Source organism: Mobula hypostoma, chromosome 3 (genome assembly GCF_963921235.1).
Source record: "Mobula hypostoma chromosome 3, sMobHyp1.1, whole genome shotgun sequence".
NCBI lineage: Eukaryota > Metazoa > Chordata > Chondrichthyes > Myliobatiformes > Myliobatidae > Mobula > Mobula hypostoma.
The window spans coordinates 59,944,842-60,089,020 of NC_086099.1; the positions used below are offsets into that span (position 1 = coordinate 59,944,842).

General features: G+C 41.8%; 1 protein-coding gene across 1 annotated transcript; it reads right to left on the reverse strand.

Annotated features, from left to right (window-relative positions):
• Positions 1–31,839: 31,839 nt before the first annotated feature.
• kita (KIT proto-oncogene, receptor tyrosine kinase a) lies at positions 31,840–116,828 on the reverse strand. The gene is made up of 21 exons (XM_063043125.1): positions 116,675–116,828; positions 76,275–76,514; positions 73,585–73,875; positions 69,823–69,959; positions 66,798–66,960; positions 63,767–63,953; positions 62,827–62,942; positions 58,343–58,457; positions 56,814–57,001; positions 56,032–56,138; positions 55,813–55,939; positions 55,404–55,508; positions 55,210–55,320; positions 54,005–54,158; positions 50,819–50,907; positions 49,427–49,554; positions 49,185–49,307; positions 47,478–47,589; positions 47,294–47,393; positions 42,426–42,531; positions 31,840–34,561 (listed from the first exon to the last, which is right to left on the reverse strand). Exons 1-21 carry the CDS (start codon positions 116,718–116,720, stop codon positions 34,403–34,405), a joined length of 2,904 nt encoding a protein of 967 aa, XP_062899195.1. The 5' UTR covers positions 116,721–116,828; the 3' UTR covers positions 31,840–34,402.
• Between the last annotated feature and the right edge of the window lie 27,351 nt (positions 116,829–144,179).

Below are 144,179 nucleotides of genomic sequence, written 5' to 3' on the forward strand. Positions count from 1 at the left end.
TGAATCTCCCCTACTCTCAATGGAAAAAGCCTATCCAAGTCAACTCTATCTAGCCCCCTCATAATTTTAAATACCTCTATCAAATTCTCCCTCAATCTTCTGCTCTCCAAAGAATAAAGACACAACTTATTCAACCTTTCTTTGTAACTTAGGTGTTGAAACCCAGGTAACATTTTAGTAAATCTTCTCTGTACTCTCTCTATTTTGTTAACATCTTTCCTATAATTCAGTGACCAGAACTGTACACAATACTCTAGATTTGACCTTACCAATGCCTTGTACAATTTTAACATTACATCCCAACTCCTATACTCAATGCCCTGATTTATAAAGGCCTGTTGGGGGGCTTTTTGCTGCTGTTCTGCATGATGCCGGGCACATAGGCCAACAAAGGAGGGGATGGTTGAGAATGTAGACAATGTTTTAGAGGTGAATGTTACTGTTACCGTGTGTCCAGCTACATGGGCAATTGCAGCAGTGGGGCCCTGGCAGCAAGGTTGCTTTGGTGGAGAAGTGTCACCCTGATTCCCTCCCTGCCCCCTCCCCAAAAACTCCCATTAAAAGGGGAGGGGTCAGGAAAAATATTATGGTAGTGCTCAGAATGGACAGACTGAAGACCTCATCTGCTGAGGAATAAGACAAGAATGACCATGTTAATGGGACTATATTATAAACCATGCAAGACTTTGTTGGATTTAGAGGAACATTCTCCAACTCCAGGTAACTTTTCTCCTTTCCCATTTCCGCTTCTTCAATTCCCCACTCTGGCTCCCTTTTTACCACTGCTCTTCTCCTCGCCTGCCTATCATCTCACCCTCGTGCCCCTCCTCTTTCCCTATCTCCCATGGTCCTCACTCTCCTAGCAGATTCCTTCTTCTTTACCCTTTACCTTTTCCACCAATCACCTCCCAGCTTCTTACTTCATTCCCCCTCCTCCACCTGTCTAGCTTCTTCCCTTCTCCCACCTTCTTATTTGGTTTCTTCCCACTTCCTTTCCAGTCCTGAAGAAAGGTCTCGGCTCAAAATATGGATTGTTTCCATAGATGCTGCCTGACCTACTGAGTTCCTCCGGCACTTTGAGTGCTTTGTTCAGGCTGTGATAGTTAGTGATTTTAACGTTCCATATATTTACTTGGATTCCCATACTGTAAAGGGGTTGGATGATATAGGGTTTCTCAAATGTGTCCAGGAAAGTTTTTTTAAGCAATACATACAGTCGACATCCGAACTAGAGAGAGTGTGATACTAGATCTATTAAGGAATGAGACAGGGCAGGTGACAGAAGTTTGTGTAGGGGGAGCACATTGCATCTATTGATCATAATGATATTAGTTTCAAGATAATTATGGAGAGAGATAGGTCTGGTCCTTGGGTTAGGATTCTAAATTGGAGAAAGGCCAATTTTGATGGTATCAGAAAAGATTTGGTAAATGTGGATTGGGACAGGTTGTTTTCTGCCTAAGGTGTTCTTGGTAAATGGGAGGCATTCAAAAATGAAATTTTGTGAGTACAGAGTTTGTATGTTCCTGCCGGAATTAAAGGCAAGGATACCATGTTTTGTTTTTGAGAGATATTGAGGTCCTGGTTATGGAAAAGAAGGAGATATATAGCAGGTATAGGCAGGAAGGAATAAATGAGGTATTTGTGGAGTATAAGAAATGTAAGAGAACACTTAAAAAGGAAATCGGGATGGCTAAAAGAAGACATGAGATTGCTCTAGCAGACGTTGAAGAAAAATCCTATGGGTTTCTACACGTATATTAAGATTATATAGGAGGAACTGTTATGCTGTCCAAATTAGGGTGGATAAATCCTCAGGGCCTGACAAGGTGTTCCCTCGGACCCTATGGGAGGCAAGTGCAGAAACTGAAGGGGTCTTAGAAGAGATATTTAAAAAGTCCCTGCAACAAGTGAGGAGCCTCCTACTTACCAAGTTCACCTTTGCTAGAAAACAGATAGCAAGACACCATTACAGCTCGGGGAATTCTGGAGTTCAGAGTTCAATTCTGGCGCAGTTTTGTAATGGATCTCTGCACGTCCTCCTCCTGGAATGCATGGGTTTTCTCCGGGTCTTCCAGATTCCTCCCACAGTCTAAAGATGTACCGGATAGGTTAATTGGTCATTGTAAATTGTCTCGTGATGAGGTTAGGGTTAGTTGGGTTTGTTGTGGATAGCTGGGGCGGCGTGACAACACAGGTAGATAGGGTCATAAAGAAAGTTTAAGCACATTGGCCTTCATAAAACAAATAATTCAGTACAGGAATTGAGATGTTATGTTGAGGTTGTATAAAATGTTGATGAGGCCTAGTTTGAAGTATTGTGTGCAGTTTTGGTCATCTACCTACCTACAGAAAGCTATCAATACGATTGAAAGAGTGCCAGCATTTGAGGACCTGATTTATAGGAATGGTTGAATAGTTTAGGATTTTATTCCCTAGAGTGTAGGGGAATGAGGGGAAATTTGATAGAGGTGTACAAAATTATGAGAGGCATAGGTAGAGTAAATGCAAGGAGGCTTTTTCCACTGAGGTTGTGTGAGACTTGAACTAGAGGTCATGGGTTAAGGGTGAAAGGTGAAATGTATAAGGGGAACATGGTGGGGAACTTCTTCACTCAGAGGGTGATGAGAGTGTGGAACAAGCTGCCAGAAGAAGTGGTGGATGCTGGTTCGATTTCAACATTTAAGAGAGATTTGGATAGGCACATGGATAGGTGGGGTATGGAGAACTATGGTCTGCGTGCAGGTCAATGGGACTAGGCAGATTAATAGCTCATCACACACTACTTGGGCTGAAGTGCCTTTTACTGTGCTGTAGTGTTCTACGACTCCATTACTCTACATGGACTGAGAACGGGTCCCTAGGGGATAACAGCTTTTCTCTTCTTCCTTTGTTTGTCACCCTAAATTATGTTCTTGTCTTTCTGCTGATCACAGTTAGAACCGTAGGAGACAAGGATCATAACGGAGAGTGGTAATGGAGACTGAAGTTAAGATTGCTGCCCTCAGTTGAACCCTATTGCGCTCACCAAAGAGAGTGTCTCATGCTCCCATTTATCCGCTCATGCTACACAATCTTTCCTGTCACAGCAGAAGGAGAAGGAGAAGAAAAGTGGATGCCAACAGCAAAAGTTCTGGATGAGTAGCTAAGGCCCTGAGATGCACTTCAACCATGTGCACCCAATTAGCCATACATTCCTTGGCTCGCATCAACAAACCTTTTCATCCTGTGGCTTTGAAAGTCCATGTGTCAAGTTATCATGGACATTAGATTACTGTTTGTCAAGGACTATTGAATGCCAATGGAAGTCATAATAGGTCTTCTTAAGAGTCAACATCACTATTGTTGACCATTATCACTTAGTAAAGGAAATCTTCTGATCAGGACACAACATCAGCCAGAAACAGAGTGAATAGTTGTACAAATAAATGCTGAAGACTGTCAAGAAGGTAATTCTGGAATTAGCTTATGATCTGCCAGTCTGTCACTCCAGCAATGTGATTGATATCTAGGTCCTGGTCTATGTCCTGAAAAATTTCAATGGTGTTGAGACAATCTATTTACAAACTTCATGTCATGAAGCCAATTCTATGAAAATGGCCCCAGCACAGATGATGAAGGATCAAGCTGCTTCCACAGATGCTGGTCCAACTCCAGAAAATAACAGTCCACTATATCTTGGGGTTTACTCTTTGAAACACCCTGAAGTGTAACTGGTCTCCATCAAGGGCTATAAATTAACTGCACTGAATGACAGGGCCTTCTTCATGTATTTAGTAATACAATACAGCATCAAACTATTCTAATTTGGAGACTACCTGTTGCGATGAGTAAAATTGTATATCTCATGGTAGGGGGCCCACATCACAACAGTTGAATGAACCAGCACTCAGAGTTAGAGGGGAACTGAGAAAATGAAAAAAAAACATCCAGTGAGTTATGGAGATTTGGAATACACTGCCTAAAAGAATGGAGGAGACAAAATACTTCATCAGGTTTAAAAGTTAAACAAGCTCTTCAACAGCCATAACCAAATAAGTGCCACAAAGCAGCCATAATTCAAATAGCTCCATTTATGTCTGGTATGGACACAATGTGCCAAATTTCTTCCTTCTGTACCTTAAATATGATAGGAAAAGAGCTGTAATTACCAAGTTTTGTGCAACTGACAAAAGCCAGCACTAGTAATAAATACAGAGGGATATATCTCCCCAGACTGACTGTCCCCCTCTTCCTTTCCTCATTACAGACCATGTCAATGGTCCCTCCAGAGCAAAGAATGAAGTAGGAGCAAAGAAATGAATCACCAGCTTTACATGATTTAAAAGTATAGCTCCACCTTCAAGATTAGAACTTCAAGCAAACTCATCTCCAAACTCTAGACCTGGGACTCAACACCTCCCTTTATAACTAGATCCTTGACTTCCAGACCAACAGATCACAATCAGTAAGGATTGGCAGCAACACTGATGCCTCACAAGGCTCTACTCTACCCCCTATACAGTCACGACTGTGTGGCCAGCTTCTGCTGTAGCCCTATCGACAAATTTGAAGATGACATTAACATAGTGGGCCATATCTCAAACAGTGACGAGCTGCAGTGCAGGAAGGAGATAGAAAGGCAAGCGACAAGGTATCATGGCAGCAACCTTTCCGTCTGAAAACAAAAGAGCTGGTCATTGACTTCAGGAAGGGGGCCGATGCACATGCTCCTCTTTACATCAACAGTGCTGAGATCAAGAGGATTGAGAGCTTTAAGTTCCCAGGAGCGAACAACACCAGTAGCCTGCCCTGGTCCAATCATGTAGACACAACAGCCAAGAAAGCTCACCAAGGCCTCTAATTCCTCAGGAGTCTGAGGAAATTTGGTATGTCCTCTTTGCCCTCACCAATTTTTATTGATGCACAATAGAAGCCTTCCTATCCAAAGGTATCAAAGCTTAATATGGCAATTGCTCTTTCTGTGGCCACAAGGAACTGCAAAGTTGTGGAGAGAGATAAGCACATCATAAAAACCTACCTCCCCCCATGAACTCTGTCGCTTTCATTGCCTCAGTAAAGAAGGTTTACAAAATTATGAGGGGTATAGACAGAGTAAATGTGAATAGGCTCTTTCCACTTAGATTAGGAGAGATAAATATGAGAGGACATGTCTTTAGGGTGAAAGAGGAAAGGTTTAGGGGGAACATTAAGGGGAACTCTGCACTCAGAGAGTGGTGGGGGTGTGGAAGGAGCTGCCATCTGACGTGGTATATGCAGGCTTACTCTTAAGTTTTAAGAATAAATTGGATAGGTACATGGATGGGAGAGGTCTGGAGGGTTATGGACTGGATGCAGGTCAATGGGACTAGCGGAATAATGTTTCGGCACAGACTAGAAGGGCCGAGTAGCCTGTTTTCTGTGCTGCAGTGTTCTATGGTTCTAAGAAGTCAGTATAATCAAAGACCCTCCCTCCCTGGATTTTCTGCTTCCACTGCATCCTCATTGGGAAGGAGATACAAATACTTGAAAGCACCTACACCAGACTCAAAGACAACTTCTGTTCCACTGTTCTAAGTTCACTGAAGAATTCACTAGTAAAATAAGATGGACTCTTAACTGCACAATCCACCTCATTATGGCCTTGCACCTTATTGTCTATCTCAAAGTTCAAAGTAAATTTATTACCAAAGTGCATATGTGTCGCTGTTTACTACCCAGTGGCGCATGTTCTTGCAGGCATTCACAATAAATACAAGAAACACAATAGAGTCAATGAACAACTACACACAAAGACAGACAAACAACCAAGATGAAAAAGACAACAAATAGTGCAAACAAAAAATGTACTTCCTTGCTGATGGCAACAGTGAGCATGGCCTGGATGCTCGGGGTCCCCGATGATGGATGCTGGTTTCCTTGCAAAGCTATCCTTGTGGATGTGCACAAAGGTGTAGAGGGCTTTACCTGTGATGCACTGGACTGTATCCACTACCTTTTGTAGGTTTTTCTGTTCAAGGGCATTTGTGTTTCCTTGTGAGGCCCTTGATGCAACCCATTGGTATACTCTCCACTATATATCTATAGAAGTTTGTCGACGTTTAGGATGACACGCCAAATCTTTGCAAACCGCTATAAAGGTGGAAGTGCTGCCATGCCTTCCTTGTAATTTAAAATTACTGACTCTGACCACTTCTGATCCCTTGATGTGGACTGGTTTATGGACCCCCAGTTTCCTCCTCCTGTAGTTAATAATCAGCTCTTTAGTTTTGCTGACATTGAGTGAGAAGTTTTTGTTGTGGCACCATTTAACCTGATTTTCAAACTCCAATCACCTTTGATTTGGCCAACAACAGTGGTGTCATCATCAAACTTAAGTATGGTATTGGAGCTGTACTTCGTCTCACAGTCATAAGTATAAAGCGAGTAGAGCAGGGGGCTAAGCATACCTCCTTGTGGTGCACCTGTGCTGATGGTGATTGTTAAGGAGATGTTGTTGCAAATCTGAACTGACTGGAGTCTGCAAATGAGGAAATCAAGGACTCCGTGGCACATGGTGGTATTGAGGCTTAGGTCTTGAGCTTATTGATTAGTTTTGATGGAATGATGCCCCCATGTCGGCTACCCACAAAGTGTTATGCGGCCAGCTACATCATGGTCGACGCTCAGCTGGAGGGCCGAAGAAGCGTTATAAGGATCAGATAAAGAAAGCATTAAGGAAGTGCAAGATCAGACCCGAGGACCTGGAGGAGGTTGCTGCTGAATATACCACTGGGCGACAGCTGTGTAGGGATGGGGTTTGTATTCTGGAGATGGAAAGAACAATCAGAAGACAGCAGAAGAGAGCCAGGAGAAATGCAGCCATGGTTGCCACCACTACCACATATACATGTCCCACCTGCAACAGAGCTTGTGGGTCCAGGATAGGGCTGTATAGTCATCAAATATCTCACCATTAAAGGAGTGGACATTGTCATCGGATTTCAATGGACAACCGAAGAAGAGTCAATGAAGAGCATCATTATGTATCATCTTCACTGTCCAGATGTTCCAGGGCTGAGTGAAGAGCCAGTAAGATAGAAGCCTTCTTGAGGAAAGTAGGCACCTCAGAGTGCCGAAGCAAGAGGTTAAAGCTATCAGTAAACACTCCAGCCAGTTGATTAGCATAGGTCTTCAGTACTCGGCCAGGTACACTGTCTGGCCAGATGCTTCCAGTGGGTTCATCCCCCTGAAGGATGCTATCATGCCAGCCTCAGAGACTGAAATCACACAGTTGCCAGGGGCTATGGGAGTTCGTGAAGGTGCCTCCTTGTTCTGTTGGTCCAAGTGAACATGAAAAGCATTGAGCTCATCCAGGGGGAAACTGTATTGTCACTTATGTCCATTGGTTTTACTTTAAAGAAAGTGATAGCATTCAAGCCTTCCACAGCTGCCAAGTATCCTTTTGTGATTCAAGTTTGGTCCACATTTGAGATGACCTTCCAGAGTTTCTACCTGGATTTCTTGCTTGCGAGACCTGAATGCTGTTAATCTAGCCCTCGGCTGATTGTAAATCCCTTGGTTAATGCGAGTCTCTCGGTTACCTACACTGTGCTTTTGCTGCAAGACTTTATTCTGGATTCTGTTATTGTTTTACCTTATCCTACCTCAAGGCACTGCTGTAATAAATTTAACTCTGAACAGTATGCAAGTCAAGTTTTTCACTGTATCTCTGTATCTGAGACAATAATAAACCAATTTACCAAATTTACCAGTTTACCAACATTCAAAAGAATAAAATAAAAACAAAAATATCACTGTTCTAATTTTAATTTTGAATCTTCATGATCATAACCTTAAATATACAACATCCATATTGCAGATAGCTTAACAAGGGCTAAGTCACATTGGAACTGTGGAGGCTTCAGTTCTGAAGCTCCTCATAAACTGAACTATTACCTCATCAAACTATTCTATGAAATTTGCTGACCACGATTTGCACTTCACAATCCCATGCTGATTTACCTTAATTAATTGAATTTCCCTGGGTGAATATTAATCAAAGGACCTGCAAGCTTCCACCACCTACCCCGCCCCCCACCCACCACCCTCATCCCTATGGTTAACCTGACTAGTCTGCTGCTGCTCAGCTCAACCTCATTGCCTTTTTAGAATAAGGAAATAGCATTTATTATTCACCAGTCCCCTGCCACCGCTCCCCTATCAAATGAGTATCAAAACATTATGATAAGATCACTGCAATTTCCTCCCAGACTTCTCTGAGTCAGAGGAGAGCATATGTACATACAATTCCTCCTTTGCCATTATTTCCCTCATGAAGAGTATGCAAATTACACATATAGTACTTTAACAGTGCTGTCAGTATCCATGTTCACGTTGCTATTTTTATCATTAATAGACCCTGTTCCTCCACTTATTCAGTAATTGTTCAAAGACAACTCACAATCAATGTACATAAGTGTGTTAGGATTTGCTCCCAAACATCCTATTAGTAGCTGAATGAGAACGTATCTTGATCTCAGAACTGTTATTCCTGCATGACGCACTATGGTCTTATCTAAAACATCTATTTTTGGGAAAATTAAATAAGACGACAAGATTATTTCACAAGATCCAGGTCAGAATTTCACCTGGTAACCATAAGTAGGAAAGAAATATAACCTTTGATCGAAAGCCCATAGTTTTGCTGATTAATGGCAATGGTGCATGCATTTTAGACCAAACTGGGATAAAGTCATAGAGTCATAGAACACTACAACACAGAAACACACCCTTTGGCACATACGGAATATTCTTTTCATTTCATACTACTGCAAGAACATCAATGAAATGTATCTAGTTGCAGATAAAACTAATATTAGTAATGTAAAAATTTGCATTTTCATCAAACTGCTTTTATTGTCATGAAGTAAAATCATGGGACATAATTTTCATGATAGACAGAAGCATCATAAAATGCAAATTGAACTCCCATAGAACATAGAACAGTCCTTTGGGCCACAATATTATGCTGTCCTGTTAACCTAATCCTCAATCAATTTCAATCTTCCCTCCTTTACAGCCCATAATCCCCAATTTTTCTTTCATCCTGTGCCTGGCTAAAAGTCTCTTAAATGTTCCTTATGTATCCATACCTACCACCACTCCTGGTAATGCATTCTCTGTGTAAAAAAGACCTACCTTTGACATCTTTTCTAAACTTTCCTCCACACACTTTAAAAGAATGTCCTCTGGTATTAGCCGTTACCACCCAGGGAAAAAGTCTCTGATTATTCACTCTATCTATGCTTCTTATCATCTTAAACATCTCTATCAAATCACTTCTCATCTTCCTTCACTCCAAAGAAAAAAAGCCCTAGCTCACACAACCTTAGCTCATAAGACATTTTCTCTAATCCAGGTAGCATCCTGGTAAATCCCCTCCACACCCTTGGTGATACTTTTGCATCTTTCCTATAATGAGATAACCAGAACTGGATGTCGTATTCCAAGTGTGGGGCCAACAAGTGTTTTATAAAACTGCAACATTACCTTGTGGCTTTTGAACTCAATGGCCTGACTAATGCTCGGTACCATTCTTAACCATCCTATCAACTTGCTTGGCAACTTTGAGGGATTGATGGACTTGGACCCAAGGATCCCTCTGTTCCTCCACACTGCTAAGAATCCGGCCATTAACCATAACTCTGCCTTCAAGTTTGATCTTCCAAAGAGTTTCACTTCACACATTTCCATATTGAACTCCATCTGCCACTTCGCAGCCCAGCTCTGCATCCTGTCTATGCACCATTCACAACACCACCGGCTTGCATGTCATCTGAAAACATCCTAACCTATCCTTTCATTTCCTCATCCAAGTAATTTACAGAAAAATCACAAAGAGCAGGGATCCCAGAACAGATGCTTACAGAACATCAGTAGTCACTGACCTCCAGGCAGAATAGGCTCAATCTACTACCATTCTTTGCCTTCTGTGGGCTAGCCACTACCGAATGCAGGCAGCCAAGATCCATGATCCCATGACTCATGACTTTCTGAATGAACCCTCTATGAGGAATTTTGTCAACCCTTACCAAAAACCATACACACCACATTAACTGCTCTACCTTCACCAATTTGTTTCACTTCCTCAAAAAGTCAATCCAGCTCATGAGGCATGCTAACTATCACTAATAAAACTATGCTTCCCCTAATGCTCATAATTCCTGCCCTTAAGAATCATTTCCATTAGTTTGCCACCCACTACTGGCATAAGGCTCACTGGTTCATAATTCCCAGGAATATCCCTAATACCCTTCTTGAAGAAAGGAACAATATTTGTCATTCTTCTGTTACTCTGTTACTACCCCTGTGACTAGTGAGAATGCAAAAATCATGGTCATTGCCCAACAATCTCTTCTCTCACTTCTGTAGCAATCTTGAGTATATACCATCTGGCCCCAGGAAAAACCTATCTTAATGTTCTTCAAAAGCTCCCACTCTGCCTCTGTCATAAACTCAACATGCTCTAGAACATTACTTAGTTCTGCATTGACCTCACATTCATCAAGGTCCCTCTCATCGGTGAACTCTGAAGCGAAGTATTCATTGAGGACTGCCCCTACCTCCTCTGACTTGACTCCATGCACATGTTTCCCTCTTTAGGACCAACCCTGACTCTTATCACCCTTCTGTTCTTCACAAATGTGTAGACTGCCTGAGGCTTTCCTTAATCCTGCTCACCAAGGTCTTCTCATGTCCCCTGCCAGCTCTCCTACTTAAGCTCCTTCCTGGCTACCATAACTTTCAAGAGTCCTGTCTGACCTTTGCTTCCTAAACCTTAAATATGCATCCTTCTTTCCCTTGACCAGAAGTTCCACCTCTTCTGTGGTTCCTTCACTCTACAATCTTTTCCCTGTCTCAGTGTGATGAACAATCCAGAACGCCAATGCAAGTGCTCCCAGAGCAAGTGCCACAACTCTGCTGTGTATTTCCCTGAGAAATCTGATCTTAATTAACGCTCCCAAGTTCCTGTCTAACCTTCAGATTGAGCCCTCCCCAACTAAGCACTTTTCCATACCGTCTGCACCTATCCTTGTCCATGCCTATCGAAAAGGTCATGGAGTTATGGTCACTATCTCTGAAATGCTCACCCACTGAGAGATCTGTCACCTGATCAGGTTCATTGTCTAGTACCAGATCCAGTATGCCATCTCTTCTAGTCAGCATGTCCACTATACTGAGTTAGGAATTCTTCCTGGACATACCAAACAAATTCTGTCCCATTTAAACCTTGTGCACCAAGGAGGTGCCAATCCATATTAGAGAAATCGAAGTCATCCATGACAGCAACACTGTTGTTTTTGCACTTCTCAAAAATCTGCCTACTGATCTGTTTCTTAACGCCTCTGTTGCTATTGAGGGGTCTATACAATTCTCCCAATGGCATGATGGCTTCCTCTCTGTTTCTGACTTCCACCCATTCAGCTGACATTTCCTCCATGACGTTCTCTCTTTCTGCAGCTGTGATACCATCTCTGATAAGCAACCCATGCCCCCGCCTCTTTTACCTCCTTCCCTGTCACTTTGGAAATATCTAATCCCCAGAACATCTGGCAGCCATTCCTGCCCTTCTGACAATCAAGCCTCTTTAGCAGCCACAACATTGTAATTCTACATACTGATGCATTCCCTAAATTCATCAGCTTTGTTCTTCATACTTCCTGCATTAAAGTAAACATATTTCAACCCGTCCAGCTGACGGCAGTTTTGTTCTGTCAAGTACCTATCCTTCCTCACAGTCTCTATGCAAATTGCCTTTACCTTTGTACCAACTTCTCCTCCACCTGACCTAGCAGAATCAGAATCAGGTTTAAAATCATTGGCCTATGTCATGAATTGTGTTGTCTTTGTGGCAGAAGCACAATGTAGTACATAGTGAGAGTGAGGTAGTGTTCATAGGTTCAATGTCCATTCAGAAATTGGATGTTGGAGGGGAAGAAGCTCTCATGAATAATTGAGTGTGTGCCTTCAGGCTTCTGTACCTCCTTCCTGATGGTAGCGATGAGAACAAGGCATGACCTGGGTGATGTGGGTCCTTAATAATGGTTGCCACCTTTTTGAGGCATCGCTCCTGAAAGATGTCCTGGATATTACAGAGGATTGTGCCCATGATGAAGATGATTATGTTTATAAATCTCTGCAGCTTATTTCAATCCTGTGCAGTAGCCCTCCTCCCACCCATACCACACAGTGATACAGCCAGTTGAAATGCTCTCCACGAAACATCTTTAGAAATTTGCAAGAGTCTTTGGTGACATACCAAATCTCCTCAAACTCCTAATGAAATACAGGCCTTCTTTGTAACTGCATCAATATGTTGGGTCCAGAATAGATTATCAGGAACTTGAAACTGCTCACTCTTTCCACTTCTGATCCCCTTATGAGGTCTGGTGTGTGTTCCTTGTCCTATGCTTTCTGAAGTCCACAATCAGTACTTTGGTGTTACTGACACTGAGTGCAAATTTGTTTGCTGTGACACCACTCAACCAGCTGATAAATACTGCTCCTGTATGCCCTCTCGTCACCATCTGAACTTCTGCCAACAATAGTTCAATCCTCAACAAATTTAAGATGACATTTGTGCTGTGCCTAGCCACACAATTATAGGTATAGAGAGAGCCAAGCAGCAGGCTAAGCACACATCTTTGAGGTGTGCCAGTGTTGATCGTCAGCGAGGCGGAGATGTTATTTCCAATCCGCACAGATTGTGATCTTCCCGTGGGGGAGTCGAAGATCCAGTTGCAGAAGGAGGTACAGAGACCCAGGTTCTGGAGCTTTTCGATCAGAGCTGGAGGAATGATTGTGTTAAAACGCTGAGCTGTAGTCGATAAGCATAATCCTGATGTAGGTGTGTGTATTGTCCAGGTTGTCACACTAGTCTCCAACCTAGTTTAAATTCTCACCAAAAGCTCCCCTCCAGCAAACCTACTGACATTGACATTGGTGCCTCTCAATTCAAGTGTAACCCATCCCTTTTATACACCTTCCCCAGAAGAGATCCTAATAATCCAAGAATCTGAAACCCTGTCCCCTGCACCAAATCTTCAGCCATATCATCCTATTTTTATCATCACTGGCACCTGGCTTGGGCAGCAGTCCAAAGGTTTTGAGCTTTGAGATCCTGCTTTTCAGCTTCCTTCCTAACTCCCTATACCCGTCCTTTAGGAACTTTTCCGATTATTATTAAAACATGTGTTATTTTTAAAAATTTTTATTTTATTTTTAATTCCACATCCCATTCCCATTCTGACATGTCTATCCACGGCCTCCTCTGCTGTAAAGATGAAGCCACACTCAGGTTGGAGGAACAACACCTTATATTCCGTCTGGGTAGCCTCCAACTTGATGGCATGAACATCGACTTCTCGAACTTCCGCTAATGCCCCACCTCCCCCTCGTACCCCATCTGTTATTTATTTTTATACACACATTCGTTCTCTCACTCTCCTTTTTCTCCCTCTGTCCCTCTGACTATACCCCTTGCCCATCCTCTGGGTTTTCCCCCCGCCTTGTCTTTCTCCTGGGCCTCCTGTCCCATGATCCTCTCATATCCCCTTTGCCAATTACCTGTCCAGCTCTTGGCTCCATCCCTCCCCCTCCCCCTCCCACTTTCAAATCTCTTACTAACTCTTCCTTTAGTTAGTCCTGACAAAGGGTCTCGGCCCGAAACGTCGACTGTGTCTCTTCCTAGAGATGCTGCCTGGCCTGCTGCGTTCACCAGCAACTTTGATGTGTGTTGCTTGAATTTCCAGCATCTGCAGAATTCCTGTTGTTTTTGTTTTTATTTTTTTTTAATCAGTTATTTAAAACAGGATTGACTTTTCTCCAATAAATATTAAATTGGTAAATTGGTTTACTGACACATGTACCGAGGTACAATGAAATACTTTGCTTTACATGCCATCCATGAAGTGAAATGAAGGCAGACAGTAAGATACAAGTCTGTAATCAAGTAATTGTGAGGTTAAGCATACAGTTTATTATACGAGGGTACTGTTCATTTGTCTTATAACAGAGGGATAGAAGCTGTTAAGATTTCATTGAGCCTGATGGTACATGCTTCCAGGTTTTTGTATTCAGCTCTTTGACTATTGGTGAGCAACTGAGTTTCTTTTGGAGTGGGTATACATTCAAAAAACCCCTGTTTGCTTTCTACATTATGAACAATCCAAAGCCAAATAAAAATAGTAGTGCTGATTACGATGAAGAAATCTTTTGTCGTACTGGAATACCTCTATGCTAAACAAAAATCTGACACTAACTTATTTATTATATATAAATTTTACAGTGGCCACAGTTTGATATATTTCCAAATTGTACTGCAGACTGGCAATCAATTGCAAATACTGCAGATATAATAAAATTTATAGAGATTGCACCCCTTCCATCAGTATTAATAATTATAAAGTGATTTAACATTTAATAAATTGACATCAGAATTGGTGTACAAATTAAATATAACAGGGACGTGACCTCATTTATTTTGAAATCCTTTAACTGATTGTTTATATTTTCATTTTGAACTATATTCCCTTCAATTCCACTTGCAGGATAAAATTAGTGCCTATAGTTATAATGCAACTGTGTAGAGTTCTGTTTCTAAACGTAACCAACCAGTCAATTTTAGTTCCCTCTTTTCCAAAGTCTTAACCACAGTAGGAAGTAGTAAACAGTCTCTGTTCCATGTTATGGTCAGCCCCTCTTGCTTTTCTTCATGGCCAGAACTGGGGGTGTAATGTTTGTAAAACCACAAACTAGAAACTGTCACAGTGAAAAGCAGTAAACTAATAAATCATAACTGAAAACGAAGCTCCGTGTTTCACAATATCCAGTTGATCATCGCAGTTCAGGTCCATTTATAATAGTAGACATTTTTGTTTATGTAATGAAAAAGATACAATCATTTTTTATCAACTGAGCTTTATGTTGTAAAACCATTTGATTTTATGTATCAAAGGCAGTCTTTCTTCAAAAGCTTTGCTCAGTCTTTGATGAAGCTTATCTCACTATCTTGTTTGAATTTTTGCAAATTTCTTGTACACCATTTCCTCTTCAATGGAGCCATGATTGTCACCTGCAATCCCTATTATAGGAGAAAATATTATGCCTTTACTTTTGAGTTGATCACATGTTTGTATGCGGTCTCTGGCGCACTTTAAAACATAAAACATATCACTTGGCAAGAAGCTGACTTAAAATATCTTATCGCAGAAACATCTAAGCTTTATGCCAGGACAATCATCTTGGAAATATGACTTAGCCACTTGAGCTTGACAAGGTCCCTTAAGGGAAGTTCATCCAGAAGATTAAGATGTATGGCATTCATGGTGAATTGGATGGTTGCATTCAATAATGGTTTCCCATAGAAGACAGAGCAGTGGTCAACCGGGCCTATGCTGGCTGGAGGTCTGTGACTAGTGGTGTTCCACAGGATCCATATTGGGACTTCTGCTGTTTGTGATAAAAATGCAGATGCATGAATTAGAAGTTCCTAGCTGATACAAAGGTTATGGTGTTGTGGATGGTATAGCAGATTGCCAAAGGAGACAATCAATTGCAGATATTGGCAGAGAAACGTCAGATGGATAAACAGCCGTCATACCCGCCGGGAAAGCACTAGATCCTTTGTCATGTCAGATGAAGTTTAATCAGGCCAAATATGAGGTGTTGCACTTTGAGAGATCAAATATAAAGGGACTGTACACTGTTAATGGCAAGACCCTTAAAACTGTGAACAGATCTTGGGTCCAAGTACAAGCATCGTGAATGTGGCTGCTCAGATGATAGGGTAGTAAAGGCATAGGGCATACTTGCCACCATTAGTCAAAGCACTGAGTTCAAGGGTGCAACTTTATAAAACTCTAGTTAGGCCCTACCTGGAGTAAGAGGTTGCACACCTGGTTCAGAGGGCATGGGCTGTAATAAGAGGCAGGACAAAACTTGGGATGTTTTCTCTGAAGTGGTGGAGGCTGAGGGGAGACCTGATCGAGGTTTAAAAGATTATGTGAGGCACAGACAGAGTAGACAGGGAGTATCTTTTTCCCAGGGTTGAAATATATAATATTAGATAGAAGGCATGCACTTGAAGCGAGACGGAAAAAGATCAAGGGAATGTGCCAAGCAAATTTTTACATACAGGGTGGTGGGTGCCTGGAATATGTTGTCAGGGGTATTTGTGAAGGCAAATATAGGATAAGTGTTAAAGTGGCTCTTAGTTAGGCACATGAATTTGCAGGAAATGGAAGGTTATGGACTTCAGTATGCAGGAGGGATTAGTTTGGTTACGTATTTAATTACTAGTTTAATTAGTTCAGCACAATGTTGTGGACCAAACAGCCCATTCCTCTGCTGTACTGTTCTATGTTCTTTGTTCTTACTGACACTCTGTGCTAGCTCACATCAGCTTACTTCTACCTCTCCTCCTAAGTGACCCATCTTCTCATAGACTTTAGAATTGTTACAGCACACTACAAAGCAGGGAGCATAGTTTCAGTTAAGGGATTATCTATTTAAAACAAAGAAGAGGAGGGCTTTTTCCCCTCTGGGAGCTGTATTTTATTCCAGACAGCCAGGGAGTATGAATTTTATATTCATATACTCAAGGCCAAAACAGATGGGTTTTTGATCTATAGGAGAGTTAGTGATTGCAGAGTAAAGTCAGGAAAGCAGAGCTGAAGCAAAATCAGATTGACCTTGATCTTAAATGTTAGAGCAATCAAACTATTATATGGCCTTCTTGTGCACAACTTCTTATATTTCTAACTTTTCTATAACCCTGCATATTGCTTTTCAAGTTTAGTTTAGTTCAGGTTTTCCATTGTATAATCTCACATGTTGCTGTTTATTTGTTTGATCTCGCTTGCATTTCTACATCCAAGAGCCACTTCACAGATGTGCTCATTTTACTCAGCCTATCTGTGCCCTGCCAATCCTGCCAATATGAGTGGCACGGTAGTGTAGTGGTCAGTACATCGCTTTACAGTACCGGCAACCAGGGTTCAATTCCCACTGCAGCCTGTAAGCAGTTTGTACATTCTCCCCATGATTTTGTGGGTTTCGTTCGGGTGCTCTGCTTTTCTCCACAGTCCAAAGACGTACCGGTTGGTAGGTTAATTGGTCATTGTAAATTGTGCAGTGATTAGGCTAAGGAAAAATCAGGGTAGCTGGGCAGCATGGCTTGAAGGGCTGGAAGGGCCTATTCTGCACTGTGTCTCAATAAAATAAAATAAATTCTACTCACTCTGACAGCAAACAATTTGACACCTTGTCATCCAACTTGTCCAGATTCAGTGATGGTGGACATTGTTCAGGCCTTCTGCCTCTAGCTCAATACTTTTACCTCCATCAGTTCCTACTGCTTCCAGGGAGAACACTACAACATTCTTCCTTGATTCTTGATTCTTGAGCGCTGGCAAGTTATAATGAATGCATCTCCAGTTTTGTTTATTACTCTGCATCCAATGGAAGAAGTCTGCGGAACAAGTGCTACATATGCCCTTACACTTCCTCCCTTACCACCATTCAGGGCCCCAAACAGTCCTTCCAGGTGAGGCAACACTTCACCTGTGAGTCGACTGGGGTGATATACTGCGTCCAGTGCTCCCGATGTGGCCTTTTATATATTGGCGAGACCCGACGCAGACTGGGAGACCGCTTTGCTGAACATCTACGCTCTGTCCGCCAGAGAAAGCAGGATCTCCCAGTGGCCACACATTTTAATTCCACATCCCATTCCCATTCTGACATGTCTATCCACGGCCTCCTCTACTGTAAAGATGAAGCCACACTCAGGTTGGAGGAACAACACCTTATATTCCGTCTGGGTAGCCTCCAACCTGATGGCATGAACATCGACTTCTCTAACTTCCGCTAAGGCCCCACCTCCCCGTCGTACCCCATCTGTTACTTATTTGTATGCACACATTCTTTCTCTCACTCCTTTTTCTCCCTCTGTCCCTCTGAATATACCTCTTGCCCATCCTCTGGGTCCCCCCCCCACCTTGTCTTTCTTCCCAGACCTCCCGTCCCATGATCCTCTCATATCCCCTTTTGCCTATCACCTGTCCAGCTCTTGGCTCCATCCCTCCCCTTCCTGTCTTCTCCTATCATTTTGAATCTCCCCCTCCCCCTCCAACTTTCAAATCCCTTACTCACTCTTCCTTCAGTTAGTCCTGACGAAGGGTCTCGGCCTGAAACGTCGACTGCACCTCTTCCTACAGATGCTGCTTGGCCTGCTGCGTTCACCAGCAACTTTGATGTGTGTTGCTTGAATTTCCAGCATCTGCAGAATTCCTGGTGTTAACATTCTTCCTTTTTCATTTGACATTTCTATCCTTCCCTATATGAGTTTAGAGAGAATATGAAGTATGGGGATTGCCAAAGGCAACTCCTGTTAGATCAGAACATGTTTCGGAATGCAATGACAACCAGATTTCAGGTATCATTCTGCCTTTTATCTAATATTCCGGAGATATGTGGCTGTGTGCTTCAATCCCATGTAATTTGCATCTGTTTTTGCACGACCAGTTAAAACAAAAACGTGCTTCATTGTGAATGTGCTTAAAAGTGAAGAAGAAATAGCAAGCCTTAGTAGAGTATGCCAAAAACTGTAAAAGTCAGGTTATACCTTGATTTTATTGAGTCCTGTTTCTCTGGGATGTTCAGAGCTGATCAAGACAAGTCATAAGATATAGAAGCAGAATGTGGCCATTCAGCCCGTCAAGTCTACTCCACCTTTTGCTTATGGCTGATATGTTTTCCCTCTCAATCCCATTCTCCTGCCTACTCCCTGTAACCTTTGATGCCCTTACAAATCAAGAACCTATTAACACCAGGTTTAATTACACCCAATGACCTGAACACCACTGCCATCTGCGGCAATGAATTCCACAAATACACCGCCATCTGGCTAAATAAATTCCTCTTCATCTCTGTTCAAAAGTGACATCATTGTATTTTGAGGATGTACCCTCCGGTCCTAGACTCTTCCACTATTGGAAACATCTTCTCCCATGCCTACCCTATCCTGGCCTGTCACTTTCTGGATGCTGAGAAGCCTACAGTTTACCTCAGATTTTCTTCTACTCCTAAAAATATGACTAAAACATTACTAATGACACTTTTCTGAAGTAAATTGTGGTTAACTATCACCACGAACAATGAAGAAGCAAACGGGGGTGAAGCTGACTCACAGGATGGACTGTGCTGCTGTATTGCAAAGCCGAAGTGCAACCTGTTCAAGACAGGGACGCAGGTGGAGTTGGTATCGCTGTCACGGGTGGAGTGAGCGATTTGGAGAAGAGTCGATGCCCATCCACCTAACCCGGTGTGAGCTTGGATTGCTCCAAGCGCCAAGCTGATTTGGTGAGATCGTGAATGGCTTCGGTCTGTGCAGCCCTGAACTGTGTGTCACTGCACTGAGGTCCAGGGTGCAGAGCGAGGTGCCACCCAGCGCTTGGACAACTTAAGCGCAGGTCCAGATAGACCGGAAATTCCGAGTGGTGGAAACAGAGCTGAAGTTCAGGCAGATTTTGCTCACTCTCCACAGTGTTTATTCCTCTCTCCCCGCATGGTATGTATATGTGTGTGTGCTTCCTCCTTCTCTGTGCTGTGGTTATGGTCTTCATTTTTTTCACTGGGATTTTCAGGTTTCTTGCTTTGTGGCTGCCTGTAAGCAAACAAATCTCAAGGTGTATAATTTATACATTCTTTGATTAAAAAAATATACTTTGAATCTTGAATTTTTGAATCCTTAAAAAATGGTGGATCCTGTTATGGGCTTAGCCGGTGCTATATAAATGTCCCAGGCTCACTTACATGGAACAGCTGATCACTCATTAACTAACTGCAGCATCAAAAATAGTCAACCTGTTGCCTATTCATTGTTTGGGATCTGAGCATTTCTGACATGGACAACATTTATTGTCCATCCTAACAGCCCTAGTGAAATGTATGTGAAAACAGTAAATAAATAAACACAACATTTTGTTTAACTGGTCTTCACAAAATATGCCCAGGTGACGTTACTTTGTACTCAGGACAATTACAATACGGACTGCATTTCCTGAATTCCTGCAGTCATTCTGGTGAAGATTCCAGCAGTATGGTTGAGATTTCCAAGTGATGATTAAGGACTGATAGTAAATTTTCATATCATGACTGTGCATGACTTGGAGATGAACCTGTAAGTGTCAGTGTTTCCATGTATCTGATACCCATGTTTTGGTTTGTTTAGGGAGGTTGCAGGGTTGGGAAGTTGTACCACAGTACACTAGGCAAATACAGGCAAGTCCTGCGTTACAGGGGGTGGGGTTGTTGATACAGCCTGTACTGTGATTTTCCATCATCGGTTCATAAGTAATATAGTCAAGTTGAGAAAAGTAAACGTTGTGTTTATTTATTTACTTGTTTCACGTAAATTGCATGAGAATGAATTAGGTTCCTTATTTCAAAGTTTGGGTAGTGATTGGAGAATTCTCTAAGGGCAGATCTCCATGAGCCGAGGATGATCAGTAACTGGAGTGCATATTGTAGGTACGACCCACTACAGCCCTTTATGCAACAGTGGTGCAGAGAATGAATATGAAGCTCGATTGATGGGATGCACATCCAGCAGGCTACAGTGTCTTGAATGGTGCCAATCTTCCTAAGGACCGTGGAGCTGCACTCATTCGGGCAAAGGGAGAGGATTCCTGATTTCAGCCTTGTAGATGGTGAAGAGAATCAGAGATATCAGAAGCTGGGTCACTCCCAGCTTATGTTCTTCTCTTGTAGCTACAGGATTCTTGCGGCAGGTCCAGTTATGTTATTTGTCAACAATGACCTTCATCTTATTGTAGGTAGGGAACTCGGCAATGGTAATGCCTTTGAATGTTAAGGGTAGGTAGTCAGATTCTCTCTTGTTGCAAACAGGGATCGTCTGGCATGAAATGTTACTCAAGGTGTGCCACCACATGCCTGGATGGTTGTCTAGATCTGGCTGCATGCAGGCATAGTGTCCTTCGCTGGCTGAGGAGCTGTGAATGGAATTGAGCATTGTCCTTCCATCGGGTTACATCCCCACTTCTCATCCTTATAATAGAATGGAGGCCAGTGGTGAAACAGATGAAGATTGGCAGAGGAAACTAAACTGAGAACAAATGTTTTAAATCTGTCAACTTTCCCAGAGTTGAAAAGAAGAGAGCTCATTAACTGCACACAGAATTGCTTTCATGCTAAACAGTGAGGATTGAATTTTTATTTATTTGTTTTTATTTATTTACTGAGATACAGTGTGGAATAGGGTTTTCCAGCTCTTCAAGCCACGCTGCCCAGCAGTACTCCGATGTAATCCCACCCTAATCGTTGGGCAACTTACAATGACCAATTAACCTCCCAATGGTATGCCTTTGGACTGTGGGAGGAAACCAGAGCACCCGGAGGAAACCCATGCAGTCACAGGGAGAATGAACAAACTCGTTACAGGCTGCAGCAGGAATTGAACGCGGGTCACCTATACTGTAAAGTGTTGTGCTTACACTACCCCGCCATGACACCCTCCCTTTGTTACCAATCTATATTCCATATTCAACTTATCTATTTCTTGTAAATAATTACCAAATGCAGTCAGTACAGTCACAACCATATTACTAACAAAGAAAGACCCTGATCTATATTTGGGTTATCTAGTGATTTTGGTGTGTGCACATTGTTGAGACTAAGCTCTGTGGCTGAATGAAGAAGCCCATTATAGCCTTTATTCTGCTTCTCTTCTTTTAACCCAGAAAATTGTGGAGCCCAGTGGTTAAATTATTCAGTCAACACCTCCACATCCTCAGGAGGCTAAGGAAATTGGCATGTCCCCTTTGACCCTTGCCAATTTTTATCAATGCATCACAGATGCATCTTGGTTTGACATGCCAATAGCTCTGTCTCTTACCGTAAGACACTGCAGACAGATGTGGAAATAGCTCAGCACAGCACGGAAAGCAGCCTCTCCTCACAGTCAACATAATCGAAGACCCTCCCATTCTAGACATTCACTCTTCTCCACCTCCTATCAGGCAGAGGGTACAAAAGTCTGAAAACATGCAACACTGAGCTTAAAGGCATCTTCTATCCCACTCTTATTGGATAGTCCACTAGTATGATCAGTGGACTATTGACCTCACCATGGCCTTGCATCTTATTCTGTGTATTCACTGCACTTTCCCTGCACCTATAAGACTTCATTCTGCATTCTTTAATTGTTTTCTCTTATACTAGCTTAATACAATGAGGTAAAGCAATGATCATTATGCATGGCATGCAAAACAAATTTTTTCATTGTACCTCAGTAATAATAAACCAATTTTCCAATTTGTTGGCTGTGGGAGATTGAAATCTGGGCTTTTGTGTTGCAAAGAACGGGCGAACACAAATGCAGGACACTGGCACAGAGATAGAGTTAGGATGCAGACGAGGACGTGAGCGTGGCTGGAGCTGAACGGCAAACAGGAGGGTGAACGGAAAAGCAGGAGGTAGGCAAAACTTAACTTGAAACAGGGTGTTGCTGGAGCTGAACGGCAAACAGGAGACAGGCGGCAGGCAATTCTTATCTTGACACGGAGCGTTGTTGGAGCTAACCGGCAAACGGAAAGGCAGGTGGCAGGCAACACTTATCTTGACACGGAACGTTGTTGGAGCTAACCGGCAAACAGGAAAGGCAAGCAACAGGCAATACTTATCTTGACACGGAGCGTTGCTAAGCTGAACAGCAAATGGAAAGGTATTACTTATCTTAATAGGGAGAGACAGAGTTACATAGGTAAACCTCGGTACTAAAGTAAAACTTAGAATACACAATCCTAAGCGGCCGGGAACGTGAATTACCACGCTGGCTAAAACAACAATCTGGCGATGAGTGGATGCAAAGCCAGGATATTTATGCTGCAGGTTTTGATGAGAATCAGGTGTGCCGTAATCAAAGGGAATTAAGAAAATATGGGGAATTAACGGTCGGGACCCCGTAACATTTTGGTTACTCCATGACCTTGGATATCATGGCTCAGATCCCTTGGCCATTTGGTTTTGTTAAGTTTAAGTTTAATGTTTAAGAATAACATCCTTACTGTTATTCCTGAAAGTTGTATAACATCATTTAGCTTTCATTTTATTAAGTAGTTTTTGGTGTGGAGTCGTCAGATTGGTAGTCAGATTTGTTGAAATATTTTGGTTTCCTAATTGTGGGCTACAGTTTTTATATCACAGTTAGAACCAAGACACGTAATCCCAAGGAAAGGGGGCATATTTCTCCATCAAGTGTTGCATACATCAGGAGCATCTGCCATTAACAAAAAAAAACTTGTGTCAATATTCTACTGGAAAAGACGAAGTAGCACCTCATGGACCATGTGTGGCTTGCAAGTTGCAACCCTGATTAATAATTATTCTCCTGATTGTAAGCTGCGTGTGCCATGCCTCACAACGCAGGAAGCTTCATTTAAATACACGAAGTGGTGCCTTCTGGCATGAATGAAACTCCAACTTAGTTTTGAAATAATAAAGCATGGTGATGCATTTGCAATAATAATGGGTACAACCGACTGGAAGAGTCATTGTAATAGAGAATGCACACCTGTCTTAAACAAGAGGACTCTGTTTATCAACTCATTGAGCCAACTGACTGAGCTCGCTGTGAGTAACTCATCCCTGAATGAGCTACATGCTATATGCTCTGGCTGGTCAGCAGGAGGAAGAAACCAAGCTGGAACAGGTACTAAGCTGGCTGGCTATAATCCAGAGGGACACTGCTCAAGGAAGGCACTGGGTCCTGGGGCAGCAGTGTTCAGAATATTCTTTGGGACCCACAAAGACAAAGTTTGATTTGAAAATTTTAACAATTAGCTTTATTTGTCACATGTACATTGAAAGATTGAAACATACAGCGAAATGCATCGTTTGGGTCAATTCCAATCCATGAGGATGGTTGAGCATTGCCACACTTCCGATTCCAACATAAGATCCCCACGACTTATTAACCCTAATCGAAATGGTATGCCTGCAATGTGAGAGTCACAAGGAGAACATACCGCATAAACTCCTTTTAGACAACGGCTGCAATTGGTCACTGGCGCTGTAAACCAATTATGCTAACCACTACACTACCATGCTGCTCATTTAGATTTGGATTTGGATTTAGGGCCATGGTTTCATTGACAAATAATTTAAAGTGCTGTCTGTAGTCAGAATTCAACAGCATACACAAGTTGTTTTCTGGTTAGATCACTGTAAGGTTTGATCATGACCTTTCGAAGCTTTTTCCACAATCTTCACTATTTATTTAATTAATAGCTACGCTGTTTAATATTCTACATTGATCGATATTATTTAGTATCAAGTCTTCTAAGGTGTCTTGGTCTCTTTCTTAACCATCAACAAGTGAAATGCGTTACTTTACGCCACTAAATCAATTCTTCAAACTTTGAGGTTTTTCAATGTTTCCTTTTGGTTATAACAAAAGCACAAAAGGGCAAGTTCCAACCTGCATTGCTGAATAATACAAAGCAAGGTTGAATTAAAAGAGTTGGGTGCAGTTCAGGTTGTGCTGGCACAGATATGAATTGAGGCTTGTTTTTTCTTCTTTAAGTTAGCTATTTAACTTGGAGTTTTTAACCAAGTGAGAAATGAATTCGGTGCACATTTGATATTAAACTATGGGTAATGCAGAGTAATTTTGCGAAGTGGGAAGAAGATTGATTTGTTAAATCTAGTCACTTTGATGGAGCAGGGTAGTAAAACTCAAATGAAAGATGAAATACTTGCTCTTGACAATGAAGTTAAGGTTGTTATTGAAAGTTCTGGAAAATGTGAGTTACCTTCTTAATGATGAACTCCATAGGATAGAAATTCATTTAGAGCAGTTTTCAATATAGACTGTGTTCCAAGTCCATCTCCAATTCCATGGATTTAATGCCCTAAACGTATATTCCTGACTAAATTAATCGATGAGAATATTTGTTGGATGCCCATGCAGCTATCTGCCCTCACTTCCTGGCGGGACTGCTTAGCGATAAGTCTTATGACATAGCAGCCAGATTGTTACCTAGTGTTCTGGGTGGGAAAGAGGGATTCTCAAGGAATGGTGCAGTCAGACAGTTTCATGTTTTTTCTTAGTTAACCAGGCATGATGGGAATGGTGACTAACCAGTGGAGAATTTGATTGCATGGAAGTCCTTCATTCTTATTGGATCAGCATGACTAAATCTAACATTTATTGCTATTTCTTAATGCCTTTTATGTTGGTGGGTCTTCTTAAATATTGCATTCCATGTTACACTACATTAACTTTAAATATCACATTAACTATAGACTTGGACTACAGATTTTTTTTAGTCTTATAGTTTTTTGAATGTTCTGTATTTTTTGCAAGATCTTGTTCTTTGTGTGAGGAGATGGGGGTCGATGTGTGTGCTCCATTTTTCTTCCTTTTTTTGTGAGTCAAGAGATTTAGGGTGTGAAACATAGAAAACCTACAGCACAACACAAGCCCTTTGGCCCACAAAACTGTGCTGAACATGTCCTTACCTTAGAAATTACCTAGGGTTACCCATAGCTGCTGAGCTATTTGCTGAGCTCCATATACCTGTCCAGGAGTCTCTTAAAAGACCCTATCGTATCCGCCTTCACCACCATCGCCGGCAGTCCATTCCACGCACTCACCACCCTCTGTGGAAAAAACTTACCCCTGACATCTCCTCTGTACCTACTTCCAAGCACCTTAAAACTGTGTCCTCTCGTGCTAGCCATTTCAGCACCGGAGAAAAGCCTCTGACTATCCACACAATCAATGCCTCTCAATATCTTATACATCTCTATCAGGTCACTTCTCATCCTTCATCTTCCAAGGAAAAGAAGCTGAGCTCACTCAAACTATTCCCATAAAGCATGCTCCCCAATCCAGGCACCATCCTTGTAAATCTCCTCTGCACCCTTTCTATGATTTCCACATCCTTCCTATAGTGAGGCGACCAGAACTGAGTACAGTACTACAAGTGGGGTCTGACCAAGGTCCTATATAGCTGCAACATTACCTCTCGGCTCTTAAACTCAGTCCCATGATTGATGAAGGCCAATGCACCGTGTGCTTTCTTAACCATAGCCTCAACCTGTGCAGCAACTTTGAGTGTCCTATGGACTTGGATCCCAAGATCCCTCTGATCCCCCACACTGCCAAGAGTCTTACCATTAATACTATATTCTGTCATCATATTTGACCTACCAAAATGAACCACCTCACACTTATCTGGGTTGAACTCCACCTGCCACTTCTCAGCTCGGTTTTGCATCCTATCAATGTCCCGCTGTAACGTCTGACAACCCTCTACACTATCCACAACACCTCCCACCTTTGTGTCATCAGCAAATTTACTAACCCATCCCTCCACTTCTTCATCCAGATCGTTTATAAAAATCACAAAGAGTAAGGGTCCCAGAACAGATCCCTGAGGCACACCACTGGTCACTGACCTCCATGCAGAATATGATCCATCTACAACCACTCTTTGCCTTCTGTGAGCAAGCCAGTTCTGGATCCACAAAGCAATGTTCCCTTGGATCCCATGCCTCCTTACTTTCTCAAAAACCCTTGCATGGGGTACCTTATGAAATGCCTTGCTGAAATCCATATACACTACTTCTACTGCTCTACCTTCATCAACGTATTTAGTCACATCCTCAAAAAATTCAATCAGATTCGTAAGGCACGACCTGCCTTTGACAAAGCTATGCTGGCTATTCCTAATCATATTATGCCTCTCCAAACGTTCATAAGTCTTGCCTCTCAGGATCTTCTCCATCAACTTACCAACCACTGTTCCATTGTTAATGAGCCTGTTACATTTTTATTTGTTTTTTTTTGTGCAAGGAGGGATTATCTTTTGGGGGTTGATATTTCTGCTGCCTTTCTTTTCTTTCTTAGTTAATAGCTACCTGGAGAAGAAGAATTTCAAATTGTATACTTTGATAATAAATTAACCTTTGAACCATGGGCCCAACTATGCTTGATGCTTTAATCTGGAATGATCTAACAGATTGACATCAATGGGAAAAAAATTCACTACCATCTATTTTTACCAAAGAATGAATGATTGAAGTCTCCTGCTATGATACCAAACAACCTGAGGTGAATTTGACTCTGATTTCTTCAGGTTTGCTGAACATCACAAATGCTCACACTGAGGTGTATATTAAATCCAAATGTATAGTCAGCACTGGAAAATGAAGTTCCGCTGACAAGAAATTATTCATATTTCCCATGACATTTTATATCCTTCTCTGAAGGACTTACACAATTCAGAATAAAAGAAAGTTCAGCTCTTCAAAAGATGCAGAAAGTGCCTTCAAACGAGTAGTTTGCTCGTGGCAAGTTCTAGGTCTTCTACAGAGTTATCGAATGAACTCAGCAAGCAGTGGCTAGTCACCAATGCCCTGGGATAAATAGGACAAATGGGAAAATGATTACTTTTGTATGCCTGCCAGCATCATGTTCAATAGCAGCCTCAGCAAAATCATGGACTAGAATACACGTCGTCTCTGTGGTAAGCAATGATGGAACAGGAATTTTCTTTTAAACAGTTCTGAATGGACACAGTTAATTACGGGGGCGAAGTGGCCCAAGCTCATGTGATTATCACAGAGATTGGCAGCTGCAAATAAGCCACTGGTCAATACACAGGACATCTGTTTGTTCCGCAGTGGCTGCGGATTATGGGGACCTTGCCAAGGATTCAGAGGGCCAGCTATGCAGATTTCAGCTTCTACACCTGAATGGAATAACACTGGATGCCGTGATAGCAATAGAGCTGTGGCGTACCAGTCCAACAAAAGCTGCTTGCTAAATGAACACAACATACTTAAGTCACAACAACACAATTCTTTATTTAAACATTTCTGTGAAAGCGTTGCACCATGTTAAATTGCGTGGAAATGTGCAGCAGAAGTCTAAATTTTAAAAATGCAATATAACAACATACGGTATAAACAAAGGTCAAGCTATCCACTAGAAGCAAATATTTCCATTTCCTAGAATCAGGCATACTTTTATTTCTGTTAACAGAGACTAGCATTAACAAGGCACAATGTGTGTTGATCAGCCATAGCTTATGATTGGCAGTAACCAAGCAACCAGAAACTCCATTTAACCAAGCACCATCTGGGTCAAGATTGTCCAACGAAAGGCAGCAATAGAGGAAGTTCTCATGGGGGTTACTCCAGCCTCTAAATCCTCTCGTCTAAAGCTGCTATTTGGGCTCCAGAACAGAGTCCCACTTTTCCTTCTCTGGTATCTGTCCCCCACTTTTCCTTACATGCCTATTCTGGTATCTGTCCCCCACTTTTCCTTCGCTACATCGACGACTGCATTGGCGCTGCTTCCTGCACGCATGCAGAACTCGTTGACTTTATTAACTTTGCCTCCAACTTTCACCCTGCCCTCAAGTTTACCTGGTCCATTTCCGACACCTCCCTCCCCTTTCTAGATCTTTCTGTCTCTGGAGACAGCTTATCCACTGATGTCTACTATAAGCCTACTGACTCTCACAACTATCTGGACTATTCCTCTTCTCACCCTGTCTCTTGCAAAAACGCCATCCCTTTCTCGCAATTCCTCCGTCTCCGCCGCATCTGCTCTCAGGATGAGGCTTTTCATTCTAGGACGAGGGAGATGTCTTCATTTTTTAAAGAAAGGGGCTTTCCTTCCTCCACTATCAACTCTGCTCTTAAACGCATCTCCCCCATTTCACGTACATCTGCTCTCACTCCATCCTCCCGCCACCCCACTAGGAATAGGGTTCCCCTGGTCCTCACCTACCACCCCACCAGCCTCCGGGTCCAACATATTATTCTCCGTAACTTCCGCCACCTCCAACGGGATCCCACCACTAAGCACATCTTTCCCTCCCCCCCCCCATTCCGCAGGGATCGCTCCCTACGTAACTCCCTTGTCCATTTGTCCCCCCCATCCCTCCCCACTGATCTCCCTCCTGGCACTTATCCGTGTAAGCAGAACAAGTGCTACACATGCCCTTACACTTCCTCCCTTACCACCATTCAGGGCCCCAAACAGTCCTTCCAGGTGAGGCAACACTTCACCTGTGAGTCGACTGGGGTGATATACTGCGTCCAGTGCTCCTGATGTGGCCTTTTATATATTGGTGAGACCCGACGCAGACTGGGAGACCGCTTTGCTGAACATCTACGCTCTGTCCGCCAGAGAAAGCAGGATCTCCCAGTGGCCACACATTTTAATTCCACATCCCATTCCCATTCTGACATTTCTATCCACGGCCTCCTCTACTGTAAAGATGAAGCCACACTCAGGTTGGAGGAACAACACCTTATATTCCGTCTGGGTAGCCTCCAACCTGATGGCATGAACATCAACTTCTCTAACTTCCGCTAATGCCCCACCTCCCCCCCGTACCCCATCCGTTATTTATTTTTATACACACATTCTTTCTCTCACTCTCCATTTTCTCCCTCTGTCCCTCTGAATATACCCCTTGCCCATCCTCTGGGTTCCCCCCCTCCCCCCGTCCTTCTCCCTGGGCCTCCTATCCCATGATTCTCTCATATCTCTTTTGCCAATCACCTGTCCAGCTCTTGGCTCCATCCCTCCCCCTCCTGTCTTCTCCTATCATTTTGGATCTCCCCCTCCCCCTCCAACTTTCAAATCCTTTACTCACTCTTCCTTCAGTTAGTCCTGACGAAGGGTCTCGGCCTGAAACGTCGACTGCACCTCTTCCTAGAGATGCTGCCTGGCCTGCTGTGTTCACCAGCAACTTTTATGTGTGTTGCTTGAATTTCCAGCATCTGCAGAATTCCTGTTGTTTACAGAGAAAGTGCTGGCTGGCATGGGACGGCCCAGTAACATAGTGGTTTGCACAACGCTTTATAGTACCAGTGAACCAGGTTCAATTCACACCGTTGTCTGTAAGGAATTTGCACACTGTCCCTATAACTGCGTGGGTTTCTTCTGAGTGTTCTGGTTTCCTCCCACAGTCCAAAGACATACCAGTTAGTAGATTAATTGGGTGTTATAAATTGTCCTGTAATCAGGCGAGGGCTAAATCAGGGGGTTGCTGGGTAGTGTGGCTCGAAAGGCTGGAAGTGCTTATTCCACACTGTATCTCAATAAATAAATAAATTTGTTGGCAGCACACTTGTAATGGGGCACTAATTCTGGAAGTGGAGGTTTCGATCTTCTCTCTGCAATTTTCCTTCATGCCTTTGTTTATTATGAACATAAACATGTGAACATCATTCCATTTCAATAGGCACCATAGATGCTCAGCAGGTCAATACCTATGTCAATCAGCAATAAATAATAAAACAGGAAAAAATGATACTTCTATGTGGGCAATGACCAGAAAACATCTGGATATTGAATATCATAACACTCAAGACAATATTCATTTTGGGCACTCTACTTTCAGCCAAAACTGCTAATTAGAAGTCTATTACACTGACTCTGCAAAAATTGCACAAAATAATCAGGACTTTTTACTGTTCTAGAGCACGGTATGATCACATAAGCAGCTACACAGGATCCCTTACTATTGTAGAGCATTATAAGATCACCCAAGCAGCCATGCAAGGGTGTTCAGTAACACGGTCATCGGATTACAGAACACACAAATTGTGAAAGCTCTTTAGGCATGTTCAATCAGCAGTTTGTCCTGCACTTTCTAGGAAATCAGTGGAGTGCAATAGAGTAGATAATGATGGAGTATGTTGTATGGACTGCAGCTTGCTATGAGTAACGGCACCTCGTCTTCCATCTGGGTATGTTGGACCCTCTTAGATTCAGTATCAAAATCTACAACTTGCTTTCCCTACATGAGTCTGCCATCTCTTTCATAACTCATCAGTCCGTGATATTTTTCTCAGATTTTCCCTCTAATGGCACAGATTGACCTGATGGACATGTCCTACAGTCCGTACTTTCCAACTTTTCACATTCCTCTATTTGTGTTTTCTCTTTCTAATTGCCCTCAACGTTCTCTTTCTAATTAGTCTCATTGACAAATATAGTGGATGAATCCAATATTTTCTATTGATCACGACCTCACCTTACCCTTTCAGAGCTATGCCGTTGCCTTATACACTCCTTTCTCACATTCTCTGCAATTTAAAGCTAATTTGTTCTCTCTCTCCTAGTTATAATGAAGCATCCTCGGTCTGAAAATTTGTTTCTGTTTCCTCAGATGCTGCCCGATCCACTGAGTGCTTCCAGTATTCTTAGTGTCAGCAGTATTTAGATTTTTGATTGTCAAATAATTCCCTGTTGCCTGTTTTGCATTAGTGTCTAAGCCAGATTTCAAAATGTGTAGTAAAATCATTCACCTCAGGCAAACTTTCCCATGATGTCAATCCCAATATCCTCATAGAATTCATATAAAGGACTATGCAATTTAGCACAACAACCAATTAGTACAGTCATCTGCCTATTACTTAAGATTCATTGTTACAGTGGGAGCTCATCTTTCTTATGCAAATTGATGAATAAGAAAAATTAGACTGTAAACTTAATAAGATATTTATATTTAAACTTTATACAGCAAAACTTTAAAGATTACCCAGGAACTCAGCATTTTCCAACGGGCTGCAATAAAGTAATCACTATCACATACACTAATATAGAAAAAAATAATCAGGATCCTTTAACAATGTAGAGAATTATCGGATGACATTTTAAAACATCCAGAGGAACACAGTCTCATTCGATTGTATCCATGTATGGTCTGAAAGATAATTAAACTTGATTTGATTTGAAATGAAAAACTTCACAACAGCAAGGTCCTGCAAAATAGTTTATTTTCAAGTGTAAGTAAAAAGAATAATAATCATTGCTTCACGAACAATTCCTGGACTTACAATATATTGAGGTTTCACTAACACAATACACCACTCCAAAGGGACAGATCTGGGGATACAAGTTCCAAAACAGAAGGATTATTACTGTGTTCTGGAAGCATAGGCTATATGAAAACTAAAACATTGTCACACCACCCAAGTAATGTGGCATTGTAAAGAAAAATAAAATAAAACTTGTACATATAACATTTCTATATTCCAGTCACGTAATGATGAAATAAGCACTGATCAACGTATGATAGAACTTAACCTGGTAACCACTGGCATAAAGCTGGCTATGATGAATTGAGGCCTGAGGACCATAAAAGGGTGGTTTCATAGTTTATATTTCTGAGAACTTTCAGGGACTAGTATGCTATTCTTTGTTTACACTGACAACTTGCATACTTGCAGCAAATGCAACTTACAATAAGTCTACAAACTGAGCAAAAAAATAGCTTTCCAAACATTGTCATGTGGTCTTATATCTTTTAAGTCAGTAACCACCATGTATACTTGAAAAAGGTCCAAAGAACAGTAAAGATAAACATTATACATGTTTTATCCAGAAGTGTTCTTATTTAGAATTAGAATCAAGCTTAGAATAAAGCTTCTGAATCAAGCTAACAATAAAGATAAAGAATTTGGAGTCAGCAAGAAAATGTTTGGACACCCAGATGAGCAGGAAAATGATTCCTCAGTAAAATCTAGTTCCCATTTCCCAACATATGCTGGTGCCCAGTGATGTCTACAAGCTGGCTGAGCAGCAAATGGCATTAAGCAATTTCACAAAGACACCAGGAAGCACTTTTAATTATAAACACAAGATTCTGCAGATGCTTGACAGTTGGCATTTATTCCTTTCTGTAGATGCTGCCTGACCCGCTGAGGAACTCAGCATTCAAAGCATTTTTAGTTTGCATTTTAAACAATAAACAGACTCCTTAATGAAACCAGAGCATCTATTTCCATAAAATTAGATTTTTCAGGTCAGTTTCCTAGGAAGTAGTTAAATCCTAGTATACAATTAATTTTTTTTCTTGCATCTTAAATTAGTACAAGGGAATAAGGATGCCAAATACTGACCATTTCTAATCCAAGAACTCTTACTGGTACTTTGGACATAGGTAGAAAATTCTACAGGATCCATTTAGTTCCACTTATTTAAATAGCATGAAATAAAAGTGATTACACCCTTTTCTATTATTTTGGATAACATCTCATTTTTTCAGGTTGTCAATTAACTGTTATCTGCTTCCAAAAATAGAAGTATGACACTCAAGTATGTCAGGTATCAGTGCAATGACCTTTCATGTGACTTATGTTAACAACTCTATAGTGCAACATACCTCAATGGGTAAATAAAATGCACTTTTTAGAACTTAGTATAATGTATTAAACAAACACAAACAATACAATGACATTAGAATTTTCAATATGTTTTTCATTACTTGCAAGTATTTTGATTAATTTCTGATGAGCTATTATAACCATTTAGTTTAGCTTATTGAAGTTTGGCTACAGCTTTATTGCTACAGAACTTATTAGAGAGAAAAAAATCAAGTCAATTAACTATTTAAAACTGATCCCAAACAAAAGCTTGGCTAACAAGAATTCAAACTAACTTCACTAACCAATGAAAACATAATGGAAGACAGTCAACATAACAATATTAGCTTCAGAAAAGTTTATAAAAGGTGCTTTAGAATGAAATTTCTGCTGTTCAAATACTCTTTGTAGAGCTGTGCAGACATGCTTATTTTGCACTTTTGATGGTGTGGGATATCATTGATGCTAATTTGTATTTATCTAGGCAAGACTGTAAAGTGGCAAGAGAACATCTAATGTACTTAGTTTTCAATTTGCTTAATCTGCTTGCCACATTACCAATGGATTTAAAAGATGAATGGTTGCATCTGCAGAAGAAAATGCTAATAAAGAATACCTCTGAAGATTATATTGATTAAAAGTCTCTTCTGAAGTTTGGCACGTTTTTTTTCCAGATGTGGTTACTTTGAGTGCTTAACGATGCTACTATTGCACCCAGAATCAGCTCCGCAGAAAGAAAGGCTGGAAGAGACAGGATTCTATTCCATCGCTGGTGCAGATCTCCCTTAAAGAGCAAGAGAGTCCTTTCACGATTCTTATAATTTCAGTCTGATTTTTTTTATTTGTTGGGTAAATTAGCTAGTTCAGGAGAATCTTGATCTGACATACTTGTTGCAGCAAAATAAACATAACCGCATATAGTTCAAATCATAGAACAATTTGCATTTTTTTTAAAACATCAGGCTGCAGAACATGACTGTAAAGCACTCTGCAATCAGTCTTGCAGTGAGCAATCCCTCTGATGCATGTAACTTTGCTTCGAGGACTACAGTATAGTAGTTTCCAAGTAGATTTTTGTGACCGAAATCAGAATATATATGAACGTTAATAAAATATACATTCAGTCATTTTTTTCTGTATATTAGTCTCAGCAGGGCTTGTGTAATTTGGTCTTTGCCTAATGTCAAATTCCCATTCGCTTGTTTTCCTCTTCAAAGAAGACGTCATCATTCACGAGCAGTGGCTGGTCCGATGCATTGCTGCTGCCAGCTGAATTAAGGCGTGAGGAATGGCTGGAGAACTTAAGCCCAGTGGTGAAATTTGACTCCAAGTTGGAATACTTCTGTAAAAATAAGGATGGAAATGGATCAATGGCCTAAAGAGTTTATTCATATAACTTCTACATGTGACTTTTTTTAACATGTTGAAACATCAGTAATCGTGATTGTCATGTTTTCTTCAAATCTTGTTGCTTTGACTGTAGGAATAATAGTAGAGATGGCAGGGAAAACCACCCTTCAAGTCTACATCAAAAGCATTGGAAGAGAACTACAGAGCTGATATTTTCATTGACCTGTTTTTTCCTATATCCATTACAGGTACTGAATTTAATTCCCCAATAAATTATATGTCCTTCTTGAACAGCATCACAAAGCAATAAAATGTTATATCTCCATGAATAAAAACAGCTGAATATAATGAAAGGTTTACATATAATGCTCAGCACAGATATCTCTTCTAGAAATTGGATTGGGGAAAAAAAAAACACATGTACCTTTTTATACAAATTTTTCACAAAAAAAAATTCTGATTCCAAACATGTGTGACAGCTTCTGCTGAACATGTTGTGTCACAATTCCATCCTGAGGCCAGTGTTATTTCATTTTTATACTAACTAACTACTCCTCCTTGTTAATGTACAATTAAACAAATTAATTTTAATAAAGCATTTGTCCCTTTCATACAGTAGGATGGTTTTAAAAGTCACTACTAGGACATAATTTATTTTATCTTCACTGATCCACAGTACTGATGTTAACGTGAACAAGAATTGTTCCCCTCTCAGTTTCCTCCTTCCCCCCTTCCTCCAGTAGCATCTCCACAGCAGCCTGTGATACACAGGAACTTCTATCATAGTGCATCCTGCGTGATCACAGCTCAGGTAGAGACCTAAAATCATTCCTGTCCTAAAGTCATTTCAGTCTTCACCCAGAGGATTTCTGAACATCAATGAACTCAGTTTAAACTACCAGGCCACCTGCACTTTGACAGTGGGTGAGGAGATTGCATGCTGTGCACTGGTTCAGAAGTGCGAATACTGTGAACGGAGTCTCCCCCTTTTACTGTTACGTTCTCCTGCACAATTGTCATTGCACTCCCAGCACTCAATTCAAACCTACGATGAGTGATGCAATGACAGGCTAAGTGAGATATCAGCCTTCCTATTTACAGAAGCAGGATACTCTACAGGTTCAGTTAAGACCGCTACAGTCTTGATACCTCTTTGAAGTGGCATTTCTCCACAGTTCCCAATGACCAATCCATCAGCACTTGAATTGAATTTTCTCACTGCTCTGTTTCAGAGGACATTGCACATGGTATAACAGTTGTAGTTGTTAGGTTACTAATATTTCTCTACCATCTTAATCTCAAAAACAGTCCCCAGTATCCATCTTCAGTGGTCATTTGAACAGAGCCTAGAAATATTTGTGCACCACCCTAGACCTATTTGGCTTTCAACTTGAACTCTTCTCTCTCGTTCCTGATTATCACTATCTGCTTGGCTCACTTCTGAGATTAGGAACATCAAATTATACTTTCTTAAGTGATTATGAACTCATCAAAGTCTAGGTATTTGCCCTACTAGGCTGCAGTCTCTGAAGGAAAATAAAACTCATAGTTCAGTCATTTGAGAAATAAAATAAGGGAATCAGTGACATAGATATTAATAATATTGTCAGTAGCTTCACCTTTTCACCTATGACTGGGAGTGCAAAGTTGAAATGTTCAAAATAACTTTATTATCAAAATACATATACGTCACCATTTACAGACGTTTGTATTACCCTGAGAGTTATTTTCTTGTGGGCTTTCACAGTAGAAAAAAGGAATACAATAGAATCAATGAAAAACTACAAATAAACAAAGTGACAAACAACTAATGTGTAATAGAAAAACAGTGCAAATATAAAAAATAATGATATTAATAAGTAAATAATACTGTAAACATGAGTTGTAGACAAAGTTCCCTCAAATATTTTTAGTTGCACCAACTAACCATTGCTCTAAGCAGGAAATTTTAACCCTGCCTGAAAACTGTGTGACATTTTAAATGTATTTTGTAATATGTTGTGGATATGAATATCTAGAATGAAGATTGAAAAAATCACATACTTTTGATTTTATTTATTATTTGAAGGGTATAATCAAATACGGTATAACAAAGAAAATCTTTCTTAAAGATTTTTGTAAACTTTTTCTCATCTGACGGTGTCAGTGTTCAACAAGCCGGCAGCTTATTAACAATGAGCTACCAACTTCCATTCTGTGGTCATTGTGGTCATTGTTACAATTTGTAACAATGACAATGTAAATATGTTGAAGCTCTAAAATGTTTCAAAGTAAAGATTATAGTGCATTTATTATTTTAAAAAAATTATGGATTATATTCATTAACACATAATTAATTACAGGGATTTTGCAATTATATTAACATAGATTTCAAAATTATACTAGCATAATTTTAAAAGTATATTAACATCTTTTGAAAATTCCAGTTGCGCAGCAACAAAGGCTATGCATGTGGGAGCATTTTAGTTATTGCATGTTCATGCAGCTTAGAGGGAAGGTTGGTTGTAGCCCATAGGTTGTGGAATCAGTTCAGTGTTGAGGTCAGTGGAGTTATCTACGCTGGGCCAGGAACTTGACGGTTGAATGGTAATAACTGTTCCTGAACCTGGTAATGTGGGACCCAAGACCAAGATATGTCCTCTTTTCTCCAGAGTTTTATCCTCTGTGTCTGTTAGGTGGATCCTTGTTGTACGCCAGCTCCTTGCCATCTCGCTATGCATTTTGGTCTCTTTTCCTCCAAGAGTTGACATGCAGACTCATGACTGAGTGAAAATAGGGCCTTTGGACAGTAGAGGTTGTCCATTTACTCAAGGAGACCAGGAGGTACATTCATTACATTTGGTAAGAATAGCTATACTTACTAAAAGTGGGCACATAACTGAGAATGTGATGAAATGGAGTGGAGTGCTTCTTATAGCTGAATGGGAGGGAAAAGCACTGAGAAGTCACATAAAGTCAAATGATGTGGAGGTGAAAGCTTAAATGCAGTTCTCAGCAAAATATACATACTCTTCCTAATTGGCCTGGTCATAAGTTTCTTCCTCTGTTGCATCCAAGACCTGTAGCCAGTACTCCAGCTGTTCCCCTCTCCTGATCTTTTGCAAACAACCTTGGCAAGAGCCCTAGGTTTCTTCCTTTGATTGTTAAGGTAAAGCACCTCCATCATCCTCCTGAGTATGCCCCATAGCAGTCCTAATGAAACGATGTTTCACAATCACCTATCGTTTAAAATACCTTCACTTGCCATCTTTATTTGAAATTCAACTGAGAATGTGTTATATCAGTATGCACTATGTGCAGTGCACACTCAAAACATAAAAACCAAACTTAAACACAAAATACTCTGCAGATGCTGGGGTCAAAGCAACATGCACAACACGCTGGAGGAGGTCAGGCAGAATCCATGGAAACGATCAGTCAACGTTTCAGGCCGGAACCCTTCATCAGGACTGTAGGGGGAAGGGGCAGAGGCCCTATAAAGAGGGTGGGGGGAGGGTGGGAAGGAGAAGGCTGGTAGGTTCCAGGAGAAAAACCAGTAAGGGGAAAGATAAAGGGGTGGGGGAGGGGAAGCAAGGAGGTGATAGGCAGGAAAGGTGAAGAAGGAATAGGGGCAAGCACAATGGGTAGAGGAAGGAGGCAGAACCATGAGGGAGGTGATAGGCAGCTGGGGGAGGGGGGCACAGTGAAACAGGGATGGGGGAAGGGAGGGGGAGGGAATTACCGGAAGTTGGAGAATTCAATGTTCATACCAAGGGGCTGGAGACTGCCTAGACGGTATATGAGGTGTTGCTCCTCCAACCTGAGTTTAGCCTCATCATGGCAGTGCAGGAGGCCATGTATGGACATATCCAAATGGGAGTGGGAAGCAGAGTTGAAGTGGGTGGCAACCGGGAGATCCTGTCTGTTGTGACGGACGGAGTGGAGGTGCTCAATGAAGCAGCCCCCCAATTTGCGTTGGGTTTCACCGATGTAGAGGAGGCCGCACCGGGAGCACTGGATGCAATAGATGACCCCAACGGACTCACAAGTTGCCTCACCTGGAAGGACTGTTTGGGGCCCTGAATGGTGGCAAGAGAGGAGGTGTAGGGACAGGTGTAGCACTTACGCTTACAGGGATAAGTGCCAGGTGGGAGATCCGTGGGGAGGGACATGTGGACCAGGGAATCGCGGAGGGAACGGTCCCTGTGGAAAGCGGAGGGGGTGGTGAGGGAAAGATGTGCTTAGTGGTGGGGTCCTGTTGGAAGTGGCAGAAGGTGCAGAGCATAATGTGCTGGATCTGGAGGCTGGTGGGGTGGTAGGTGAGGACAAGAGGAACTTTGTCCCTGTTGCGGTGATGGGAGGATGGGGTGAGGGCCGAAATGCGGGAAATGGAGGAGATAAAGGTGAGGGTATCATTGATGATGGCAGAAGGGAAACCACGATCCTCAAAGAAAGAGGACATTTGAGATGTCCTGAAATGGAAAGCCTCATCCTGGGAGCAGATGCGGCGGAGACGGAGGAACTGGGAAAAGGGAATGGTATTTTTGCATGTGGCGGGGTGGGAAGAGGTATAATCAAGGTAGTTATGAGAGTCAGTGGGCTTGTAGAAGGTGTCAGTGGACAGTCTGTCTCCAGAGATGGAGACCGTGAGATCGAGAAAGGGGAGAGAAGTGTCCCAGATGGACCAAGTGTATTTGAGGGCTGGGTGGAAGTTTGAAGTAAAGTCGATGAAATTGACGAGCTCAGCATGGGTGCAGGAAGCAGCACCAACGTAGTCGTCAATGTAGTGAAGGAAAAGTTGGGCAGCAGTACCAGTATAGGTTTAGAGCATAGACTGTTCCACATAACCAACGAAGAGGCAGGCACAGCTGGGGCCCATGCGAGTGCCCTTAGCTACACCCTTGGTCTGAAGAAAGTGGGAAGAGCCAAAAGAGAAGTTATTAAGTGTGAGTACCAGTTCCACCAACCGGAGGAAGGTAGTGGTGGTGGAGAACTGGTGAGGTCTATTGTCCAGAAAGTAGCGGAGGGCTTTGAGGCCATCTTGATGGGGAATGGAGATGTATAAGGATTGGACATCCATAGTGAAAATGAAGCGGTCAGGACCAGGGAACTGGAAGTTATTGAAGAGGTGGAGGGCATGGGATGTATCCCGGATGTAGGTGGGAAGAGACTGAACTATGGGTGACAAAATGGAGTCCAGGTAGGCAGATACAAGTTCGGTGGGACAGGAGCAGGCAGAAACTATGGGTCTGCCGGGACAGTCAGGCTTGTGGATCTTGGGGAGGAGGGAAAACCGAGCAATGCGGGGTGTGGGTATTATGAGTTTAGCAGGTGAGGATGGAAGGTCTCCAGAGTTGATAAGGGCAGTGATGGTACAGGAGACAATGGTTTGATGTTTTTTGGTGGGGTCCTGTTCCAGGGGTAAGTAAGAGGAGGTGTCAGAGAGCTGCCGTTCGGCCTCAGTGAGGTAGAGGTCCGTCCGCCAGACTACTACGGCACTACCTTTGTCCGCAGGTTTGATGGTGAGATTGGGATTAGTGCGGAGAGAGTGGAGGGCAGTGCTTTCAGAGGGAGTGAGGTTGGAACAGGAGAGAGGAGTGGTGAAGTTGAGACAGTTGATGTCTCGGCGACAGTTGGAGATGAAAAGATCAAGTGCAGGTAGAAGGCTCGGGCAGGGGGTCCAGGAGGAGGAGGAGTGTTGAAGACAGGAGAAGGGGTCATCTGTATGGGGGGGAATCCTTGCCAAAGAAGTAGGCTCGGAGATGTAGGTGATGGAAGAAGAGTTCAGCGTCATGGTGGGCACGGAACTCACTGAGGTGTGGACGGAGGGGGACAGAAGTGAGGCCCTTGCTGAGGACAGAACCTTCTGCCTCAGAGAGGAGAAGGTCAGAGGGGATGGTGAAGACACGGCAAGGGTTGGGGCTGGGGTCAGAGGAGGGTAAAGAGTGGGAGGTCTCAGGAGGGGGGTTTGGGGAGTTCAGGGAGAGTGGGGTTAGGGGTGGATGAGGGATCAGAGGAATGGAGGGGTGATGAGGGGTAGAGGGAAGGTTGGGAGTCGCGGGGAGGAAAGAGGGTAGTGGGGGAATAAGACGAGTGGTAGGACCCAGCAGCAGTAAGAGCGGTCCCGGTCCGGAGAGTGTCGGGACCTCAGTCCGAGCTGGATCCGGAGCTGGGGGTGGCGGAGCCTGTAGCCTGCAGGGCCCCAGAGCTGAGGTCGGAGTCGGAAACAAGTGAGTCTATGGCTCACCGGGGGCTGGTGCCCATGTCCGAGGGGTCGTGGTTCCAGTCAGGGTCAGAACCAGAGGCGTATGAGTCTTCGGCCTGCCGAAGGCCTGAGAAGTTGAGGTCCGAGGGTCCGGGGTCTGGGCTGGAGGCAGTCATCATTGTGGGCTCCAGGCGGGCGAGCTTGTGGTCCTTCTTCGATGTGCAGAAGGAGAAGAAAAGGCAGTTGGAGGCGTGAATCCGGCGGAGAATGAAGTGTAGGAGAGGTCCATGGCAGACGGTGGAGAGCGAGGCCCGGAGTGGTGGCAGAGAGAGGGACAGGGCCGGAAGGTATCTCCACATAGCAGTGAGCGTGGCGCGGAGAATCTGGCGGGAGCAGCAGTCAGTGAAACTGAGGTACCTGGGATCCTCGCTGGGCCCGAACTGGGAGACCTGGAACCGGAGTTGGAATCCCTGCGGTACAAGATGGCAGCGGAGACACATTCCCAGGAAGGAGACGTGGCTGTGGTAGCAGGTCTGAGTCAGGATCGGGTCGAAGAGTCGGAGAGAGGCGAAGATCACAGAGGGGGAGCAGTGAGAGAAGGTCTCACTGAACTCCCGTCAAAGGGAAGATTTAAACTTCCTCAGGGTACGCGTACCTCCAAGAGACTTTGCAGCGGAGTAGTGAATCGTAATCACAAAATAATCTGCAAATGCTAGGGTCAAAGCAACACTCACAACACGCGGGATGAACTCAGTAGGTCGGACAGCATCCATGGAAAAGAACAGTCGACATTTCGGGCCGGAACCCGTCGTCAGGACTGTAGGGGGAAGGGGCAGAGGCCCTATAAAGAAGGTGGAGGGAGGGTGGGAAGGAGAAGGCTGGTAGGTTCCAGGTGAAAAACCAGAAAAGCCAAACTTAACTGCTCCAATTTAGATATGATTGCTTAAGTGGATCTGGAAAATGAACATTCATTTGAGGTCAAGGCTACACATTCACACCCTTCAGAAGCTACCTTCTGCTTCAGATTGGGCCCTGTTTCAAGTGCCACGATTTCTTACAGGACCAATATTTACATGACTGAAAGCAAGACACATTTTAATACAGAGGATTCCAGCTCATTAGTTAACTGGGACAATCACTTATTTGAGACAACTCTTAAAGAACAAAAACTAATTGAGCAAATAGGCAGGATTCCCTTTGTTCATTGCGGCACTACGTCGCTTAATTGGGAAAGGAGATTGTTGCCGAACTGTTTCTAACTAGTCCAGTGCACTTTTGTGGATGTTAGACACTACACTGTGCTTAGAGTGAACAGTTTTTAAAAAATATATAAGTTGCATGAATCTGTGTTCAAAAAGAGGTGATTATTATTGTCAGAGGTTTTGAATTCACAGACCCATTTTTTACAAGGTAGCAATATGGAGTTGTTTGCTGATTATCAATGTTCACTAGTTTGTTTTTTAAATTCCCTTTTGCATCGGTGCTTTTGGTTCAGTAATTTAAAATTGTAACTTTAATTTACTGCTTATGGCATATATCCACACACAGGCTGTGAGCAGGTATAAGAATTCCAGCAGCTACCGCATTCAGGAAACAACCAACCACTCTGGGTCATATCTGCCCACACATGTTGTAGCCACAACCCTCTGTGGCTACTCACTCAGCTGCTTACATGTTTAGAGGTGTCTGAGAGTTGCTCTTCAATCATCTCCACTATTTGTTCAAACGTAGGTCTTCTTAAAGCATCAGAGTCCCAGCAAGATTTCATGACTTCATACCTATGAGATATTACTCAGTTAACAACATGGAAAAGAAAGCAACCATAAAAGACAGGAATTTTAACCAACATAACTGTTTAGGCAGAATAGTTTTTCACTCAAGTTTAGTCCCTTGCATTCTATAACAGATTTTGAAACAGATAATGAAAGGATGCATTGTTCAAAAAAAATGCAAAAGCTACAGGGGTCCACATTGGTAAGGAAAATGAGGGTTGGGATGGCCTTACACAATTGGCCCCACCTTGCAGAGCTGGAAAGAAAAAAAATTGAGTTTTGACGTTATTAACATGATTTCAGCAACCAGCAACCTTAACTGAGGGTTCAATTTCATGAATAGCTTGGCTAATTCACCTTAAAGATAGTCTGCACCTCTTCAGGAAGCGTGGTGGTGGTGCGAGTAACACGACAATTATTTACAGCTTGCTAAAAGGCATAAAGAAACAAGGGCAGAAAGCAACGGCTTTCTTTCTGGATACTTAGTTATAAGGAGCGGTGAGAAAGAAAGAAGTAATCTGCCCATAGAGAGTGGTAGCTGTCCAGGAACACAGCAAAGCAGCAGTAGTAGACGCTAACAGATATGAACATGAGAAGTTAATATCTTTGGTGCTGCAATGAAACTAACAAGCACAGAAGGTCAGTGAAGACTCCTTCAAACCCCACCCCTCACCAAAAGCACATCAACTCTCATGCACTATTCAGTGTTACACATGCTCGAGGGCATGCATTTAAAATGAGAGGAGAAAGAGTTTAAGGGAGCAGGTTTTTCCACCCAGAGGGTGGTGGCTGTATGCAACTGCCAGAGGAGGTAATAGAGGTCGGTATAATTACAGCATTTAAAACACTTAAGTTTCTGGATGTCAGCATTTAGGAGGAACACACACAAAATGCTGAAGGAGCTTCAGCAGCTCAGGCGGCATCTATGGAGGGAAATAAACAGTTGACCTGCTGAGTTCCCCCAAATTTTCACTTGTCTGTGGCTCAAGATTTCCAGGACCTGCAGATCTTCTTGTCCACTTCAGAGACTTAGTCCAACACATTGATGCAAACATGAAGTAGGCACGGTAGCAGCTCTACACATTAGGAGTTTGAGGAGACTAGGCATGTCACAAAAGACTCTGGCAAATTTCTATAGATGTACGGTGGAGAGCATCATAGTTTGGTATGAAGGCTCCAATGCACAGGATCGCAAGAGGCTGCAAGGCCTCTAGACTTAGCCAGCACCATCATGGGTACAACCCTCCCACCATCAGTGCCTGAAGAAAGTGGCATCCATCATTAAAGACCCGCACCATTCAGGACGTAGCTCTTCCTACGACTACCATCAGAGAGGATGTTCAGAAGCCTGAAGCCCTACCCTCAACATTACAGGAACAGCTGAATCGTCAGATTTCTAAATGGTCCATGAACCCATGGACACAACCTTGTTATTTCCTTTTTTTGTTGCACTATCTATCTATCTATTTATTTATTTATTTATTTATTTATTTATTTATTGTTACTTTATGTCCTTGCACTGTACTACTGCCAGAAACAACAAACTTCATGTCATATAAGACGTGGTAATAAACCTGATTCTGATTCTCGCCTTCAGGATAGAAAACATTTAGAAGGGTAAATACAGCCAGTAGGGACTAGCTTCGGGAGAAATCTTGATAGTCATGGATGAGTTGGGCTGAAGGACCCACTGCATTTCCATAATGTCTAACTCTATGGCCCAATGTGTCATAAAAGGGGGCATTGGGAACAGACCCAAATGCAAGACAGGCACCAAAGTACTAGAAACAGGACTTGACTAAAGTAGGCATGTGACAGGATACAGACGAGGAGCAGGGTCAAGAACACAGACTTGGGCTAGGACATGAACTAGACAGGGAACCCGGACAAGGAACTATGAACTAGGAGACTGGGCTAGGGAAAGTGGGACCAGGACTAGGAACCATGAACTAGGAGCCTGCGCTTGGACTCGGAGTCAGAGACTGGACAAAGACTCAGAAACTGGGTTTTGCCTCAGGCTCGGACCCTAGAACTAGGCAAGGACATGACATGGCTACAGGACAGGACGAGGCTTAAGGCTGGGGTCTGGGGTCTTGGGTCTTGGGTCTTGAGGCTGGGGTCTTGAGTCTTGAGTCTTGAGGCTGGGGTCTTGAGTCTTGAATCTTGAGGCTGGGGTCTTGAATCTTGAGGCTGGGGTCTTGAATCTTGAGGCTTGAGGCTGGGGTCTTGAGTCTTGAGGCTGGGGTCTTGAGTCTTGAATCTTGAGGCTTGAGGCTGGGGTCTTGAGTCTTGAGGCTTGAGGCCAGACGCTGGGGTCTTGAAATGCAGAGGCTGATAACTCGGAGGTTGGAGCTCAGAGACAGACTGGGAACTGAACATCAACATAGAGCCGGAACTTATCCTTCGAAAAGCCGGGACTCATCTTTATCTCCACACCAAGGTGGGATAGGTCCAACCGTCGGGTAATGGCAGAACGGCAGGATTTACCCAACAGAGGCAAAGACAACACAAGACAGGTTCCCCCACAGGGCAACAGCAGAACAGCCTGACTTACCCCATGGAGGCGAGGACAAGAAGAGACAAACACCAAAGAACGACAGACAGTTCCACCTCTGCATTGGGGTTGCTCCGAGCCGCAGTTACGGCTAGCAACCTCAGATGGCTACGGAAACAGCCGGATCCCTACCTAGCTCAGAGTGGCTGACGGCCACTCAGCTGGCCCGGGAAACAGCCAAATCCATACCGCAAAGGTAGCTCCAACTAGTGACAGCAAGGCTCCATGAAGTGATGGTTCTCCAACGTGGCCTAAAGATAGCAAGTGGCCGGTCTAGCCTTCCACCAGCAGGGTGCTCCCAGGGAATCTTGACAAGACAATCCAGCCGCCCGCACTCAACCCCAAGGCTACTTATGTTCCAAGCCCCAAGCTGGGAATCAGGCGCCTATGGCTAACCCAACCGAAACAAGGGACAGCTGGAAGACCCAGAGTCCTGAGTCCACGGACCGGACCGTGAACCGGAACGTGGACTTCACAGACCGGACCATGACACTATGATCACCTGCCGACCAACAATCCTGATAATCACTCAGATATAACATTCAAACTTCCCACCAGAAGCTCACATGATTAGAAAATGGAAAAAATGCTTGGTTTGTCCACCAAAAACTACCAAGACATTTTCATAAGAATGACTAGGAGTTCCAAGTACTAATACAATACACTATAAAGAGAAGGATTTCTTAAATTGGAAGCACCAACAGAATTTAAGGGAGAAAATGAACAAACCTATAAGCATCTAAAGGCAGAATTACAACAAATATATTGTGACCTAAAGAATGGATGTTGCTGGAGAGACTCCAACAACATGTACTCTCCAGATCATCTTTGACCCAAGCAGCCAAGAGTCCGTCCGACTGAGATCCAATAAATGAGAGAGTTCATCAACAACAGTGAAGCAGTTAGCACCCTAATGGATGTTGACTGAATGATCTCCTCAGAAAGGACTTGGTCTTTGCCATGAGTAGTCCAGCTCCATCTCACAGCACGCTTTCTATTACAATCTTGGCACCACCCTAATCTGGCAAAAGTTTATCCATCAACTGATAACCAGGCGAACACAAGAGAACAGCAGAAAACAGAAATAGGAATGGGCATCAGGCTCCCTGAACTTGCCCCACCATTTAATATGATCATGGTTGATTTATGGTAGCTTCAGTTTCTCCTCTGTCTGATTTTGCCATTCCCCTCTATTCTTCAATCTGCCAAATATTTATCCACATCTACTTAAAATACTTCTAATAATCCAATAGGCAGAGAATTCTAGAGATTCACAATTCTTTGTTAAGAGAGATTTTTATTTACCTCAGTTTAATTAAAACGATCGATCCCTCCTTATCTTTAAGTTATGTTCCTTATTCAGGACTGTCCCACAGTGAAAACACCCCAATCTCTACACTGTCAATCCCTCTTAGCTTTGGCATTATATGCTTGAATAAGGCCATCCCTCTTTCTTCTAAACTCCAAGGAATACAGGTCCAAGCTATTTAGTTTCACTTGGTTTTACAACTCCCATCCCTGAAATTAGCCTGACTAATCTCCTTTGGACTGTCTCCAGTGTTGCTGTAACTTTTAGTTTAGGTAAGTGGCCAAAACCATACAAAGTTTTCAAGATAAGACCTCAGAAACATCCTATATAATTGATTCAAAACCTCATATTTTTAAGTCATGAACCTTTTGCGATATATTTAAACTGCCCTTGATGAGTTCTGTCTGTGCTTGTCTCATTACAAGGTAGGTTCCTATGTGTCTGAGTGGTCCTTTTGAAGTACTAAACCATTGTGGTGAAGTCTATCTGACGTGACTTTAGGCTCACTTCTCCCTCATCTGGGAAAAGCAGAACATGTAAAGCAGCCATTATTGTGACTATCCTCAAGGAAAGAGACGTCCAACAGCAGTAATTAGAGAAGAGTCTTTGCTGTTTGGCACAAAGAAAGTTATCACAAACATCCTCCCCACTTGTGAAAAATCATGCGTAATCCCATTACTTCCCTTTCCCCAAACAAAAGCACAAATCCTTGACAATGAATAATTGCATATCACAGATGTCCTTAATTTGGCTTTTTTACAAGAGTGGATAATAGTTACTGTTGCATGTTCACAATGTCTAAACAATTAGCTGAATAACTCAATACACACATAAAAGAGGATATGAACAAAAACAGCCCGTTTGCATTGTAACAATTTTAGAAAAAAATCAGGAATCATACTTACAGCTCAGCAGATGCAAGTTCAGGATTTAGCATCCTGTACCCTTCCTTAATCATCTTGTAGAACTTGTTGTCCACAGGAATGCCAGGGTAAGGGCTGCTCCCTAAAATGAAATAGTATTAAATCTTGTACAGACATATATCTAATTGAGACAATCAACATCAGTTTAAAAAGGTAGAACTATTACCTAGTGAGAAAATTTCCCACAACAAAATACCATAAGACCAGACGTCACTCTCAAATGTGTAGACACAGTCAAAAATACTCTCTGGCGCCATCCATTTCACAGGAAGACGAGCCTAGGGTTAAAATAATCTGAGTATTGAATCATTGTTTTTCAAGATTATTTGTAGAATATGTAATTAAACAATGTTTCAAATCATCCATCTTTAGTACACTGTCAAATGTGTATGTGGTGTGTGTATGTGGTGTGTGTGTGTGTGTGTGTGTGTGTGTGTGTGTGTGTGTGTGTGTGTGTTCACGTAATTATTCCCAGAGAACTCTGGACATGCTAATTCCATTGTAGACTATTATCACACAACACACACAAAATGGTGGAGGAACTCAGCAGGTAGCAGGAAAACTCAAATATCAGAGGTGCAGAGGTACTTAGGAGTCCTCGTACAAGACTCCCAAAAGGTTAATTTACAGGTTGAGTCTGTGGTAAAGAAGGCAAATGAAATGTTGGCATTTATTTCAAGGGGAATAGAACACAAAAACAAGGAGATACAGCTGAGGTTTTATAATACCCTGCTCAGGCCACAATTGAAGAATTGTCAACAGTTCTGGGCCCCATATCTCAGAAAGGATGTGTTGTCATAGGAGTTAACATATGAGAAGCGTTTAGCAGCTTTGGGCATGTAATCACTGGAATTTAGAAGAATGCGGGGTTTGGGGGGGAGGGGTGGATCTCATTGAAACCTACTAAAAGCTGAAAGGACTAGATAAGGTGGATGTAGAGAGGATGTTTCCTATGGTGGTGGTTCTAAAGGGCACAGCCTCAAATTTGAGGGGAGACCTTTCAGAACAGTGGTAAAGAAGAATTTTTTTTGGTGGAGAGAAGTGAACCACTGAGGAAGCCAAAACCATGGTATATTTAAAGTGAAAATTTTTAGTTTTCTTATTGGTTCGGGGACCAAAGATTATGGTGAGAAGGCAGGTGTATGGGGTAGAGTGGGATCCAAGATCAGCCATGATGGAATAGCAGAGCAGACTCGAAGGGCTGAATGGCCTAATTCTGCTCCTTTCTCTTATCATCTTAATGTTTAAATGAGATTGTCTCTGGAATAAGGTAGGGACTTTTGTCGTGGAAAGGATGGGAAGATAATTTGACTGTGATTATTTGCACACAGCTTTTAACATATGGTAAAAAAATAAAATAACGAAGTACAATAAAAATACTCTTTGCTTGCCTTTGTAGAGAAAAATAGTAACTTGCATCCGAGTCCTTGATGATCTAGTACACAAATAAGTCTTTACTGGTCAGGACTTGATCTGAATTTAAATCTAGGATAGTCAAATTTTGCTTTGCATTTGCAACTCTGGTGATCCAGTACTGATATGTGATGTTGCTTGGCATCCCTAACGCCTCTGTTTCAGGGATCATATATTTGTTTGTCAGTAATTGTTAGCTGTGCATTTACTGTAGGTTTAATGTCTGGCTGTTGACTTGCATAGCTCACAATATATACCTAGCAACTGCTAATTAATGTTTGATGCAAAAACATACAAAATATTGTCTTTAGTAGATCATTGTTATTTTCACACTTGCCCATTGCAGATGGATTCCATTCCACCGCCCTGATTTCGGGAACCATTTAAATAGAAGCTAGTACAGGAACCAGACCCGTGGAAGAGGATGGACAACAAGAGTAAACGGTCCTGCATCACTTACATTGCCTTTTACCACATAGTTGGAATCATTCCTAATGTCTCTAGCCAGCCCAAAGTCACAAATCTTTGCGATCCGTCCATTTGTTAGAAGAATGTTTCTTGCTGCCAGATCTCTGTGAATGCACTGCAATAAGTGAGGTACACATTGTAAACAATATATAATAAACGCAATCAAGTTTATAATTGAGTTACAATATTATCAACAATGTCTGAAATGGTAATTTACAAGCAGTTCATGCTTACGTTCTTAGATGAGAGGAAGCTCATTCCTTTTGCCACCTGATAGGAAAAGATGAGAAGGTCTTCAAATTCCAGAGCCAGGCTATAGTCTTCAGTGTCCTCACTGTTGTTTTCCTTATCACCATAGGATTCTAAACAATAAAGTATCTGGTGTTTAAACAGGCACTATCTAGTATTTTCTCCCGTTCGTAATGTTATCTATGACTCAGATTTGAATCATAGAGCAAGATAGTAGGAAATACTTGCAGAATGCAAAGTCTGTTTAGGCAAAGACAACAAAGGTTGTCTCTACTGAGCCAGTTTTTCAGATAAACTGAGAACAATGCGATAGAGACGGCACTGCCTACAAATCCAGCTCCCAACCGTGAACAATGCGATAGAGACAGCACTGTCTACAAATCCAACCATGATTCCTAAACAAGCTATGAAATTTACATACTAAAGAAGCAAACAGCACATGTAAATTATTGACCTGATCTGCTGAATTCCTCCAGCACTTTCTATGCATTGCTCTCTAAATTTCCAGTACTTGCAGAAATGCTTGTTTTTATGACATGTAAAATATTTATTTTATTCCTTGAACTGTGACTACTTCGCAGAATTCGTGTCATAAAACAATTTTGTACTATGCTGTCATTTATATTCCAGCAGCATCTCTCCCTAACTCTTCCCTTCTTGCCTCTCCTAATTCCTCTATACCCTCCTCCTGCTTAAACACACCAAATAACACTAGTACACAGTGCTGATGTATACAGTCTAATCCCACTGTAATTAATTTTATTCTCCTCACATCCCTGTCAACTCCCCCACATCCCCCCTCCCCAGATTCCATCACTACACACTAAGGGCAATTTAAAGAAGCACACACAAAATGCTGGAGGAACTCAGCAGGCCAGGCAGCACCTATGGAAAAGAGTAAACAGTCGATGTTTCAGGCCGAGACCCTTCATTAGGGTTCTTTTCCATGGATACTGCCTGACCTGGTGAGTTCCTCCAGGACTTACTGTGTGTTGTTTTGATTTCCAGCATCTACAGACTTTCTCTTGTTTGGGAGGGACAATTTACAGATTCTTAATTAATCTACAGATCAGCACGTTTCAGGGGATGTGAGAAGAAATCAAAGCACTTGGAGGAACCCCACATGGTCAGAGGAAGAATGTGCAAATTCCATACAAATGGCACCAAAAGTCAGAATCAAACCCCTGTCACTGTAGTTGTGAAGCAGGTGATCCACTAGCTACACTACTGTGTTCTTCCTTAAGTTGGCATGGCTGTATGACATACACCTGCCACCCCACCACCCCACTGTTCAGATAAAGTAAATCGCAAACATTTGTCATTCATTTCAACAAAAAGATGATTACAGTTCTAGCTGGATTACCATAGGTATCTTACCCTTGCTTGGCAATCTGATTTTGTCCTGGATAGTTTGAGGAGATGTTGTTCTGCTTGGCTTCATTTCCATATATGACCCAGAATTATTGCTGTAGTATGTAAGAGATACATTAAATCAATATTGTATTAGGATTTAAAAATAAAATAACAGTATACCATCACATAAATGGAATCTTTAATCTTTTGGCACCTCTTCCAAACAATTTGTCTTAGATCTAAATGTGAACACAAATCAAACTACAAAGTCTGTAAACAGCATCACGAATTGTGAGCAGTAATTCTAGGACATTAGAATGCATAATTTGATAAAGTAAAGAATTATTTCAAAATGCTTATTAAAGTAGTGTCAAATTGCATTTTTATAGCTGTCAATATAACATGGTTTTGATTTAAGATATTTGGAAGGTGCACATGGTTAAAACTTTACAAGAGGCTCCCATTGCCATGAAACAGTTTTGGGAGATGAAAGAGGCTAGGGAACAGCGTGCAAGGAGGAAATCTCCTGATTCTGAGGCACCCTCTACCTACGCAATCAGGTACTATTCATATTTACCATTCAGCATTCCCATGGCTGGAAATCTCCACTCCATGGAATACCCATAGGATGGGCACACTCCATGTAGCATGGAAATTTACTTGGCATGCTGTATAAATAATTCTATTTGCCACTTCAAGGATCAGCTTTACTTGCCATATATTAGGAATTTTCTGTAATGCATTGGCATGACATGCAGCAAAAAAATTCAACAATGGTAAAGAATTAAAAAAATATACAAATAAGGTTAGAAGTACAGACGTGGAATAAAATGTGCATAAATACCAGCATATATTTACAATGCAAACAGCATTATAAACTGTAAACACGAGGAATTCTGCAGATGCTGGAAATTCAAGCAACACACATAAAAGTTGCTGGTGAATGCAGCAGGCCAGGCAGCATCTCTACGAAGAGGTGCAGTCGACGTTTCAGGCCGAGCCCCTTCGTCAGGACTAACTGAAATAAGAGCTAGTAAGAGATTTGAAAGTGGGAGGGGGAGGGGGAGATCTGAAATGATAGGAGAAGACAGGAGATGGAGGGATGGAGCCAAGAGCTGGACAGGTGATTGGCAAAGGGGATATGAGAGGATCATGGGACAGGAGGCCCAGGAGAAAGGAAAGGGTGAGGGGGGGAACCCAGAGGATGGGCAAGGGGTATAGTCAGAAGGACAGAAGGAGAGAGAGAGAGAAAGAATGTGTGTATATAAATAAATAACGGATGGGGTAGGAAGGGGAGGTGGGGCATTAGCGGAAGTTAGAGAAGTCAATGTTCATGCCATCAGGTTGGAGGCTACCCAGACGGAATCTAAGGTGTTGTTCCTCCAACCTATATGGCCTCCTCTACTGTAAAGATAAGGCCACACTCTGGTTGGAGGAACAACACCTTATATTCCGTCTGGGTAGCCTCCAACCTGATAGCGTCAACATTGACTTCTCTAACTTCCGCTAATGCCCCACCGCCCCTTTGTACCCCATCCGTTATTTATTTATATACATACATTCTTTCTCTCTCTCTCTCCTTTTTCTTCCTCTGTCCTTCTGACTATACCCCTTGCCCATCCTCTGGGTTTCTCTCCCCCTCCCCCTTTTCCTTTTCCCTGGGCCTCCTGTCCCATGATCCTCTCATATCCCTTTTGCCAATCACCTGTCCAGCTCTTGGCTCCATCCCTCCTCCTCCTGTCTTCTCCTATCATTTTGGATCTCCCACTCCCCCTCCCACTTTCAAATCTCTTACTAGCTCTTCCTTCAGTTAGTCCTGACGAAGGGTCTCGGCCCGAAACGTTGACTGTACCTCTTCCTAGAGATGCTGCCTGGCCTGCTGCATTCACCAGCAAATTTGATGTGTGTAGCATTATAAACTGGACTGGTCAAAGAACACTGACGCTGTCTACAAGAAGAGTCAGAGCCACCTCTATTTCCTGAGGAGACTGAGGTCCTTTAACATCTGCCGGACGATGCTGAGGATGTTCTACGAGTCTGTGGTGGCCAGTGCTATCATGTCTGCTGTTGCGTGCTGGGGCAGCAGGCTGAGGGTAGCGGACACCAACAGAATCAACAAACTCATTCGTAAGGCCAGTGATGTTGTGGGGATGGAACTGGACTCTCTCACGGTGGAGAGAGGATGCTGTCCAAGTTGCATGCCATCTTGGTCAATGTCTCCCATCCACTACATAATGTACTGGGTGGGCACAGGAGTACATTCAGCCAGAGACTCATTCCACCGAGATGCAACACAGAGCGTCACAGGAAGTCATTCCTGCCTGTGGCCATCAAACTTTACAACTCCTCCCTTGGAGGGTCAGACACCCTGAGCCAATAGGCTGGTCCTGGACTTATTTCCTGGCATAATTTATATATTACTATTTAACTATTTAGGGTTTTATTATTATTTAATTATTTGTGTTGCAACTGTAACGAAAACCAGTTTCCCCCGGGATCAATAATGTATGACAGTGGCTATGACTATGACTATAAAAAGTGGCTTAAAGTGTTCACACTGCAGTCCAGTGACTGAGCGATTATGGAGGGGGAGGGCTAACTAGAAAGATTGATCAGATTAACTGCCTGGCGGGGGGGGGGGCTGGATTTTAAGATGGTGTAAAGGTTTTGTTTTAATTAACTGCTGTACTGCACCTCTGCTGAGATTGATCTACAAACACTTATATCTAAATATGCAAATTCACGTACTGAGAAATTCATCAGAATCAGGTTTAGTATCATTGTCATGAAATATGTTGTCTTTGCAGCAGCAGGTCAATGCAATACATAATAATAGAGAAATATTATTGTGAATTACAATAAGTATATAAATCTACGATAGATAAATTAAGTAAGTAGTGCAAAATAGAAATAAAACAAGTAGTGAGGTAGTGTTAATGGGTTCAATGTCCATTCATAATATTGTGGCTGAAAGCACATAATGTTGTATATTGTACCCAACCTCTGAAATTCAGTCCATTTAAATCATCAGAATGAATCTGAAGTGCAGAGTACAAAATGTTGAGACTAAAGCATGTGAAAAGGCACATGTAGAAAACCTTGGAAAAACATCTTATGATGAACACACTTGATTATAGGATGATTTTTAAGCTCAGTTGCTACGAGCAAAATTTAACTTGCTAATAAAAAAAATTCCATTGTTTTTCTTACTCCTTTGGATCCCTCAGATTCATGATATTCTTATATTCTGTTTTCTGCAGATCCTGCTCTTTAGTTTCTGGCCAAATGAATGAGTCTCGTTTCCTTCTCAGAAAGTTTAGAAGGTCACCAAAGCAACAGTATTCAGTGATTACCAGAACTGGACCTGGAACACAACAGTCAATTCATTAAAATTCACAGGCAACTTTCAGGAACAAACAGCTGACATTCTTGGAATTTGTGTAACATCATTTTTTTTTCAAAATCACGGTTTAAAGTAATGGTTCATCTGTTCTGAAAATAAGTCATGGAGGTACAGCACAGAAACAAGTCCTTAGGTCTACTAAATCTAGGCTCATCAAACATCCATTAACAGTATTCATTGATGACCACAAATAGACCTGGAAACAACAGCCAATTCATAAAATTCACAGACAGTGAAAGAAAATCTATGTACTGTGTTACCAATCAGGATGGTGTATGGTTGGAAGGCATATTCCAAGCCATGGTGCTTTTACTGCCCTCGTCCTTCTAGAAGGTAGAGGTCATGGGTTTGGTAGTTGCTGAGTGTACTCTGTAGATGGTACACATTTGAAATATCAGATAACCTGGACTATTGAACACCAAAATATGTCCAGCTCAGTTTGATCATTAATGCTACAAATAATACCAGCAATAACTGATAGTTCACATTGTTATTGTTCAGAACAGTGGATGATCATTTCCAGTGACTGATTCAAGCAAGGGACGCCAGGTCTTGGACACTGCTGTCACGCTGAAAGTTTCCACCTAGGACCTTGGACCTTGGGAAGTAAGGCAGACTATATCAGCACTGCACAGTCATACTTCGACAAAGATGATCATTCTAGGCAGTCTTTTCTTACTATCAAGCCAAATATTGATCAAGACAGCAGGGAAATCTTCTTGGTCTTCTTGAATAATACCATGGACTAATTTCTTTCCAAATAAATGGACAAACAAGGCCTTAGTTTAAGGCCTCATGTGATAGACCACACTTCATAAGGTGCAGCAATTCCTTGGCGCAGCAGTGAAATATCACTTATGATTATGAGCGCAAATCTTGGAGTCAAACTTGAATCTGCAGACTCCTGATTCAGTGTCAGCAGGGCCATCACTGACTACTTCTCCATGTGAAGGTTAACTGTACTCAGTTAAAATGTGCAAAATAAGGCTTAGGCTTAAGTTGTTGAACTGACCTCCCACAGTGCATGCTCCCAACAGGTTGACAATGTTGATATGCTGCCCCAGGTGACTCAATACTTTCAGTTCAGACATCAGAGCTTCCTTCTCTGTGGAGTGAGCACTTGCTGTAAGGCCAGATTTACAGTTGTTAGTTTACATCGTAGTATATTAATCTACAATACACAGAACATTTAACATACACACTTACGTTTAAGCATCTTTACTGCAACAGTCATAATGGAGTCAGCCTTAGTCAATCCATAAGCCGCAGCCTCCACAACCTTCCCAAAGGCTCCAGCACCAAGGGTTTTACCTTAGAATAAGTAACATACTCTTCATAATTGAATTCGCAGTATGAGAATTAACCAACACTGTAATGCATAAACTGCAATACATTATTTATATTAACTACAAAAGAAGAGGATATAATGGCAATAAAGTACTAAATTTATTAATCAGAAACTAAACATCAAAAGCTATCAAAATATATTAGTAAATATCCATTGGGTCTCATTCCCACATTTAAGATATTCCATTACAAAAAATGTGTTGCAAAGACAATTCATATTAGCTAAATTCATTACAATTAAAATAGGCCAGGCAAAATATCAACCAACCAAAACGCAGCTTGTCTCTGGGAAACTCCCACTTATCATCATAAGGTAACTGTGTTGGGTCGATGTAGGTGTAGTTATTCCCATGTATTCCTTCAACTACTTTCCACTGAATCTGGTACCTGGGTTTCTAAAAACAATCATATTTTCATTAATACTCATTCATATAATATAAAGCAGCTAAGAGAGTTAAAAAAAGCCATAAACTTAACCGCACTTTACCTGTTGATATTTGTAAAACAGAATTGCTAAAATTACACACAGTATGCTTGCTGCCGCAGCAAACAGGGACAAGAGTGGAGTAAAGAGTTGATGAGTCTTCATTATTTCTGTAAGAAGAAATAAAATAATGTTATTGGATATGAACATGAGTTGATATCTACAGTCAAATTCATCTCAAGTAAGAGTCCAGTATTAAACTATTGGACTACGAGGGGCACGGTAATGTAGTGGTTAGCACAACACTTTACAGTACGGGTAGCCTGGGATCAATTCCTGCCGCTACCTGCAAGGAGTTTGTGCATTCTACCCCGTGACCACGGGCGTCTTCTCCGGGTGCACTGGTTAATTGATCATTGTAAATCGTCCTGTGATTAGGCCAGGACTAAATTAGGGGATTGCTGGGCCACGTAGCTTGAAGGGCTGGGAGGTCCTATTGTGGTATCTCAATAAATAAATAAATACACTTCAGCAGCCCATAAACCCAATTATTAAAAGGATTGGCTGTCTATGTTAACCAAGGTGCTCATGGGTGGCCATTGGAATGAGAAAAATCCAGCAGGCTGTGCTGCTGATACGGGGTGGCAAGTACACACATAACAGACTGAACTAGGGGAATGTAAGGCATTAATATTGTTCAGGCAGCTGCTGAATATTTGCCAAATTACATTATGTAATTTATTACACTGAAAGATTTTATCCTTCATTTTGTTGATAATATCATACATTTTAGCTTCAGCAAGAAAGAACATTTAATTTATTGTTATTGAACAGCAGAAGTTTACCTCCTTTTATCTGATAGATTGTTTGACCTTTGCCAACACTGTTGTATGCCAGACATTCTACAGTAATGTTATTCTTCAGTTCATTGGTGTTAAGAATGCTTTCCACTTCAACCCGTCCAAAACGGGGCTGACGTATTATCCTGTTTGTCCAATGGCCTTCAGCTGGTGTTATGGCTGCCTCTGAGCACCTGAAACCAAATAGCCACACACAATGAACTAGGAAGTACTGTCATCTGCTTCCAGCATGTTAATAGTCGTAAAAGAGGAAATTTTGTATCGTTTACACAATCTTCACACCCTCTTCTAATCTGAAGGTAAGATCGGTGAAAAGACATTGAACAATAGCGAAATCAATCTTTTCTGCTTTTTCTACAGGGATTCTACCAATCGCCTGCTGTAGAACGACACCTGAAGAAATTCAAGTAGCAATCAAAATAAGGCCCACCATCAGAGACAAATGCAATGAAAATGTGTTCAGGTGCATTCAAAGCTGCCAAACTGGAGGGCAAAATCAAGGGCAACTCAAATCAAATCCTAAAATATGATTCTATGCATGATTTGCATATGTGTTTTTTTTCATTTAACTGTTAGAAATCCTGAAGTTTAAGTATTGGGATGATGTTTGCAAGTGTACACTATTGAAATCATTGAATGCAGAATGTTCAGTGTAAGAGGTTAGACCAGTTAAATTGCCTAACTGGTGAGACTATGATAACTGCTGGAAAGAGATTGGGTCATTTATCATTTTGTTTTCCAAGAGGAAGAAGAAGATATTTACCATAAATAATTATATACCATTTTCCTATAAATATTTTATTTTTTTCTCCATCATACAATATTTTCTTAATAATAAAACCTTTAATTAGGATTTGATGTTGTGATGCACTGATGCATTTTGTTGATGAGAGAACGATGTGATGCAAATGGTTAATTCTTCTTTATTTCAAAATTGAAGGATTTGAGAAAATAAAGGCATTGTCACTGTCATGAGGAACAAGAAGCTTACCTTTGAGATGAAGCTCAAGTGTCTTAAGAGATAGAAAAAGCCAAAGATGTCACAAAAATATATCCCCAGACTGCAGCATCTATCTCTTAGGACAATTTACAAGGTTACAATCAAATGTTTATCTGAATAATTAAGCAGATTTCTCTGACTAAGTGATCTATTGAATTGTTATCTACAGTCCTATGTCAGTTTACCACCAGGAAGTAATGAATCAGCTTTCAAAATAGTTTATATTTCTTCCAACATGAAACTGCAGCAGGAAAATATGATTAATATCCTCTTGTATGCCATGCACATTTGTTCGTGTCTTTTTAAGCAAAATATTGGCCTGGACTTTTGAGATAGTAATTAACTAAACATTTGACAATTATACATTCACAACTTAAGGGATAAAGGAGAATGCTTTCAGAACTTTCTAAGTACACAAATATCTTAAATTCTCACCTGATCTCTGAATTCTTATTATAAATACTTTTTTAAATTCTGAACTTTATGTAAGGCAAATCACAGCTCATTTTCTCACCGTTTCTGTTGTCCAGGGCAGTGAATCCATTTTATATTTGGTTCTGGGTATGCTGTAGCTACACATCGAATTTTACCTGGCCTATATTCTTCAAGAACAAGAATCTCTGGTTGGCCTGCAATGTAAAAATGGAAGTATGATCATATTGCCCTTTACAGCACTTCAAACATTTCAGAACATATGTTGTTAATTACATTAATTTATACTTTATGTTCACTGAACCATTTCATAAATAATTGTAATGATAGAAAATATTCATAGAAAGTACTGGAAAAAGTCAGGTCAGACATCATCTGTGGAGAGAGAAATAGTTAATGTTTGAGGTCTGAAACCCTTCTTCAAAACAGAGCTAAGTACTAATGAAGCACCAGGCCATTGTCTCCCACACCATCACCGACTTTATCCGCTCAGGGAATCTCCCATCCACTGCTACCAACCTTATAGTTCCCACACCCCGCACTTCCCGTTTCTACCTCCTACCCAAGATCCACAAACCTGCCTGTCCAGGTAGACTGATTGTCTCAGCTTGCTCCTGCCCCACCGAACTCGTTTCTGCATACCTCAACACTGTTTTATCACCCCTTGTTCAATCCCTTCCTACCTATGTTTGTGACACTTCTCACACCCTTAAACTTTTCGATGATTTTAAGTTCCCTGGCCCCCACCGCTTTATTTTCACCATGGACGTCCAGTCCCTATATACTTCCATCCCCCATCAGGAAGGTCTCAAAGCTCTCCGCTTCTTTTTGGATTCCAGACCTGACCAGTTCCCCTCACTCTGCTTCGTCTAGTGGAATTAGTCCTCACTCTTAATAATTTCTCCTTTGCCTCTTCCCACTTCCTACAAACTAAAGGTGTAGCCATGGGCACCGGTATGGGTCCTAGCTATGCCTGCCTTTTTGTTGGCTTTGTGGAACTATCTATGTTCCGTGCCTATTCTGGTATCTGTCCCCCACTTTTCCTTCGCTACATTGACGACTGCATTGGCACTGCTTCCTGCACGCATGCTGAGCTTGTTAACTTCATTAACTTTGCCTCCAACTTGCACCCTGCCCTCAAGTTTACCCGGTCCATTCCCGACACCTCCCTCCCCTTTCTAGATCTTTCTGTCTCTATCTGTGGAGACAGCTTATCTACTGATGTCTACTATAAGCCTAATGACTCTCACAGCTATCTGGACTATTCCTTTTCTCACCCTGTCTCTTGCAAAAATGCCATCCCCTTCTCGCAATTCCTCCGTCTCCGCCACATCTGCTCTCAGGATGAGGCTTTTCATTCCAGGATGAAGGAGATGTCCTCCTTTTTTAAAGAAAGGGTCTTCCCTTCCTCCACCATCAACTCTGCTCTCAAATGCACCTCTCCCATTTCATGCACATCTGCTCTCACTCCATCCTCCCGCCACTCTACTAGGAATAGGGTTCCCCTGGTCCTCACCTACCACCCCACCAGCCTCCGGGTCCAACATATAATTCTCCATAACATCCGCCACCTCCAACGGGATCCCACCACCAAGCACACCTTTCCCTCCCCCACTCTTTCTGCTTTCCGCAGGGATCGCTCCCTGCGTGACTCCCTTGTCCATTCGTCCCCCCCCCATCCCTCCCCACCGATCTCCCTCCTGGTACTTATCCTTGTAAGCGGAACAAGTGCTACACATGCCCTTACATTTCCTCCCTCACCACCATTCAGGGCCCCAGACAGTTCTTCCAGGTGAGGCGACACTTCACCTGTGAGTCGGCTGGGGTGATATACTGCGTCCGGTGCTCCCGATGTGGCCTTCTATATATTGGCGAGACCCGACGCAGACTGGGAGATCATTTTGCTGAACACCTACACTCTGTCTGCCAGAGAAAGCAGGATCTCCCAGTGGCCACACATTTTAATTCCACGTCCCATTCCCATTCTGATATGTCTATCCACGGCCTTCTCTACTGTAAAGATGAAGCCACACTCAGGTTGGAGGAACAACACCATATATTCCATCTGGGTAGCCTCCAACCTGATGGTATGAACATTGACTTCTCAAACTTCCGCTAATGCCCCACCTCCCCCTCATACCCCATCCGTTATTTATTTATATACACACATTCATTCTCTCTCTCTCCTTTTTCTCCCTCAGTCCCTCTGACTATACCCCTTGCCCATCCTCTGGGCTTCCCCCCCTCCCCCTTTTCTTTCTCCCTCGGCCTCCTGTCCCATGATCCTCTCATATCCCTCTTGCCAATCACCTGTCCAGCTCTTGGCTCCATCCCTCCCCCTCCTGTCTTCTCCTATCATTTCAGATCTCCCCTCCCCCTCTCAAATCTCTTACTAGCTCTTCCTTCAGTTAGTCCTGACGAAGGGGCTCGGCCTGAAACGTCGACTGCACCTCTTCCTAGAGATGCTGCCTGGCCTGCTGCGTTCACCAGCAACTTTTATGTGTGTTGCTTCTCATGAAGAGTCCTAGCTCTGGGCATACCAATGAATTGGTTTGCTTTCCATAGATGGTGCCTGATGATAATCCAATAAGATATTGGAGCAGAATTAGGTAACTTGGCCAGTTGAGTCTGCTCCACTATTTGATCATGGCTGATCCATTTCCCTCTCAACCTCATTCTCCTGTCTTCTCCCCATAGCCTTTTATGACCTGACTTATCAAGAATCTATCAACTTCTGCTTTGAATACACTCAATGACTTGGCCTATACAACCACTTGTGGCAACGAATTCCACAGATTCACCACCCGCTGGCTAAGGAAATTGCTCCTCGTCTCTGTTTTAAACGGATGTCCCTCTGTTCTGAAGCTCTGCTCTCTGGTCCTAGACTCTCCCACTATAGGAAACATCCTCTCCACATCCATTCTATCTAGGCCGTTCAACATTCAATAGGTTTCAATGAGGTACCCCCCCATTCTTCTAAATTCCAGCGAGTACAGGCCCAGACCCATCAAACACTCCTCATGCCATAAGCCTTTCATTTTGCGGAACCTCCTTTGAACTCTTCCCCAATGTCAGCACATCTTTTATTAGATAGGGGGCCCAAAATTGCTTACAAATCTCCAAGTGAGGCCATCCTTGTTTTTATATTCTAGTCCTCTTGAAATGAATGCCAACATGGCTGAAATTATTTTTTTCTAGCATTTTCTGTTTTATTACAGATTTCTAGCATCTGTAGATTTATCTTGCATCTACAGCTGAGTTACTAATAGAGCAGCATGAGTCATGAATGCTTCATATGATCAGCTTCTTTTTTAAGTTCTGTAACAAACTCGATAATCATAACGCAAAATTTGGGAGTTATGATAATAACATAATATCTATTATCTAATGATATATCATGCACCATGCGTTACATTTAACTATATATAAAATCTTGAGAGATATTACGTGGAGAAGAAAAATGTACAAAATAATGAAAATGCAGAGAAGTTAATAGAATAGGAAGAACTACTGAGAAATCAGACTGAGATGCATTTACTGATAGGATGCATAGAATGATTGTGAAAAGAATTTCTCAAATAATACAAAGGGTAAAAATTGGGTATTCTTTAAGGATCTCAAACAGAACTGGAGATAGAAATTAAGCTATTTATCACCAACAGTGGTGGTGGAGCCCGAGGAAACCAGAGCGGTCAGGTTATAATTTTTTTAAACCACCAAAAGAAGAAGTTGAGGAAACAGCATTAGAAAAGGTCACTTAGAGACATGCCACTAAATATTTAGTGCCACATAGGAATGTATAGCAAGAACAGAAATTAAAGAGTGATATTAAACAACATTTGCAACTTTGAAATGAACATTTGTAGTTTGAAAGTGGATATGATTAAAGCATTTCAAATACTCTCTTTGTTATTATTCAATACCCAACTAGAAACAGATAATTTTGTAATGGATTGGAAGGAGACCACTACGGTCACTGTATAAAGTAAATAATATAATTCTGTATTTTTCTTAAACAGATTTGACTCAATCACCTGAAAATTTTCTGTTTGTCTGTCTTATCCATTCAACCTCATCAACAAAACACAAAGGAAATGCAAGAGACAAATCAAACATATGATTTCTTTAACATATTACAAAGAAATTGTTGAATTCACCAAAGAACTGGAAAAAAAGCCGAATAAATGTCAACATTTTTAATTAAGTGCAATTCAGAGTGAATAGGAAGAACTAAGCTATACAAAAGGAATAAAATCATACAAAGCATATTAAACTGCGGTCTGGTGAAAATACATCTTCGAACTCCATTTATGTCCTACACAGATTATAATCAATAAGGGGGAATTTGATGTACTAATCTCCATAATCTCTTTCAGTACGATTTGTTTATGAGAGTCTATTTAGATTAAAATTAAAGAGCAGATTACATCCACTGATCTGCATAATACAGTACGCATATGACAAGAGCAAAATAATTATTTAGAGCTGAAGGTTAAATGAACCAGTGCTTTCCAACAAACCAACACATGATTTTGTACTGTGATATAGGGTGCTTGTTCAACTTACTATTTATGTATACATCAAATGCAACTGATGATCTGGAATCAGAATTTGAAGCAAAAAATGTATAAATTCCACCTTCTGCTCCCTTTACTCGGACTAGATGAAGTTCACTCATGTATCTATGAATAAAATATATGGTGATTATAAAACAATGACTATTAAATCAAATCTTGAAGAAAGCATCAACTTTATAACAGGTATTTTAGAAAGTTCTCTCAATAACCTCAATGATATTTGTAGGGTATTAGGATGGATGTTGCAATTGAGCTTGTTGGCAATCACTACTTTTCAAAAGTGAATCAAGTAGGAACTTCAGCAGACATTCATGGACAGGGTAATGCAGGAATCAGGAACTTGTATAAGACACCATGCCCCAACAAAAGATGCCCGATAATGGAATCTTGGCAAGAAATTCACTACTGAAATACTAGCAATTCTGTAAAATCGTATGGGTAAAAATTAGATATCAAAAAGTTAACCTTTTTTTACATTCAGACGCAAATTTTCCTTTTAATGATGCTGTGATAAGCCACCCCTCTGCCACTAAAATCCTTCAGAAAATTTCAAACTCCTACCAGGTTTTAATTATTTGTAGAAAATACTTATTTGCTAGAAATGATTGTCTTTTCTATTGCTTTTATTTTGACATTCTGTACCTGCTTTGAGATTGATTAAATAGTGCAGCACACATGCCCTGTTTCAGGACCCAATGTTTACTACTCATTGGGATTCTTCAAATGGATCTTCAAAATGCACTGCACAGCAGATCAGAAGAAATTTCTGTGCTGATGTCTGTGGCATCTACAAATTTAACAAACAGCATGTGCAGCTAACCAAAAAGTCCATGCTGATAAATTTAAGTGATAGGACTGGCATAAAGATGGAACAGCTATTCTCTGTGCATCTTACTTAAGGTGTTAAGTCTAATTTGGATATGATGTACCTGTTCCCATTTTTAGCAGATTTTATGTAGTGGTCTGATGTGTTAAGTAATCTCTCTTTCATGTGAGTCCAGTACTGTTGATCAGGAGCAGGGTAGGCATCAAACTCCACTTTTAACACAAGATTTTCTCCAATATCTACATGAAAAGTATTGTTCTCTGGAGTTGAAAACTTCACATATCCTTCAGCTAGTTAAAGAGAAAGTAAAGAGAAAAATTAGTGTCAGACATTTAAGAATCTTGAAAGTATCCCCTGAAAATCCTTTTGCAAACATTGTGGGAAATAAATAAATGCTATTTTAAATTATTAACATGAAAAAAATACAGTGCATGTCTATTGTTTTATAGAATATTAGCTAATGATTCTGCAGTGATATTAATTTATTTTCTGTTTCTATTTAATTAGTATGCCTAACGCAACTCAAATTGTTGTCAAAGGTTTCCAAGATGATAAGGAACTCAAGACTTATAGTGAAACATAGTAAACTTTTTGCTGCACTATTTCTTTGAACAGAGCACTTAATATTTTGATTCCTGAATCATATTGTTTGTAATAGAGTCTTGCAACCCAGTAAGAGGTCTTAAAGCCCACTGAGTCAATGCTAACTATCAGCTACCCATTTTCATTAATTCTACACTAAACACACTTTACTTGCCTCATGCTTTCATCAGTTTCCCACAGGTTCTCTCTCTCACCTACGCACTTGGGACAATTTACATTTAACTTACTAATTCAATGTCTTCGCGCAGCAGAAGGAAACTGGAGCACTCAAAGAAAATCTGTAAATTCAAAGAAAGAATGTGCAAACTCATCTCAGGCCGAACCGAAGGGCAGGATTGTGGAGCTGTGAGGTAGCTGATCTACACTCAATGGTCACTTTATTAGGTATCTCCTGTGCCTAATAAAGTGGCTTCCAAGCATATATCCATGCTCTTCTGTTGCTGTAGCCCATCCACTCACCGTGTTGCTGCCAAATGATTGGCTGACTAGATATTTGCATTAACGAACAGGTGTATGGGTGTACCTAATAAAGTGGTCTCTGAGTGTTGCCCTGAGCACCACCACCCCCCCCCCCACCCCGTCCAAGCCCTGTGCTTGTGATCTGCAGTTTTGAATGATCACTCTGGCATTCTGGAATAAGTGAGCTAATTAGTCCATTGGGTGACGTCATTTGGGAGAAGAGGGAGATCAAAGATGCTGCCACGTTATGGTAGAGTAACTGGACAGGACCACGATATAGAAATGGAGTTTAGGAATTGAATCATTGACAGAAATAGTGGCATTGGTTATTAGGTTGTATGGATACAAATCAGCAGGTTGGGTGGTAGGCTAGAGATATGATGTGAGATAAGGGAGTGGTTTGGATTGCTGAAGTGATTATTTTAGTGTGAGAATATGAGGCATGAGGAAAGGACTTGTATAACAATTTTATGAACATGAAAACATTCTAATCTGTTTCTGTGTTTTAAGGCCCAATGTAAGATCCCAGAGGCAAAATCTATTTAAGTTTCTAGGAATGATACCAAAAGATAATTCTGCCCACCTTGATAGAGAAATCTCATGATGTTCAAATGAATAACTCAGTACAGGACATAAGCAGTCAAATACCTCTGCTATGCAATCAAACTTCTAGGTAATTATCTTTACATTCCTATGCACTGATGAACCCTGATTTCTAGAGACAATCAGACTAAACTGATTATTCAGGTTTGGTAAACCAGTCTGATTTCCACCTATAACCTCTTGATACTTAACAATAGATTCAAATTGGAGATGTACTTTGCAGCAGAAAGACAGCCATCACCTTTTCTCTAAATTTCATTGTCATAGTACACCTTATATTATACGTTTGTATGTTGAAAATGTTTTTTTCACTGTAAGATCAAAACTGTTTTGACAGGACTGACCACTATCATGAAAGCTCAGAGATAAGTCCCGGTACGTTACTATGGTAACCATACACAAAGGTGAAAATTGATTGTGATTGTATAATAAATAGTTAATAAATAATAATAATAAATAATTAATAGTTAATAACTATTATTATAGTAATACTTGCTGCATGTAGCCCAGAATAGAGAGGTTGTAATCACAATGGCTACTGACAAATATTTTCAAAGTCTAATTGTTTGAACTCAACCTACCAGAAGTTTTCTGATGTAGACACAATTCATCTTTGTGTATGGCACTGGCTATAACATGTCGGGAATTAACTCTCAGTTTCTATCTTAACAGCTATTCCTGCCAAAATGGGAGTAAAATCACAGCTTAGGATTTCTAGTGATTTGCAGGCCATCCTCCCTCAGTTAGAAGATAATCTTAAGAATAAATTCTGCTGCATAAAAATAATCTAGTAGCAATGATTCAAAAAATGTCATTTCAGAAGTTAGTATGAAACACCAGATAAAAATTACTGAAAGACTGAATGTGATACAGATATTTAATGGACTGAAATCAATTTTCTCATTCTCTGATGTTAAAATCATTATTGAGTCATTTATGCTTCTAACATATTCCAGAAAGAAGCATAAACTTTAAATAGTTAAAATTTGTTTAACACATTTCATGCCAAACTTTTAACATCTACAGGAAGATATCCAGTTGAATGGAAGATGGAAAGGCACACAAAGGGGAAGAGAGGGTGTTAATATAGACATCTGGAGGGCAACTCATGAGGAGTATCAACAAAACCAAAAACTAGAAAGTGGAAGTGGCATTTTTCAAAAGTGCAATTGGATAATATATCAATCATATAAATGTTCAATCTGAATTAACTTTTACAAAACAAAATCATATCCTCAGTCAGACATGCAAGGTTAAGTTGAGACCCCGAACTTATCTGAGATAAAATTAGGAAAATTAATTTCTCAAATGAGCTTTGGTTGATTGCATACCTAAATAACTTGCAAAAAACTGTGTTAATGAAAAAAAATCTTAGAACTTTGAATAAGGTCCTTATTTCAGTGTATTTGAAATACAGTGTATCCTAGGGATTCAAATGGTATCGTCTTCTGTTGAACAAAGTATTTTACCTACAACTTGTAGGAACACTGTAGCATTTGACATGCCAAACCGATTCTTGGCAAAACAGGTGAAATGTCCAGTGTCATTCACTTTCACTGAATCAATGGTCAATCTCTCTGTGGCTTTATAGTGGTTAGGAAAGTTGTTGGATAACTTCGTCTTTGTTGTTGCCTGGAAGTAATATGTAAGAGAAAACAATCTTATTTTGTGCCATTAATTATGCTCTACTCTAGCTTGTCTAGGAAAGACAAAACTCTTCACAAAGCTTATTCTCAGCATTACAATTCTGGTAAATTTATTGCTTGAATTTATAGTTGATTTTCATAAATCCAGCAGATCTTCACTGTGATAAATCATATAATTCCACCCAACAATAACTAAAATTGTTAGCATCCTCAAACACAAAGTTGTAATCTCAAGATCTAATACAGAACTTTTTTATCATTGATAATTATTAGGGATTATTCTGGAATTATGAAATGATGGATTGTGGCTATTAATTAAAAAGAGTGAATTTTCAGAAAATATAACCTGTTTACAGTTTAACTTCAACTGATACTTTAAGGCCAAACATTTAATAGGGTCAATCCAATTCTCTACTATTGAAATTATGCAGGGGAAAACAATAAATGAAGGTTTCTGTTAATTGGTGGCCATTGAAAGTTTCAGGATGAGATCAGGGAAGGGATGATTGTGGCCTTTTCCTGAATTAACCTAACGATGAAGGCTTATCCCTGCCACATATTCCACAATTTAGGACTGTTCCGAGTTGTCACTTAATTATCTGGCTAGTTGTAGATTCAGTGGCCGCTCCTCAACATTGCACCAAATGAAATATATTTTGGGTGTCTGGAGTTTGCGTTTTGAAGCTCTTGCATCATACAGCTACTAGTATATGAATATTCATAGGCGTTCTTTTAATTGGGATGTTCTACCCTTATAATTCTGCTAAATTAACCTGACTGCCTTCAAAATGTCAAAGTGATTTTAGTCACTGAAACGATTGTTAATTGTTTAGATTCACTTCAGAAGATCTGCTGTGTTGAATAAAAACACATATCTCCCAGTTCCAAATTCTGTGTGGCTCAGATCACAGTCACATCATTTGGGGGCTTGTCTGGGATACATTCATGACCCATTACGTGGCAGGCTACCTTAGAGCCCAAGGGGGTGAGTAGTTTTAAGAGTAGCACCCATCCTTAGATCTGTTGAGGCCAACAATCACAGGATCATAAAGTATTTAAGAAGACAGCAGAGAGCTGAATTGGTAGATATATGTGTGTGGTGTGTGTGCATATGGTTTCTGTCCTGTAAGTCCAGAATGATACCCAACGGTTATTATGTCAATTTTCACAATCAACTGAAGCTCTTGCTGTATAGTTAACTTTATAAAAACTTATGAGCAAACATTTCAAAATTGATGGAAACTAATTGATTAGTCCAGGATCTTTGGTTGACCTGCCAAATATTTCCAGCATTTTCTTTTATGTTAACAAAAATGAAGTGACTGTTTCAATGTGTCATTTTTTGGATTAATTCCATTACTAAATCCATAAAGTATTATCATTTGAACATATTAGCTATCGTCCCACTGAAGACGCATAGATACTAATATAAAGTACACACTGGGGGCCAATGGTCTGGGTGATCATATTGCCAACCTAAAGGTTCCATGGAGAGGCTTGACCCAATTTCATAGTCAAACAAACAACACCAAAACTTCCCTTCTGGAACTGGTAGAGATGGTAGTAGGAGCCTGGTGGAGAGCTGGTTGGGGGGGTGGGGTGCATGTTGGTCAGGCAGGAAACCTTGAGATCCCTCTGCAAGAGCTATTTGTTAGTGTTTAAGTGAAGAAGAGCCGTCAATCACAGAATCACTGGAATTGGGGAAGAAAGGAGAGCACAATGTTGTGCCAATTTGTTAACTTTATCTAAGGTCAATTTAACCATTCCCTCTCTCCATTCTCTCCATTTTTCTATCATTCATGTGTCTATCTCAGAATCTCATGTCCCTTATTAATCTGTCCCACCAACCCTGGCAGCGCATTCTATACTTCCCTCCAATCACCTTATGCCCCCTTATATTAGCCATCTCCATCCTGGGAAAATGTCTCTGACTATCCACTCTATGTAAGCCTCTTATCATCGTGTACACCTCTATCAAGTCACCTCTCATCCTCCTTCACTCCAAAGAAAAAAGCCCTAACTCACTCAACCCATTGACTTGCCCTATCTGTTCCTTCAGTTCTTTCTCAAAGAGCTCACTGATGTCAGGTAGAGTTCACTGAGAACAACTATTAACACTAGGTTAAACAGTGAGATCAAATGCTAGCTCTGGAGATCTGAGTTCTAAAATTTAGGCCAATATTCTCCTGCATTTAAACTCACTCTTTAAACTGACTGTTAGATTATTATCTGTCTGTCTTATTATCCTTTACCAAATCTAATATGTCCCAACCACAATTTGTTCAGGATCCTCCTGCTCTAGAAGGTTGTATTCAATGTACTCAAAATGAACTACCCATCTGATCTGAACTACTGTACTCTTGCCAATCTTCCTCTATTAAATCTGTGTTCCTTTTCTTACCAGCTTCTCTAATATCTGAATTAACATATTTAGAAGCTTCCTCCCCACTTTATGTCCCTTACAACTCAGAAGACCCATTGGACATGCAGAACCTTAACTTGGAATACACACACAGAAGCTTCCACAGATTACCCCAATGAATGTTGCCAACTTTGTGCCTTATTTCTCATTTCATTTTTAAATCTTTTTTTATTGTTTATTATTGAAGATCAATAAAAAAACATTAAAGTAATCAGTCAACATGTCAATATGTACAATGAGAAACTAAATTATCAAATAACTTATTTCTCACAGGAGGTTAAAAGGAATTGATACGAGTGAATAAATTGTTCTGCCACTGGTTAAAGGAGTATGTCATATAGTCTATACTCTTCCCATAGTTATGTTCTTATTGGCAGAGTTAAAGCTGTTGGCTATGAAAACATAGGAATATGTTATCATACTTACTGTACTTTGTGGATGGTTCCAGTCCACAGTTACTTCATGGTTTACATTTTTGACTATGCAAGACAGCTGAAACTTCTCTCCTTCCTTCAGCAACTCTTTATTTACTTCCAAATTGATTTCTGGTGAACTTTTGGGGACTGAAACATTGTATGCATAATTTAATTACGAGTTATTATTGATGACATTTACTAGCAACAACGACCTCTTTCTGATTCTTAATACTTAATACTCATCATATTGTGCAATCTTGGACAGCAGTTAAATTTGTGAACTAATGCCATTCCTTAATGGCAAAATACTAGTTTATCTGATATAAGTAAGTAAATTGCTGGTATTAGAAAAGAAAATGCTCATATTTATAGTACATCTTGTGTCTTTTTTTCCCATAACACACACATCAGAATTTAATACAAAAATCTTGAATGTTGGCATATTATTTTTACCAAATTTGCTGAAAAATTCGCAAGAGAACAAACTTCCTTAGCACTGTGCACTCAAATGTGACATAAACTGGTTCCTTCAGACAGGATTTATATAAACGATTTACAGGCTTTTGCATAAGGGAAATGCTGAGCCAGCTCTCAGTTCTTTAAGTCAATCAACCTTATACTTCCTTACCACATAACACTAACTCCTCCTTTGCACAGAGAAACTCGTCTCAGTATCAGAACCAACAGATCAATCGTAAATGTGTATACTTCTGCATTTGTTTCTTCCCTAAAATATATTTACAATCAACAATGCTTGAGAAATAAAAAAGATAGATGTTGAATAATGTATAGAGAGTTTAGTTGCAAGCAGCAGCTTGTCCATTGAAGCACAAAGTTGTGTCCATGAACCTTCAGTATGGAGTTGAGCACATCTAGGCTAATACAAGGGGTGATTGATAAATTCATGGCCTAAGGTAGAAGGAGTCAATTTTAGGAAATCTAGCACATTTATTTTTCCTATATTTACACACTTAGTCCAGCGGTCATGGAGCATACGGATCCCTTCTTTGTAGAAGTCGGTGTCTTGGAGCTCCAGAAGTGGTCCACAGCAGGGGTGATTGATAAGTTTGTGGCCTAAGGTAGATGGAGGTGAGTTATTAACTTCAAACTTTCTGCATTTTCACTCAAAGAGTTGAACTGCATGTGCATGTAACAAGAGCTGTATAATTCAGCTCCTTCTACCATTGGCCATAAACTTATCAATCACCCCTGCTGTGGACCACTTCTACAAAGAAGGGATCCATATGCTCCACGACCGCTGGACTAAGTGCGTACATGTAGGAGGGGACTATGTTGAAAAATAAATGTGCTAGGTTTTCTAAAATTGACTCCTTCTACTGTAGGCCATGAACTTATCAATCACCCCTCGTACACTGTTCCAAGAATGGTGAAGCATAGTACATGTAGAGGTACTACTTTCAGATGTACTGCATTTTTACTTTTAATATGAGAAAGGTATATCGTAGAGATTAATATTTAGCATTTGTTTTGAGGTGATTGGATACCCAAAAACAGCATTATTAAGAATCTGGGTCATGAACCTTTTAGGCAATATTGCTACATTTCTAACTAAATAAAAACTGAAATGAATGCAAATTATATTCATTGAAAGGCAATGACTTTAATGTCATGGATTTACAAAGTTTGTACAATGGTGATGGATCACTAGGGTTTGATTGATAGTAAACTCTTCCCTTCAAATGATCCAATGGCATAAAAGAGGCAGAAGGGCAAAGCAAATAAAAACTGGATTTTTTTCCCATGTTGTGCAAAGTTGTAGTTGAACTCCAACAGCCACGACCACGTGTGCTATGACTGTGAACTGTGGATGGCCAGGTGTTTATCACCTTTCATTGTTTAGAGACATAATCATAAAGAGATGAAATGAAGAAACATAGACTTCAAATTTCCAAGATTATGCTCACAACAAACCCCCATTTTGACACCAGTTCTACATTGCTCCCATTTTTTGTTCTTCTCAGATTCTTATCAACTTTCTAGATTCTACCACTCACCTCCACACTAGTGACCAATTAATCTACCAACCCATACATTTTTGAGACATGAGAGAAAATTGGAGTCCCCGATGGAAACACACCAGTGTACAGGGAGAATGCACAGACTCCACGCCAACAGTATTTGAGGTCAAGATTGAACCTAGGTCTCAGGAGCTGTGAAGACCTGTGGCTCTGCAAGTTGCATTACTATTTCTATCTCTCCACTTCAGGAAGGAAGTATTGACATAGCAAGAATGCAACTAAGCTAGAGAGGGTACAGAAAAGATTCACAGGTATGTTGCGTTATAAGGAGAGACTGGACTGTTTGCCCTGGAATGAGGCTGAGAAGTCTGTGAAGTTATGAGGGGTATACATGAGATGAATGGTCATAATTTTGTTACCAGTGTAAGGGAGTTTAAAATTAGAGGGCATAGATTAAGGTAAAAGGGGAAAGATTCACAGAGGACCTGGGGGGCATACAGAGGGTAGTGAATTTATAGAATGCGTTCTCAGAGGAAATGGTAGAGATAGGTACAACTACAGCTTTTAAAATGCATTTGTATACACTTGTAGATATAAGTGGTTGGGAATGGTTTAGAGGGACATGGGCCATACACAGGCAAATAGGGCTAGCGAGGCAGGGCAGAGTTGGGCCAGAGGGCCCTTTCTATGCTGTATTCTTCTATGACTCCATAACAACCATAAATTGATGCATAATCTAAAACAATCAATATATTAGTTACAAACATTTTTAATCACAGACCTAGCAAATATATATTATAAAAGATACCAAGTTTTAATGTTTACATGCCTGAAAGGACAATGGTGATTAATTATCTAACTGAATGTAAAACAGAATTTTGTGGCTAATTGGAATTTGGCCAAAATATGTAATTTTAAACCACAACTGATAACCAAATCTAGTTTATGGGAGACAAGAATATGCGCTGCTGACACGATTCAACTATTGAAGTTCTGAATCAGAATCAGTCGGCAGTGTGAGAGCAGATAAATTCAGGAATGAGCAACAGGTCAGAATTGGAGGAGACCAGATGCCTTTAGAGTAATAGCTAAAGTTTACAGCATTGGGGAGGTCTAAAACAATGAAAATATTTGAACATGAATGTCAGCATTTTAAAACTGCAACAATAATAATGGCTTGTCTAGCTTTAGGCATGAAAGGTAGCTATTGTAAATACAAAGCATGTGGCAAATACTCAATAAACACAAGAGGTTCTGAAAATGTTGTAGATCAAGAGTAACATTCACAAAATGCTGAGGAACTCATCAGGTCAGGCAGCAGTCTTGATGAATTGCCTCAGCCCAAGGACTTCAACTGTTCATTCACTTCCGTAAATGCTGCCTGACCTGTTGAGTTCCTTTCGCATTTTGAGTGTGTTGCTCTGCAAATACTCAGCAGGTTTCATTAGACAAAGGTCATTAACATGAAACACAAGCACAGTTTACCTCTCCGCACATGCTGCCTGACCTGATAACCTTTTCAGCTCTCTTTGTTATTATTTCAGGTTTCTAGCATCTGCAGTGTTCTTGTTTTTGATGGACAATAGCTACCTGCCTGAGGCATCACAGAATGTCTCCCACAATTAAACAGTAGCACATATAATTCAGTCTTTGGCACTAGGGTCAAGCGTGGAAGGAAGTATTGAGGAAACATCGATGAGGACAATTATAAGGTATCTTGTGCTGTAATGAATATTGATAGATCAACCTTTTTTAAAAACAAAACCATAGCATGATTCAAAAGATATAACTACCTGGTACTATCTGCAATTTATAATCTTTAGATTTCTTCAGTATTCCATTCTTTCTGGCAGTGCACACATAATACCCTTCAAAACTCCGCTTCAGATTTGTGATATTTATTCCACTGTAGATGTCAACTGTATAGGATAGGCTTTTGGGCATGCTGGTTCCTTTACTTCTCTCCAGCCGGAAGTCTTCGATGATTGGAGATGTTACTCGACATGGTATAACTGCCTCAGATCCTTCATAGCCACTAATGAACATCTGCCGAATTGATGGAGACACAAACAAATTCTTGGAGTCTTAAAACAAAAGAAAATACTAAAATTAAAACAAGAACGGTTTCAAATCCAAATGTATACAATTAATAAACTTTTCTTGTCACATATAGAATGTAGAAGCCTGGTCTAAAGCATTAAATGAAGTGATATTTGAAGTACAGTGTTTGAAATTCTGTTAAAATGCTAACTGCACAACATATCCATTATTTTGCTGCAAAAATAATTAAATTGCACACGTGTGTATTTTTCGTTATGCTGAATCAAGATGTTATCAAAAAAGAACATTTTATTCATGGGCATTTTGAATTAAATGTATTTTATATTTAATACAGTTTGGAATACATTGTGCAGAAAAGGTATATGGCAGAGATTCACAGATTTAAGATGATCGACAAAAGAATTGGAGAAAAATTAGCAAAAAGCCTTTTAGTCAGATTCACAACAAATTACATGACACATTGGTGGATGTAGATCGAGGAGGATTTCTGTTCCAAGAGGAGAATTCTAAGAGTGCATTTTAAGCATTTGGACTCTCATTTTCAATCTGGCCTTCGAAAGTTCACCTGAAGAAAAATAATCACATTGGTGTAATCTTTGGCACAAAATAATCTGCAGATGCTGGTGTAACCTTTGGGTTTTTGCCATTATGTATCAGGAATGCCAACATAACAAGCATAGATGTTAATTCTCTCAACCAACATCAAATCCCTGACCAATCAGTACAAATGTGAAGTCTTTTCACGGTCTGTGCACAGATGCATAAAATTAGTCAAATTTCAAACAAAGGAGTATCATTCAAAGCTTTTTAATGTGTGAATCAGGCATAAAAAGCATTTTGTGTTGATTTGACAGGTTTGCATCTATTTCCAGTAGGTGTCCAACCATTAGAAAACTTGAGTAGATTCCTGTTGCAATTCACCCTATAATGATGTCATTCCCCCTTCCTCACTATCCCACCCCGTATTGTATTTCATGCATGTAACGAACAATCTCAATGTGCACAGCTCAAATCAGTTACTGCTTAAGTTGAAAGGTCCATTGAACGTTGTTGCTCCTTCATAGTGAAACAAGGAGTACATCATAAGGAAAATCAGGAACTGTACTTGAATTAAAGGGATGTGACTGGGTAGTAGATTTCACTTTCATATAGCTCCCCCCATTGATTTATGAGAAGTGCTTGGTAGCAGTCAGCATTGGTGCAACCTGCAGCTGTGAATTCACTGGGCTCAACGATTGATGAGGTAGCAGTGTAATAACAACATGTGATCCGATCCATTGTACGGGGGGAGGGGGCTATTACCCCACCCAATTTCCCCCATCCCTCTGCCTATGTCACATCCTTCTTGTTACTGTTGCCCATGAATGCATGTGGAAATGAAATTTTTTAAAAATCATAATGCAACTTCTTTAAGCAAGGGTATCGCAAATTAATTTCTTTTGGATTCTCATGACTTGGAGTTAAGAGAAAATGTACTGCCCATAAATAAACAGAAACACTTTTTAATATGTGAAATCTAATATCTGTGCCTGTAGTGCAAATTTGCTACTGGGAAATCTGCCCAAGGGATGCATGCCTTGTTAGACCAGTAGGGAGAAATCAGCAGCTACACAAAAATAAGTAAAGATCCTCAGTGTATGTGAGTGTGAGGCACCTAACACACACACATCACATCTGCAGCTATAACTCAGGACTCTTAATAGTAACTTGACCATTATGTTATTGGTAACCAGTAATACATTTATTATTGTCATATGCACTGAGATATAAGTGAAAAGCTTAGTTTGCATGCCATCCAGACAGATCATTCCAAACAGAAGTACAATGAGGTAGTACCAAAGTGAAAAAAAAGCAGATTTCAGAACGTATATGTTACAGTTAAGAGAGTACAGTGCAGGCAGACAAGGTGCAAGGGGCATGAAAGAGCAGAATGGAAGATGGAGAGTTCATCTTTATTGTATTAGAGGTCCATTCAAGAGCTTGATAACAGTGGAAAGAAGCTCTCCTTGAACCTCTCGGTAAATTTTCTTAGGCTAAATACCTTATGCTAATGTTCTGCGGCCTAGCTGTCTATTTAATTGAGCCGTCATAACTAAAGAAACTGAAACATTTTGAGGCTTTCCAAAGCTTTTCAAAAATTTTAACTTACTTGTGACCACTTCTTTAATTGTCACCACTCCATTAAATGTTACTTACTGACCATTTATTCCAATTGCCTAGCCACGTCGAATATGAGTTTTCAAATAAAGACAAATAATTTGACAAAGTAACAGAGACAACAGTTCTCAGAAAAACTAGGATTAGTGCCTGTATCTGTCTGAGACTGGAATAAATTTATCTCACTGGGAGATGGAAATCTACCAAAGGAAACCTGGAGTTGTTTTGTAGTTTTTGGAAATCAGTAGAATAATAGAGAAATTACCTTCCACAAACAAGTAAAGAGACCGGCTCTCAGATGAATTGGGATTAATACAAGTGTATTGGCCCGTATGTTTTGGCTCCGCTGATTTGATGTTAATACTGTTGCGAACAATGCTCTTTTTAGCAATTGGTGGAGTTACCCATTGTACTACGGACCAGTCTTTACATTCAAGATTAACGGCATCACCACTTTTCTTGATCAATGGGTCATTTTTCTGTTTAGTCAAAGGTATAGTCACACCTGCATAAGAAACATAAGTAATAGTTAACTTCAAAAGTTCAAAGTGCAAAGTAAATTTATTACCAAAGTGCATATATATCACCATATACAACCCAGAGATTCATTTTCTTGCCGGCATACTCAGTAAATCCAAAAACCATAATAAAACAAATGAAAGACTGTACCCAACAGAGCGGACAAACAATAAATGGGCAAAAGACAACAAACTAAAAGACAAAAGAGAAATGATAAAAATAATAACAATAAATAAATAAGCAATAAATATTGAGAACTTGAGATGAAGTGTCATTGAAAGTGAGTCCATAGGTCTTGGGAACATTTCAATGATGGGGCAAGTGAAGTTGGATGAAATTATCCCTACTGGTTCAAGAGCTTGATGGTTGAGGGGTAATAACTGTTCCTGAACCTGGTGGTGTGAGTTCTGAGACTCCTGTACCTTCTTCCTGATGGCAACAGTGATAAGAAAGCATGATCTGGGTGGTAGGGGTCCCTGATGATGGATGCTGCTTTCCTATGACAGCACTTCCATGTAGATGTGCTCCATGGAGGGGAAGGCTTTACCCATCATGGACTAGGCCATATTCACTATACTTTGTAGGATTTTCCATTCAAGAGCCTTGGTGTTTCCATACCAGGCAGTGACTTTGGTACTCTAACTTCCTTACTCATGAACAGAAAAAAATTAAACTGAAAGTTTAATTAAGTTAGATCAAGGAATTGATAGCGGACTTCAGGAAGGGGAAGTCATGGGAACGTATATCAGTCGCCATTGAGGATCAGTATTGGAAAGGGTGAGCAGTTTCAAATTGCTGGGTGCCAACATCTCTGAAGATTTATCCTGGTGATAACACATTGATGCCATTACAAAGGAAGCACAAATCAAGATCAAAATCTGATTTAATATCCCTGGCACATGTTGTGAAATATGTTGTTTTGCAGCAGCTGCAGTACATTGGAATACAAAATAATAAAAACTATACATCACAATAAACAGTATAGACAAAAAATGAAAATTAGTAATTAGTAGTGCAAAAACAATGGGAAAAAATTCTCCGTAGCTTCCCTTCTCGCAATTCCTTCGGTCTTCACCGCATCTGCTCTCAGGATGAGGTTTGTCATTCCAGGACGAAGGAGATGTCCTCCTTTTTTAAAGAAAGGGGCTTCCCTTCCTCCACCATTAACTCTGCTCTCAAACGCATCTCTCCCATTTCACACACATCTGGTCTCACTCCATCCTCCTGCCACCCCACTAAGGATAGGGTGCCCCTTGTCCTCACCTACCACCCCACCAGCCTCCGGGTCCAACATATTATTATCCGTAACTTCCACCACCTCCAACGGGATCCCACCACCAAGCACATCTTTCCGTCCCCCACGCTTTCTACTTTCCGCAGGGATCACTCCCTACGTGACTCCTTTGTCCACTTATCCCCCCATCCCTTCCCACCGATCTCCCTCCCGGCACTTATCCTTGTAAGTGGAACAAGTGCTAAACATGCCCTTACACTTCCTCTCTCACCACCATTCAGGGCCCCAGACTGTCCTTCCAGGTGAGGCGACACTTCACCTGTGAGTTGGCTGGTGCGATATACCGCGTCCGGTGCTCCCGGTGCGGCCTTCTATATATTGGTGAGACCCAACGCAGACTGGGAGACCGTTTCGCTGAACACCTACACTCTGTCCGCCAGAGAAAGCAGGATCTCCCAGTGGCCACACATTTTAATTCAACGTCCCATTCCCACTCTGATATGTCTATCCATGGCCTCCTCTACTACCAAGATAAAGCCACACTCAGGTTGGAGGAACAACACCTTATATTCTGTCTGGGTAGCCTCCAACCTGATGGCATGAACATTGACTTCTCTAACTTCCATTAATGCCCCTCCTCCTCTTCTTACCCCATCCCTTATTTGTTTATTTATTTATTTATTTATTATTTTTTCCTTTTTTTTCTCTCGCTCTCTTTTTTTCTCTCTCTCTCCCTCTCACAATAACTCCTTGCCTTCTCTCCATCTTCCTCTGGTGCTTCCCTCCCCCTTTCTTTCTCCCTAGGCCTCCCGTCCCATGATCCTCTTCCTTCTTCAGCCTTGTACCCCTTTTGCCAGTCAACTTTCCAGCTCTTAGCTCCATCCCTCCCCCTCCTGTCATCTTCTATCATTTCAGATCTCCCCTTCCCCCTCCCAATTTCAAAACTCTTACTATCTCTTCTTTCAGTTAGTCCTGACGAAGGGTCTCGGCCCGAAACGTCGACTGTGCTTCTCCCTATGGCCTGCTGCGTTCCACCAGCATTTTGTGTGTGTTGTGGGAAAAAATACTGATGTAGTGTTCATGGGTTCATTGTCCATTCAGAAATCTGATGACAGAGGCGAGGAAACTGTTACTGAAACGTTGAGTGTGTCTTCAGTCTCCTGTACCTCCTCTTTGATTGTAGCAATGAGAAGTCGGCTCATCCTGGGTAATGGGGGCCCTTGGTGAAGGATCCCATCCTTCACAGGCATTGACTTTTGAAGGTGTCTTTGATGCTGGGGAGGCCATGATGGTTACCCATGATGGAGCTGGCAGTGTTTGCAAATTTCTGCAGTTTTTCCCAATCCTGTGCAGTGGCTCCTTCGTACCAGACAATGACAGAACCAGTTAGAATGCTCTCTACGGGACATCTGTAGAAATCTGAAGTGTCTTTGTTGTCATGCCAATTCTCATCAAGCTCCAAATGAAATATAGCACTGTAATTCCTTCTTTGTAATTACACCAATATGCTGGGCCCAGAATTGATCCTCAGAGATGTTCGTACGCAGGAACTTGAAACTACTCATCCTTTCCACTGCTTATCCCTTGACGAGGACTGATGTGTGTTCCCTCAACTTCCCCTTCCTGAAGTTCACAATTAATTCCTTGGCTTTACTGCTGTTGAGTGCAAAGTTACTGCTGCAACTCCACTCAACTAGCTTTCGCTCCTGTACGCCTTCTCACCACCATCTGAAATTCTGCAACAATAGTTGTGTTGTCAGCAGATTTATAGATGGCATTTGAGCTGTGCCTAGCGATGCAGTGGTGGGTATAGAGAGAGTAGAGCAGTGGGCTAAGCACACATCCCTGAGGTAAACCAGTGTTGATTATCAGAGGGGGTGGACATGTTATTTCCGAACCACACAGAGTGGTCTCCCGTTGAGGAAGTCAAGGATCCAGTTGCAGATGGAGGTACAGAGGCCAGGTTTTGGAGCTTGTTGATTAGAACTGAGTTACGCTGAGCTGTAGTCAATAAATATCAGCCTGTCATAGGTATCACTATATTCCAGGTTGAGTGCAGAGCCAGTGAGGTTGCATACGCTGTAGACCCATTGTGGCAATAAGCAAATTGCAACAAGTCCACGTCCTTGCTTCGGCAGGAGTTGATTCTAGTCTTGAGCAACCTCTCCAAGCACTTCATCACAGTAGATCTGTGTGCAACTGGGCAATAGTCACTGAGGTAGGTCTGCCTACTCTTCTTGGGCACTGGTATGATTGTCGCCCTTTGGAAGCAGGTGGGAACCCCTGATTGCAGAAATGAGAGATTGAAAATGTCCTGAAATACTCCCGCCAGTTGGCTGGCACAAGTATTCAGAGCCCTACAAGGTACACCATCAGGGCCTGATGTCCTGCGAGTGTTCAGCCATTTGAAAGAGGTTCTGACATCAGCCACGAGGTGCTGCAGGGATTTGCACAGGTGTAGTTTCGTTCTTCCTTTCAAAGCGTGTATAAAAGGCGTTGAGCTCATCTAGGACTAATGCATCGCACCAATGCATGTTAAATATCACCTTGTAGAAAGGTGCAGATTGCAAACCCTGCCAGAGCTGACGGGTCTTTCATTCTGTCTCTAACCTCAGTCAGAATTTGTTTTTTACAACAGAGGCTATATTTCATTAGGAGTCTGAGGAGACATGGTATGTCACCAGATTATTGAAATTGCAAACAGGTGTAACGTGGAGAGCATTCTAGCTGGTTTCATCACCAATGTTCCCTCTTTTTTTTACAGTTGTGTGGACCAACCATTGCTCGGAGCAGGAAATTCTTACATGTCCTGAAAACTGCAAGGCACTTTTAATGTTCTTTTTGTAATATGGATACAATGAGCAGTTAGAATGAAAATTGAAAAGTCACATGCTTCTGTTTTTATTTATTAATTGAAGGGCATAATAAAATACAGTACAACAAAGAAAATCTTTCACATTTTGCAAACTCTTTTTTAGCTGCATACAATTCCATCTGTGCGGTAACAAACGCCAAGCACCCGCGCAGCTGAGAGGGAACAGTGTGCGTCAACGCCTGATATGGAGGGGCCACTGCACAGAAATGGAAAAGGCTGCAGAAAGTTATAAATACAGCCTGCTCCATCTTGGGCACTTGCCTCGCCAGCATCAAGGACACCTTCAAAAGGCAATGCCTCATGAAGACAGCATCCATCATTAAGGACCCTCATCACCCAGGGCATGCTCTCTTCTCATTGATACCATCAAGGACAAAGTACAGGAGCCTGAAGACAAGCATGTAACGCTTCAGGAACAGCTTCTTCCCCTCCACCATCAGGTTTCTGAATGGGCAATGAACCCATGAATACTACCTCACTATTTTTTTGCTTTCTTTTTGCACTACATATTTAATTTCATTTCTAACATATACTTCTTATTGTAATTTATATTTATTTTAAATTATCGCAATGTACTGCTGTTGCTGCAAAATATGCCAGTGATTTCAAACCTGATTCTGATTTAGAAGTTAGATATAGCAATGTTTGTAGACATTTATATAATCTCCTCTTTCCATAAAAGACTATATTTGGATTTGACCTCATGTACAATTTCTAGAAACATTTTCTTATTTTGCTGGGCAATAAATGGTTGGACTCAACATTAGACAAATGGTACAAATGGTACTCTCTTATTCCATATAATATTTACTTTATGTTTCATTACCACAAGATTTTTGGCATCATGATGCAGAATTTAGGATCACCCCTTGCTTTTCGATTGGTTTATATAAACATAACATACAATTTATTATAAAAGCTTTTTCACAACAATTTCAAAGCCTGTTTTAGCCTAAAAGTTCCCGTGGGTATTTTGCGCATCATGTAATTGGCAGCAAGTTTAGAAATAGCTCAAAGTTAGCAACCATTCTATTCTGATTGCTATAATGAAAGGGGGATGACTAAATTAGTAATCAGAGTGGTAAACTCTTCAAATTCCAAGTCTCTTTTGTGCACCTTGACCTTCACGCCTGTCCAAAGGCAGCAGAATTGATGTCAATGCCAGAGTATATCCTTCAAAACTGGTGCAAGATCAGGTGTCTGTACTGGTGGAAAATGGGCTTAGCAAGATTAGTAAAGGTTGGGAGGGAAGGTGACGGACAAAGGGCGGTGGGGAGATGTGTGTCTACACAGCCTGGTGCAGGGGAGTCCCAGGGAGTCATTCTGGTGGCAGCTGCAGCACACCTGATCTTGCCAGCCAAGGACACAGCAAACAAAAACTCCAATGCTTCCCCTCCCCCACTCCTTTGTCTTTCAAATTACTGGTCTTTCAACTGAAGCTACAAGCATTCTTCAAATCCTTCACCATCTTTCATTCTTCAGTCCTGACGAAGGCTTCCGGCCCGAAACATTGACTCATCATTTCTAACTGATGCTGCCCGACCTGCTGAGTTCATCTAGCGTACTGAAAGTAATTGTTCTTGTTGCCACAAAAATGTAGTGTATATGGATTTCAGCAAGGCATTTAACAAAGTACCCCATGCAAGGCTTATTGAGAAAGTAAGGAGGCATGGGATCCGAGGGGACATTGCTTTGAGGATCCAGAATTGGCTTGCCCACAGAAGGCAAAGGGTGGTTGTAAACAGATCATATTCTGCATGGAAGTCAGTCACCAGTGGTGTGCCTCAGGGATCTGTTCTGGGACCCCCACTCGTCGTGATTTTTATAAATGACTGGATGAGGAATTGGAGGGATGGTTTAGTAAATTTGCTGATGACACAAAGGTTGGGGGTGTTTTGGATAGTGTGGAGGGCTATCAGAGGTTACAGCAGGACATTGATAGGATGCAAAACTGGGCTGAGAAGTGGCAGATGGAGTTCAACCCAGATATGTGCAAAGTAGTTCATTTCAGTTGGTCAAATATGATGGCAGAATATAGTATTAATGGTAAGACTCTTGGGAGTGTGGAGGATCGGAGGGATCTTGGGGTCCGAGTCCAAAGGACGCTCAAAGCTGTTGCACAGGTTGACTCTGTGGTTAAGAAGGCATACAGTATATTGGCCTTCATAAATTGTGGGATTGAATTAAGGAGCCGAGAGGCAATGTTGCAACTATATAGGAACATGATCAGACCCTACTTGGAGTCCTGTGCTCAGTTCTGGTTACCTCACTACAGGAAGGATGTGGAAACCATAGGAAGGGTGCAGAAGAGATTTATAAGGATGTTGCCTGGATTGGGGAGCATGCCTTATGAGAATAGGCTGAGTAAACTCAGCCTTTTCTCCTTGGAGCGACGGAGGATGAGAGGTGACCTGACAGAGATGTATAAGATGATGAGAGGCATTGATCGTGTGGATAGTCAGAGGCTTTTTTCCCAGGGCTGAAATGGCTAGCACGAGAGGGCTTGGTTTTAAGGTGCTTGGAAGCAGGTACAGAGGAGCTGTCAGGGGTAATTTTTTATGCGGAGGTGGTGGTGGAGAGGGATACAATAGGGTCTTTTAAGAAACTCCAGGATAGGTACATAGAGCTCAGAAAAATAGAGGGCTATGGATAGCCCCTAGGTAATTTCTAAGGTAAGGACTTGTTCGGCACAGCTTTGTGGACCGGAGGGTCTGTATTGTGCTGTAGGTTTTCTATGTTTCTAAATCTGACAAAAACTATGGGGAGAGGGCCGCTGTTCAGGCCTACAGTCAACGTGACATGCATGGTGTCAATGATTTTTATAGAGTTACAAAATTATGGATACAGATAGGTGCCAGGGCAGCATAGCGGTTAGTGCCATGCTATTACAGTGTCATAGTTCAATCCCAGCATCCTCTGCAAGGCGTCTGTGTATGTCCTCCTTGTCGAATGCATGGGTTTCCATTGGGTCCTCCGGTTATCTCCCATAGTATGAGTAAGTTAATTGGTCATTGTAAATTGTGCTGTGATTAGGTTAGGGTTTGTCAGGGGATGCTGGGTTGCGTGGCTCAAAGGGCCTGAAAGGCCCATTCTACACTGTATCTCTACATAAATAAAATAGATAAATAAATATTAATTAAAGAGACAACCAGTTTTGAAGAAATAGATCCTGCTCACAATTTAATTTCAACTGATAAGGCTATTGGACCAATTATTAGGGGTGGAATATTCTGATAGTGTAGCATTGAAACTATGCAACAAAAGACAATGGGTTAATGTTCATGTTCATTGGAGGCCACTGGAAAATCCAGGATGGAATCGGGAAGGCATCAGGTAGCCAAGTCCTATATTAAGGTATATCCCTGCCAGTTAATCCACAGTCCATGACAGGTCTGTTTTGTAACTTAGTGTTCTGTCTAGTTGCATAGTTAGCAAGCTATTCTTCAATACTCAGTCAACAGAGTATAGTTTTGGTGTCTAGAGTTTGTGCTTTGAGGTTCTTGGACAAGCTACTAGAATATTCTAAAGGTTCTGCTAATTATGAAGCGCTCCCATTTTAAGTACGTAATTCTTCAAAGCTGACCTGATGGTATTCAAAATGTTAAAATTAAATAGGTGTTTATAATAATTAAAACCGCAGTTAATCATTTATTGTTGACTTTGTGTTTAAAAAGTATAAAACATTGTGTGAGGAGAGGAGAACTAGATTCCTCCCAAAAGATCTGCTGTGTTGAATGCCTTTATATCTCCTAGTTACAGGTTCCATGTGGCACAGTTCAGTCAGTCACAACACACGGCCCAGTAACACCACTGTAAATCGTCAACATTGCAAATGCATTTACTCTCCTCTGTGATGAAGATGGAGTGAAAATAGTGGGGTGTAGGATTGCAAGGTTAACTCCCAACCAGTTTACCTCTGCCCCATCATTCACACCATTCCCTCCAAATGAGTATCGGGGCAGAACTAAAAATTTGTCTGTTTGATTCAAGAGGAGTGTGTATTTGCCCAATTGCGGAATGATGAATATATAGATATTTTATGTGGGTTCTCATTCCTATTTTAGTAAAGGTTATACATGACATCTATGACACAAAAATTTAATTAAGACCTAATTTGGTCTCTAAATGTTTATGCAGGTATTTCCACACTTACCATGGATCTTTCTTGATTAGACAAACCCCTGCAGTCATTCAATTGAAAAGATCTGAGTTTAATGTTAAACCTGTCTGTCAATTGATAATCCACCTACAATAAACATCCCTGGTTTCCCAGCTAGGTAAATTAATTTACAGCCACATAATACTCTACACGAGAGACGAGATAAAAATATTACTGCTATAGTGCATGTCTTGGGGGCCTGCGTCTAGACTAAAGCTTTCAAAGGACTGCTTGCTTTTCCATTCTGTTGACAGTAATCAGAGCTGAAATACTGATTAGCAGTTTTGCAGTCAAAGATCCAACAACGTTTAATCCAAACAAAATTTTCTGTATTAGGAGTGTGCCTCTGATTAATTTGTTTCCATGGCCTAAATCATGCTAACTCAGACATCCCACCCTGCAAAAACTCATTTCAGGGAGGTAGCACCATCAATTTGCGGGAGACTGCAGGGAGAGGTGGGATGTCTGCAATAGAGTAGCTCCTTAGCAGCTGGCCAGCTAGTTTAAATAACGTTAGCTATACTAATGAACGAATGACACCTGTTAAACTCACCTCAACATGTCTTTTACAGTCTTAACCCACCATGGGCAATAGAAAAGTCACTGTTGCAAAACAGTGCAGTGAGAACATTGTCATTATTTTTGACCCCTATTAGGCAGGGGTACACTTTAGTGTAGTCTGGGGTGACGTACGTTTTATATTTTTTTGGAGCACTCTGCCATGGCTCGCTCTCTCTCTCTCTCGTGGTCGTTCGTGCTCTCTCAAGCGCTCTCGCTTGCTTTCTCGCTCGCTCTCCCTCGTGGTCGCTCTCACGCCCTCTCTTGCTTTTCTCTCGCTCGCTCTCAAAAAAATTGATTTCTGTGATATTGTATATAATTTGCGGGCATCAGGGAGCCACTATTAATATGCGGGAGGCTCCCGGAAGTTCCGGGAGAGGTGGGATGTCTGCTAACTTTGCTAAGATTGATTTCAACTTGCATGAATATTTGAGAACTGGGATTTATCTGCACAACACAAACAAAATACTGGAGAGCTCAGCAAGACAGGCAACATCGATGGAGGGGAATAGACAGGCAGCATCGATGGAGGGGAATAAACAGCCAGCCTTACTGTGGGTTGATAACATAATACTGTAGGGGGCTAATCATGAAGCGACACATCATTTTAGAACTCATGAAAGTATGAAATGGAAGCAGGAAGACACCATTCAGCTCCTGATTTTTCAGTTCACTGCCGCATTCCTGTACAGATCACATATTGCTTGGTTCCCTTAATACGTTATGCTCTAGCCAATTAAAATCAACAGAATCGATAGATCGCTATGTACAACTGTCGGCAAATTCTCTTTTATGTTTGGTATTTTACTGAAAATCACGATCATCCTAGTATACCTTCAGAGCAATAGCTTCCACTTGTTTACACCAGTGCTCATGCTCAGTACAGCAGCCACAGATTTAAACCTAAAGTTGATTGGCAAACATGTTGTGCGTGATCTTAGTTCTGGAGTTTCAGAACCAGTGGTCCTGAAAAAGACAACGCAATGACCAAAAGTTATTGGTTTAACTCGAGGCCAAGTTATCAACTTAACTTTGTTTATGGGTCAGATCGCAGAATTGCTCATCACTCTCAGAATCACTTAACTTCTGACTACCCAGTTGTCATTGACATATACCTTATAACACTGCTGAGATCATGCGATCTCCAGTCCTCTCTATCAATAGGTGGCTCTCGGTCCCAGCTCCACCAACCCTTAAAAAGTACCTTTTCCGGATGAGTAAACAGGAAACTTTACAGAAATGTTAACGTGTTACACTATACTTCGAGTAGATTAGATTATGAGGACACGCAGCCCTCTTTTATTGTCATTTGGTAATGTATGCATTAAGAATTTACATATTACTATTTATGGTTTTTACTATTATTTATGGTGCAACTGTAAGGAAAACCAATTTCCCCTGGGATCATTAAAGTATGACTATACTAAGAAATGATACGATATTCCTCCAATGTGATATCACAGAAACACAAGACAGACCAAGACTGAAAAACTGACAAAAACCACATAATTATAAGATATAGTTACAACAGTGCAAGCAGTACCATAATTTGATAGAAGAACAGACCATGGGCACGGTAAAAAAAACCTCAAAGTCTCTCAAAAGTCCCAACATCTCACACAGACGGTAGAAGGAAGAAAACTCTCCCTGCCATGAGCTTCCAGCGCCGCAAACTTGCTGATGCAGCATCCTGGAAGCACCCAACCACAGTCCGACTCTCAGTCCGTCCGAAAACTTCAAGCCTCCGACACCGAGCACCATTTCTGCCGTGCACTTTGACCCTAGCCCCGGCCGCCAGCAACAGGCAAAGCTGAGGATTTGGGGCCTTCTCTCCGGAGATTCGCGATTTCAGATCGCACAGCAGCAGCGGCAGCCAACCGGGCATTTTAGAAGTTTCTCCAGATGTTCCTCCACGCTTCTCACGTCTGTCTCCATCAAATCAGGGTTGTGCACAGCCCCTATTTGACAAATACGATATTATTTTCACCGGAGGCCGCGCGCACTGCATTACTGCATCTTCTCCTCCTCCCAATAAACTGCAGGGAACCACAGACTGCTGTTAGCAGCAGTAAGCATGGAGCAGAGAAAAATCACTCAAGCCTCAGTATTCCACATGATAATTCACAATTCCATATGATTGGCCAGGACAGCTGTGGAGGACAAGTGAAGATTGTGAAGATTGATAGGGTCTTGATTAGTACGGGTGTCAAAGGTTACAGGGAGAATGTAGGAGAATAGGTTGAGAGGGTTAATAAATCAGGCATGATGGAATGACAGAGCTGACTTGATGGGCTGAACGGCCTAATTCTGCTCCTACTTCTTATGATCTTGTGCTCTTTTAATTGAGAGCCCAGGAAGGAACTTGGAAAATGGGAAATATAGGGATAGTTTCCGTTGTGAAACTAAAAGTGTTAATAAAGGTTTCACAGTTACTCAGGTCAGGTTTCACCACAGTCACACCCACTCCCAGGTTATTACACTGGGGCAGAGTCATAAAGATTTGCATTGATATTTTGGCTGAGTTTACCTGGAATTTGAATTTGTAAATTAAATGTGTTGTTTCTTAGAAACGAGATTGTGCAGATGCTGGAGATCTTGAACAACACACACTAAATGCTGGAGGAACTCAGCAGGTCAGGCAGCCCCCATGGAGGGGAATAAACAGTCAACTCCTCACCTGGTCTCACTTATCATTTGCCAGCTTGCACTCTTCTCCCTTCCCTCACCTTCTTATTCTGGCTTCTTCCCCCTTCCTTTCCAGAGCAACACACAATCTGTTAGAGAAACTCAGTGGGTTGAAAAGCCCCTCGTGTTCCCATTTAAATTTGCTTCTGATCAGAAGGTGGACAGACTGCAGAACCAATCACCAGTTTCTTCTGACTATTCAGTTGCTGATCTCTTGCAAACGTAGACACTTATAAGTAGCTATGAATGTGATTTTTCTGTGTTGATTTTCATCTTCAGTTTATTAATGTTGTGGTGATGACACGGGTTTTATATTGTCCCTGCCCAGTAACAGATATTGTACTAATTCTAAGTTCCCTCAATTAAAGTGCATTCCACTTTCAATATTGCTAATAAAAATGAATTGGACATTAGCAACACAGTAGAATAAAGATGGTGACTTGCTATTCGTTAATCCATAAATAAATTGAAAGGCAATCTAACATAAACCTGAATGTAAGTACTCAATTTACTGGAGAAAAATTTGATATAAGTAGTTCCAAAACTCCGAAGGTAAATCCCAAACATCTTCGCTCTTCAATTCACACTGGTATCATTACATTACAAGCTCCAGTTTAATTGCCGTTCAACCATACACGAATGCCCATGAATAAAGCCAAATGAGACAGCATTATTCCAGGGCCAAGGTGCAATTTGCAGTACTAATAGCCACACACAGCACAAAGCACATATAGCACATAGAAGATATCAGTAAAATACAGACACACAGAAAATACCTAGTCCAAGACCCTGAGTGTATGAATTTTACAGCAGTCTGCAGTGAAACACAATACAGCTTGTCTTCTGCTGAGTGAAAACTGGGGGGGCAACACTGACTCCACCTTGGAAGCCATGCCACACTGCCTCCAGTGGAGGGCACTGACTCTGATGCTTCTTTCCTGGGTGGCTGTAAACAGGTGACACTGCAGCTTGAAGCCTAGTCCTAGCTATGACTGAAGCCATGCAGCTCCCCCGCCATCTGGCAATAGATCAGTGAGTCAAGCTTACAGAATTCCACTCTAACAATGTCCAGCAGCATCTTGTGCTCACAAGAAAAGCAATTAAGATGATCACTTGCTGTTAGACTGTACACCGCATTGTAAAAGACATTGGTAGGATATTTGCTTACTGTGCGCAATTAGATTATGAATGATACCCAAGAAAATAAAAAATAATAGTCTGGTCTTTCCCAAAAACAGAAAGCATTTAAGGAGAATATCTAAGAAATGCATGCAAGTTGCAAGTCCGTCACGAGTGATGGTCATGGTGGGAGCGTTTTGACATGACAATTCTGTATTATTAAAGCAGAATCACTACCCAATATACTGTCAATATTTGTTATACTTACCTCTAATGCCTTTAATCCTGTTACTATAGCTACTCAGGCAGAGATTCATTTGCAAAGTATCACAATTTTGTTAATTTGATTATTTCGAAATAATCTGATTGCCAAGTGTAACTGAATACTTTGTGGACAATTTACTGTTCTAGAAAATCTATTGTCTTACTATATGTACGACCCATGTAAGCATGCTCCCATTAGGAAGGAGGTACAGGAGTCCTAAAACCACACTCAAAGTTTTAGGAACATCTTCTCTCCTTTCACCATTAGATTTCTGAAAGACCCGTGAACCCATGAACACCACCTTGTCATTCTGCTTTTATATTATTCATTTATTGTTGTAACTAAGTCTTGCAGAGTACTGTTGCCACAAAACAACAAATTTCACATATGACTCCAAGATTGGGGGTGTAGTGGACAGTGATGAAGACTATCAAAGTTTACAATGGGATCAAGATGAGCTGAAAAAATGGAATGAAAATTGGCAGATGGAATTTAATGCAGACAAGTGTGAGGTGTTGCATTTTGGTAGGACCAACCAGAGTAGATCTTGCACTGTGAGAGGTAGAGCACTAAGCAGTGCAGTAGAATACAGATCCATAATTCCTTGAAAGCGGCATCACAGATATATCGGATCATAAAGAAAGCTTTTGGCACATTGACCTTTACAAATCAAAGTGCTGAGTACAGGAGTTGGGATGTTATGCTGAGGTTGTGGAAGATGTTGGAGAGGCCAAATTTGGAGTATTGTGTGCAGTCTTGGTCACCTACCTGCAGGAAATATGTCAATAAGATTGAAAGAGTGCAGAAAAAATTTACAAGGATGTTGCCAGGACTTGAGGACCTGGGTTATTGGGAAAAGTTGAATAGGTTAAGACTTCATTCCTTAGAGCATTGAAGAATAAAAAGAGATTTGATATAGTATTCTACAGGGAGGAGGAGGCAACTGTGACTGATGAGGAAGACAAAGACAGCATAAAAGCAAAAAGAGAGGGCATTTAATATAGCAAAAATTAGTGGGAAATTAGAGGGTTTGGAAGCTTTTAATGGTCCAGGTACAGGTCGATGGGGCAAGGCAGCTTAATAGTGTGGATGAGATGGGCTGAAGGGCTTGTCTCTGTGATGTAGTGTTCTATGACTGTATGACTCTATATGTCAGTGATAATAAACTCTGTTCTGATTCTGTTTCTGGAGGTCGCAGAAACGGGCAAGCACTACTGCACACATTTTGATGTGAATAGTACAAAATCATTTTTACATCAAAGGAAGATATCAAAGTCAGTATTTGTTATGTCTCATCTTTTTGTAGCTAAGACTCTTCAGAATCTTACTTCGTGTTTGCACAAAGCCACCCCTCCCTCATTCACTTCACACTCCTGACGTCTAATGTCACTTCTCTCTCCTACCACTACCTGCTTCAAACCCAGTCATTTTTCATTCTGATAACCTTATCATCAAGCACTGATGAACCTGTTTAAAGCAACAAAACTGGATACGATAAAAATATGACAAAAACAGAAAATGCTGGGATACTCAGCAGATCAGGGGAGAGAGGGAGAGAGGGAGAGAGGGAGAGAGGGAGAGAGGGAGAGAGGGAGAGAGGGAGAGAGGGAGAGAGGGAGAGAGGGAGAGAGGGAGAGAGGGAGAGAGGGAGAGAGGGAGAGAGGGAGAGAGGGAGAGAGGGAGAGATATATAAAAAACATTTCAGGTCAATGACATTGCATCAAAACTGGGAAGAGTGAGTAAACAAGTACGCTTTAAAGTGTGTGGGTGAACCCCTCCATTGGTCAAGGTCGAACATAGATGTGACATCCTAGCTGTCAAGTCAGTACGCAAGCCAGGGCAGTAGGATATGCAGAGCGAGCTGTTGCCCATACAGCAAGCTCCCCCTCTCCACGCAGCTGATGAACCCAAAGAAACAGCAGAAGCTGATACAATTCGGCACCAGCAGCGTTGCAAGAGTTGCCAACGTCCGACTGCCTTAGGGACTTCAGCTGTGGATTTTTCCTCAGGGTTTAGTGCTTTCCCATAAAAAGCCTTCCCCACTAGTGGGTATAGCTGCAAGCCTGCGGAGGTTTGCGATCAGTGCTTTCCTTCTCCTGGACGAGCTGCCAACCACAGTTGATGAGCTCCAGCTGCCCAAAACGAATGGTTTTAAGGCACCAGTAACCCACCTTTGCCCCTTCTCCTGTCAGTAGAAACGGTTTCACTGGGCTTAATATCTAAGCCACACATGAAGGCCAGGAGCTAGGCTTGGTTGTCAGAGGCTATCTGAAGATTCAAGATTCAAAAAACTTTATTGTCATTCTAACCATACATCAGCTCTGCAGGGCAGAATGAGACAGCGTTTCCCAGGAACAGTGCAATCATAGCATAACAAACACAACACTAACTAATAAATATAACAATACGTAGTAAAACACAACAGCCACATGTCAGTTAGAATCAAGTTATAGTGTCCAGTGCAAGTTAAAAGTGTCCAAAGCACAGTCAGGTAGAGCAGCTATTTAGCAGTCTGATTGCCTGTGGGAGGAAGCTGTTTAGTAGCCTTGTGGTTTTAGTTTTGATGCTCCTGTAACATTTGCCTGATGGCAGAAGAACAAACAGTTCATGGAGAGGGTGTGAGGGGTCTTTAATGAAGTACCGTTTCTTCTGGAGGCATTGGGAGCATTTAATAGGTAATGGGAGCTTATCCCCACATCCAGCCGTGACAACCTTGAAGAACTGAATTAGAGGTGCAGGAAAGTGAAAAATAGCAAATAGAACAAAAGATTATTTTCCCATCACTTCTTGTCATTGATTTGAAACATTAACTCACCACAAAAGCTGTCTGACCTGCAGAATTTTGTACTTTTTGTCGCATTTTTCCTTCAGTTATGTCGAATTCACTATCTTTCAGGAAGACATACCTTGGAGAAGCTTAGCTTCTCTTTCCAACAGAAATTAATTTTTTTTTCCACCTTGTTCATCAAAATAATTTGTTCTTTTACTGGACTTCAATAAGTTTTTGCATTAAACTCATATTCATAATTGCATTTCTCTCCTAAGCAAACTTATTCAAGATGCATTCCAAATGAAATTCCACCTTCTTATCTTGGATCCATCCGTATTTACAGGCAAGTTTAAGCAACTCAGAATTTTTGACTCATAGTTCTCAGTGCACCATCAGTTCCATGCTTAATGGCACATGTTGGCACTTGCATGCTCTTAGCTTCTCTCTGCAACAGCACAGCCCTGTTAGAGATTTTACATTCCTCCATTGCTTTCCTTTTCTCTTCTGTCCTCCTTCATCTCCCTTCCATTTACACTTGTTGCCATCAATTATGAATAACAGCCTCCATCACCCTCTCTTAGTGACACCACCAGCTTCTGTGTCACTGGGATTCCACTTCAACAGAGATATAGCTTTAGTACTCTCCACAACATTCTCTTCCCTGCAATTTAAAGCAAATGTCTTTATCTCACTGTTCACAGTTCTGAAAAAAAGTCTTCATCTCAAAATTCTGTCTCTTTCTCCCACGATGCTGCCAGGCCCACTCAGTACTTCCAGCAGTTTTTCTCACTGATGTTCCTTTCCTAATATCACCTGTTCCCCTGTTTCTCGTTGACTCTGAAGCCCATCCTCCCGTGCACCCCCCCGCCCCCATCATGATCTATAACCTACCAGAACTCTGAGCTGGTTTGCATGTGCAAGGCTGATCTGATCAGACACAATGGTCTGAGCATATGTGATAAAATTGCTGTATGTCTCTCAAACCTCTCCCAAGTCTCATGCGTGTTTCTTACAAAATGCTCAGGACTGTATATCCTGCCAGTTTTGCTGTTGTGCTCAATTCATGAAGGAGAGTGACCCTTCTGCAACAACTTCCTATCTGATCCATCAGCTCGAAACAGTTGAAAATATTTATTTATACAGCTTAAAAAGTTGAATCAAATTGAGAAAAAAATAAAAATAATTCATCTATTTATAATGTCAGACCTGTATAAATCAATTAAATTAAGACAAACCTTCTTAAAGAACAATGATGGGGTGGTGCTAGATGTGCCAGCCTTTTTATTTCAGCCTTTATCTTTACACTGTGCCTAAATACAAAGTCAATTTAGCCCTTTGATTCAGGACCCAATCATTGCCAGGAATACTTTCGCCTGATATCAGCAGCAGTTTAACAAGGCAACTCACCACATCTTTCAAGACCCATATTTGACTCTGTCAACAAGACCCAAGTAATGACAAATGCTTACCTTTAAAAAATATGCAGAGATCTAGCTGACTTGAAACAGCTTTTTGATACTGCTCTTCAAAGTGTAGCATAATGGTGGTTTAATTCATTAGCTCTGGCATAACCTTGAAAACTTAATTTTCCATATGTTTACTGTGAATGACTGTTGTACCTTTCCCACTGCCTAATAAACATTCTTACTACACTCCTACTTTATTTTGTTTCCCCTTGTCTCTGAGTGGGGTAATCAATTTCATAAAGTTTGATATAATGAGCTAAAATTCTTTCCCCTAATTGGTGATGATGGCAGAAGTGGGAATTGAGCTGATCCACTCTGAGAATGAGTTGTCTTCAATGTTCTGAAAGGGCCTCTTCTACTTTGAATGGACTACTACAAAATGAAAAGTATTGCCTGTAGTTTTCTGACTTTGGATGGAATATCTGAAAAGATCAAATCTGCAACTTGTCATTAAGCATGAAATTGTATTGGTTTTATAAAAGGAAAATATTAACTGATTGATTACTAATGGTACAATGAAGATATCTGGTAATTCTGGTTATTTTAATGCTGAAGGGTTGAGGTGGATTTTGCATGAAATATACAAGAAAATATTTTCTATTTGAGCTAAAGACCAGTTTTCAGACAAAGCACGTGCATTGAGATCAGATATGCATTTAGTTGTTGCAATCATCCAATTGACAAGGTGTACTGCTGATGTTGGGAAGAATGTGAAAGTCTGAAGCTGATGCCAATGGCTGAAAAAGCAAAACTATTGAGCTTTAACTTAATTTGTGCTTTTTTTCTTTACAGATCTAAATGATCCATTGGGCATTTGGAGTCCTATGCATTGCTATTGTAAGCACCTTGCCTAAGTAACAAAATGTATTATTTTAAGTGGAGCAGCAAAGAGAAACAAGAAACAGGTACTGATGTATCAGGCTGACCAGTTCCTTTGATGTTGATAGAGATCTCAAAAGAATCAGAAACTAATAATGCAAGAAATGGACTTTGTACAGCTATGTAACACACATCAAAGTTGCTGGTGAACGCAGCAGGCCAGGCAGCATCTCTAGGAAGAGGTACAGTCGACGTTTCGGGCCGAGACCCTTCGTTAGGACTAACTGAAAGAAGAGCTAGTAAGAGATTTGAAAGTGGGAGGGGGAGGGGGAGATCCGAAATGATAGGAGAAGACAGGAGGGGGAGGGATGGAGCCAAGAGCTGGACAGGTGATTGACAAAAGGGATATGAGAGGATCATGGGACAGGAGGCCTAGGGAGAAAGAAAGGTGGGGGGAGCCAGAGGATGGGAAAGGAGCTATAGTGAGAGGGACAGAGGGAGAAAAAGAGAGAAAAAGAAAGTGTGTATATAAATAAATAACGGGTGGGGTACGAGGGGGAGGTGGGGCATTAACGGAAGTTAGAGAAGTTAATGTACATGCCATCAGGTCGGAGGCTACCCAGACGGAATACAAGGTGTTCCTCCAACCTGAGTTTGGCTTCATCTTTACAGTAGAGGAGGCCGTGGATAGACATATCAGAATGGGAATGGGACGTGGAATTAAAATATGTGGCCACTGGGAGATCCTGCTTTCTCTGGCAGACAGAGCGTAGGTGTTCAGCGAAACTATCTCCCAGTCTGCGTCAGGTCTCGCCAATATATAGAAGACCACATCGGGAGCACCAGACGCAGTGCATCACCCTGGCCGTACAGTTATGTCTCACTTTGACTTTCTTCATTACTGCTACAAAGAGAACCATAGAACCATTGTGACTAATGAGTAAAGACCATTGGTATGCAGATTGTTGCTTCTGTAACTAGATACTTGCTGGAGAAACTCAGCAAGTCCTAATGAAGAGTTTCATCCCAAAATGTCAACTCTTTATTCCCCTTCATAGATGTTGCCTGACTTGCTGAGTTCCTCCAGGATTATGTGTGCGTTGCTCAAGATTTCCAGCATCTGAAGAATCTCTTGTATTTATAAAGATCTAGATTCAGTGTTTAAAATAGCTTACCATTTAAAACAGAAATGAGGACTGTTTTCTCTCAGAGTGAGTCTTTGGAACACTTTGCTTCAGGTTTGACATAGGAGTAAAGTGGACATATTTGTTAACAAGTTCTTGCAAAACAAAGGAGTGGAAGATTATCTAGGTGGGAATGGGGAATTAACGTTACAATCAGATCAGCTGTTATCATACAGAATATCAGAATGACTTGCGCGTCCAAGTGTCTAGTCTTTCTCCGAACTCATATGTTCAGATGTTGAGCTCTCCAATTTCTGCAGCTGTATTAAATCATAAAATAAAGTAACTAGATAATACAGATTTGCAGCAAGGAAGTAGATCTGTTCCATTGACATGTGTGTGATAATGAGACCAGCCAGTATAATGTTCTATTGCTTTTTTAAACATATAGTCAGAGGTTGGCAAACAATGCTTTGTAATATTTTTAGGGATAATTAGTTCATAGGTTCCATTTTGACACTAGCCTATGATCCATGGCTCATTATAATCTGGTATATTATTTATCAAGTCAAATAACAAGAGCATTTTTTCATCTATTTGATATATGCATAAATGTAAAGATAAGGCATGTGAAAGCCTGATTTAACTAAAAGGCAGCATGATCATGAATCTGTAACAAACAATATAGATGAATGTTCAGTTACATTACTTTTTCCAAGTCCTACAGGCCAAATTAAAGTCCTGAGATAAACCTAATTAACACCAGCACAATCCAAACTATAACCTAAAAGCTGTATTGTTATTGATGGATCTAATCATAGCTGACAATTCAAAAATGATAAGTTCAGGAAGCAAATACAACAAACCGTAAATGTAATTGAAGCAGAAACATTCACTGCAGACCAAAGATTTAATCTCTTGAGTCATTATATTCAATTCTCAGATAACATATTGCATCACTGTCTGGTATGGAGGGGCCACTACACAGGATCAGAAAAGCTGCAGAAAGTTGTAAACTCAGCCAGCCCCATCATGGGCACCAACTTCCCCAGCATTAAGGACATCTTCAAAAGGCAAATCCTCAAAAAGGCTGCATCCAACATTAAGGACCTCCATCACCCAGGACATACTCCCTTCTTGTTGCTACCATCAGTGAGGAGGTACAGGAGCCTATAGTCATACACTCAATGTTTTAGGAACAGCTTCTTCCACTCTGCCATCAGATATCTGAATAGACAATGAACTAACCCATGAAAACCATCTCACTAATTTTGCTCTTTTTTTCCACTACTTCTTTATTTGATTTTTAAAATTTATTTTTAATTTTTCATTTACAGCTTTTTTTATGAATTGTACTGTACTGCTGCCACAAGAAAATAATTTCACAACATACTAAATGTTGTGCAGAGTGCCAGCTGCTCAGGAATACTATGTCACTTCTTATCTCATCAAAGAAAAAAAATCTACTTTCTTTTCTTATGCTAGATCTAGGATCTGGCACTGGACTATATTTTTTTTTGGCTGAAATACCTGATTCTGCTGAATGCCACCTATTTTCAATTTGGAAAAAAACTGCTATTTTTAAACTTTTCTGATAGCTGTGTACATACATCTATGTACACTTTTCTGATAGATACTATCTGAATAGTAGCACTAAAATAAAACTAGTAGGTCTTAACGACTTCTGAAAAATTTTAAGTACAGCACAGATTAACTTGGATTCCATATTGTCTGAAGAAGTAATAATAAAAGGAACTGAAATGTTTTGTCCTTCTATGAAAACAACCTGATTCTCAACAAAATATCACAATAGTCATTATAATAAGAAAATATTGTGTTACGAGAATACACATAAAATTAAGATGTTTGCTGGCCTGGGCTAGCATCAGTGGCATCAGCAGTTGGTCTGCTACCTGCCCTCAGGGGAAGGAGAGATAAGGAACAATGGAGCAGCGTCTGGAGATGTGTAATGAAGGGATGTGGAAGAGAGAGCTGTCTGGAGCGGCTCCCCCCCCTTTGAACCCTGAACTGTTTGAAGTGATGGACAGGCGATACCCCAGCAGGGGGATAAAAAGGGCCAGGTTCGCTAAGACAGACACACACGCCACCCGAGGTAACGAGACCCTGGAAGCGGTGCGCCTCTCACGAGTGGGTGAGAAGTGCCAGACAACGACAAGGGTGGAAAGGTACGATCAGCGGGAACCCGGTGTGTGTCCGCCCTTGCCTGGGTGCCGGGTTCACTGCAGAGGATCGACCGCATCTGGAGGAGGGGTCACAGTCGGTGACCTCAGGTGACATCACCAAGGACCCGCCCAAATGCTGTTTGTGAGCCATCCCGCTGGTCTGTGAGTGAAGCAGTGTTCTGAATGATCAGTTGTTCCTATTCTGTCTCTCTTCCCCCACCTTGTCCATCGCCATGGCAACGATTACTGCGAACTGAACTACAAACTGGACTGAACTTTGAGTCATTTTGAAATTGGTCATTTACCCCTAGACAACGATAGAGCTTGATTGATGCTGTTATCTTAATTCTGTGCACATGTGTGGTTATCATTGTTGAATTGTTGCATTTATTATCCTTTCGATTACTGTGTTGCTTGTTTCTTTAATAAAACTTTCTTAGTTCTAGTACTCCAGACTCCAACTGAGTGATCCATTTCTGCTGGTTTGGCAACCCAGTTACGGGGTACGTAACATAAGTGGGGGCTCGTCCGGGATTTTGAACGCTAAATTTTGGGACGGAGTAAATTGATTGGGTTAAAATTCCCGAAAGAAAGAAAAGACAAACAGCAGAAATGGAGGTTGAGGAATTTATAAAGGCGCCGACCTTGGAGGCATTAGAGGATGCCAGGAAATCGGAATTGATAGCTGTGGCCAAACGGGTGAATCTTGCTAAGGTGAAGTCGACAATGAGGAGAGAGGAGATACACAGAGCTATTGTAGAGCACTATGTATCTAAAGGTGTGTTTCCCCAAGGTGAGCTGGGGGAGGTGTCTATTGAAAAACCTGCTGGAGACGCGGTACAGGTACAGCTTGAAAAACTGAGACTCGAGCACGAGTTCCGGGTACGGCAGTTAGAACACGAAGAGAAGCAGTTAGAAAGGCAGGAGAGAGAGTTAGAAAGGCGGGAGAAAGAGAGAGAGTTAGAAAGGCGGGAGAAAGAGAGAGAGTTAGAAAGGCAGGAGAAAGAGAGAGAGTTAGAAAGGCGGGAGAAAGAGAGAGAGTTAGAAAGGCGGGAGAGAGAGAAAGAGTTAGAAAGGCAAGAGAGAGAAAGACAGTTGGAGAGAGAAGAGAGAGAGAGGGACAGACAGTTGGAGAGAGAGGAGAAACAGAGGGAAAGGGAATTTGAGCTGGAGAAGTTAAAGATAAGGGCCGAGCAGGGGCTCGTGCCGAACCAAGGTGGAGGGTTCCGGGCGACCCAGGAGGTTAGGCTGGTTCCCCCATTTGACGATACCGATGTGGATCGGTACTTTCTCCACTTCGAAAAAGTAGCTATAAGTCAGGACTGGCCGAGGGATAAGTGGGTTGTTTTACTTCAGAGTGTACTGAAAGGGAAAGCCCAACAAGCTTACTCCGCTTTATCCGCAGAAGATGCCCAGAGGTATGAGGTGGTGAAAGAGGCCATCCTCAGGATTTATGAGTTGGTCCCGGAGGCATACCGGCAGAGGTTCCGGAATGCGAGGAAGCGGTGGGACCGCACGTATTTGGAGTTTGCTCGTGAGATGCAAACATATTGTGAGCGTTGGTGCGCCTCGAAGGGGGTAGAGGGGGATTATGACAGACTGCTGCAACTGATTCTGATTGAGCAGTTTAAAGGTTTTGTCCCTGAGGGTATGAGACCCTACCTCGATGAGAAAGAGGCAGCCACGTTAGCCGCAACTGCTAAGTTAGCGGATGAGTATGCGTTGACGCATAAAATGAAGGTTGCCCCGAGTAAAGGCTACCAGAAGGGTAGTCAGGACGGCGGGGAGAGTCCGCCGGAAAAGTCAGAAAGTAAGCCGGGGACTAGTGAAAAGGATAAGGTAGACCGGGAGCAGTCTGGTAGGAAGTCTCCTGGAGTCGTCTGTTATAATTGTGGGAAAGTCGGACACTTTGCGTCCAGGTGCTTTGCCCCAAGGAAGGAGACGGGGAAAGGAAAAGCGGAAATTTTGAATGGCTGTATTGAGCTGTTAAGCGAACCGCTAGGGAAGGACAGGTCTGAAAAAGTCCAGGAAGGGCGCGAGAGGTTTATCTCGGCCGGACTGGTGTCAGTGAAGGAGAGGTTAAAACCAGTTCCAGTGCGGATCTGGAGAGACACGGGAGCGTGTCAGTCACTAATACTGAAGAGTGTATTAGAGTTTAGCTCAGAGACCCAGACTGGGGAGGTAGAGGTCAAAGGTGTTGGGGAAGGGACAGAGTCAGTCCCTTTGCACCAGATACATTTACAGAGCAACCTGGTCTCTGGACTAGTCACGATCGGGGTGAGGTCCGAATTACCGATGAAAGACGTGGAAGTCTTGCTCGGTAATGACATCGCCGGAGGAATCGTGTTCCCAGTCGTGAGATTGACGGGTCAGCCTGCCAGCATGGAGGCCCCGCCCGCGATGGTGAATTTGGCTGAAACATTTCTGCCAACCTTGTATGAGACAGGGTGTAGTGAGATAAGAGGTAGTGAGGGAGCTGGGACGGACGTAGCAGTAGCCAGGAAAGAATTTGTGCAGACGCAGGAGCGAGACGAGGGGCTGATGGTTTTTGCCGAGACCGCTCTCTCTGACACAGCCTTGACAAGCTATTGTGCGGAGGAGGAAGTGCTAAGGAAGAAAGGGAAATCAAGTACAGTACCCGCAGATGAGGAATGGGGGGTGGTGCAAAAGAGTTATGGGGATGAGGTTTTTAACATGGCCCACGAGGTACCCCCCGGTGGACATCTTGCGGTGCTGGAGGAAACAGTTGGTGGAATCATGAAAGAGATTTACCGGCTGCCCAGGGGGAAAAATGTTATTGATCATGACCGACGCGAACTGAGACGGTCACCGGCTTTTGATATGCTAACAAACCTGGTCGGTGTTAGCGTGGAAATCAATGAAGCTAGGGGCCCCCTGCTAAGAGAAAAAAACCATTTTGAAAAGATTAGGATGGGATCGGTCAGATGGGAGAAGGCTATTGTTTTGGCCAGATCTACTGATAAGGTCTCTCCCTTAATCCCCGAAGGAGTAATTAAACGACTCGCACCCATGTGTTTGATTGTCCCGAGGAAATGCAAAGAACTGGGACGTTGGGTGATTGTGGTTACAATAGGGCAGCCAAGTAAACAACACCCATATTTTTTGAGTAATTCAGTGACTAAAGGGCTGATGAACACAGAGGTGTGTATTGGCAATTTAACACGGCTGTCTGAAGCCAGCGTGATAGTGAGCCTTGGAAAAAATGAATTCGGCCACACGAAGGTCACTTACCTGGGAATTGTGGTGACACAGGGGCAGCTGGCAGTGATGCAAGCTACAGTGCAGGCTATCGCTGACCTCCCAACCCCGACAGACAAGAGGGCCCTCAGAAGGCTCTTGGAGATGGTGGGGTACTGCAGGAAGTTTTGCAATAACTCTGCGGTCAATACCCGTCCCCCTCCTACTAAGCCCTTGCGAGAGAAAACTGAGTCGGAATGGGACGACCCTTGTTATTGTGGTCCGGGACAAAACCAAATGAGAGGTTACATTGGTCGCAATTCATCAGTGTTTTTGGCCACTATAAAGTTTGCTGAGTTGGAGCCTGGTCTAAGGGATTATTAATAACACGTGTAAAAGGAACAGAAAATGTGATGACTGTCTGTCAAGGTGTTGACAGCTTCAAATTCTCTGTATTAGCTAAATAACTGTTAACGATGTATATTGTGTATGTATCAGATAATGTAGTCATGTTTGTAATTTTTACCTCCCGGTAAAAATCCTTAAAGGGGGGAAGTGTTACGAGAATACACATAAAATTAAGATGTTTGCTGGCCTGGGCTAGCATCAGTGGCATCAGCAGTTGGTCTGCTACCTGCCCTCAGGGGAAGGAGAGATAAGGAACAATGGAGCAGCGTCTGGAGATGTGTAATGAAGGGATGTGGAAGAGAGAGCTGTCTGGAGCGGCTCCCCCCCCTTTGAACCCTGAACTGTTTGAAGTGATGGACAGGCGATACCCCAGCAGGGGGATAAAAAGGGCCAGGTTCGCTAAGACAGACACACACGCCACCCGAGGTAACGAGACCCTGGAAGCGGTGCGCCTCTCACGAGTGGGTGAGAAGTGCCAGACAACGACAAGGGTGGAAAGGTACGATCAGCGGGAACCCGGTGTGTGTCCGCCCTTGCCTGGGTGCCGGGTTCACTGCAGAGGATCGACCGCATCTGGAGGAGGGGTCACAGTCGGTGACCTCAGGTGACATCACCAAGGACCCGCCCAAATGCTGTTTGTGAGCCATCCCGCTGGTCTGTGAGTGAAGCAGTGTTCTGAATGATCAGTTGTTCCTATTCTGTCTCTCTTCCCCCACCTTGTCCATCGCCATGGCAACGATTACTGCGAACTGAACTACAAACTGGACTGAACTTTGAGTCATTTTGAAATTGGTCATTTACCCCTAGACAACGATAGAGCTTGATTGATGCTGTTATCTTAATTCTGTGCACATGTGTGGTTATCATTGTTGAATTGTTGCATTTATTATCCTTTCGATTACTGTGTTGCTTGTTTCTTTAATAAAACTTTCTTAGTTCTAGTACTCCAGACTCCAACTGAGTGATCCATTTCTGCTGGTTTGGCAACCCAGTTACGGGGTACGTAACAATTGAAACAGGATGGGTAGAAGCTGACTATTCCACACAGCTCAATGACAAAGAATGAAGTATCATGAATACAAGACTGATAAAAGATATTTAAAAACTGAAGGAAAGAAATTTCTATCACAGAGTTATAAGGGTGTGGAATTTGTTTTCAAGATCAGGATTCAAGTTGAAAAATGCATGAGTTTTTATGATTAGATATGTGGAAAAAAGGAAAATAATTAAAGGGACATTGGCAAATGTAATTACAGCAATCTGGTCTTATTACACACACTTGTGAATTGATTAGGTAGAACAGTCTGTTTATGCATGTAGGAGGGAGGAGAAGATGGCGGCACGACGCAGCGCGCGCGGCCGTTCCGAATAAATATCATATGTGTAACTAGGGGGCCGTGCACAATCCGGATTTGATGGAGACAGCCACGAGAAGCACGGAGGAACACCTGGAGTAATTTCTGAAATGCCTGCTTCGCTGCCACTGCTACTGTGCAATCAAGAATCTCCAGAGGGGAAGGCCCCAAATCCTCGGCTTTGCCTATTGCCGGGGCTGTGGTCAAAGCGCTCGGCAGAGATGGTGCTCGGTGCTCAGTATCGGAGAGCTGGTCAGAGGCTCGGAGTCAGACTGTGGTCGGATGCTTCCAGGATGCTGCATCGGCAAGTTGACGGTGCTGGAGGTTCACCCTCTGTGTGAGATGATAGGACTTTCGAGAGACTTTGAGACTATTACCGTTTCATGGTCTGTTCTTATCAAATTACGGTATTGCTTTGCACTGTTGTAACTATATATTATAATTATGTGGATTTTGTTAGTTTTTAAGTTGGTTTGTCATGTGTTTCTGTGATATCATTCTGGAAAAACATTGTATCATTTCTTAATGCATGCATTACTCAATGACAATAACAGAGGACTGCGTGTCATCATAATCTAATCTAATCTGCCTTTATACGTGTTTCTATAAAATTCCCATCTAATTAACTCTGAAGTTAAAATTGTGGAGAGTAATTCAAAAACTCACTTTAAGTATCGACACATAATCGTTGGATATTATGATGCTGATAGATTAGCAGGTTACATAAACAAATACAGTAACTGCCAATACACCGAAAGGCTGGGTAAGAGGCTGTTCCTCCTGTACATGGCACTGGGGAGTTAGTTCACATGTAATTCACGTGCATGCATTGACAATTGACAATAAAAGAGAACTGCATGTCCTCATAATCTAATCTAATCTAATAATCTAATCATGTTGAAATTCAAAATAGGCTATCCCATAACAAGAATGTTTAAGAACATTGCAAAGCACAGAAAGTAAACTCAACTCTGGTATTTGTTCAGGAATAAACCAGAAAATTAAAATAGATGAGTTGTGTTGTGATAGATGTTTCTTAACTTCACATAATTACTATGTAATTTATTTCTGCTCAGAAACTAAACAATATCCTTGATTTCCCTTCAGTTCTCTCAATTTTGATATCAAAAAACATTCTGGCATGAAAATAGAATTCCTTAGCACAGCTCTCCTTCAACACACTTTTACTCTAAACTTGTACATTGCATTAGCTAATTTTTTTATTTTATTTTATTTTATTTTATTTTATTTATTTATTTTTATTTTTTTTTTTACACACACTATCTTTGAGTTATATATGGGAAAAAAAAATTTCATGTGTGCACCCAGGAGGAGATGCTTCAACATAACTACTCGCTCAATGCCTCAGCAGCAGAATACTCAGAAATTATGTGCAATATCTGCCAAGTACAGAAATTATTTGATGCTTCATGCATCAATCAACTTCTGCTTGAGAAAAGGGTTTTCACTAGAGATGGCTGTCATTAAATTCAAGTGCACCCCAGGAAGTTCCAGACACAGGACATGCAAAGTGCCTCAGCAAATGAAAGCATTTGCCCAGTTTTTATTGAAATTATATTCTGTATGCGATCATCCTCCATCAGCAAAGACACCAAATCCTTAACCACTGAACTGCCAGGGAATATATAATTACAAAGAATTCCTCTAGATAATCCTGTCCTTCTGATAAATCGAAGGTTATGATAAAACTATTGCCTCACTGAATGGGTAGTTCAATCTGACAATATTTGCCGCACTTTCCCTTCACTGGTCATCAAAAGTTCTATCTTTCCATGGCACCTTTGTACGGTCAGTCCAGCTGTTTGACCCTAAAGCATGAATGAACCACAATTTCTTACATCAGACATTAAGATGATTGAAGGCTGAATTTATCAGTGACATTCAAAACTAATTGTCCACTTTCTCCTTACTTAGATTCTGGGTGAATGTTTAAAGACTGCTAATCTTCAAACATAATCCATATATCCAATTGGATTTGTTTACTTCAAGTTTCAACCATATCTTGTTGACAAGCAATCTCTTCTTTACCATTGTCTAATTTCTAAACTTCTAGATTCTACCTCTCCAACTCTCCCTTTATTTCCACCCTTAATGTACTCTGAAGTTCTGTCCCCAGCATCCTTGTGCGTATTAAGTTCTGTTAGCCAGTTTTCCCTTGGCCTAGCTGGTCTACAGTAGCTCTCGGTTACCTAGTAAAACAAATCTGAACCTACTCATCTTGCCTTCACAAATTCCACTGCTGTCTTTTCATGCTGTGTCTCTGTTCTTCGAAAGTTACACACAGGCTTGGAGTAGACCCGCAGAATATTTTCTGCATTACATCTGTTATTTATGGGAATATATATGCTGTAGCTCATAAAAGTGTGGAAGCAGGACCAGTGGGGCCACACTCACCATCATAAATTCATTTACACTGATCCCATTTTATTACAGAGTCATAGAGAAGTACAGCATGGATGTAGGGCTTCAGCCCACCTATCCCATGCTAACCCTGGTGCCCGTCCAGCTGGTCCCAAATCCCTCTAAGCCCCATCCCTCCATATACCTATCCATATGCTCCTTAAATGATATTAATTTAGCTATCTGGCAGCTCGTTCCATGTACTTACCACAGTCAGTGTGAAAAAAGGTGGCTCTCAGGTCCCTTTTAAATCTCTTCCCTCTCACATTAAATCTATGCCCCTAGTTTTGAACTCTGTTACCCTGGGGAAACCACTTCTGTAGAAAAGTTTGCCAAGAACAATCATGGTCATGAGACCATGATCACCTACGTTATACTACACTGCACATAAAATGATAATGAAGACCCTGGGGAAAAGACTGTTACCATCTACATTATATATGCCTCATAACTTTAAACATTGCTATAACATCACCCCATATTCTCCTACAATAAAGACATAAAGGCATAGTCAAACCAACTTCTACTTATAACTCAGCTCCTCTAGTCCTGGTACTATCCTTGCAAATGTTTTCTGCACTCTCTCCATTTTAATCACATCTTTTCTATAACTGTACTCCCAAGTCCAGCCTCACAAATGAGTTATACAACAACAAAGTATTTGTCCTAATGCCTAAACAGTGGCTTCAGTGATGAAATCCAACATGCTAAATGCCTTTTTCACCAACTTGTCTAATTGTCATGGACTATGGACTTGTTCTCCTAGATCACTCTATTCCATTACACCCTCTAATGCCCTACCATTCACATCACAAGATTTTCATTGGTTTAACTTTGTAAAGTGTATCACCTTACACATCTGTATAGAACTCCATTTACCACTCCTCAGCCCACATCCCAAGACCACATCCTAACTTTGTGTCATCCGCAAACTTATTGATCTAAATTTGTTCATTCACACTCAACTCACTTATATAAATAATGAATAACAAAAGGTCCCAACATTGTCCCTTGGATCACAACATTATTCATTGAGCTCCATTTCGAAAAACAGCCTTCATCCACCGCCCTCTGCTTCCTACCTCAGAAAGCAATTTTGAATTCACTTAACTACCTCTCCCCAGATTCCATGGGAACTAACCTTCCAGACCATCGGATCATGTGGGATCTTGTTGAAGACTTTCCTAAAGACAACAGACAACAACCACTTGCCCTCATTGCCCCTTATCGCTTAGCTCTACAAAAAGCATCTAAAATATTTGTCAAGCACAATGTTCCACACATAAAGCCTGCTGTCTCCTCCTAATCAGACTCAGTCTATCCAAATGCTGGCAGATCCCGTCCCTCAGAATCCCCTCCAGTAACTTTCTACTACTGATGTCAGGCTGACCAGCTTGTAGATACTTGGTTTGTCTTTGCTGCACTTTTTAAACAATAGAATAAAATTTATCATCTTCCATTCAGTGGCTGACAATGAAGCAAATATCTCCACATGCCTCTATAACCCCCTTTAAAAAAGTTCAAAGTTCAAAGTGAATGCATTATTAAAGTACATCTATGTCACCATATATTACACTGAGATTCATTTTTTTGCAGACATTCATGGTAGATACAAAGAAAGACAATAGAATCAATGAAAAACCACACAGAACAAAGATGAACGAACGACCAATGTGCGAAAGACAACAAACTGCAAATACAAAAAATGAAAAAGATAACAACAATAATAAATAAATATCAAGAACACGGGTTGTAGAGTCCGTAAGAGTAAGTCCATAGATTGTGGAATCAGTTCAGTGTTGCAGAGAGTGAAGTTATCCCGTCTGGTTCAAGAGCCTTATGGCTGAGTGATAATAACTGCAGCCTCCCACAAAGTCTGAAAATACACTCAGTCGGGCCTTAAGGATTTATCCACATTTATTTCCTGTAAGTCTTCAAGCACCTCCTCCTTGTTCCTCCAAAAAACCTCCAGTTCTTGACCTTATCTCTTCAGCAACCATCATTTTCTCCTCAGTAAATAGCAAGGAAAAATAATCATTAACATTCACCCACCTCCAGGAGTTCAAGACATAGGCAACCTTGCTCATCTTTAAGGGGATCTACTCTCTCCCTAGCTACCCTTTTACTCTTAATTTCTTAATACCTCTTGGGATTTCTCTTAACTTTACCTGCCATCTCATACCCTCTCTTTGCCTTCCTGATTTCCAGTATGTTGAAACTTTTTATAGTCATCAAGGGATTCACTTGATCCCAACATCATAAACCCAACACATGCCTATTTACTTGACCAGAACCTCTATATCTCTCATCAGCTAAGGTCCCTAAGCCTGCCAGGTTTACCCTTCACACCGACAAGAACATGTTGCTCCTGGACAATTGCTTTAACACTCATAAAAGCCTCCCACTTGCCATTCATTCATTTCCCTTCAAACAGACCTACTCAATTACCTTTTGATAGATATTGTCTAATTCCCCTTAATTAGTTTAGCAGAGGTTGGAGTGAGACAGCAGTCTGATAGCTGCAGCACTATGCCTCCCAACGTAATGTTATTGAAATTATTTATGGGGAATGAATTTGACCCAGGCAATCCTGAAGGCAGAAGTCAAGTTAGAGTAGATGAAGAATGAAGTTAAAGATGTCTGCTCAAGGAACTTCTTTTCTTATGTGTCCATCACAGAAGAGCATTTGTGATTTTGAATTTTACCTCCACAAAATGGAATATATCTCTGACTATGAAACTAAAAATCTGTTAGGACATCTTTTAATGGGGACAGGAATAATGTGTGCTTTTTAAAGAGCTGGATGTTAATGACAATAAATTGCAGACATTTCATGCAGAAGAATGCCAGTCATCCAAGGTAAGTCCTCACCCAATACCAGTTCCCACCAATTCTACACCCCTGCAGGACCCATCCACCATAATATATTTATTTATTTAGAGGTACAGCTCCATAACAGGCTCAGTAACAAGCCCATGCTGCCCAATTACATTTATGTGATCTATTAACCATACACCCCTGGAGCCTCGGAGGAAACCCATGCAGTCACAGGGGACATACAACCTCCTTGCAGAGAGCAGCAGGAAATGAGCCTGGGCAATGGGCACAGTAATACCATAATGCTAACTGCTACTCAATACTATTTCTTTTCTTACTCATTTACCGTTTATCTGATTTGCTGGAAAATATCGCTAATAATATTCCTTCTATGGTCACATTCAAAAACTTCCCATAGAAAGAATATCATCAAACATTCACTCTGCTGTTTCCGTTTCTACTCCTAAATTTATGTCTACTTGCTACCATTCATTTGGCAAGTGGAAAATTACCTGTGATGTTCTAAGCTTGATAATTTTGAATTCCTATGCCTTTAACTAATTCTGAGGCATGAAATATTTTTCCATCTCTCTACAGAAATCCGAAACTGGGTTTATATTCCAACAATGTCATTGAAATGAAGCCCATCAATGGAATGTTCTTACCCACTGTATCCAGCACATCAAGCTATTGTGGTTGTTGTAAGCCAGAAGTGAAACAGAAAATGCTAGTAAACATTGTTAACAACAAGGCAGCATTCTTGATTTCTTGCAGGCTTTTCCCTAGAGTGGTATCAAGACCTGCCAGTAAAACTTGGTTGTAATCAGAGGAAAGTTTCTACTGAATGGAATGCAATCCAGTCTAAAAAAATGTTTTAAAGATGTTTTGTTTGCAGTGTGATTGCTTCAGTTGCAAGGCATCATTTTCTTCTGGGCAGCAATCTAGCCTAACCCATCCACAGCTGGTTCATGTATGTCAATCTCTTACTAACTCTTCCTTCAGTTAGTCCTGACGAAGGGTCTCGGCCTGAAACGTCGACTGTACCTCTTCCTAGAGATGCTGCTTGGTCTGCTGCGTTCACCAGCAACTCTGATGTGTGTTGCTTGAATTTCCAGCATCTGCAGAATTCCTGTTGTTTGCCTCTCCATCACATGTTGATTTTATTTCCCTCTCCACATAACTGCTGAGTATCCCCAACACTTTCCCCATTTCCAGTTAAAGGTGGCACTTCGGAAGATGGGTGATGGCTTACTGATGGTTCGTAAAGCAAGAAATACAACTAAATACTTCATTATTAGCACTTTTCTGTGGTAAATTGTGATAAACCATCACCGCATACAATGAAGAGGTGAGTGAAGGAGAGATTGCCTCAAGGGTTGAGCTGCGCTGTTGCAATGCAAAGTTGAACCACGGTCAAGGGGAAGTGGTTGGAGTGAGGTCAAGGCATGTTTGAGATGGAGTTGGATTTGGCAACAGAGTTGAGGTGAGTGGAGCAGAGGTTGGGTCGATCCAAGTGCCAGGCTGATCTGGAAAGGTCTGGTACAGGCTGGAATGTGGTGGCGGGGTCCAGCCCAAAGCGTATTGATTCAGTGAGGCCCAGGTCCTAGTGCAGGGACAACCCGATGTTCAGACAATTTAAATGGCAGGACAGATTGCCTGAAAAGGCAGGGTGTTGGGACCGAATGCGAGGGTTGGGCTGGTTCTGTTAGCTGCCCCATGATGTTTACTTCGCTGAGGCTGTGTCCTGCTCCGGGCTTCGTGACAACCTGCCTCGCTGTGTGATGAACTGAGGGTGAGGTGATGGGCCTGCTCTGGCTGCCTTGGGCTTCGGGTTTATGGACTCAGTTTTGCTCTGAACGTTGTCGCTCGCTTTTATTGTTTGCATGATTTGCTTTTCTCTCTCTCTCTGTGCACTGGGTGTTGTTTTTGTTAAACTGGGTTCTTTCGGGTTTCTTGTTTTATGGCTGCCTGTAAGTAGACGAATCTCAAGGTTGTATAATTTTGATAACAAATGTACTTTGAACTTTGACTTAGGGATGTTTACTAAGGATTTTATACTGTTCACCTTCATTTGAGATGTTTGAGATCATGACACAGTTTATACCTGCATGGAGCAATACTTAAACACCAGTCAGGCATGGGATGACACGTTATACTCTGTGCTGTACATGTGCCAGACAATTGCCATCTCCAATGGAAGAAAGCCAAGGTAGCTGTTTGGCACTCAATGACACAACCCTCACCAGATCACCCGTCGGCAATATCTTAGTGGAATTGTGGGAAAGAAGTCCTCATTGATCATGAAAATACTTCCACAACAAGGACAGGTCAGAGAAAAGTATTCAGTCACAAGTGTCTCATTTTCTTATTCACTTAAGCAGTTTTACCATCTAAAAATCATAACTTCATTATGTAGTAAAAATCTCTTGCATACCTGGGGAACTATAGGTTCAATAACACTCAAGAAATTCAACACTGTCCAATACAAGACAATCCACTTGATTAAAGTTTTTTTTCACTAGCTTCAACATGCTTTCCTCCTATCATTGGCTCTCAATGGAATCAATGAGTACTCGCTATAAAATGTTCACTAACAACCTCACACACACTCTTCGATGGATATTCCCAGCCTACTGTCTCTACTGTTCAGGTTGAAAAGGACATGCAAGCACAAGGAAACACTACTAAAGGTAAGTTTCTGTCCAAATCATGCAACACTTTAACTTGGAAATATGCTATAATTCTTTCATTCATCACTTAGTCAACTTCCTTGAACAGCGTAGTGGGATTACATGGACTCAATCAGTTCAAGACAGCGGCTCAGCTTAGTCAATGCAAATAGAACATAAAACATAAAACAGTATAGCCAGACATCCCACCTCTCCCAGAAGTTTCGGGAGTCTCCCGCATGTTAATAGAGGTTCCCTGATGCCCGCAAATTATATACGATATCCCGGAAATCAATTTTTTTTGAGTGAGCGCGAGAGAGAGAGCGAGAGAGAGAGCGAGAGAGAGAGCGAGGGTGCGCCATGGCAGAGTGTTCCAAAAAAAATATAAAACATACGTCACCCCAGACTACCCTAAAGTGTACCCCTGCCTAATAGGGGTCAAAAATAATGACAGTGTTGCTCGCTGCAGTGTTTGCAACAGTGACTTTTCTATTGCCCATGGTGGGTTAAGACTGTAAAAGACACGTTGAGGTGAGTTTAACAGGTGTCATTCATTCATTAGCATAACTAACGTTATTTAAACTAGCTGTCCAGTTGCTAAGGAGCTACCCTATTGCAGACAACCCACCTCTCCCAGAAATTCCGGGAGTCTCCCACAAATTGATGGTGTTACCTCCTTGAAATGAGTTTTTGCAGGGTGGGATATCTGGTATAGCACAGTATTGGCCCTCCGGCCTCTGGTGATGTGCAGATTTTCTTAACATACTCCAAGATCAATCTACCTTTTCCCTGGCACATAGCCCTCCATTTTTTTTTTGATCCACGTGCCTATCTAAGATTCTCTTAAATGCCCCTAATATATCTGCCTTGACTACCAACCCCAGCAGTGCTTTGCATGCATTTACCACTCTGTGTAAAAATACCCATCTCTGACAAAGATCATGGGTCCCATGCGGAACAGATCGTTCCAGAACACCACTAATCATGGATCTCCAGGCAGAATACAGTCCATTTACTGCCATTCTCTGCCTTCTGAGAGCAAGCCAATTCTGAATCCACATAGACAACTTTCCCTGGATACCATGCCGCCTGACTTTCTGAATGAGCCTACCATGGGGAGCCATTTTGAACACCTTACACCACATCCACCACTCCACCTTCATCAATTTTTTGGTTATTTTAAAAAAAAGTCAATCAGGCTCATGAGACAAGGCATGCCCCACACGAAGCCATGCCAACTATACCTAATCAGACCATGATAAGGAATATCAAAATGTTCATAAATCCTTTCTCTAAGAATATCTCCAGAAGTTTGACCAAAGCTAATGCAATACTCAGTAGTCTAGAATTCCCAGGACTAACCCCATTATCTTTCTTGAACACAGGAATAACATCTGCCACCCTTTCATCTTCTGGTACTACTCTTAAGGTCAGTGAGGATGCAAAGATCATCACCACAGCCACCACTTCCCTCACTTCCAGCAGTAACCTGGGGTATATTCCATCCATCCCTAGAGACTTACCTATCCAAGCGTTTTTTCAATAGTTCCAGCACATCCTCTTTCTTAACATCAGCTTGTTCCAGCACATCAACCTGTTCTACATCATTCTCATGTTCATCAAGGTCCCTCTCACTGGTGAATACTGAAGTATGTAGTAAAGGACTTCCCTTACCACCTCTCTCCTCCAGGTATACGTTTCCTCGTTTATCCCTGATCGGTCCTACCCTCACTCTAGTCATCCTCCTATTCTTCACATACATATAAAACTCTTTGGAGTTTTCCTTAATCCTATTTGCCAAGGTCTTCACATGCCCCCTTCTAGCTCTCCTAATTTCCCCCTTAAACTCCTTCCTGATTACTTTGTGACTTTCAAAAGTCCTGTCTAATTTTTGCTTCCTAAATCTTAAGTATAATTCCTTCTTCCTCTTTACTAAATGTTCCACTTCTTTGTCAACGATGTTTCTTTCATCCTACCATCCTTTCCCTGCCTCAATAGGACAAACCTATCCAGAACCCCATGCAAGAGCTCTCCAAACACCCTCCACATTTCAATGTTCAGCTCTGTGGGAATACCTGTTCCCAATTCACGCACCCAAGTTTCTGCTTAATAGCATCATAATTAGCCCAATGAAATACTTTCTCATTGTCTACTGCTATTCTTGACCAAGGCTATGCCAAAGGTCAGGGAGTTGTGGTTACTGTCTCAAAATGCTTATCCTAAAGAGATCTGTCATCTGTTCAGGTTAATTGCCTAGTACTAGATCCAGAATTACCTTTCATCCTGTCTGTTTGTCTACCTATTGTATCAGGAACCATTCCTGGATACACCTGATAAATTCTGCCGCATATAGAAACATAGAAAATAGGTGCAGGAATAGGCCATTCGGCCCTTCGAGCCTGCACCACCATTTATTATGATCATGGCTGATCATCCAACTCAGAACCCAGCCTTCCCTCCATACCCCCTGACCCCTGTAGCCACAAGGGCCATATCTAACTCCCTCTTAAACATAGCCAATGAACTGGCCTCAACAGTTTGCTGTGGCAGAGAATTCCACAGATTCACCACCCTCTGTGTGAAGAAGTTTTTCCTAATCTCGGTCCTAAAAGGCTTCCCCTCTATCCTCAAACTGTGACCTGTGAATCTCTTTACTAAGGAGGTGCTAATCAATAGTAGGAAAGTTGAAGTCTTCTATAACAACAACTCTATTATTTTTGCACCTTTCCAAGATCTGCCTACCAATCTGTTCCTCAGTGTCTCCGTTGCTACTGGAGATGGGGGTAGTGGGTCTATACAATACACTCAATAGCATGATTGCTCCCTTTCTGTTCCTGACTTCCTCCCACACTGTCATAGTAGTTAATCTGTCCACAACATCATCCATTTCTGCAGCCGTGGTACTATCCCTGATTAGCAATGCCACTCCCCCATCTCTTTTAGCTCTCTCCCTGTCCCTTTTGAAACATCTAAACCCCAAGACGTCCCGCAGCCAGTTTCTGGGATGAGTAGGAATGGATAATAAATACTGGGATTGTCAATATATACCACAAAATAAAATCTTTTCTTTGAAATAAACAAAGAAATAACAACATTTAATATACAGTATATAAAAATAACAAACTATATATATATATATATATATACACACACATATATATATACACACACACATATATATATACACACACACACATATATATTATATATATATATATACACACACACAGTCAGTAGTTATTTTGTTAGGTACACCTGCACACCTGCTCATTCATGCAAATATCTAATCAGCCAATTATGTGGCAGCAGCTCAATGCATAAAAACATGGAGACATGGTCAAAAGGTTTGGTTGTTGTTCAGACCAAATATCAGAATGGGGAAAAATGTGATCTAAGTGTCTTTGACCCTGGAATGATTATTAGTGCCAGACAGGGCGGTTTGAGTTTCTCAGAAACTGCTGATCTCTTGGGATCTTCACGCACAATAGTCTTTAAAGTTTGCAGAGGATGGTCCGAGAAACAAAAAAACATCTCGTGAGCAACAGTACTGTAGGCAAAAATGCCTTGTTCATGAGAGAGGTCAGAGGAAAATGGCCAGACAGGTTCAGTCTGACGGGAAGGCAACAATAACTAAAATAATCATGCATTACAACAGTAGCATGCAGAGTGCATCTCTTATGCAAAGCATGTCGAACCTTGAAGTGGATGGGCTACAGCAGCAGAAGACCTCACCGGGTTCCACTCCTGTACCTAATAAAGTGGCCACTGAGTGTACGTCACTATTTTAACAGTGAATGCAAAATGAAATTATACTTTCCCATTCTAAATACTAACTTCTACTTTAATCAAACACTTCAAGCTGTTTGACAGAAATGGCATCAAGTACCAAACATGCCAAAGTACTTCAAGAATAATGACCAAAGACTTGTCGGAAAGATAACATCTTCAGGAACACCCGACAAGGGCTGAGAGAGTGAGAGGATGAATGAAGGTTGATAGAGGCAATTCCAGGTTTCAGGTCAATGCACTTGAAAGAATCACTGCCAAAGGTGAGCAGATTCAAGTCAAGAGTTTGCAAGAGTTTCATCATTCTAAAATGTTAATCTTGTTTCTTTTTCTGTAGACACTAAGTAGTCTGAAGGAACATGTTCAGCTTTTTTCTCACATTCTTTAATATGAATATGCATTTGTCTGCTTATTTCTATTCATATGAAACCACTGAAAGATTATAAATTAAATATAAATGAAATATCATAATAGAAATTGTCATTGCTTATAATGTACTGGAGCATTGTGTAGACACACTCGAGATGAAATTTGAGGAATACACAGAAAGGGACCAGAATCAAATTTATTATTACTGATTTATATGACATTTGATGCTTTGTGGCTGCAGTACAAGAAAAATATAATGCAGAATATGAAGAATGACAGGATAGTGTCTGTGGGTTCATGGACCATTCGAAATCTGTTAGTGAAGGAGAAGAAGCTGTTTCTGAATCACTGCGTGTGCGTTCTCGGGCTCCTGTACCTCCTTCCTGATACAGTAAGGAGAAGATAGCATGCACTGGATGGTTTGAAGGATTAGGGATGTCTCAGTATAGGAACTTAAGGATAGAATCAAAGATGGGCCTTTGGGTCTTTATTGCGTGTATTGTGCAGGGTTAAAGTGTTAATGCTACACTATCTCCATATCCCTTGATTCACTTCATAAACCAAAAGCCAGTGAGAAATCAATAGAGGATAACAACCAAGGCCATTAAGCTGAAACGCTAAATATGTTTCTCTCTGGACAAGGCTCCCCGATTTGCTGAGTATTTACTTGTTTAGATTTTATTTCACGTTTCCAGCAACCATGGTACCAAAATTGGAAATGAATGGATGGAATATGTGTTTCCCTAAACCTGAGCAGGCATCAAGAAAACTCTGGTTACAACGGAGCCTTGCAGTTAAACGACCTTCTCTGTCGTTAGTGTTATCCAGGCAAAACCGGCTACTCCAACCTATACAGTAAGTTCTGACAGCGGGATCTTCAAAAGCAATCTCATCCTCCTGCTACGTTTGATGTTCACAAAATGCTTGCAACCTCAACGAGTATCCTGAAGAATTTTACCGTTCAACCTAAATGCAAAGACACGTGCTTTCAAATGGATGACCAATTAACTCAGAACCTTCCAACTGAATCCGCCTGCCTGGTCTGCTGCGTTCCTCCAGCATTCTGGTGTGCAGTCTGCAAGTACGGCGCTGAGAACAAAAATTCCTTCATACTCTCAAAGGACGGCAAATTTGAACAGATAAAACTTACTACTGCGGTAAACTCTACTGTCTCTCTGTTACTCGCGTCTGCTTACCAGTTAATTCGGTTTGCATTTATTTTCATATTCGATGCTTAAGTTCCTCGTCATTACAACAGCTAGTCTACTTCAGAACCAAATAACATACTTGCCACACCAGACTAACCGGAGTTTTAATATGCAGGAAGCAGAGAATCTCCAATAACATACAGTTTTTTTTCCATACTCGGTCCTATGATATGCATTCGGGACAAAGCCGCCACGAAGAGCTAACAAGTTCACAGGTCAGGGAGACAGATGAAAAGAGAGAGAGAATCGGGCAGAGTCAATCAGAATAATACACACAAAATGCTGAATGAAATCAGCAGGTCAGGCAGCCCCTCTGCAAAGGAATAAAGAGTCGACGAATAAAGGCCGGGACTATAAAATCATCTCGTGTTTCTTACTGCAGGGCAATATCTAGAAGTAAATAAAACATCACGTCCAAATGTTCAAATTTTTCCATTCAGACTGTGAGGCAACTTTCAGTACTGGACTATGATCCACTGGTGGAGAATTCCTCTGGAAACCGGATACTTTATTTACATTTTACAGTTCGACAAAAGTTAAAGTGTACAAAATCACGGACAAATAACGCGAAACTGTGCTTTTCAGTGGGAGCATTAAACACAGTAACACATTTCAAATTATCAATATTCCGAGAGTAAAGAAACAGTCGCTTCCTTGCCTTGACGAACTATCAGCGTGAGCAGCAGAGCGGGAGCCCAGCACATGATGCCTGGAGAGTAGAGAGTGTTTATTCGATTGAATCACCTGCCGGAGTTAAACTCTTGGCTCTGAAGTCGCATGTCCCAGCCTCACACAGCTCTGATCCGCTTCGTCCTCTTGCCACCAGTTTTACGGAATGCCGTCTCTGACGCGTTTCCCCTTTTCTCCTGAAGATTGGTCTGCCCTCGCATTGTACCAACCCTCCAAAAGTTTTACTATTGCTTTTGTTGTTGTGCATGTATTTGAATAACCGTCACTCCCAAAGCAAATGTGGATTTAAAAAAAATAAACATTCACGGCTGAACATATTAAAAAGGAATATGATTAAAATGTAAAGCATCAGTCAGCATCCAGATAAAGCTGAAACTTAGTTTCAACTTGTCTTTTTCACTTCGTGTATCATCACATGCGTACGAGTTGCTAGTTTTATTTCTTATAACCATCATTTTGGCTTTTTTCCCTTTTTATTATCTTAATTTTAGGCAATGGGTCATATCGATATATTCGGATGTCTGAGCAGCAGCCGATACGTACTATGCTTCAAAACTTTGAATCGTTGCTCTGATTAGCGAAGGAAATGGGTATCGCATTTTCTCAAAGACAACTGGAATTGGCGGTTAAAAGTGCTGATGTACAACAACCATATGGGGAGGGGGAACAAAAATTTCAACAACCCCTAAGAAAGTACAGTGGGAATGTCCCACTTGCATAAATACAAGTTAAAATACATCTAATACATCTTTTTTTAATGTTTATCAGAGCGCGGATGAGTAAACATTCAGCACCACAGACTTGGAGGAGAAAATGTATAGTAAAAAATAAGCATGCATCAGGGGAAGTCACGATCAAATTACTTGGTGCTCCGTGTGATCACACTTTCATCTCCAAGTGATATATACTTTGGAGATGACGCAAAGCGCGCGCCCTAGTGTTAACGTTCTCAACCGTGATCAAAGGCGAGAGAAACTTCAGACTTCCCCGACCCAAACTGATATTGAGGGGGGAGTGGAGGCGAGAGTCAACTAAGTCTGAAAAACGGCGGCTGGGATCACGATAGCCGGTAAACTCGCGCCCACGTTATTCTCTACTCGTGCACCCAGAATTTGCGTTCTCATTTTATTTCCCTGGGTTGAGCGCCCTGCGGCGCTAACTGCAGTTTACTGGGCTGGTGTCTAAGTATTAAATCCAACTGCATAGGAACGGAAGCTAAAAACGAAAATTGCAGATGCTGGAATATTTAAAAACTGACAACGAACGCTCACCTTAACCTGTACAATGTCTACTTTTTGTTCATTTTGGATTGCCACTACCTGTGGAAAGAGAAGCAAATATTTCAGAACAATGACCCGCATCATACCAATGAACATATCAGCTAGGTGATGTTTCATCAGTATTGCTTTTAATTTTCTTTTTGTTTTTTTATATAGAACATGTTGGAGTTAGCTGCTGCTGTTTGAACCCATTAATGGACCTCCAAGGCAAAGTTCCAGTGGCATTCATTAGACAGGCGGAAAGCTATCCCAGTGCCCTACCTGTAGATCCAGGAATGCCTCTGAGCATCTTTAGTGCAACAGAAGAAGCATGAATGCTTTCTATTATCAAGATTCCAATCTCATATTTATCTGCTCCACTACCCCCTGACAGATATTAATAACTCTCAGTTTCATGCTCTCATCTCATAGCTTTAAACATTTCAAGATATGGAAACCATTGAAGATGGATTGGAAAGGTTTAGAAAGCTATGGTTCGAGTAGGACAAGCTTGGATGGGCATCTTGGTAAGCATAGATCTCTGTTTGGCCAAAGTGCCTTTTCTGTGTGCTGTATGACTCAATACATCTCCCATATACATTCAAGCTGATTTAATAAGACCCCACTCTATTTTGTAAGAGGTGGCACACAAGAGCAGAGTACTGATACACATTCAGTACCACAGACCTGAAGGAGAAAATGCTGGAAATAATTCTTGCAGAGGCTGTGGTGTCTATGGCCATTGGCAACATAAATCATTGAAGATGGCTGTATGTTCATATTTAATCACCTTGAATCCTTCTCATCCTACAACCTTTATACAGTTTTAAGTTTCAGTTAGTGCATGATGTTCCTACCTAGTCCCTCATCAACTCTTTTGAGTCCAGATATCGAACAATTCCCAGTTTGCCTGGCATGGCAGCTAAACAGGACTACATTGAGAAAGCCGATGCCACATTGACGAGGCATGCACAATGCCTGATAGTCAGTATCCCACGCTAGTTGCAGCAAAAGAAAAGGCTGTCTGAGTGTCGCGGTGCGGTGCTGCATGTCATGCTATGGGTACTGGCAGTACAGCAATCCGCCCCTCAGCAATCAAACCGGATTGTTGGCCAGGAGGATGCCAATAGTTTTATGAACGGACCGTCCTCTCAGGATGACTGTTTTCAGAAATCCATCACTAACAATCATCCATTTCTCTGACAGAAAACTCATGCCGACTGCAGCAACAAATGATCTGCTGGAGGAACTCAAACACCTGAGGTTCTGCAAATGCTGGGAATCTTGAGCAACACACAAAAGTGCTGGAGGAACTCAGCAGGTCAGTCAGCATCTATGGATGAGAGTAAACGGTCGAGCCCCTTCATCAGGGCTGGAAAGGAAGGGGCAGAATAAGTTGGGGTAGGGGAAGGGGGAGAAGCCAGTAGGTGGCAGGTGAGGCAGAAGGTGGGTGGGTGGGCGGGAGGGGGGACTGGGAAGTAATACATCAAAGAAGTAAAGGGCTGAAGAAAAATGGCCTTGGAGAAGTCAGTGTACCATGGAGGAAATGGAAGGAGGAGGACAACCAGAGGGAGATGATGGGCAGGTGAGGAGAAAAGAAGAGGTGAGAAGTAACCAGAATGAGGAATGGAGAAAAAGAGAAGGAGGGATGTTCCCTAACTGGATGTTAGAGAAATCAGTGTTCATGCCTTCAGTTTGGAGGCTACCCAGATGGAATATGGTGCGTTTCTCCTCAGCCTGAGCTTGGCCTCACGGCAGCAGAGGAGGCCATGGACAGACATGTCAGAACTTGAATTAAGATGGGTAGCCATCAGGATATCCTGCCTTTTGCAGCAAACAGAGCAAAGGTGCCTGACGAAGTGATCCCACAAGGTACCTCAGGTCTCACCAGTATAGAGGAGGCTGCACCAGGAGCAATGGGTACAATAGGTAACCCCAGCAGACTGACAAGTGAAGTGTCACCTCACCTGCAAATAGGTCAATCAACATGAGGGAAGAAAGGAACTGTTGCCATTTTGGGGTCAGGACTGAGGGTGGAGAGGGCTGATACAAAGAGGAGAAGGGGAGTGGTGAGGAAGAGCATGAAGTGACTGGCGGACTGTGGAGAGGTAGAAGATAGTGGGTAGGTATTTGGAAAGAGACAGAAAAAAAATGAGGCAGATGGAGCGAGAAAAGATATGGGGATATTGAAGACCATAGAGGGCTGCCGGAGTGTGATAAGCAGGAGCACAAAAGACTACTAGTGTTCTTACCACATACTCTCCTCCATGCAAACCACGGCTTTCCGAGACAAAACTCTGCAACCTGAGGCTGGGCCACTTGGGCTGGCAATGCACCACATCATCATTCAGGCCGTTGTTAGCTTCTTCTTCTGCAGGCAAGCAGTTCATCACTGACCTTGCTGTACCACTGAGGGAGAAGTGGAATCCCAGTGCTATGCATGCAGACTCAGACTTCAAGGGTAATTAAGTTTTTATACCTACCTGTTGCACATTACACTGCTGGTGTTTAGGATCCAATCCTACAGCCATGACTTTTCATTCCACCTTCCTGTCCTGCATTTCCTGCAGTACACCAAAGACTAATATCCAGGTGAAGATCAGTGTAGTTCATTCAACTTAATCTGTCACATTCACAATGGATCTAGGAAGAACAATGGCAGGTTGAACTCAAACACGAGGAAATCTGCAGATGCTGGAATTTCAAACAACACACATAAAAGTTGCTGGTGAACGCAGCAGGCCAGGCAGCATCTCTCTTCGTAGAGATGCTGCTTGGACTGCTGCATTCACCAGCAACTTTTGGGTGCGTGGCAGGTTGAACTGTTGCCTTGTAATCAATGCGTAATACCCTGACCACCAGGCCACTGTGTACTTTCATTCTCTTTCCTGCCTTCCCTGTCCCTAGCCTCCAATAAACTTCCGATAAAGTTCATTGCAAAAACAAGGAAGCATGCTTCATACTTTGACTAGGCAAGTGGCTCTCAATCTGCTTGCTCCTGTGTGACTCACTTGCAGCTTTCAGGGTCTTATGATGTTTGCACCCCTGCATCTTGTGCATTTACTTAAATGGCATTTTCAATAGGGTCTCATATTGGTATCAGCAGTACACCAATGGAAGTACATTCATCCCCTGGGCTATAGGTGGAGAATCACTGAAGCAGCTGCATTACATCCTTCCCAAGTTAATACCGAGCTCATCAATTTCAGATAACGATCCTGTGAGTTGCAATTCCACCTCTTTGAATTCTTTATTTATCGCTATGCCATTCCCTTTTGCTTTGAACTTTCTTCCTTTACATTTAATCTCCCCCAACTTCCACTTCCTTTTTCTTACCTTCTCCACCCCTCAATTTCGCTGTTTTTAAATCTTGCCTTAACCCCTGACCTTTCCCAGACCTGATGAAAGATGGTTGAACACCTACACGGAAGCCTAGTACACAGAACACCAGTGTGTTGCTTTTGTTTTCTTACTTTTGAATTCCTGCTCCACCCTTGCTTAAACAAAGTGGCAGAAAATATTTCCATGCCAGAACTGTGATATGTCTACTAGATCCCCCTGATCCTCTGCTGCAAGTTACGGAGAAACTTCTAATTTTAGATGATTATATTTTCTCTAACTACAAAGCAAATACATCTTAAATTTTTTCTACCAAAATATGTTTAAATATCAGATTACTCTAACAATTGAGCAGTCAAACCCTTCTTCCTAAGAGGGTTAGAATTAAGTTCAAAGAACTGGGTGACCAACCACATGCTTCAGTTAAACAAATGCTGTCCTCCCAAAAATAAAATCCTCCTGTGGTGTAAGTAATAGCCTTCAAGATTAGTTTTGCGATTGCTGTGTTAGTCTTTATTGTTTTAGTGTAGCTTCATTTGGTAATACTATTTCAAAAACTAATATTTTCTGAATATTGCAACAGAAAACACTATTTTGTGAATTAGCTAGTTAAGTTTTGTCTACATTTATTAAAAGTTTCTCATTTTGAAAAAAAAATGCCACGTCATATCCATTCCCCAATTAGCCTTTTTTAACAGTTCAACAATTGGCCTTTAATTCCATGGAATTTAATTTTAGTTTACAGTTTCCTATATGAAACCTATGTTCAATACATCACAGAAATCCACGTGACCAACATTCATAAATATTCCCTTTTCAACTGCTTGTGTAGGGTGCCATGGTAAGATAGCGGTTAGTGTAACAGGTCAGGGTATCAGAGTTTGGAGTTCAATTCCAGCACCATCTGTAAGGAGTTTTTGTGCTCTTCCCTACCACAGTCCAAAGATGTACCAGTCAGAAGACTAGTTGGTCATTGTAAATTTGTCTCTGATGAGGTTAGTGTTAGATAGGTAAGTTGTTGGTTGGCAGGGCTCATTGGGCTGGAGCCACCCGTTTTGTGTTCCTTAAGGTTGTTATAGCTGGGATTGGTAATGGCAACAAGCTCCCACTACCTATTAAATGCTCCCAATGTTGTGCACCTCAAATAGCCCCTGACAACCAAGTCCAGCTCCTGGCCTTCATCTGTGGCTTAACCATTTCTATTGACAGAAGAAGGGGCATAGGTGGGTTGCTGGTGCCTTAAAAACAGTTACTTCGGGCAGATGGGGCTTGTCAGCCATGGTCTAGGAGATGGAAAATTCCGATATCAAACCTCCACCACCTTTTGGCTATATCCACCCATGGGGAAGGCTTTGGGAGTAAACCCCGAGGGAAAAATCTGGAGCTGAAGCCCTTAAGGCAGTCCTACATGGAGTTCAATGCTGACTGGCAACTCCTGTGATGCTGCTGGTACCAAACTGTATCAGTCTCTGCGGTTCCTTTGGGTTTATCAGATGCATGGAGAGGGGGAGCTTGCCACGTGCGCTTGCTCTCCATCTCGTACTCCCCAGGCTTGCGTATTTACACAGCTAGGATGCAATATCCATGGTCGACCGTGACCGACGGAGGCCTCAATCACTAAATAAAGTAAAAGATTTTGTTCAGATATGATCTAGTTTATTATGTCTGCAGGGCCCTCTCCAATCAACGCAGTAATTAGACCTTTACACCTCCAGGTTGAGTCAGTAGTGAAGGCGGTGAATGCAATGTTGGCATTCATTTCTAGAGGAACAGAGTATAGGAGCAGGGATGTGATGTTGAGGCTCTATAAGGCGCTGGTAAGACCTCACTTGGAGTACTGTGGGCAGTTTAGGTCTCCTTATTTAAGAAAGGATGTGCTGACATTGGAGAGGGTACAGAGAAGATTCACTAGAATGATTCCGGAAATGAGAGGGTTAACATATGAGGAACGATTGTCCGCTCTTGGACTGTATTCCTTGGAGTTTAGAAGAATGAGGGGAGACCTCGTAGAAACTTGTTTCCCATGATGGGGAAGTCTAGTACGAGAGGGCATGACTTAAGGATTGAAGGGCACCCATTCAGAACAGAAATGCAAAGAAATTTTTTTAGCCAGACGGTGGTGCATCTATGGAATTTTTTGCCACTGGCAGCAGTGGAGGCCAAGTCATTGGGTGTATTTAAGGCAGAGATTAATAGGTATCTGAGTAGCCAGGGCATCAAAGATTATGGTGAGAAGGCGGGGGAGTGGGACTAAATGGGAGAATGGATCAGCTCATGATAAAGTGGCGGAGCAGACTCGATGGGCCGAGTGGCCGACTTCTTCTCCTTTGTCTTATGGTCTCATGGTCTTAGATTATTTACTCCAGCAACCTTCCTCTAACTTCGGCTCATGTATCTAGAATTTCCATAAATTTTATCACTTACCTTTTTTTAAAACAAAGCCTTAAATTGCTAATGATGCATTAATACATGACTGAGTACACACTCTAAAATTTCTCAGAATCTATCTTCTTACCATATAAAGATTAACATTGAAAATTAATGCTTAGGCCTTTATTTCTAGTAATGACAATTTAAACATCCATCCACTGCCTTATACGTTTCTAAAGTAATGTGGACAAACGTATCTTCCAGGAAAACACCTGACTGTACTTGGTTACCTTATGAAAGAAAAAAGACCAGTGGATGCAAATTCAGTTGCCAAGCAAAATGTGCAGCTGAAAGAGAAGAATTTGACTTTAACTAACACGTGTTTAGAGATTCTATATCATTTTTCACTCACTGATCCTAATATTTGTTACTTCACTGAAGCTTTGAGATAATGCAATTGAAATCAATGTACTAAACGCACCAGTTTTGTGTTTTCTTGTAACGCTGGAATCAAACCCCTTCAAAGAGTGCTCATGACAAATTTTTTGAAACAGAATGAAGTTTAGAATCAGATGCATTATCATTGACTTATATGACATGAAATTTGTTGTTTTCTGCAGTACAGTGCATACACTAAAAGTTACTATAAATTCCAAAAATAAATGCATAGTGCAAAAAGAAGGAATAAGAAGATAGCTATCGGGTTCTTGCACTGCTCAGAAACCTGATGGCGGAGGAAAAGCTGTTCTTAAAGCACTGAATGTGAGCCAACAGGCTCCTGTACCTTCTCCATGACAGTAGCAGTGAGAAAAACGTACGTCTCAGATGGTGAGGGTCCTCAGTGGTGGACACAGCCTTCTTCAGGCACCACTTTTTCAAAAGGTCATTTGTTGTGCAACATTTTCTAATAAAGTTGTTATTTGATTCTGTCCTATTTTTCTTCATGAATGTCCATCTGGAAGTTGTGACTTTCCTCCAAAAGGGTTTTCCTTTTCTACCTTTACATTGATTTCTGTTTTCCTTTGAGATTTTGAAGTAAAATCTTTGAACTGAATTGTTAAATTTGTTTTTCCATCTCTACCCTAACTTCTGTGACATTCCCTGCTTATATTTATGAAAGCTTATTTGCTTAAAAACAGTGTGACATTATTCTTCTTTCTTGACCCCTACTTTTAAACCAATGTGGTCTAAATACAGTTTATACCTATTTTGTTAGTATATATATTGATTTTATGATCACCCTGCAATTATCCCGGCTACCAGATGCCAGCTACTTTATATTCTAGAGCATCATGCATTATCAGCAGAAGCCAAATGTACAGTAAAACTCCTGTAATCCTGCACACACAAGGCTTTAATGGTTTCACACTGGTAGAACTTCCAGCGTGTTGGATGTTATTTCAAGGGACAGGCCAATACATTTTTAATTCATTGTTTTGTTTCTCTAATGTTGCACAGATTTCCAGCGAACACAGTAAGTTTAAAGGGAGTCCAGAATAAAAGCCATAAATTTCAAAGGAGCATGGGACAGAATCAGATGAGTTTCAGGAGTGTGTAGGGAAGGGGGCCCCAGTGTTAGAAACGGGGATTTGGGAATGGTGACTCTGGCATGTCAACATAAGTGTGGGAATGCGGCCCAAATGTTTAATAGGACAATAAGAAATGAGGCTTTGGTTCCTGAGAGCCCATATCCAGTGAACCAGATATGGAAGCACTGGGATTTCCAAAGCGAGAGTCTTAATGTATTATTTTCATGCAGTGGTTAGGGATTAGATATTGGATTCATATATTTCGAAAATGGGAATTTATGGAACTGGAAGACTATTTTGCTTCATTTAATTCATTTCAGTTTTAAATTAAAATATGCACTTTATATCTTTCAGTTGATATTCTGATGAAGTGCCTAAAATTACTGGTTATTAGACCATAAGCATAAGAGCAGGAAGAGGCCATTGAGACTATCAAGTCTTCTCTGTCATTCCATCATGACTGATATATTATCCCTTGTAACTTCATTCCCTTGCCTTCTCCCTGTAACTTTTGATGCCCTGACTAATAAAAAACCTATCAATCTCCACTATAAATATAACCAATGACCTGGCCTCTGCAGCTATCTGCAGCAAAGAATTCACAGGTTCAACAACCTCTGGTGAAAGATATTCCTCCTCACCTGTTTGAAATGGACGTTACTCTATTTAGAGGCTGTGCCCTCTGGTCCTAGACTCACCCACTATAGGAAACATCCTCTCCACATTCACAGTATCTAGGCCTTGCAATATTTGATAGGCTTCAATGAGATCCCCTTCATTCTTCTAAACTCCAGTGAGAAAAAGACCCAGAGCCATCAAATGTTCCTCATATGCTATCTCTTTCATTAACCTTCAGGGAATCTTCCACAAGGAATCTGAAGTCCCTTTACACCTGATTTTTGACCTTCCTATTTAGAGAATAGTCTATGCATTTATTCCCTCTACTAAAGTGCATGACCATACAGCTCCCTACGCTATATTCCATCTGCACATCTTTGCCCGTTCTCCCAATCTAAGTGCTTCTGCAGGCTCTGTACTTCCTCAACATCACTTTCCCCTCCACCTATCTTCATATCATCTGCAACTTTGGTCAAAAAGCCATCAATTCCACCATCCAAATCAATTACATATACAGTAATCGGAAAAGAGGCAGTCCCAATACCAATAATTGTGGAACACCAGTCGTCACTGACAACCAACCAGAAAAGGACTTTTATTCCCTCTCTTTCCCTCCTGCCAGTCAGCCAATCATCTTTCCCTGCTGGTATTTTTCCTATAACACCATGGGCTCTTATATTGTTAAGCACCACATGTGTGGCACCTTGTCAAAGATCTTCTGAAAATCCAAGTAAATAATATCCACTGACTCTCCCTTTTGTCTATCCTGCCTGATCTTTCCTCAAAAAATTTCAACAGATTTGTCAGCCAAGATATCCCCTTAAGGAAACAATGCTGACTTTGGCTTGTTTTATCACGTGCCTCCAAGTACCCCAAAACCTTATCCTTAATAATGGACTCCAACATCTTCCCAACCACTGAAGTCAGGCTAACTGGCCTATAATTTCCTTTCTTCTGTATCTCTCACTTCTTAAAGAGTGGAGTGGCACTTGCAATTTTCTAGTTCTCCAGAACCATTCCAAAATCTAGTGATCCTAGAAAGATCATTACTAATGCCTCATTCAGAATTCTGGAGTGTAGTCCATCTATTCAGGTGACTTGTCTACCTTCAGTCCTTTCAGCTTCCTAAGCATCTTGTCCTTAGTAATTGCAACTACACTCTCTTCTGCTTCTGACACTTATAAATTTCTGGTGTCTTCCACAGTGAAGATTGATGCCAAATACCAAGATCATCTGCTATTTCTTTGTCCACCATTACTACCTCTCCAACATCATTTACCAGCAGTTCAATATCCACTCTCACCTCTCTTTTACTCTTGATATATCTAAGAAAAACATTTGGTATCCTCTTTCATATCATTGGCTAGGTACCTTCATATTTTATCTTTTCTTGCCTTCTGTAGGTTTCTAGAAGCTTCCTAGTCCTCTAGCTTCCCACTAATTTTTGTTGTATTATGTGACCACTCTTTTCCCTTTATGCTGTCTTTGACTTCCCTTGTCAGCCACAGTTGCCTCATCCTTTCTTTAGAAAACTTATTCACGTTTAGGATGCATCTGCCCCGTGCCTTTGGGATTGATCCCACAAGCTCCAGCTATTGCTGTCCTGCCATCAACCTGCTAGTTTCCCTTTCCAATCAGCTTTGGCCACTTCACTTTTATGCTTCGGTAATTCCCTTTCATCCACTGCAATATTGAAACATCTGACTATCTTTTCCCTCTCAAACTGCAGGGTGACTTCTATCACATTAGGATCACTGCTTCCTAAAGGCACCTTTACCATAAGCTCCCTAAACAAATCTGGTTCATGACAGAACACCCAATCCAGAATTGCATTTCCCCTAGTGGGCTCAACCAAATGGTACATTAAAAAGCTAGCTTACAGCCATTCTACAAATCTCCTCCCTTAGGATCCAGCACAGACTTGATTTTCACAAAATATCTGCAGATTGAAATCCCCTGTGATGATCATAGCGTTGCCTTTTAAACATGCCTTTTCTAACTCACATTGTAATTTGTATCCTACATCTTAGCTGCTGTTCACAGTCCTGTATATATCTCCCATCAGGGTCTTTTTTGCCCTTGCAGTTTTTTTTAAACTCTACTCACAAGGATTCTACATCTTCTGAGGCTATGTCAGCTCTTTAGGGAAGGTTATGGGTACATATGGAAGAGAATAGATCGCATGGATTTAGGGGAGAAAGGTAAGAAAGTTGTTTGTTATGTCTCCCCTCTCGCTGTGAAACAGAGACATCTCTTTCTCCCTTATTAGAGAGAGCCTGTGGTATGTCAAGTACCAGGTGAATGGGTAGTCCTTGGGGTACTGCAAGTCTGTCTTTGCTGTTGCTTTGCTGATGCTTGAGTGCTCGGTGGTTGGTGCCGATGCTTTTTTTTGCCAGGGTGGGGGGGGAATCATTGCTTTGCTGCCACTTACGTGCGGGAGGGAGGGGAGCTGGGGTGGACTTTGGGGTTCTAACATTTAACCATCATTCACTCTTTGGGGGTACTCCTCTGTTTTTCATGGATGGTTGCGAAGAAAAAGCAGTTCAGGATGTATATTATACGCATCTCTCTGACATTGAATGTACCTTTGAAACCTCATGAAACCTTTGAAAAGGGATTTGGTGGAACATGACTGTCATAGCCTATAGGGAAGGTGAACAGAGCCTCACAAGTCACTGTCAGGTACCTGTAAGACATCACAAAACCCTCAAGTCCTCTGGTTTACACAATCCTTGATTTCAGCACTTTGTGCTTACATGTGGCAATCAGAGCTCACCAGAGTGACCATCACATATTATGTGGCCATAAACACGAGGAATTCTGCAGATGCTGGAAATTCAAACAACACACATCAAAGTCGCTGGTGAACGCAGCAGGCCAGGCAGCATCTCTAGGAAGAGGTACAGTCGACGTTTCGGGCCGAGACCCTTCGTCAGGACTAATTGAAGGAAGAGCTAGTAAGAGACGAAACGTCGACTGTACCTCTTCCTAGAGATGCTACCTGACCTGCTGTGTTCACCAGCGACTTTGATGTGTGTTGCACATATTGTGTCTTCTGCTTGTGGTTCAAGCAAAGCAAGAAGTTGATAATTGGACACTGCAGGCTTTTCTCTGTACAGTGCTTTATAAATCCCTCATCTGAATCTTCTGCAGGAAAACTGGAATGGTAGCTCATTGGTTTCAATTTGTTTATGTACTCCATCACTCTTGCAACAGTGCTATTCATTCTGATCACTTTTATTTCTGGAGAAGGTGTGCATCTAAATACAAATTGTCAATCAGCTATCTAACTTCAGTACCACCACTGCAGTACCTCAGAAGAGAATTCAGATTTATTTAATAGACTTACAGCTTTTGATCGGAATAGTGAGAAGACAGGACTGAAGGCTATCAGAATCAAGCAGCCTGACAAAGTTCTTTTAAAAATGGACTAATAAAAATAACAGTCCAAAGGCACGTTTTCAGCACAATAGAATCAATGAAAGACTACACACAAGCAATGTGCCAAAGACAACAAAATGTGGAAGTACAAAAAACAAATAATAAACAAACAAATAAAATAATATTGGGAGCATGTGTTGAAATAGAGTCCATAGCTTGTGGAGAGTGAAGTCAACCAGGCTGGTTCAGGAGCCCGATGGTTGAAGGGTATTAACTGTTCATGAATCTGTTGATGTGGGATCTAAGGACCCTGTACCTCCTTTCCGATGGCAGCAGCGAGAAGAGAGCATGGCCTGGATGGTCGTTGTCCTTGAAGGTGGATGCTGCTTTCTTGTGGCAGTGCTCCTTGTAGTTGTACTCGATAGTGGGAAAAGCTTTCCATGGGATGGTCTGGGCTGTATCCACTACTTTTTGAAGGTTTATCCATTCATGGGCATTGGTGTATCAATACAAGACAATGTCACAACCTGTCAGGGTACTCTACAACGCGCATATATAAAAGTACGTTAAATTTCAGGTGACATGCCAAATTGGTGCAAACTCTAAGACAGTAGAAAATAGGACAGTCTTCTCACCTATCTATGAAATGCTTTGAAAATGATTGCAATCTCTAATAAGCCTTTTTTGCCAGCTGATAAAATGCTTTTCCTTTCCAAGTCCACTGAAGTTGCCTTTGAGAAGATGAATTATTGTCCTGACCTGTCACAATCCATGTAGTAAAGATATTTTCACGGTGCTGACTTGTCTATCAGAAATATGTCCCAATGGCAATGGAGAATTGGCAACACATTTCCAAGTCAGCGTGCTATGTGACTTGCAGAAGAATTGGCAAGTATTAGCATTCCCTTTCAGTCACCAGCGTCCCTATCCCAGACCCTTCCACACCTCAGTGGCACTTTCGTCGCCGTTTGTAATGGTCCTACCCGTTATTTCATCCTCCGTCAGATCTAAGTGCAATCGCCGTTTCTTTGACTTTGTCATGTTAGGCAAGGATTGCAAGATCTTACATCTGCAGGCCCCAGAGCCTGCTGGCTGTGACGCTAGCAGGCATGAAATCGATCTCGCCAGCTCCAACACCTCAGGGCATATTCAAAACCCGGACTCCAGCAACGACCATGGACACCTTCAAAGCGATTGCACAACCACCAACTGCGACACCAGCCTTGAACTCCAGGCCAGGTCTTCATGTGCTGCTATTGTGACTCCCGTCTCCCCTTCCCCCACTACCACTCTGCAACCCCGTCTCCCTCAGATCCCACCGTCAGCTCCTGGGCCCTCAGAGGCTCCATCTTCCTCTCACCCCTACCCTCCCCTCTCCACTGACACTACCAGCCTCCCTCCCCCTCCCCCCTCTAATCCCACTTCTCATCCGTGCCGGGTCTTTACCATCCGCTCCGACCTTCAACTGTCTGAGGCAGAGCACTCTGTCCTCAGTAAGGGCCTCACCTTTGTCCCCCTGCGCCCACACCTCAGCGAGTTCCGTGTTTGCCATGATGCTGAACTCTTCTTCCGCCGACTCCATCTCCGAGCCTACTTCTCCGGCAAGGACTCTTCCACCCCCACCGATGACCCCTTCTCCCGTCTTCAACCCTCCTCCTCTTCATGGACACCTCGCTCTGGTCTTCTGCCTGCTCTGGATCTCTTTATTGCTAACTGCCGACGGGACAACAACCATCTCGACTTCACCGCACCATGTTCCAATTCTAACCTCACTCCTTCCGAACGCTCTGCTCTCCACTCCCTCCGCACTAATCCTAACCTTACTATTAAACCCGCCGATAAGGGGGTGCTGTTGTAGTCTGGCGTACTGACCTCTACCTTGCCAAGGCACAGCGACAACTTGCGGATACCTCCTCTTATTTACCCCTCGATCATGACCCCACTAAGGAGCACCAGGCCATTGTCTCCCACACCATCACCAACTTAATCAGCTCAGGAGATCTCCCATCCACTGCTACCAACCTTATAGTTCCCACACCCCGCACTTCCCGTTTCTACCTCCTAGCCAAGATCCACAAACCAGGTAGACCCATTGTCTCAGCTTGCTCCTGCCCCACCGTACTCATTTCTGCATACCTCGACACTGTTTTATCCCTCCTTGTTCAATCCCTTCCCACCTATGTTCATGACACATGTTCTAATTTTTTTCAATGATTTTAAGTTCCCTGGCCCCCACTGCTTTATTTTCACCATGCATATTCAGTCCCTATACACCTCCATTCCCCACCAGGAAGGGCTCAAAGCTCTCCACTTCTTTTTGAATTCTAGACCTAACCGGTTCTCCTCTACCACCTCTCTTCTATCTAGTGGAATTAGTCCTTACTCTTAATAATTGCTCCTTTGGCTCCTCCCACTTCCTCCAAACTAAAGGTGTAGCCATGGGTCCCAGCTATGCCCACCTTTTCGTTGGCTTTATGGAACAATCCATGTTCCAAGCCTATACTGGTATCTGTCCCCCTCTTTTCCTTCGCTACATCGACGACTGCATTGGTGCTGCTTCCTGCACACATGCTGAGCTCGTTGACTTTATTAACTTTGCCTCCAACTTTCACCCTGCCCTCAATTTTACCTGGTCCATTTCTGACACCTCCCTCCTCTTTCTTGATCTTTCTGTCTCTATCTCTGGAGACAGCTTATCTTCTGATGTCTACTGTAAGCCTACAGACTCTCACAGCTAGCTGGACTATTCCCCTTCCCAGCCTGTCTCTTGCAAAAATGCCATCCCCTTCTCGCAATTCCTCCGTCTCCGCCGCATCTGCTCTCAGGATGAGGCTTTTCATTCCAGGACGAAGGAGATGTCTTCCTTTTTTTTTAAAAGAAAGGGGCTTCCCTTCCTCCACTATCAACTCTGCTCTCAAACGCATCTCCCCCATTTCACGCACATCTGCTCTCACTCCATCCTCCCACCACCCCACTAAGAATAGGGTTCCCCTTGTCCTAACCTACCATCCCACCAGCCTCCTGGTCCAACATATAATTCTCCATAACTTCTGCCACCTCCAACAGGATCCCACCACCAAGCACATCTTTCTCTCACCCCCTTTCTGCTTTCCGCAGGGATTGCTCCCTATGCAACTCCCTTGTCCATTCGTCCCCCCCATCCCTCCCCACTGATCTCCCTCCTGGCACTTATCCGTGTAAGCGGAACAAGTGCTACACATGCCCTTACACTTCCTCCCTTACCACCATTCAGGGCCCCAGACAGTCCTTCCAGGTGAGGCGGCACTTCACCTGTGAGTCGACTGGGGTGATATACTGCATCAGGTGCTCCCGGTGCAGCTTTCTATATATTGGCAAGACTCAATGCAGGCTGGGAGACCATTTCGCTGAACACCTACGCTCTGTCCGCCAGAGAAAACATGATCTACCGGTGGCCACACATCTTAATTCCACAACCCATTTCCATTCTGATATGTTTACCCACGACCTCCTCTACTGTCAAGATGAAGCCACACTCAGGTTAGAGGAACAAAATCTTACATTCCGTCTGGGTAGCCTCCAACCTGATGGCATGAATATTGACTTCTCTAACTTCCGTTAGTGCCTCTCCTCCCCTTCACACCCCATCCCTTATTTATTTATTTAATACATTTTGTTTATATATTTTTTATTCCCCCCCCTTTTTTCCCCTCTCTCTTTTTTCTCCTTCTGTCCCTCTCACTTCTCCTTCTGTCCCTCTCACTATAACTCCTTGCCTGTTGTGCACCCTCCGGGCTCCCCTCCCCCCTTCTCTGTCTCCCCAGGCTTCCCATCCCATGATTCTCTCCCTTCTCCAGCCTGGTATCCCCCTTTTGCCAATCAACTTTCCAGCTTAGATCCTCCCCTCTCCTCCTGTCTTCTCCTGTCATTTCAGATCTCCCCCTCTCCCTCCCACTTTCAAATCTCTTACTATCTCTTCTAACAGTTAGTCCTGACAAAGGGTCCCGGCCCGAAACGTCGACTGTACCTCTTCCTAAAGATACTGCCTGGCCTGTTGCATTAGCCAGCATTTTTTGTGTGTGTTGCTTGAATTTCCAGCATCTGCAGATTTCCTCGTGTCTGCCTTGTCCTCCGTGATCATTTTTGGGCATTTGGGAGGCACTGTTGAAGAATTTTCAGAAGTTACTCCAGTCAACTTGTGCATTGTACAAACTGCAGCCACAGTCAGAGGAATGTTTGCTTCATATGGTAGACAGGATGCAAATAGTGCGTGGTAGTATTGCCACACAAACTTTGGGCAGTAAAGGGAAATATCAGGAATTAAAGCATAAAGATCAGGGTACTCCATCTGCTACCATACCATCAAAGATGCTTGCTATGCTATCCCATACCTGCACTTTGGCAAGTCTGATCACCTGGCAATATTCTTACTATGAGCAGTGACTGAGGACCCTTAGTATCAGTGGTGAGAACTGTGAAGGTGTGGCCAAGGAAAGTGAAGGAACATTTATATGGCACTTTTGAATCGGTGGACTGGATCATATTCAGAGGTTCATCTTCAGGTTTGAATGAATATGCCATAGCTGTGTGGATAAGCATGTGTCCTTGAGAAAGTTTTCCTGAGCCAACAACCCTGGATGAATCGGGAGATTCACACTGAAGGCTGGATTAGTGGCATTCAAGACCAGCAATCCAGAGTCCTACAATAAATCCAGAATAAAACAAAAGTAATGGTATTGAGTTTGCTGACCACAAAGTTCTAAAATCAAACAAAGACACTAAGCCCTATTGGAATTAAATAGCCATGAGTACCCTCACTAAAGGAAGATTATACTGTAACTGCATAATCTTCAAAGACTAGTTTATTTCCCTGTCTATTCCCCACAGCAATTTTTAGCTATAAATATCCACTATTTGTGCAGTGGGACCCCCTACCTACCAAAAAGATACTTCCAGCTAACAAAGCAATTTAAACTGTGATACATGTTTAAATCCAAGCAATGTTCTTAAAACACATTTAAAACTCAGAGGTTTCCTACCATAAAACATTTCCAAATTACAAACTATTTCTAAAACAAAGAATTTCAAAACCATAGGTAAAATTCCTATAAACTAAAAGCACATACCAACGATGCAAACAAATCCATCCCAGAAAGTAAAGCCAGAGGAATAGACCTGAATCACCTTGCCTTCCAATTATTTTTCTTGATGTTCTTCAACAAATCCTTATAAGTTGGAACTGCTCTCTATATTTATACCCTTTCTCTATCACTTGAGTGATTTCACACATGTATGATATTTCCTCACATACCCTTTTTACACAAACAGACTAAAAGCTTTTTGGAGACATAGATCTCAGCTTAATGTTCACAGCTTACAGTTAATGCTGTAATGCTAACTTGAATACTTAAACCTTCCAACTATAAACACATCAATCATTTGATATACTAAATGCTATTATCCATCTGGTCTGTAAACTTCCTTGGACTAAGCAACTTAGAATCAGCTTGTCTGTTTAAAACAAGCCAAATTAGACAACACATTGTCTTATACTGCACTCTCAAGCAGCAATAAGTGCTGTGAGCTACATCTTACTTCTCACAGACAAAGTCTTTGCTATATACAGAGTTTGTTTGCAAAGCTATCCTATAGACAGTACTTGTTTCAATTTCAAGCTGATTACTGCTTGCCATTTACATTTTAAGAACTAGGGACTGACTCCCATTACAACCAGAAGTCAAACAACTACTAGTTGGAAGTTTGTTTACGATTATTTGTGATCCTACAAGTGGCAGCTTCTGTGTTTAGAAAGCAAGACTTGAAAAACGTGAGGAAAAAAAAAGGCTTATGAAATGAATATCCATCACAACTGAAGGCTATCATGAAAGCAAAAAAGCAATTTTGTGTGAAACTAGAGACAAAATCAAATGCAAAGCAGCTGTAGCAGGGTTTGCATGCTATTACTTCCTGTAAGGCAAACCCTAACATCACACATAGGTTCACTCCATCATGAACAATGCCTTTTAAGCATACTTCGAAAGGGCGAATCCTCACAGCAGCTGAATTTTGTCTCTGAAGCCAATGGCAGAACAACCTTTAAGAGTGCGAGCCCTCGCAAGGAAGATAACAGGTCCCCGCTGTGCACTGAAAACCTGTGCTGGCTGAGTGTACAAGGACATCTTCAACTCCTCATTGCTGCGATGTGATGTTCCCACTGCCTCAAAGGGGCAGAAATGATTCCAGTGATCAAGAAAAACAGGGCGAGCTACCTCAACAACTACAACCACTGCAAAGAAGTGCTTCCAGTAGTTGATTACGGTTAAAATTAACTCCTGCCTGGGCAAGGACCTTAACCTGCTGCATTTTGTCTATCATACTGGTCCTGTTTGCACATGTGTAAGTCATTCATAAGGAAGTGATCATGGCAGTTGTATCTGTCAGGGCTCATCCGACTACTGTCATGAGGACTCTCAATGGTTTTACATGTTTTTTTCCCCTCATGTCATTAGGCACCTTATAACAGTGAGAAGCATGAATGGCTTTTCTCTTACCTTAATGGTTGTATTAGTAACCAGAAGTACCTGAAATGGTCCTTCAAATGGAGATTCCAAACAATTCTTTCTTTTTTTTTTAAAATGTCCACACTACCATGTAATGTCCAGACTCAATGTTGTGGCACTTAGCATCTGCTGATGTTTGCCGGGCTTCCTTCACCTGTTGATAACATTTGGTAATGCTTTGTTTTAGGGCAATACAATAGCTCAGAATTCTCTGGTCCAAGTTATGTACATCTATTTGCTTAACTCCCAGTGGAGCATCTGATGGCATGCACAATTGCTGCCCTATTATGTTTTCATGTAGGACAAACCAATGGTTCTATTAGCAGTGGCTCAAATAGTCATCAGACCAAAGGCAGCAGCTGTTTCTACTTTAGGCCAGTGTCCTCCCACATTTTGCTAAGTTTATTCTTCAATTGTTCCATTCATCCTTTCCACTAGGCCCTCTGACTGAGAATCGAAACTTTGATCCTGTTGCAAGGACGTGGCAGTGGAACAAACCTAAGTGCTGAACATAGGCGCAGAGTCCAAGTTGGGAGGCGTTACGGTCATAGCGAGCATGAAATTGGTGTCCAAGAAAGTCTTTACCAGGAGTCTTGGTTTAGTAGCGAATTCAGGAACAATGCTAGACTTAGAACTGATAGTCCTAAGAACCATAGAACAAGGTTACTCATACACAAGTCAACCAAGGAACTGGCAGCTCCTTGTTGTGGTCACAGTGTCTTTATCCTGCAGTTTCTGATGGGAAGCAGGTGTGTGTAGTTAGTGGAATCTGGGAATGATTGGAAATTAAATGAGGTGATTGAGGCTCAATTCCTGTGGTAAGTAGCAAAGTGGGGGATTGCCAGAAGGGACCATGACAGATACACCTGTAAGGCTTTGCATTCTGCTTTAATTACGTTATCCGTGAAATGGGACCTGATGTCACTGGATAGTTTCCAGGGGATCTCAAATTGCAGGATTATTTCCTTTAACAAACGTTTCTCTACTGTAGATCCATCATCCTTTCTACAAGGAAATACTTCAACCCATCCTATAGGCTCCTGTAATACTGCCAATAAGTTTTGCATATGCACTATATTTCTAACAGGGGAAACTTCCAAGGTCAAAAAGCTCCCCATAATTTCCAGATCTGTCCATAATCATGTACTACTTCAAAGGCATAGTGTGACTCAGTAAAACTATTGGCAATCTGTCCTTTACCAAGCATACAAGCCCCAGTAAGCACAAAGAGCTCACTTATTGTGCCAAAGGAAAGTGTGCCGCCTCCACAGCACGGTGAGGGAAACAACTGCATATCCTGTGCGTGGTTTTCCCATATTGTTACATAAACCCGAACCGTCAACAAAGAAAATTAAATCAGCATTAATAATAGAGGTAGCAATACGCTCCACACGAGGGCTTATTACTTCTTGTGTAACGATTTCACAGCCATGTGGATGCAGTTTTCCTCTGTGGGGAGAAGAGTGGCCATATTAAGAGTTGCACGGCAAGTAATTCTAACATTTGGCTTATTTATAACCCAATTTTGTATTTAGTTTGCCTAGCAGGGGGAAGGTGTTACATGGCCCAGTGAGTCAGTGTATGCTGAACAGCAAGGCAAGAGGCAGCCAGCGCTGGAAGACAAGCCGATAAGCCTCTGGCTGTTGGGTCTGAGCACTGAAATAAACAATCACCCTTTGTCCTTCCCCATAGTTCTGAGTCAAAATGATCTGATGAAAACGATTCATGGTGAACAAAAAACTGAAACTCCTTACTATGATTTGGGAGGCCCAAAGCTGAGGTGGATGTCATTGCCTCTTTTATATGTTTGAATGCTTCCTCAGCTTCTGGGTAATAACAGATCTGGTTGACTGGGAAGAGATATTTTCTGGAGAGGCCTAACAATAGTGGCATAATCTAAAATCCACTGACTACAATACCCAGACATCCCCAGGAAATGCTTCATTTACCTATGAGTTTTTAGTTGTGTGGCTTTAGCTATTCCTTTAATCTGAGTCTTAATCAATGCCCTTGTATCCTGCAATAGGGTATGTCCCAGATAAATAATTTCCGCTTGGTCCTCACCTACCACCCCACCAGCCTCCGGGTCCAACATATTATTCTCCGTAACTTCCGCCACCTCCAACGGGATCCCACCACTAAGCATATCTTTCCCTCCCCCCCTCTCTCTGCATTCCGCAGGGATCGCTCCCTACACAACTCCCTTGTCCATTCGTCCCCCCCATCCCTCCCCACTGATCTCCCTCCTGGCACTTATCCGTGTAAGCAGAACAAGTGCTACACATGCCCTTACACTTCCTCCCTTACCACCATTCAGGGCCCCAAACAGTCCTTCCAGGTGAGGCATCACTTCACCTGTGAGTCGACTGGGGTGATATACTGCGTCCGGTGCTCCCGATGTGGCCTTTTATATATTGGTGAGACCCGACGCAGACTGGGAGACCGCTTTGCTGAACATCTACGCTCTGTCTGCCAGAGAAAGCAGGATCTCCCAGTGGCCACACATTTTAATTCCACATCCCATTCCCATTCTGACATGTCTATCCACGGCCTCCTCTACTGTAAAGATGAAGCCACACTCAGGTTGGAGGAACAACACCTTATATTCCGTATGGGTAGCCTCCAACCTGATGGCATGAACATTGACTTCTCTAACTTCCGCTAGGCCCCACCTCCCCCTCGTACCCCATCTGTTACTCTTTTTAATGCACACATTCTTTCTCTCACTCTCCTTTTTCTCCCTCTGTCCCTCTGAATATACCTCTTGCCCATCCTCTGGGTCACCCCCCCCGTCTTTCTTCCCGGACCTCCTGTCCCATGATCCTCTCGTATCCCCTTCTGCCTATCACCTGTCCAGCTCTCGGCTCCATCCCTCCCCCTCCTGTCTTCTCCTATCATTTTGCATCTCCCCCTCCCCCTCCAGCTTTCAAATCCCTTACTCACTCTTCCTTCAGTTAGTCCTGACGAAGGGTCTCGGCCTGAAACGTCGACTGCGCCTCTTCCTACAGATGCTGCCTGGCCTGCTGCGTTCACCAGCAACTTTGATGTATGTTGCTTGAATTTCCAGCATCTGCAGAATTCCTGTTGTCTGCTTGTACAAACTGTATCTTCTCTTTTTGATACTTTATGACCTTTCTTAGCTAGTTTATGTAAAAGGTAGAGGCAATCCTGCTCACAAGATTCCTTGCTTGGGGAGGTCAACAAGAGGTCATCCACATACTGCAGAAGAGTAGATCCCCTGGGGAAACTCCTTACATTCTTCCATTTTCAGTTTATATGACAGAACAGTGATTGCATCGCAACTATTTTCAAAGGAATTGCAGACTTGAAATCAATATGTTAAAGGTCTTGGGCAACATCTTTTATGTTCTATAAAAGAAAGCAATCTTATTAGTTAAGTAACTTTCAGAATTGCTCTTGAAAATATTCTAATCTTTCCAAAATCGTTCATTTCAAATTCTGAATTTAATTATCTACCAATAAGCATTTTCCCCCAACTGTCCATTTCCCTTAAAAATGTGGGCATCTCATATCTGGAGTACAGATGCACAAGTTTCCACCTCAACCCAGATTACACTGGCCAGTGTGGAATCTGAGTTTCTCTAAAATCAATTCAATAGAAAAAAGAAATACAAACCAAAAAACATAGACAAGCCAAAACGAAAAAATCCATCCTTGTAAGTAACTGCAAAGCAAAATAGACAGTTAATACCCACAATGAAAGCTTTCACACATTTTTCAAAGAACCAAAGTAGAGAGAAAAAAACTGCTGGGTGGGGGTCCCCAACACATAAACACATCGTGCCAGATAACGACATGGCATCTTAGAAACAGCAAACACACACACACTCTCTCAAATGAGCTCACAGTGGGGCCACACTTCACACACTTGAAACATGCAAATCATTCACACTTTAAAATGTTTCAGAAAGTCTCTTGATCCTAAGGTTAAAACAAATACTACAATATCCAGTTACAATTCGACAACTTTGAGGAATTGTGTTACTCTAAGACTCTAAAACAAAGAAATTATGGAAGTTATTCATTATTTACAAGTAAACAACATTCAGCAAGGTTAAGGCATGAAATTCCCACATTAATTAAAATTCCAACATGTTCTGACCCTTCTGATTTATGTTAGGACACAGACTAAATGAGCTGTTTGCTGTACAGTTCCAGTCATAATTGGTTGAGTGAACTTGGCCTTTTCTTGGTTGAGTGAACTTGGCCTTTTCTCCTTGGAGCAACAGAGGATGAGAGGTGACCGGATAGAGGTGTATAAGATGATGAGAGGCACTGATTGTGTGGATAGCCAGAGGCTTTTTCCCGGGGCTGAAATGGCTAACACAAGGAGGCATAGTTTTAAGGTGCTTGGAAATAGATGCAGACAGGATGTCGGGCGTAAGTTTTTCACACAGAGAATTGTGGGTGCGTGGAATGCACTGCTGGCGGCGGTGGTGGAAGCAGATACAATAGAATCTTTTAAGAGCCTCTTAGGTAGGTACATGGAGCTTAGAAAAATAGAGGGCTATACACGAGGGAAATTCTAGGCAGTTTAGAGAGTAGGTTACATGATCGGCGTAACATTGTGGGCCGAAGGACCTGTAATGTGCCATAGATTTCTATGTTCTGTGTTCTTTAATGGCCCACATTATCTCAGCTGAAACAGTAGATTTGTGCACTGTACTGCCCCCAATAACAGCTTCCCTGATTGGGTGAAGGCACACTCCAGGCTGTGTTACTTTTTTTCTACAAAATCTCTGCTGGCTTCTCCCCTGATCTGCATTTCCCCACACAACATCCCGTGTATTTTCTCAAAGGGAAAGCACTTTAGCTGCCTCTGAAGTATTCCTGATGTTACAATCTAACTCTCGCACTTCTTTCTCTCGTGCTCTAATCTTTTCCCCAAGTACCCATGCCTCAATACATAGAGCGTCACTGGGATGAAACTGTTCAACCATCTTTCTAGATGTTTTGGTACTATGAGGCACTAATGTTCTTAACCATATATTTGTGGGTTCTGGCTCTAAAAGATCTCAATCTAATGTTGATCCTACAACCCTCGGAACACCATCCACAAACAGAGTGGGGCGTTCTCCTTCCCCCTGGTAACATTTAGATAGTGCATCTACCTGGGCCCTTCTATTAATACCCACAACAGTCAATATCGCAATCTTCAGTTCCTCACTTATCCCTCTAGCATGTTGCCGTGCTTCTGGCAAAGCAGAGTGTATATTCAGATGCAAGCATATAATAATCAATCCCTTTCCCTTGTTTATCACCGAGGCTGTGTATTGCTTTCTGGTAACTAATTACTTGGAACAACTCTCTAGAATCGTCGCAGGCACATATATTCTGATATCCTTAGAAATATCCCTCCAAAACAGGGTAGAGAATGTTAAAACTATTCCATATGTTTGTGGACATCTTAGATCCGCTATGCTAGGTCGATCTACAGAATGTCCCCGACACCAAAACCACCAAATTCATTTGTGCACACCTCTTTCACATATCCCTGATGTAAAGCCGACCTAAAGTGGTCACTTCTTTTCTTACTCAAAGTTCCTGTCGGCATGCCAAATTCATTGGAATCATTATGAGAGAAACGTATCCACTCAAGACCAAGATCACAGTGTACAGGGCGAAAGCCAGAGAAAACTGAAGTCTAACTGCAAGAGTAAAAAATTCACAGAAGTGAAAGAAACTTGCATTTCATTCAGTGATTGCTACTCCTAAGGAGTTTCCCCAAGGCAGTTCTGTCCTTTTGCACTTAGACAAATGAATCTCAGTGGAACCTTGAAATTCTATCATGTCTTCTAATATTCAGATACAAACTACAACAAGTTCAGAGTGGATCACATTATAGTGCATTTATTATTTTACTTGCAAGGGTAGTTCTATCTCAAGACAAGTGTGTGGAAAATAGTTTTGATTTTACGTCTCAAACGAAGTCCTTTTAAACAGTTTATAGATAACAGTGATTAGCTTGCTCCATTCCATAACATTCCTCTGTTATCTTGTTCTGACACTTGTTCTTTAGAAGCTGGGTCTTGTTTACCTCTGTTGTCAAAACACATTTTCCTGTCATAGACCACACATACAGCTTCTTATCATAAAACATACACAGAATTGTGGGCCTCCTATCCAAACCAACAAAGCACCCTGGAATTTCATAAGTTCCATTTTGTCGCATTACATTTCACAGAAGTTACAAATTCATAAAGACTTTAGAATTACAGACATATTTCCACACCATTAATTTCATGGAGTTGTGAACAGCCCATCAGGTCAACATCCCTCTGCCGGAGTTGAGCCAGCACATGTAGCCGAGACCAGTAGCTGACAAGGAGGTGAACTTTTGCTCAGGGTAACCTGAAACTTTCAGAAGACCCAGTCCTGCTTCCAAGGGCAGACAAGTCAGCTCCAGTCAACAGGACTGTGCAATGCCTGACCCTGTCTAGTCAGGGGTGTGCTGGAACGAGAGAGAGAGAGAATCTAGAGGTTTCAGCAAGAGCAAGCCAAGAAGCCCAACAAGGAGGTGCCCAAAAATTCTGGTACCCTAGCAGCCAAGCCTAAGGGAACCAGATGCCAGGGCTCATCTAAGAGCCTAGTCTCAGGAGGGCAAAAACTATTTGTCACACCTCATTGTCATCTGATGATGCAGATGAGGAGTTGGACTCTGCTTCATCTAGTGAACCTTTGGAGGAGACTCTGAGGTCTACCAAAGGAGCCTCAGCAGTCATCCTCGGAGGGATGTTCGGGGATAGTTGCAATACCCAAGCTGGTTGAAATCCCCTCCATCTACAAGAAGTTGGAAGAGGTCTTCAACAAGGGTAAAGCCTCAACTCTTCCATCACACCAACTCTACAACTCTGCAATAGATCTGCTCCCTTGTACTTGGCCTTCACAGCATTGATTATACGCACTCTCAGGCTTGGAGAGAAGAGCTATGGAGGAGTGCATAAAGGAGGCTTCTGCCATGGGATTCACTTGGCCCTCCGCCTAACCAGCTGGCTCAGGCTTCTTCTTTGTACAGATAAATGATGGGAGCCTGTGGCCACGCATTGATTATAGAGGGCTGAATCGCACAATACCCAAGAATTGTTACCCCCTTCCACTCAGGAACACTGCCTTTGAGATCTCCAGGGGGAAGAGTATTCTTGAGGCTAGTCTTGCAGAGTGCATACAAGCTGGTCTGCATAAAGGAGGGTGAGAAGTGGAGGACTGCATTCAACACACCGACAGGGCATTATGAGTACCGGTTTATGCTCTTCGGCCTTGTGAAAAAACCAACAGTTTTCCAGGCCTTTATAAATGATGTGTTCCAGGATGCTCTCCATAAATATGCCTTTGTTTGTTTGGATGACATCCTAATTTTCTTGAAGACCATAGAGGAGCACATTGCTTATGTTAGCGATATCTTATAGAGGCTTCTAGATCATGGACTTTATGTCAAGCTGAAAATCTGAATACCATGTAATCACCGTTTCATTTTTGGGTTTTAGCATCCCTAATGGCAAACTCAAGATGGACCCTACTAAGACACAGACAGTAAGAAATTCACTACAACCATCCAATGTGAAGCAAGCCCAACTATTCCTGGGATTTGCCAACTTTTACCAAAAGTTCATCAGGAACTTCAGCTCAGTGGTGGCTCCATTGACAGCACTAACTAAAAGATCTATAGGCCCTTTACTTTGGACTACCAAAGCAGAGGCTGCTTTTGCAGAGCTCAGACAGTGGGTCATGTCAGCTCCCATTTTGGTTTCACCTATCCTGGACCGTCCCTTCACCGTGGAGGTGAATGCTTCGGACGTCAGAGTGTATGCGGTGTTGTCACAACGGACACCTTCAGACAATAAGCTGAACCCGTGTGTGTTCTTCTCCGGGTATCCCTGCCAGAGGTGAACTCCGACTTCAGAAATAGAGAGCTGCTCGCGGGCAAGTTAGCATTGGTGGAATGGCGTCACATGCTTGAGGGTGCAAGAACCCCTTTATCATCTGGACAGACCTCAAAAACCTGGCTTATTTTCAGGAGACCAAAAAACTGAATTCCAGACAGGCCAGGTGGTTTCTTCTCTTTAACCGGTTCAATTTTGTTCTGATTTATTGACTGGCATCAAAGAATCCAAAAACAAATGCTTTGACTCGTCAGTTCAATGAACCTGAGAGGCACAGCCTACCACCATTTTCCCCCAAGCCAAGATGATAGCACCCACTCATCGGGGAATCGACGCAATTGTTCACAAGACCCAGGCGCAAGGAAAGATTCCCAAGAACTTTCCTCTGAGTCATCAGTTCATCCCAAGTTCTATCAAGTCTAAGGTACTTCAATGGAGACACACATCTAGAATGACCACAAACCCAAGGGTTGCCAGGGACCTCAGTTTATTGAGAGAAGATACTGATGGCTTAGAAAGGCTAAAGAAGTCTGACAA

Excerpts from the sequence above, each read along its gene's own strand:
- kita (XM_063043125.1), bottom strand. The coding sequence starts at position 116,720 with ATGTGCTGGGCTCCCGCTCTGCTGCTCACGCTGATAGTTCGTCAAG. Across the intron at positions 55,509-55,812 it reads CAGAGACAAGCTGCGTTTTG|GTAAAACCCTTGGTGCTGGA; the intron begins GTTGGTTGATAT and ends ACTTATTCTAAG. Across the intron at positions 42,532-47,293 it reads GAACTTGCATCTGCTGAGCT|GTATGAAGTCATGAAATCTT; the intron begins GTAAGTATGATT and ends AATATCTCATAG.